Raw genomic sequence first — 125,000 nt, 5'->3', positions numbered from 1 at the left:
ATAAATGGGTAAATAACTGTAAGTAGCTTAACACTGTGAGGTGCTTTGGAGAAAAGTATCAGCGAAACAAAGTAATAAAATGTAAATATTCTACTTCCTTTGCCTGTAGGCAGGGTGTTCCTTGAAGGCCTAATTTTCCATCCATTGTTAACAACCACTTGTCCCAAGCAGGGTTGTGGTGAGCCAGAGCCTTACCAGCTAACACAGGGTGCAGGGGACACACCCAGGATGGGACACCAGTCCATCACAAGGCATCCCAGGCAAGGCTCAAACCCAAGACCTGCCCCCCAGCAGGCACTGGCTGAACCCACCACACCACCGCACAGGCCTTCTTTTGTTGTCTCTAAACAGAGGGCTGATTAGCATTTCCAGACTGTTGAAATTATTTTCCATTTGTCTATGGAACATTTTCCCAGAAAGGCTGTTCAAGTGAGTGTGTGCAAAGTTTAACCTGGCTCTTTCTTTCACTACGTTACTATGAGCTAACAACATAGTCTCCAAAGGCTGTGCATCCGAGTACTGATTCTTGGGTATCAACAATTTTTTCCGAGCTCCTTTTCAGTAATTGCTTTTATGATCAGCATAGCATTGAAACAGCATACAGATAGACGGTACACCAAGAGAAAAGCAAATATGTCCACATACGTAGAACAAGGGCTCTGGGTCAAAAGGTTACAGTTCGGTAGATTGAAATTATTTCTCAGAAGGCTGAAGCTCACCAGTAATTGATTTGCAAATCACAAGGAAATATCCAGCACCCTTTTAGATGGCATTTCTGGAGCCCAATTTGGGAATTAGTTGGGGTAGATCTGGGTTCAGGCCAGAGACCATAATAAGAAAACCGTATAGGGCGTCTCTGAACATTCTTCCAAACAAGAAGTGTTGAATATGACAAAATATTTGAATAAAGATGGGATCTTGTGAAATTTCTCAGTGAGAGACAAAGATCTTAATCTCAGGAGGCATGTAACAGACTCCTCACGCACCCACAGAGACTCTGGTCAAACCTGGAACCAATGAGTTATTATTATTATTATTTTATTTTTTATAGAGCGCTCTTCTCACACAGTGGCACAGAGCGCTTTAACACAGACATAAGGCAAAAAAAACAGATACAAACAAAGAAGACGGTCAACTAATGGCTACCATAATGAAGAACTTATTATAGAGCTATAAGTATGCCTACTGGCCACCGGGGAAAGGAACAAAAACTCTCAACTGAAAGCTGAGGGAGAAAAAACCTCTGGGGGTCCACCCCTCCTGGGCATTCTAGAAAATAACAATTTGTAAGCCAGTGTTTAACAAATAATTCTAATGTTGGTGAATGGCATCTTGGATCCCCGACTCGGCATGGAACATCTCAATCGTCACGGCAGATGGACATTATCCTCTGTCAGCATGGGATTCGTCTGTCACCACTGGCCAGCCTCCTCAGGTCTTATGTAGCAAGGTAGTGCTCAACGAGAAGATAGGACAGAGTTAGTAATTTGTTACTTAAGTAAATTTAAAATGCATTTTTGTAAAAGTTGATAAAATAAATAACCAAGGCAGGTTTTATTACATTACGAGGTGGAATGCCTGAGTGAACATATAAGTCTTAAGTCAGGATTTGAAAATAGAAATAGACGGGGCATTTCTGATAGTAATTGGTAGACTGTTCCACAGTTTAGGTGCTCTATAACTAAAGGCACGACCTCCTACTGAGATCTTATTGATCACAGGTACAGTTATTTGTTTAATCTGTGCAACCCAGTAGTAAAATATTATATTTGGTACCAAAGTCCCACCCTTATCTTTTGGTTAATAAAGTTCAGATAGCCTAATTCTGGGGCTTTTATGGTTCCAGATAAACCTATAGATCAAGGTGTCAAAGTTTTTTAAACATTTGTTTGGCAACTAACAGAATAGGTTTTTGAATAGGTATAACAACCGAGGTAAAACATTCGTTCAGACGTTGCTAATTCTACCAAACATTGAAATGGGTAAAGAAGACCAAAGACACGCTGTTCAGGTTCACCCAAAGTGTGTGAGTGACAGATAGAGAGAGTGTGTGTGTGTTTCACTGATGTATGGATGAGCGACCCATTGTAACTAGTGTATCTAGCAGTGTAAGTCACCACGGTGAATAGGTGTGTGGGCTGATAACACTACATAGAGTTCATTGGAAGTGGCTTTGGAGAAAAGTGTCTGCTAAAAAAATAAATGTAAAGTTCAAGAGATTAGGTCCTCTTTAATCTTCTTTATTCATTTTATCTGAACTTGGACATGCAGAACTCTGCTCCGTGAACTGGGTGGCAAAGGAAAGGCAACTGTACTGTGTGATTTACAGGGTGTGTTCCACCCCTCCAGTTGGGTTAACTGTTAAAATGATCTTCTGAAACAGGGACTGCTTTCACCGAAAGGGCAGTACACCGAGAGGGCTGAAAGTGTGTGATCCATTTACATTTATATCCATTTCTTATTCTGCTTGTCCTCCAGTTAATTTTCTCTGGGTTGCAAGGGAAGGAATGAAGTACCACTTACACGTCCACACACTCTCCAGTGCACCTTTCATTTGTGTTCAACTATGTATCCATCAATACAGGTGGTCCCCGATTTACGATGGGGTTACGTTCCACGAAGCCCATCGTAAGTTGAAAATATCGTAAGTCTAAAATTCAGTTAACACACCTAACCTACCGAATATCATAGAGTAGGATATGTGTGATGGCCATACGGGCTTTCCGCCTTCATGCTGGGCAATTATCTTGAGTTTCTCATTAAGAGTAATTGCCTTCCTCCTCCTCTTCCCACCAGTAGCAGGAGACACAGATGGGTGTTTTCAGGCATTTTGGATGCACAAAACACAACATAGATATGGGGGGTATCTGCATAGCTACTGTGGCAGATGGGAGCTGTGGATCGCTGCTGCTGCCCAGCATCGCGAGAGAGTATCACACCTCGTATCGCTTGCCCGGGAAAAATTCAGAATTCGAAGTATGGTTTCTACTGAATGTCTATCGGCAGTTCACCATCATAAAGTCAAAAATCGTAAGTTGAACCATCGTAATCGAGGAGCATCTGTGCCTACATTCAGCATTGAATTCCTTTATTATGGGTCCTCACTCTGTTCAGACCTCGAATTTTAGTCAGAGGTACATAGCATAAAAATTGTCAGTAAGCATCTGTGATGATTTTTGGAAGTAATATCAGTGTCTACAGCTTCTCATTAATGTGTGTGGAAAATGTACACTGTCCGTGTTGGAGAACCAAAAATTTCTGTTGTGCTGCAGCTATGACGGAAGCACTAGAACGTGCTTTGAGCTACGTGTCACTCAAATATCTACTCTTTTTTATGTGGTCAATGGTAAGTCCAAACGTTCGTGTTGACCTTTGCTCCTTGGCCAGCTGACCCGATTTGCTTTTTTTTTCTTTTTTTTTTTAAATACTCTTGCACTGCTTTCGTCTGCCAGGCGATGATCCAGTTTCCCAGCTGTTTAAAAGTGGCCTCGCCTCTGTAGAAAGCCCAAATATGGATAAAAAGACCTCGGGCTCTTTCAGATAGGCCAGCTGTGCGCTCAGTCTGTGGTAACCCACGGCTCTGAGTCATGACGTTCCCTGAAATAAAACTTTTAGCCCCCTCAGTCTTAACCAGATTGTTTCCATCAAGACAGAGCTGTGTGCACGAGCTCCTTTCTAATGGACCTGGCTGTCGAAATCTGCCCAGTCCTTCGCTGGATTAATGTCAGTAATGACACCAGTAGCGAGCCAGTGTGTGCACCGAAAATCCTAAAAGCAACTCACTCTCACTGAATACTTTTCTTCCGTATAGAAAATTAACTTCAGCACCTGAATAATAAGGAAACCCTTGTACATCGCTTTCATTGATCTGACCAAGGCGTTTGATACCGTCAGCAGAAGTGGGCTTTTCCGGGTTCTCGGTAAAATCAGCTGTCCGCCTAAGCTACTTAAGCTGATTCAATCCTTCCATGCTGATATGCAGGGCACAGTCCGTTTTAATGGATCAACGTCTGACGCTTTTAGCATCAAAAGTGGTGTCAAGCAGGGATGCGTGCTCGCTCCAACTCTTTTTGGGATCTTCTTCGCAGTGCTGCTGAAGCAAGCCTTCGGAAATTCCACAGAGGGGGTCTACCTACATACTCGAAGTGATGGGAACCTGTTTAACCTCGCAAGGCTTAAGGCCCGGTCGAAGGTACGAAAGGTTTTCATCCGTGATATGCTGTTTGCTGATGACGCTGCTCTGGTGTCACACACACAGGAAGAGCTTCAGCGGCAAATGGATTGCTTCTCTCGCACAGTTGAGGCCTTTGGTCTCAAAATAAGCTTGGAGAAAACCAATGTTATGGGACAAAGTACCCCTCAACCTCCATCAATCTCCATCGGCAACTACACTCTTGAGGTCGTTCACGCATTCAATTACCTCGGGTCGACCATCACAGATACCATGTCACTGGAGCCTGAGCTCAATAAAAGAATAGGAAAAGCCGCCATGACTCTGTCCAGTCTCAGCAGGAGAGTGTGGATGAATGGCATGCTCTCCAGGCGTACTAAGATCAAAGTTTACTGCGCTTGCGTTCTTGGAGTTCTGCTCTACGGAAGTGAAACATGGACTTTGTATGCCCACCAGGAGAAAAGATTGAACACATTCCACCTGCGTTGTCTCAGACGCATCCTCCAGATCTCGTGGAAGGACAAAGTTACTAACAGTGACGTCCTTAATCAGGCTGGATTGCCAAGCATGCAGACCATCCTCAGGCAACGCAGGCTACGGTGGCTAGGGCATGTCTGTCGGATGGATGATGGAAGGATCCCGAAAGACATCCTGTATGGGGAACTGGCCTCTGGTGTACGACCAACCGGACGGCCTCATTTGCGCTTCAAGGATGTGTGCAAAAAGGATTCGAGAGAGCTTGACATTAATGTGAACGGCTGGGAGGAGCTGGCAACTGATCGTTGCAGCTGGAGGCGGGAACTTCATCAAGGTCTGGGACGTGGCGAACAAAAGCTGCGACTACAGGCTGAGGAGAGGCGAAGACGCAGGAAGGTCAGGCTTCAAGTGGAACATATGAACAGCACCCAGCACATCTGTTGCAACTGCGGCAAGGATTGTCATTCTCGTTTGGGCCTTCACAGTCATGGCCGGCGATGCAAACCACCGTGAAGTGGACAAAACCAAGGCGCAATTCCATGGTCTTTCTAGACTGATGGATGCCAATGATGAATGATTAGGTGTCATGGATGTGGCAGAGGCTGATGTGATCTTGGCAAAAGAGGGTCTGGATGATGTCTGGGGTGGGGTACTTGGGGTTTCTCCACATGAAATGTACACCCGATCTTTCCTGAGCCAAGTCTGAGGGAGACACCCATGAGCTGCATGGAGATGTCATTTATAGGCAGTGGGTTTCCAGAATCTGCTGGCCCTGCTGTGTGCAGAGGATTGGCACAAAGCCAAGAGCATTACCACATACATCACTTATACAAATACAAGGACCATAACTGACAACAACAGCTAGAAACCTCACAGTGTGTCTAAAACGAGCAAATTGATGATCAGCAAATGATTAGAGCCTCATGAGTTTGCAGGTGTCTTTTTATTGAACTCTATAAACAATATACACAATTGCAGGAACAAATGTCTATATTAAAATGCTTTCATAAGCACATTTCATAAAATTTGCTCAAGAAATGATAAAGTTAAATTTCATCAGTAAGTGCTCTTATCTAGGTGGTATATTACACGATTATACTACATGGTAATTTTAACGTTACATGAAAATACTGCAGAATGTTATCTTGTAATATGCAGCAAAACAATATCTTCTGCATTTTTTATTTGTATTCAACCCAACAGATGGAAAGGGAGCCCACCGAGCTAGCAAACCAACAAACAGAAGGTGTGATCAGACTTCAGCCCTAGTAAACTGCCTATGAGGAGTGTTTGAAATGATGCTGCAATGAATGCAGTGTAACAGGCAGGTAGAAAAGAAAAAAGCACAAGTTGTGAAGCTGCCACGCTTTGCAACGGGCATTATTTTCTGACTGCGCAGGGAGAGGAAGGTAAGAGTGCAGATATCAGTTCCTCTTTGTTCTCCTCCAGTACAAGTAGGAGTGATTTGCAATTTGACACACTCAGGAAATATCGAGTTCCTGTGCACTATTTATAACCTGCACCAGCCGTTGCTGTGCTGCATGTTAATAATAATTCCACAGAAACAGCACCCAAGATCGGTAATAGTTACCATGACACAGCTTTGACTGCCAGAATTAAAAGTCCAGTAATAATGAGGCGTGGCAGTTTTTAATATAAAAAACATGTCTGGGGAGCAAATTTAAAAACAGGCGTAAACATGTCTGCTCATGTGAACATGTGGCTTGGCATTGAACAGTTGTACAGTGTTAAAAGTCAACAGTGCTTCTGTAATGACATATAAGGAACCATAAAAATTCAAACATTGCAATTTCAACCATTTATTTCTATTATGTGCAGTCAGTATTGTTAAATCTTTTTTTATACAATCTATTTACAATCCTAGACTTAACAATTCTTAATTGTTCATTAGCTCCAAATTTTTGGCACACATCTTGCCTTGAGAGGCAGGTTAAAACCAGTTGTAATTGGACTTGTACTGATTTTCCCTACTTAACGCTTAGTTTAGTTTTACTTTAAAGTGTGGAAACCACACAAAGTGTATTTTTTCAGAATATTTGCTGTAGTTATGCAGATAAAATTATTTTCCAAAAGTTCTCAATGTGTCGTTTTCAAGCACTTGGAAAGAGATTTTAATGTTTCAGTACAAATATAGTCCTCTATGATTTAGACTAGACACCCCATGTTAAGGGCACATTTTGATGTCTCGAAATGCTACCATATTTCACAATCACTCATGAAAGGGAGACTAGGAACAGCTGGTAGCATAGCAGTTAGCGCTACTGCCTTTAGACCTAAAGGTCCCAGGTTTGAGCCTCCCCTTGGGCTGCAATACCCTTGAGCAAGGTACTTACCCTAAATTGCTCCAGTAAAATTACCCACCTCTATAAATGGGTAAATAATTGTAACCTTAACACTGTAAGTTGTTTTGGAGAAAAGCATCAACTAGATGAATAAATGTAAATCTGTAATTTTCATATGGACATTATAGAAACTACTTTTCCAGTGAAAGTCACAGTGATCTGAAGGCATTCCCAGGGAATGCCATACGATAAGGCATAGTAAACTACATGGCACCCCATTATGTCACAGAATATAGAGGTTTGCTTGCACAATCACACTCTAAGGGCAGTTTCCCAAGAGGCCTCAACAGTACGCCTTCGGAATGTGGGCAGAAACCAGTGTGCCCAGAGACATCCTTCAAAAACAAGAGAGGAACATGTACACTCTGTGCAGACATAGCTGGGCCTCAATGCAAAATGCAACTCTGACACTGACACACTTTGCCACCCAACTTGTAATATGCATGAATATGGATAATTGAGGTTAAGCTTAAAATGATGCAATATGAGATGTAAACTTCATTATGCAGGAAATCTGAATAGTAATTATGATGCTAAAATCATTAGCCTTACTGGAAAGCCTTGCTTATGGAAATCCGAGATCTATCTATGTAATCTAAGTTAATCAGGAGAATTTAATTTTGACTTTAAGTGTAAAGACATGAGTTTTGATCATGACAGCAGGAACTCATCTAAAAGATGCTCATTACTGTAGAAAGTCCACTTTACAATTCACCAGCTCAGTCGCCTTGAGCAATTTTTCATCCTGTTTGCCTCCCTTAGGACTTCATCAGCTTTACGGAGCCTATCCACAGCCTCAGCCAAGAGCTCCTGTGGTGATACCTCACTTGGTGCACCTCCGTCGACCATGGAGCCAGACAGTGTGTGGAGAAACTTATCTGTGTTCAGCTCCGGGCATGCTGTGCCGCACAGCTCACCAGTGTCATTACTCTGGAACATTGGAGAGAGTTCCTCTACAAGCTTGGTGCAGGACAACAAGTCTCCAACAGATCTGGACTCCCTTTTGAGAGAGGGTAAGAGTGCCAAGAGAGGTGGGGAGGACTGGCTGAGCCAGTGAAGCAGGTCTCCATCCAGTGGGTCATGGAGGGTCTTGTGCTTTTGAGTAACAGTGTTATCAGACCTGTGTTCCAAGCCTAGGGTGTGACTATCCATAAAATCTGCACCGTCTTCACCAATGTCCTCATCCAAGCGAGCTCTGCTGCCACTCAAAGCTATGGTTGAAGCCCTGATGTTATCAGCAGTTTCTGATTCGTCATCAGAGTGTTGGCCACTGTCACTAGACCTCAACTCCTCTTGGTCTATTTGCTCTACAGTGAGATCCAGATGATCCCCCGTATCAAAATTAGACACCACTAACATCAAAGTGTCACTCTTGAGCTTCGGAGAAACTGTGGTATCTTCTTCAGATTTTGGAGTATCTTTATTATCTGACGCAATATGTACTGTTGCAGAAACAGTGTCACTAGAAGGTACCACACCCTTAGATGATTCTGCTGAAACCATCTCACCAGACTGAATCATGATTTCAGTACCTAAGACTGCCTCATCAGCTACATTCGCACACGTAACTTCTGTGGTATGAACAGGGTTGCCGGAATCAGTAACAGTCTTAGCTTCTGTTGCAGTAGTCTCACAAGCAGGCATCGCAACATCATCAAGTGTAGGTATGTTTGTAAGTTTTGAGGAATCGGTTGATCCTGTCGGCAGATCACATATATAACCAGTGATAACTGGGGGTTTCAGAGGCTTCTTCTTTGGAGGAGCAGGTGGACCAGGATTCTTTCTCACGGGTTCTACCAACTGCTCAGGGGTTTTTGACACATGAGAACTTGACTCCAGGACTTCCAGGACGGGTGGTGCTGTTAGCTTTTGTTCCTCCTTATGCTCTGTAACTGTGCTGCTGGGAACTAGCTTTTCTTTTTCAGAAGGAGCAGATTCTTCAAGTACATTAGTTGGTTCCTGTTCTGCGGTCGGCAGAACTAGATGTTCCTGGTCTGACACAGAGGGCTCTAAGGGTGCTGAACTCTCTGAAGCACAACCATCCCCAGTCATGGTTTGCTCAGAAGAGCTGCCTGGAACAGTCTCAGATAACAATCCTTCAACTTTTTCCTCCTCAGTGCCTTCAGCACTTTCCAGAACTTCCTTTTCTAAAGTGGGCTTTATGTGTTTGGAAGGTGGTGTGGGAGGCTGGAGGTCTTTGCTAGATGCTGTTGGAACTACATTCGGAGCTACGTCTTTTTCTTCAGACAATCTCCTTGTTTTTTCAAGTGTTGGGATAATGGAAATAGATTCTTCTGTACTCTCTTGATCATTTCCCATAAGAGGCTCCATGGCTGAAGTAGTAGGCTTGCTGTCTTTTGAAGGAGGCATAGGGGGCTTCAAAACCGTAGTCTCAGAGTTGGGTTCTTGACTGGACTCTTGCTGCTGTTGTTGGGTCTCACTGTCTTTACTTGGTGGCATAGGAGGCTTTACGGCCTCTTTTGGAGCCTCTGCCTCTTCAATAAGTGGATATGTCCCATTAGGTGTACTGTCCACAGTGTCAAGATCCAGTCTTAAAATTCCATCTGATGAAACACTGGCAACCTGAAATAGTTACAGGGGAAGAAACTAATTGTAAATGTGACACCATATACAGTAGAACGTGGGTCATAGTTTTTCTATATTTAAAAAGCAGCCTTTGCAACATACAATAGGAAAGGTTGCAATTGCTGAAAGGAGTTACACAAACCTCCTTCATATGAATCCTGGTAGGTGGTCTTCGACTTCGACTTCCCTTAGGTCTCGTACGTGTGACATGTTCTAATGAACTGCTTTCATCAATTTTTACCTGTTAAGTACAAGACTTCAAAGTCTTAAAAACAAAGGTCTTCAGTAAAATTGCAAACTCATTTCAGAAACAATAAATATTTACTGCTGAAGTTATTTAAAGGGACGCTTAAATATTGTTCTCCATACAACTAATGTCAAACCGTCAAATATGTGTGGGCATGCGTTAAAAGTAAAAAACTGAAATAATACCTCATCAAAAATTTTATTTTTTGCTCTGTTGATGGCATCACTAAGAGCCTTAATCCAAGCATCCTTCTCCTCGGGATTTGGAATCTGAAGTTTTACATCATGGACCTACAACAAATCACAAAAATAGAGTGAGAGCAGTAGGCCCATAACTCACATCTGAGAGTGTTGGCCCATACCCAGGTTCTGAACCTGGTCAACATTTAAAAATATTTAGTGTTCTTAAATGGCTCATAGTCAGTACTGAGTGGGAAGATTCGCTCAAATGTGTTTTTCATCAGAGCACATACAGTGCTTTACGTAAGGGTCAAAGGGACCTGGGCTGAACAGTTTGTGAAATGAATAAAATAATGGAAGACTGAATAAAACAAAATTTGTTATGGTGATGATTGTGCTAATCAACAGATAATACCAATCTGTCCAAATTATTTCCGGGAGAAAACAATTTCCAAAAGTACAAGTAGGCGCTCTGCTCACATCAATGTGTCCAAACTACCCCACTGCAAAGAAATCTCTGAAGGAAACGCTGAAGCCTTCCTCCGCAAACCAATGGATTACAAGTGCAAATAGGAATACTGTGCTTTTGAAGAATTAAAAAGGGTGAAAAGGCTTGTTAAAAACAACCTTAACATCAAGCCCGTGTTTTACATCCACTGCAAGTATGTATAGTGTAGTGGGGCTGTCCCTTTAAGTTGGCATACCTTTCATATGTAATCCCTTTAAATAGTGGAGAGAAACTCCAGTTGGTGGCTCTCAAGTGCAGGTGTTTTCCTACTGATATTGGCATGTCAACGACAACAAGAAGAGTTGGTTGACAGTTGTTGTGTGACGAGCATAAATATATTGTATTGAGTAGAGGGCCTTGTCACGTTTTTTATTACTCAGTTTTGCCATATTTAACCTTTGGTTGGTATTTCAAGTTGAATTTATAGACATTTTTATTTGGTGTGTTGTGGTTGATTTTTAAAGACCTTGAGAACTATAGTTGCATGCAGCAGTATTGAGGTTTGACCTACCAACTCATTTCATTTGTAAATAAATTATACATTTTTTTGTAATGGAACTCTGGTACTTTTATCTAAGATAAATATAAAAGTGGGCAGCACGGTGGACGTGGGTTCAGTCCCCACTCAGTCTGTGTGGAGTTTGCATGTTCTCCCCGTGTCTGCGTGGGTTTCCTCCTGTGCTCTGGTTTTCTCCCACAGTCCAAAGTCATGCTGTTCAAGTTCACCCACAGTGTGTGAGTGACAGTGAGAGTGTGTTCCACTGATGTATGGATGAGTGACCCTTTGTAAGTAGTGTATCTAGCAGTGTAAGTCACCACGGTGAATACGATGTGTGGGCTGATAACACTACATACAGTTCATTGGAAGTTGTTTTGGAGAAAAGCGTCTGCTAAATGTAAAAACTAAGGTGAACACTGCTACATAAGTTTGAGTGCCTTTTGTACTTGAATGATCCAGTATTTGAGCACACATTGTTGTGCTATAGTTTCCTTGAAGTGTGCCTGACATCCTGTCTCTCGCTGGGTTCTGCATGTAGAGCTCAAAAGGAGTCTTTAAAGGACCCTTTATAGTGGTTATCTGATTTACTACATAAACCAGCATGAGACCAGGGTTAAGACCTCTTGAAGTAGTACAACTGTGTGGTTGAGCGATAATCGTAATTGAAATGTGCTCCATGCCAGCATGTGATATCCTCAGTCCTGCTGAGCTACGGTCCTCGAGGACGTTTATTCCCCAGGAATTCGCCAAACAATATAAGGGGAAGTCAGTGTTTTGAGTTTTTCATGGAAAACGAGCAGCTGTCAGTCACTGTGTTCAAAACAATACATATTTTGAGAAAGTTTTGCTGTCATCCGCAAATTTCTATGACCACAGTACAGTGTCGTACTGTTTATGCTAACGTTTTTGGAAAAACTACACAGAGTTTGAAAGCTGACTCAGGTTCATACTGAGAACCCGTGGCTCTCTGCAGAAAAAGCTTCCTCCCATTTCTTACTCTGACATCTGCTCTGGTCTAAAGTGTCAGCTCTTCTCCCCTTTAATATTAATAATAGCTTAATATTAGCTTCTCTCTTATTCCTGCTCCTGACACTGCCCTTAATTTCAGCAAACTTCAGCAGACCATCCTGCTTTCTGCACGCTGTCTAGTAATGGACTGCAGCTAGAACAACCAAATTAGAATGTAAGTTAATGTTTCTTCTTTTTAATTTGGACTTCTGTATCATTCGCATACATGCAATACAAAAGTAAGTGCTCATCCAAAACACTTTCATAGATACAACCTGCAAACACACCATTTGCCACTCCTCAGTGGGACACCTTGTCCGATACATTTGTTCTCAAAACGCATCAAGTTTTCCACAATGACTCTGCACTTGTGCAAGAAAATCCACCCCCTTCTTCCACAGCATAAAATCGAAGGGCTCTGTATTTCCATCTGAATCCTTAGTGAAGGCATGCAGACTGTCTGCAGCGCCATTGCATCATCCCTTCAGTTACACCCGTCACAGCAGAGCTGTATAGTATTTTCCAGTCACCATGTGTGCATGAGCAGCCTCCAATCTGACATGGCCTCTACTTAGGTTTAGCACATCTGAAGGTAAGAATTCTGGCTTGTGGCTGTCTGGCACTGCGAAGAGAATGTAGTAACAACTGATGTTTACATTACGACATGGACAGAGCAGGGTCAAAAAAAGCAGGAGTGAATCACTTTTTCTGATGGAGAAAACAGATGTACCGAGCTCATCACACTGAGGCCGTTGCTGTCTCCTTACCTTGCTTTTGGGGGCTGGAATTAACACGAGTCTGTTCTTCTTCTGGAACGGACCCTTAACTCTACAGCATCTGTCATATTTTTCAAGATCCACTCGTTCGATGCACCTCTCCAAATCCTGCACGAGCACATATGGGAAAAATAACAATCTTTCTATCTATAACGCACTACAGGCACTGTAAATACAGAATTTTGCCTATCAGGGACTTTGGGTTTCCACTGCTTCCCACTAATCACCAGGTTAACCATATTCATCGCTTTGATACAACGTAACATCTGGATTTTTCACGCAGCCATTATTTACGTGTTACGCGTCAGTTTACATTCACCAGCTAATTTTTGCACAGAGACGTCCGGATGTATTATTTGCTTTAATAATATCAATACGTTATTAAAAAGTGAATATTAATACTATTAATGTTAAAGTTCTGGAACACAACAAAAGTCCCAGGGTCCTACTGTTATTATATGCTATGTACCCTGTGGTAAAGTCTCCCATCATGATTTACCTCCTTCTCATAGACGACAATCTCTGTCTTATCCACTAAGATGTAGCGATCCTTGTAGCTTCCCAGGAACTTCCCTGAAGACTTCTTCACCCAGCCAGCCTTTCCAACAAACTTGGACTCGTCAGGCTTGGCAACCTCCCCCTTCACACCCTGCCACGTGCGGGAAGAAAACAGAGGTGGAAAATGTGCTCTCCCTTCAGAACTCCACATCCCAGCCATGAGTAAAAGTGTTGTAAAGTCACAGTACAGAAAAAGTTTCGGGCAGCTCACACCCGGACAGTAAATGTGTATCGGGACAGTGAAATGGCAGAATATCCTCCCTACAGAATGTGTTGCCAACTGTGTTTAACAAGTGGAAGTATTCACTAATGAAGTGAAATATTTCCATATTTCATCTGGAGTATTGCACTCAGTGTTGTGGGAGCATGGACCCAAGCTTCTACAAAGAAATCACTCATGCTTAATTGGCTTCAGCGGCAGTTAATATAGCAACAGACTACTGTACCTGCTATTCAATAGATGTATAATGAATTTGAATAATAAGAGCACAAAGAATAAAACAAGCTGCATGTAAAATACAGATATGAAACTTTTTAACCTTGAAACCTTAACTTCCTACCCCTTAATATTAAATAAAAATGACACTGTTTAGTTATAAAAAAAAAGCTGAGTGATGTACGTATATAGCCAACTAAGTTGGTATCGTTACTACCAAAGTGGGGGACACACCCGATATCTGCAGCTATAATCCAGGAAGGAAACTGCAGTGACTCACAAATATCGACATCATAGCAATTTAATACATACATTTAATTCAATTTATTCATTTAATAGACCAGGATGTCAAGGAGGGTAGGCAACCACTGGTACTTGGACCCACAGGTGCTTATTTTTCTCCCATTTCTACGGGTTTTGAATTTTTTGTTTTCCCCTCCTCACTTGCCAGTTAGCTTCTTATGGGCTGAATAAATGCAAACTGATATGTTTATCTGTCTGTCTTCTTTCACTTATCACTGTACATACTGTTCAGCACCATATGTCACTTTTGCAACAATGGCTTTATAAAATAAACTGAAGTGAAATAGAAAAGGCGGGCACAGTGGTGCAGTGGGTTTGGCCTGTGCCTGCTCTCCAATGGGTCTGGGGTTCAAGTCCTGCTTGGGGTGCCTTGTGATGGACTGGTGTCCTGTCCTGGGTGTGTCCCCTCCCCCTCCAGCCTTATGCCCTGTGTTGCCGGGTTAGGCTCTGGCTCCCTGCGACCCTGCTTGGGACAAGTGGTTTCAGATTGTGTGTGTGTGTGTGTGTGTGTGTGTGTGTGTGTGTGTGTGAGAGAAATGGAAAGGGGGATGTGCTGGTGTGGCAGGTTCAGCCAGTGCCTGTTGTGTGGTGGGTTTGAGCCCTGCTTGGGGTGCCTGGCAACAAACTGGCATCCCACCTGGGGTGTGTCCCCTGTGCTGCTAGGCAAGGCTCTGGCTTGCTGTGACCCCCTTGCTCAGGACAAGTGGTTGGTGACAAGGGACAGTGGGAAGGTTGGATGAAATTGAAAAAGGCAAACTGCACACACTACCCCCCAGGACCTGAACCAGAAGTGAAGAATTCTGAACTGCATGGTTCTGAGAATATACATGGAAAAAATAGGGATCAGTTAGGGATCAATGCCTACATGCTGAAAAATGCCAATTAAGAAGGCAAAACATATGTTCAATTATTTCTTCTGAATGGCAGGAAACTGAAACAAAGATATGTAGGTATACTTATAGCTCTATAAAAGTACTTTATTATGATAGCCATTAGTCGACTGTCTTCTTTGTATCTGTTTTTCTTGCTTTATGCCTGTGTTAAAGCCCTCTGTGTCACTGCGTGAGAAGGGCGCTCTATAAAAATAAAAATAAATAAAATAAAATAAATATGTTTCCAGACCATATAAGTACAGTATGGACAATGACATCACCTCCTCGAGTGAAGATAACCATTTGATTCATTTCACTACTAGGGCGGTCAGGGGGCTTTTGCTCAGTGAGTACACTGTAACTTGTCAGGAAGTTGTGTAGGATGAGACTCTGTTGAAATTCAAGCTGCAGTCATGCTTGGTCCACAAAGCCTCCTGTCCAAAATGTCACACTGAAGTCAGGAAGATCCTGAAAACACACGGTACCTTTAAGAAATCGAGGGAGTCGTGGATGGTATCAGGAGAGCTCGTAGGTGATTATGATGACAAATGAAAAAAATTTGTTGTTCATGTTGTGCTTTGACTCTTGAGGATTTGCACACACACCTTTAAACATTTGGCCTAAGGCCCAGGATCTCTGGACTATAGAAGGAAATTCCACAGGATGGCCTTGGAAGGGTTAGCTGGCTGTTTTTCTACTTTCACTGGGCTTACAGCCTTTACAAGCCTTCGAACTTGTTTGCTTTAGCTAACGATGAAGCGGCAAATAGAGAAGAATAGGAATACACCAGCTCTGTTACTCAACCATGCTGGACAAGGTCTCTTCTTTCTCATGATACCACAACAGGGTGAGTCTGATGAAACAGGAAGATCAGTGACTTGAGTTTGGTTTTCTCACACACAAGGTTAAAAAAAAAGAACACAGGATGTGTAAGCAGAGTATTCTGTTGAAGGACTGCGTTTGGGAAAGCCCAGCTGTGTGCAGCCAGGTATAACATGGAACCATCCGTCCCTGGCTTAGTCTGTCATGCAGATGTAAAGTCAACTCAGCTAAATGGCTCATGAAAAAAAAAGCTGTTTTAATCTGAAGTTCACAGCCACTAAACATGAGAGAAATTAAAATGGCCATGCATGTTAACAAACGTGTACCTATGTCATAACACGGAAGACTGAAAAATGGATGCATACGTTCTCAGAATGAGCGTATAATTGTTTTTCTGTCTCTGAGCATGGAAGCTTGCATTTCAGCTTGAGTCAGTAATAAGCGGAAATTATAGTTAATGTATTCTGAATCTCGTGATCAGCAATCTGAACATATTTTTAATTCACACACGGAAAAAACGATTTCAGTAAAATGCTTGATTCGCAGATTTTATTTATTGCTGTTTCCTTCATACTCTGTCTTGAAAGGCTTACTAGCATACTTTAAATTTATTTGAAACTAAGCAAAAATTAGAGGTGGGGAGACCATAAGAGAGCCATATCTTCACCAACATGTGTTCTGAATCAAGCCCTCTGCTAGGGTGGAGACTACATTTGGAACAAGTCAAGCTCCCCTGAGCTTTGACCCTCACTGCTCTCAGTACAGCTAAGTTGAGATCATCCCGTGAAGCTACTTGCTCATCTCTAACAGCCACCAGACTGAAACCAGGAAAGGAGCAGCCACAGCGAGATCAGTATTTTGAGCAGCAGGGGACAAGGGAGTGCTGAGGCTCAAGAGCTGTTCATGTTTGCCTCCACGTGCTATAACAGACGCCCTAGAGTTCCTACAAGAAGGTGGCAATCTGACATACGCTCCCCTGCACAAGTATAAAGAAAAAGCGTCGCTGCATAAGCCTGCACTTAGGATACACCACAAGTGTGAAAAGCAAAACACCCCTTGTTTATATATGGCAACAACAATCTTGTAAGATCAGTGTAGATTCAAAGTAGTCCTACAGCTGACTCAGTGCTCATAAAACAGGAGGGACAAGATGCATCAAACAAGAACTAGTGCAAGGTTAACTGATGTTAAGGTGAATATCAGGCCTAATGTAAAATACAAAAAAAATGCACAGATATACAGATAATAGAGTTTTGATCCTAACATAGGCTCCGTAGCCAAGCGGTGAATGCCTGCATTTAGCAAAATATCTCAAAGTGAATAAACCCACCCACACTGTACTGCCTACATACAAAACATTTTGTGACCCGTCTAATCGCGGCTGGGCCAAGTCTTACAAACTGCTTCAACTGTTTTTTTTTCCTCCGGATTTCCTTATTAATGTCCAGCACAAAGGCGACAAAGTGATCAAGATGAGAATAATTCTTCTACAGCTGCCGTATACTGAGACCAGCAGCACAGTCTGAAATATGAACAGAACTCACATTAAACTGAACATTCTTGAGTATGTAATGCTCAAAACACACCAGTTGTTTCAAAAATGTTTTTAAAAAAAATTAAAACTTTTTTTTTTAACCTTTTCATGGATGGTTATTTAAAAAACTTCACAAAACAATGAATATAATGAAAGACTTATGATTTTTTTTTTATTTTCAATAAGCTATACTCTACCAGCACCTGATCCAGGACGCAGATGAAGATGAACGACTGACACAGGAGGAGCAAATACCGAGCATCATGTCTCGGGATGCGATCAACACAAATATCGTGTCATTGGTCCATCCTAGTTCCTGATTTTTATTGCTGCAATATTTTGCAAAACCATTTTAGCTGGGTTAATCCTGAATGAGACTCCGGTGTGAAAGCAGATCTTGTCTTTTTTTTGCACAATCTAGACAAGCGGTTATTGAAATTGGTGGGTTGGTTAGAAAACCAAAGTGCTCTTCTAAGGACACACTCCTAAATGAGCACAATACCCCTTGCATGCTGTGGTTTGGAATATAATTTAATTCTCTCATGAATTGTTCTGGGAGACAGCCATGTATAATTAACTTTGTAATCATTTTTCCCACAGTAAATGCAGCCCTACTTTGATTTGATGTGCACCACTGTGGTCCAGGAGGACAGGTGTGCAACAGATCCAGCATCACTGAGAACCAACATCACACATGTATCTCACACCCTTTTTTTAACATGGGGCGCGTCATTGTCATAAACTCAGCCAAAGTTAAATACAATAAAACCAGTGACTGCCTGGTCATTAGTTTGTCTGCTTTTCAGTAAAAAAAAAAAAAAAAAACAGATTTTTTTTTTCTTTTGTTGTTTGAATTGGTTTATTGAAGCAGAATGTCATTTAAAAAAAAACTGTCATCATTTCTCGCAGCAGCAGCATCTTGTGAAGTTGAGCGACACTGAGCAATGAACCCCAACGTCTCTTGTCTTACAGTAAAAAGTACTGGGAACACAGTGTTTTCCCATGGTACTGTCTCAGGGGCAGAGAAAGCGCTTAATCGCGGCACAGAGCGTCCAGAAACGGGCTCTGTCCAGTACGACGACGCACACTTAAAAAAGAAGAAAAAAAAAGAAGAAGAAAAGACTACTTACATCTTCCATCATGATAAGACAGATCCGCTAAGCGAGCAGCAAAGAAAAACGGCCGAGACGGACTTTATCTGGCGCTCTTCAAAAACACTCCTCTTCTTTCCGAGATGCTCTTCTTCTTCCTCACATACTGCATGGCGAAACTATGAGAGAAAAAAAAGCAAAATAAAACGGAACTTCGACTCGAGTCAAGTTCGCCCCTCGCTGCTTCTTCGTTTCTCGCCTTCTTTTTCCTCTTGACTCGGTGCTGCGAAAGAAGTTTAAAGAAAAAAAAAAAAAAAAAGAGTTTGGTTTCCGGCGAGTTCACGGGCGGAGAGCTGCGGCTCGGAAGGAGGGGAGGCTCCGGGCAGGGCGCCTGTCACCCACTGCTACAGACCTGCCATGTTTGCGTCTTTTCGCTTGTGGGCGCCGACAGCAAGGCTACACTTCATGTCGTGCGACGCGTGAAAACTAAGGCCCTTGTCATGAAGAACGCCGGCAGGTTGTTGCCCGTCGCCTCGTGGCGTGCGGTTGGTTGCCGTGCGATCAGTGAAGATGCTCCTGAGAAAACGTAAAGAAAAAACATACACAAAGATATATAAAAAGCGCTTTTCGTAATGGAGTGAAAGTGGGAAGTAAAGGTTTGTGTTTTGTCGGCTGCACAAATGGCGAAGATCGGGGGACAGTCAGAGCGCGGTTAATCATGAAGATACTGGCGCTCGTCACAGTTTCCTTCCTGAGGCTGTAGCCTAGGACAACACGATAAAGCAAAGTTCGCTGAGGCGTTCCTCTTACTTTACTCTTACTTTACTGATACTTAAATGACATCATTTTACTGACACTTTATTCAATATTGAAGCTTTAATGATGTTTCACTAATACTTCACTGTCACTTTTTACTGTCACTTATTTACCTTACGAACACATGACTGAAACTTTACTGATACTAAAGTTTACTGTCTCTTAACCTTTACTAACACATTACTGAAACTTTACTGAAACTTTGCTGGTACTTTACTGTCGCTTTAGCCTTTACTAACACATTACTGAAACTATATTGATACTTTACTGTCCCTTAACCTTTACTAACACATTACAGTACTGAAACTTTACTTATACTTGACTGTCCCTTAACGTTTACTAATACATTACTGAAACTTTGCTGGTACTTTACTGTAACTTTACTGTCACTTAGCCTTTACTAACACATTACTGAAAATATACTGATATTTTACTGTCACTTAAGCTTTTCTAACATTTTACTGAAACTTTGCTGTCACTTTACTGATATTTTACTGTCACATAAGAAAAAAATTCAGCATAAAATATTCTGTAATACTGCCATGAACACACACACACTATCTGAAACTGCTTGTCCCGAGCAGGGTCAAGGCGAACCAGAGCCTAATCTGGCAACACAGGACGCAAGGCAGGAGGGGACACACCCAGTCCATCGCAAGGCATCCCAAGCAGGGCTCAAACCCCAGATCTACCAGAGAGCGGGACCCAGCCAAGCCCGCTTCGCCATCGCACCGTTATAGTCTATTATAGTTATATATTATATATTCTCATAGTTTCTCACAGTTGTGTTCTCTTACTTGCCATGTTATTTCAGTTTTAATATTGGTCAAACAAAATTTCTTAACTTTTTATTAACTTTTTGCAACTCAGAATATGTCTTTCAAAAATTGTCTTGACAGCACAGCTAGGGTTTCCTGATGTGTGTGAGTTATGTTTCATAGCACATATGCTATGTGTCAAAGTATGTACTGAAGAAAAAATAAAGCCAATAATCTGGCTGGTCATCAGATATCGTTTGAGAATGAAGGTACTGCCTTTTCACACCATGTAGCGTTACATGAATGACCTAAAAATCATTAAACACTGATGTGTAGCCCAGTAGTGAGTATGTGCATAATACTTCTGTGGTGATGATGAAGGTTAATAAAGGTCCCAGAAATGGCCCAATATATATATAGCTATTTCAGTTTTATTGCATTGACTCATTGTTCTATTTAAGAACCATCATCAGCACTTGTAGGCAGAGCAACACACAGACCCAGACCAGCCATGAGAAAGTTAGATATGAAGATATTGCTGTTTATGCAAAACTGTATTATCAGTTTTGTTCACATTCCGATAATAACACAACAGAATTCTTATCTTTATTACATTTTAATTGTAGTCTAAAAGATGCTTAGTTTTGATAAGGTAAATGATTAAAAAATTAAATATAATATTCATAGTGTTGTTTTTCTATCATATTTATTACAAAATATTTATATCCAAATTAACTTAGATAAACTGAAATATTTCAAAAGCTAATTGTTTGCAGAAGGTACAGGAATTTGAATTTTCAAAACACATTTTGAAAGTCTTCTTTTGATCCAGAGGAAATATGACATAGCAAATAAATACGTAGTAGACATTAATATGTTTTTGCAGTTATATTTTCCACCGTTACATTCATTTACAAAATCAAAAGCAACACTAGTACAATTCTCCCAAACAGGCAAAACAGCCTAATAAAACATGCATGAATTGCAGAAAGTGAGCAATCTGCCAGAATAAATTAAGAAATATTTTGAAAGCCGCTTTTGTCAGGTTTCTTGGAAATGTCTTTATTTACTGTACCGTTATTGTATGTTTACCAAATATATGTGCTTGCCAAATTAAATTAGATTACCGTAAACTAAAAATAAAATCTGATCTGTTTAAATGATTAAACGGATTTTCAGAAGAAGTTCAATAACTACTTTTTTTGGATGCATAGCATAAGTGCAAAAATGTTGTGAATGATATTAGCTTTTGGCTTGATTGACTGGGAATTCAGCACATATTTATCTAGTCTAAGTATCTCTGGTGCTGAAAAAGATTGACTTTACATTTCAAGAAAAAGTTACAGTTAGGGGACAGTATGTTGACAAATTATGTGCATATTGATGACTTAGTGCGTTCTGCTTGATGTGTTTTGTGTGAATAAAATTATTGATAATGTCAATGTAGATGGATTTATTGATGATGTCCAATGTACAGCCCAGGCAATTTGTAGGTAAAAGTTAAAAATGCATTAAAGTGGGTAATTGAAAACAGCAAATCCATATAGATTGAATTCCCCCTGTTCATTGTGATGCTCCTCCTCTGGTACTTGTCCTGTCTGAATCATTCAAGACACTGTAAAGTGTTTTACTGACACTTTCTGTGCATTTGCAAAGCAAAATGAAAATCAGAGTTTAAAAAAAACTGGAAACAGAGGACATCATGTAGCAGTCTGAAGCAGGGCAGGCTAAAAGCAAGGCTAAAATCTATCAAAACAGAAGCTCTGCATATAATTGTTTTTCAGAAAAAAAGGAAATAAATTTACTGTGACCAACTTTTTGTCCAGGGATCCTATTTAAAGTGTATTGTTTCACATCTTTGGGGTTTGTGTGTTTGAATCCATTCCCTGCAGTATGAATATATTCTGTTCATAAATAGTGATGGCTCTTAATTGGTCTTGAAAAGTGACTGAGTGGATTTGTTCATATCCTGTGAACTGAAAACAGTAGTAAATAACCATCTGAAAACAAAATTGCCAACTTATCTGCATAAGATTTGATGTCTTCAGTCACAATCCAGTAAATGCTTATTTCTTTTGGATGTAAAATTTTACATTATACTGACTTTGTGGGGCTGGATGGCTCTCTCTGTCGGAGCATGATGCCCACAGGCTGTTGCCTGCATGGTGTCTGTCATCGGGGATATGGGGAGCATGTTTTATTGAAATTTACCAGCCTTCCTCATCTTAGTTCAGCAAGACAACATGCAGTTCTGGATGCCAGGCCGACTTCCTGGTTTTGATCAAAACAAAAGCTCACACCCATCACTCGCACCCTAGCCCCTGTACTTCCAGCCCCCGAACAACGACTGTAAAGCCTCATGTACAGGTACCCTTTTGTGCTGTTCCTTGAGCCTGCTTTTCTTTCTAGCCGGGGTAGTTGTATCAAGACAATGTGTTTTGTGGTCACACTGAGAGACTGTTGCACATTTCATTTTTTTTTTTTTGAATAAATCATACGTTATACCAACTGAGGAGGTTATGTATGTAACATCAGAATAAATGTCATTCTTTCCAGTCTGTTTTTCCCTCTGTCATGGATGGTGTCACATGTGTAGGTTCTAATATGAATAGGATTATTATTGCAGCAATACATCATCAGTAGGGTAAAACTAACTTGTCACACCACAGTCTAAACACAGCTTACTATGCAGAGCAGAAACCAAACATCAACACTGTCCTTCTGGAGTCACTGTCCCACAGTGTTGATATTTGGCTTCTGCTTTGCATAGTAAAGCCTTAACCTGCATCTGTGGATACAGTGGCGAATTGTGTTGAGTGACAAAGGGAGTCATACTTTACTTTAAAAATACTTTACCGCAGTATTCTTGAGCCCACGCCATGATATCCATTACAGACGTGTGATGCTTTTTAAGACAGTGATGCCTGAAGGATCGAAGATCACGTGCATTCAGGAGTGGTTTTTGGCCTTGCCCTTTACGCGCCGAGATTTGACCGGATTCCTTGAATTGTTTCCTCATATTGTCCACTGTAGAGGGTTAACTGCCTAAAATCCTACCAGTTTGTCTTTGGAGAATGTTGTTCTCAAAGTGCTGGATTATTCGCTGACATATCTGTTGGTAAATTGGGGAGCCTCGATCCAAGAATGGGCCTTTTTTTGAAGTTCCTTAGATACTGTAACATAACTGCCTCACCTGTTTCACATCACCTTCTTGTTTCAACTTGTCACATCATTATTAATCCTAAACTACCCCTGTCCTACCTGTTTGCATCAATGTCAGAATAAAGTTGTATCTTCAATAAACAATGCAGTTGTTTTGGTAAAACATGAAATACCGTGTCTTCAAACAGTTTTTGTTTGAATACGATTCAAAGTAAATTTAGGAATCAGTTCTTTTTGGTTTTATTAGCATTTTCCATACTGTCCCAGCTTTTTTGGAACTGGGGTTGTATATCAGATTCATCCATCCATCTTCCTCCGCTTTTATCCGGGGCCGGGTCGCAGGGGCAGCAGTCCGAGCAGAGTCCTCCAGACTTCCCTCTCCCCGCACACCTCCTCCAGTTCCTCTGGGGGAACCCCAAGGCATTCCCAGGCCAGCCGGGAGACATAGTCTCTCCAACGTGTCCTGGGTCTGCCCCGAGGCCTCCTCCCAGTGGGACAAGCCCGGAACACCTCCCCAGGGAGGCGTCCAGGAGGCATCTGGAACAGATGCCCGAGCCACCTCAACTGGCTCCTCTCGATGCGGAGGAGCAGCGGCTCTACTCCGAGCTCATCCTGGGTGACTGAGCTCCTCACCCTATCCCTAAGGGTGCGCCCAGCCACTCTGCGGAGGAAACTCATTTCTGCCGCTTGTATCCGCGATCTCATTCTTTCGGTCATGATCCAGAGTTCATGACCATAGGTGAGGGTAGGAACGTAGATCGACCGGTAAATTGAGAGCTTCGCCTTACGACTCAGCTCCCTCTTCACCACAACAGACCGGTACAATGACCGCATTACTGCGGACGCCGCACCGATCCGTCTGTCAACCTGCCGCTCCATTTTTCCCTCACTCGTGAACAAGACCCCGAGATACTTAAACTCCTCCACTTGAGGGAGCAACTCCCCCCTAACCCGGAGGGAGCTCCGACTGAGAACCATGGCCTCGGATTTGGAGGTGCTGATTCTCATCCCCGCCGCTTCGCACTCGGCTGCAAACCTCCCCAGTGCACGCTGCAAGTCTTGACTTGATGAAGCCAACAGGACCACATCGTCCGCAAAAAGCAGAGACGAGATCTCGCGGCCACCAAAACAGACACCCTCCGTTCCCTGACTGCGCCTAGAAATTCTGTCCGTGAACATAATGAACAGAATCGTTGACAAAGGGCAGCCCTGACGGAGTCCAACATGCACCGGGAACAGGTCTGACTTACTGCCAGCAATGCGAACCAAGCTCCTGCTCCGGTCATACAGGGAATGAACCCCGAACCCCATAATCCCGAAGTATCCCCCATAGGATGCCACGAGGGACACGGTCGAATGCCTTCTCCAGGTCCACAAAACACATATGGACTGGTTGGGCAAACTCCCACGAACCCTCCAGCACCCTAGTGAGGGTATAGAGTTGGTCCAGTGTTCCACGGCCAGGGCGAAAACCGCATTGCTCCTCCTGAATCCGAGGTTCGACTATCGGTTGGATTCTCCTCTCCAGTACCCTGGCATAGACTTTCCCAGGGAGGCTAAGGAGTGTGATCCCCCTATAGTTGGAACACAATCTCCAGTCCCCCTTCTTAAAAAGAGGGACCACCACTCCGGTCTGCCAGTCCAGAGGCACCGTCCCCGAACTCCACGCGATGCTGCAGAGGTGTGTCAGCCAAGACAGCCCCACAACATCCAGAGACTTGAGAAACTCGGGGCGGATCTCATCCACCCCCGGAGCCTTGCCACCAAGGAGTTTTTTGACTACCTCAGCAACTTCAGCCAGGGTAATGGACGAGTCCCCCTCCAAGTCTCAGCTTCCTCTACGGAAGGCGTGTCGGAGGGATTGAGGAGATCCTCAAAGTACTCCTTCCACCGCCCGAGGACATCCTCAGCTGAGGTCAGCAGCGCACCACTTCCACTGTAAACAGTGTTCGTGGAACACCGCTTCCCCCCTCTGAGTCGCCGGACGGTTTGCCAGAATCTCTTTGAGGCCGACCGAAAGTCTTCTTCCATGGCCTCACCGAACTCCTCCCAAGCCCGAGTTTTTGCCGCGGCGACTGCCAGAGCCGCGCTCCGTTTGGCCCGTCGGTACCCGTCAGCTGCTTCAGGAGTCCCATGAGCCAGCCAGGCCCGATAGAACTCCTTCTTCAGCTTGACGGCATCCCTTACTTCCGGTGTCCACCACCGTGTTCGGGGATTGCCGCCGCGACAGGCGCCGGAGACCTTATGGCCGCAGCTCCGAACCGCCGCCCCGACAATAGAGGCGCGGAACATAGTCCATTCAGACTCAATGTCCCCCACCTCCCTCGGGACCTGGTTGAAGCTCTGTCGGAGGTGGGAGTTGAAGACCTCTCTGACAGGGGCCTCCGCCAAACGTTCCCAACAGACCCTCACTATGCGTTTGGGCCTGCCAGGTCTGTCCAGCTTTTTCCCCTGCCATCGAATCCAACTCACCACCAGGTGGTGATCAGTTGACAGCTCAGCCCCTCTCTTCACCCGAGTGTCCAAGACATATGGCCGAAGGTCAGAAGAAACGACTACAAAGTCAATCATCGACCTCCGACCTAGGGTGTCCTGGTGCCAAGTGCACTGGTGGACACCCTTATGCATGAACATGGTGTTCGTTATGGATAAACCGCGACTAGCACAAAAATCCAATAACAACTCACTGCTCGGGTTCAGATCAGGGAGGCCGTTCCTCCCAATCACGCCCCTCCAGGTGTCACTGTCGCTGCCCACGTGGGCGTTAAAGTCCCCCAGTAGAACGACAGAGTCCCCAGTGGGAGCGCTTTCCAGCACGCCCTCCAGGGACTCTAAAAAGGCCGGGTACTCTACACTGCCGCTAGGCGCATAAGCACAAACGACAGTGAGAGACCGTTCCCTGACCCGAAGGCGTAGGGAGACGACCCTCTCATTCACCGGGGTAGACTCCAACACATGGCGGCTGAACTGGGGGGCTATTAATAAGCCCACACCAGCCCGCCGCCTCTCACCTTGGGCAACGCCAGAATAGTGGAGAGTCCACCCTCGATCGAGTAGAGTGGTTCCAGAACCCAAGCTGTGAGTGGAAGTGAGCCCGACTATATCTAGACGGTATCTCTCAACTTCCCGCACCAGCTCAGGCTCCTTCCCCGCCAGTGAGGTGACATTCCAAGTCCCAAAAACCAGAGTTGGCGCCCGAGGTTTGGGTCGGCCGGGCACTCGGCCCCGACCACTGCCCAAATCACAATGCACCGGCCCCTTACGGTTTCTCCGGCAGGTGGTGAGCCCACCGAAGAGCGGCTCCACGTCATGGCTTTGGGCTGAGCCCGGCCAGGCCCCGTGGGCATAGACCTGGCCACCAGGCGCTCGCATGCGAGCCCCCCCCCCAGGCCTGGCTCCAGGGTGGGGCCCCGGTGACCCCATACCGGGCGGGGTAAACGAAAGCCTTGATTTTTTCTTCATAAGGGGTTTTTGAACCGCGCTTTGTCTCGTCTGTCATCCAGGACCTGTCTGCCATGGGAGACCTTACCAGGGGCATGTAGCCCCAGACAACATAGCTCCTGGACTCATTCAGGCACTCAAACCCCTCCACCACGGTAAGGTGGCGGTTCACGGAGGGGTGTATATCAGATTCTACATTAAAAATACTGACTGAACAAAGGGGGTCAAGCAGTACAGAACCAGTATTCATAGCACCCTGAAGAACAGAACTCACCCCAGTCTGAGCAAAAGTTACATTTACAATTTTCGATAAATTCTATAAAGCATTTTGCATGATTTTGTCATGATACTCTTCTCTGGTATAGTTTGATGAGAAAATTGTGCATTACAGGCCATTCTCCTTACATCTGAATACTTTTGAATGAATACCCTTATATTTTACTTTCCTGAAGTTGAGTTGAACATACTTTGGGTTCATTCATTAGCTGCAGAGGCTTTCTGCTATGCAGCAGACTTTATGAAATGTATGTAATTCAGTGTCATAAACGAATTAATTCTGCCAGTGTGATGAGGCACAAGTTGAACTTCAGTGAGCCAGTCATATTAAGACTGCAATAAAAGTTTGCAACCATTTAATTTTTCAGCACTTGATAATTTTCTGCTGAACACATTTTAAATGGATTTCTTTTGGTTTTGCCCTCATCAACTTTTCACAAGTGTTCATATTAGTGCATTTAACTTTTATTTAACAGCAGCCTTTAGTTACCACCCAAGAGCACATGATGTACTGTACATGTCAACTTATTTTCAACACAGCTCTGTTACTTAAAACACCACTTCTTACTAAGATTACTATAAAAACTGATGTTTTAGACGCAATCTGGCTGAAAGCGTATATAGAAATAAATAAGCAGAATGCTGTCTTGTAATTAGCCAGTGAGGACAAGTAGGTGGGTAGGTGAGACACATTAAAGTGTGCATTGAGTGTGCGGTGAGTCTCAGTGAGGACTAACATTCACTAACTCAGCTTTTCAGGTTGTGCTGATTCTTACATGTTTGAACTGAACACAAATTTCTACAACCAGGGCTGCTGGACTTCTAAAATGGCATGCTTTAGAAAGGCCACATGCAGGCTCCAGGTTCCACGTGAGTGTTTTTATAACGCCCAGCTTCCTCCAGAGTGCAAGAAGTTCGGCCCAGACCAGGCTATTAGCCTGAAGGGTAATGGTGGAAGTCTTTCTGGGCTGCTGGTGATTTCTTCTGCCACGCTCATTTATTCTGACTACATTTCTATGGAAACCACAAACAAGGATCTCACGCTCAGGTTCTCTAAAAGCCTTTTTTTGTTTACATGCCAGTGCTGATGACCAAGAAATGGGACAATGAAGGCTCTTAGAGAGGAGAGTGTCCCTAACTTCCACACATTTCTGGGAGAGAAACCTGTTTTGCGCTTAGATTCAGCCTTGAAAAACAACCTATACATGTAAACCCATAGGACTAACCTACACAGCTGACTATTTTACGTGTTACCGAGTGATGTTTTATTTCTACACCATGTACAGCAATGTCAAATACTTCCCATCGTATTAGAATTCATGCTGACTGAATGGGGTTCTGTGGGGCCTTCATCACCGAGAACTAATCCTCTAGAAACAGTGTTTTTAATGTATACGCATCAGTGAATAGGTGTTGTTTGTCCAGAGTTGGGCTGTATGAGGTGCATGCAAATTAACGCTAAGCTGGGAAATGCTCTTTTGCTTTTGAAAAGTCTGTTATCAACTTCTGCCCCTGCCACAGTAAGTGCTATGGTGAGGCTAATTCTAGACATAGGGCACATTCAGTAATTGTCATGATCGACAGGGCAAGTGGCCTTTTGTTCTCCTCGCCGCCTCGTTAAATACAATCAAACATCTTTCCATTTTTTCATAAAAAATAACAAAAATACATTGAACATGTAGCTTTATAAGCACAATACCATTCCTGCTCTTTCCACAGGCTTGTAATTTTAATTTTTACATTTTGAACAAAACAATTATCTGTCTAATTAATCATAGTTGATTCCTTGATGAAGGCTGGAAACAAAAGCCTGCATATCCTGCCTATCATAATTACAAGGGCTGGCGACCGCTGATGTAAATAATTCTGAATTCCATTTCTGCATAATTGGAATGGAATATTTAAAGGCCACGTCATTTGAGTTCATTTTTAAAAGTCCATCCTTGCAAGAAATAAAAATTTCACTTTACAGAAAGCATGGAAATATAAATTATCAGAAGCTACTATATTCTGTGTAGCCCTGCCAACATATCCTTAAGAGGCTGGAATGGCTTAAAAAATGTGCAGCCTTCTTGGGCACCACCAAGAGTGCTTCTAGTTTCCAGAGTGGCTACTGAGCCAGGTGGGGAAAGCATAGTAAAAACTACACACCTGATCCTAGATAGACTAAATGTGGGTTACATTACAGGTGCCATATGGACTGCAAAGCAACCTTCATATGGCCAGGTGGCATCTAGAATGTGCCCACAATGGTCCATCCATCCATCCATCCATTTTCTTGGATGCTTAGTCCTTCTAGGGTCACGGTGGCAATAGGGATAGCAGAGAAGCCCAGACGTCGCCGTCCCTCGCAACTTCCTCCAGCTCAACATGGGGAATCCCCAGCCAGTCCCAGGCCAACTGGGAGATATGACCTCTCCAGCGGGTGCTAGGCTGACCTCGGGGTCTTGTACCACTTGGCCGTGCCTGGAATACCTCCAAAGGGAGGCTCCCAGAGGGCATCCTTACCAGATGCCCAAACCACCTCAACTGGCTCCTCTCAATGCGGAGAAGTAGCAGCTGTACTCTGAGTTCCTCCTGGATGACCAAACTCCTCACCCTATCACAGAGAGTGAGTCCCACCACCCTGAGGAGAAAATTCATTTTAGCCGCTTGAATCCGCGATCTTATTCTTTCGGTTATTACCCAGAGTTCATGACCATAGCTGAGGGTAGGGGCGCAGACCGACCGGTAAATAGATAGCTTTGCTTATGGCTCAGCTCCCCCTTCACCACTACAGTCTGGTACAGCAACCACATTACTGCTGCCACTGCTCCCAGTCTGCAGCCGATCTCATGCTCCCTTCTCCCTTCACTCATGAATAAGTCCCCAAGATACCGTACTTAAACTCCTCCACGTCGTCGTAGGGCTTCTCCAAGTCCACAAAACACATGTAGACTGAATTAGCGAACACCCATGCCCCCTCAATTATCTGTAAGACGGTAAAAAGCTGGTTCACTGTTCCACGGCCAGGACGGAATCCACATTGTTCCTCTTCAATCTGAGGTTCAACTATCGCCCGGAGCCTCTTTTCCAGCACCCTGGCATAGACTTTCCCAGGGAGGCTGAGGAGTGTGATACCCCAGGTTGGTGCTACTAGTAATCTGTACTGAGGGGTAAATTAATTTAACCCGTGCAGGCTCACACACGAGGGGCACCTGCAGAAAGCAGGGTCAGAAGATTTCCACAATTTCTCCATTTCTAAGCCCTATGAGACCATACACGCTTCATCTATCGGGCTGAACACCTCGGGGGGTTTTCAAGAAAATTCTTTGACCACTAGATGGCAGCACTATCCTGTTACCATCGTATTACTGTACTGCCCACTGCAGCTTTCAATTAAAGAGGATGCATTTTATTAGTGAAATATTATTAAGTGTCATGGTATTTATGACAAATGGTATATTAGGTTCATGTTTGATACATTTTATAACATCTAGGTTGAAAAGTCACTCTACTTGGCGATATACTCCAAAAACTAAAAACTGTACTCTGCTTGAACCTCTGAGCTTTTTTTTTAGTACTGAAACTGTCATCCAAAACGCTGCCTACGGACAGTAAAATATTTTTTTTTTCCTTGCCAGATTAGACAATTCATATTTACTTTGTTTTTACGAAGAAATATAACATCATGCGCTGTCATTTTTTTAGAAGTAATTTTAAATCTCTAGAAGCAACGCCACAACCCAAACTCCCGCGGGCGCCTTCTTAGGGATCAAAGCGAGTTTCGCGGGCGTCGCGCGTGCCTGGACTGTACCGAGGGGTTGGGGGGGGGAGGGTATCGGGGTCTCGCGGTGTTATATTGGCAGTCTCTTCAATACGCGGCATCCTTCGACCGTGACGCCATTGGCAGGTTCGCTGGCCGCGAGCAGCCGCTGTGGGCAGAGCGAGACTGTGGGTTTCCGTCCGTGGGCTGTGTGGGTATAAAGAAGAACGTTACCACTGCGCTGTACTTTCGGAGCAACTTTTAAATTTGGCTTTAAGTGCACAACTCTCTGCTAGAGAATCAGTGACAGACGTTAAGAAACGGCGCAGATTTAATCATTTACATCTTCGTGTGAATGGAGTACACGGCACGTTTTTTTAACACCGGCGACGTAACACCTTCACCTGCTGTTTTTTTTTAATAGTTAAGCATGTTTCAATAACTCTGACTGCCTGTAGTAATTAGTCGTGTGGCGCGGAGACAACATGCTTTTGCCTGTAATGTTATTTTTTGTAACTTTCACCGTATGCGAGTCGTTCCCATCGCGGGACGTTTACACAAACCACTGGGCTGTGCGCGTGCCGGCGGGACGCAGGGCGGCGGACGAGCTTGCGGCGAAGTATGGCTACAGAAACCTGGGCCAGGTAAGGAACTGGACTCACCGGTTCGAGAACCTGCTCCAAGGCGCTGCACTCAATGGATACTGCGCCTGGGTCCAGCAAGACCGTGGACTCGCTTGGTAAGGGACCTGGGCTGGTTCTGGTTAGTGACTGGGTACAGTTACCCACCTGGTTCTGGTTAGACACAGTGGACTCATTGGATACCGTACACAACCTGGTTTTGGTAAGAGTGGACTCACTGGGTACTTGCCTGGTTCGGGTTGGACAGTGGACTCACTGGGTACAATAACTTGCCTGGTCAGGTTAGACAATGGACTCACTGGTTACATAAACCTGGTTTTGGTAAGAGTGGACTCACTGGGTACAGTAACTTACCTTGTTCCGGTTAGACAGTGAACTCACTGGGTACAGAAACCTACCTGGTTTTGGTAAGACAGTGGACTCACTGGGTACAGTAACTTGCCTGGTCAGGTTAGACAATGGACTCACTGGTTACAGAAACCTGGTTTTGGTAAGAGTGGACTCACTGGGTACAGTAACTTGCCTGGTCAGGTTAGACACAGTGGACTCACTGGTTACATAAACCTGGTTTTGGTAAGAGTGGACTCACTGGGTACAGTAACTTACCTTGTTCCGGTTAGACAGTGAACTCACTGGGTACAGAAACCTACCTGGTTTTGGTAAGACAGTGGACTCACTGGGTACAGTAACTTGCCTGGTCAGGTTAGACAATGGACTCACTGGTTACAGAAACCTGGTTTTGGTAAGAGTGGACTCACTGGGTACAGTAACTTGCCTGGTCAGGTTAGACACAGTGGACTCACTGGATACCGTACTCAACCTGGTTTTGGTAAGAGTGGACTCACTGGTAACTTACCTGGTTCCAGTTAGACAGTGGACTCACTGGGTACAGTAACTTACCTGGTTCTGGTTAGACAATGGACTCACTGGGTACAGTAACTTGCCTGGTTCGGGTTGGACAGTGGACTCACTGGGTACAGTAACTTGCCTGGTCAGGTTAGACAGTGGACTCACTGGGTACAGTAACTTACCTGGTTCTGGTTAGACAATGGACTCACTGGTTACAGAAACCTGGTTTTGGTAAGAGTGGACTCACTGGGTACAGTAACTTACCTTGTTCCGGTTAGACAGTGAACTCACTGGGTACAGAAACCTACCTGGTTTTGGTAAGACAGTGGACTCACTGGGTACAGTAACTTGCCTGGTCAGGTTAGACAATGGACTCACTGGTTACAGAAACCTGGTTTTGGTAAGAGTGGACTCACTGGGTACAGTAACTTGCCTGGTCAGGTTAGACACAGTGGACTCACTGGATACTGTACTCAACCTGGTTTTGGTAAGAGTGGACTCACTGGTAACTTACCTGGTTCCAGTTAGACAGAGTGGACTCACTGGGTACAGTAACTTACCTGGTTCTGGTTAGACAATGGACTCACTGGGTACAGTAACTTGCCTGGTTCGGGTTGGACAGTGAACTTACTGGGTACAGTAACTTACTTGGTTCTGGTTAGACAGTGAACTCACTGGGTACAGAAACCTACCTGGTTTTGGTAAGACAGTGGACTCACTGGGTACAGTAATTTACCTGGTTCAAGTTAGACAATGGACTCACTGGGTACAGTAACCCACCTGGTTCCGGTTAGACAGTGGACTCACTGGCTACAGAAACCTACCTGGGTTTGGTTAGACAGTAGACTCACTGGTTACAGAAACCTGGTTCTGGTAAGACAGTGGACTCACTGGGTGTAGTAACCTGGGTACTGTGTACAGTAACTCCAGACTCGGAGGAAACTGGACTCCTGGCTTCCAGTGCTTTAAAATATATGACTAAGATGAGTATAAAATCACACACCACTGCTATGTTGACAAAGTGTTGGATTACTTTATAAAGTTGGTTTTATTTATAGTTTTTGACAAGATTTAAATCAATTTACGTCTAAATAAGTTTCATAAATGTGGTGTGTACAGTTGGTCAAGTGTAATACTACATTATTAATTTTACCCTCTTCCTCAGAGTGGAATTGTCTGTGTAATGTAACATTTTGAGCAATTTAGTTTTTTCACATCTTAATGTTTTGCCGTTTATGTTTTATTTGCATATCTGTATACGTAAATTAACGGAAAAAATACTGGAATAGTGGAGAAAAATCTAAGAATAAATTCGGAAATTGGAATAATTAAGCAAACTAAAAATTAAACTAGGCAACTGAAAATTAAAAATGTCTAAAATATGCAATATGACATTAGATATAATAGTCAACATATACAGCAAAGTGGTGTATTAATAATTATTGCTGGAATAAAACTTCGTTACAGACCATTAAGAGTGGCATCTTTGGAAAAGACCCCATGAGAATTAAATAGATTTTAAATGCATGATACAGTATATGTTTGCAAGTGTTGTTTTAATTTATCTTTTAATGTTGGACAGTATATTTCAGTTATAACTCAGTACTGAAAATTAAAAGTTATTTATTCTTTAGCACAATGTTTTTAATATATTGCTAAATTGTATTTTTTGTTGACAGTTTTTGCCATGTTTGTTACGTTTGTGGTATGTAACATATGATGCCTTTGTCCATTTTTAATTTCTTTTTAATGTTTTTAAATTTATATGAGTAACGTCAAGAGTAAGTTTAAGGAGTATATTGGGTATTTTCCTATATATCTTTTGAAGGTAAAGTGGAAATTTTAGGAAAATTAAGATATTTCATGAATTAAGCAATATTGGTACCTATCACAATGTCTAATCTATTTTTGTAGTTAGTCAGTTAGAGTACATCCTGTATATTTGAGGTATTTTAATCCATTTTAATAAAAATAAGTTAATAGATTTTTTTCAAAATATATATTGCTCCATATTAAATTTTTGTGCTTACATTTAGCTTTAAATGAGTTTTTAAAGGAAAATCTCAGTTGTTTTGGCTGTGTTCCCTGGTAAACAGTCGTCCTTGTGTTTTGAAGCAGATGTTTTGGTTCTAACCTGGAGTGGAGCTCAGAAGTGACGTAGGCGTTCTGATTTAGATGTGAAAATCTCCCTGAAAGCACTCAGACTGCTGCAAATTATGTTTTTCTGCTAAGTTACTGGAACAAATACATGTTTACTTTTAATCAGAGGGCTATTCTGTGTCAAAACATACAGCAGTCCTGCTGAGGAACAAAAGAAACTGAGGCTTGCTGTCCTGTCAAACTGACCTGCGGCTCTTACCGGGGTACAGCCGTTGAAACTGCTTCTCTGTCACCTTGCCTGTTAAATCCAGCCCTACTGTCTGATGCCCCAGCAGGCGTGGGCAGAGGTGTCCACATGGCCTGGACAGCAGGTTTTCCCACACAAAAAGGGCCCTTCACAATAGAACAAAACAGGTACTCGCCAGGAAAACAGAAGCACCAAGAGGATGCGGCAAAAAAAAAATAAAGGCCAGCATAACCCTGGCCTAACACTCACCACCCCCCCCAAAAAAAATCCCTCTCTTCTCTGACCAGCTGCCTTAACAAGCCCTGCCGGATGAAACTTAAGCTGCTCATCATTAACCTGTTAAGGCTGGGTGGGGAGGTGGGAGCTGTCTGTTAAGGTCCTCTCTGCCGCCTGCCTAGGCAGCACCGCCCACCAACTCAGAGTGTCTCCATGTAGTGGGTTTCAGTCAACCAGGCAGGAAACAGATAGGCATCTTTCTGAGCCACTTCTTAAAGAAAAGCAGAAGCTGCTGAAGCATCACATTGGACTTTTTCCTTTCATGTTATGTTTTAGATCGGAACCTTAGAGGACCATTATCATTTTCATCATAGCAGGGTCGTCAGAAGATCGCCCTTCTCCACAAGGGGTAATCACAGCTTTATCCATATGGACCCAAAGGTGAGAGTCCAGGTGTTGTCCTCTCTCTTACCGTAATACATGGTGTTGCTTAAGAGGAGTTGCTGCAAGTGAAAGGTGGCAGCTGTGAGATCAGCTTGAGGTAATATTACATTCTTAAAAAGAAAACAGATTCTCTTTAAATGCCTCCTTTACTTAAATCCCTACCTTTGTTATTATTTATTTGCTTAGCTGATGCGTTCTTCCAAAACAATCAGCACCCTTACGAATTGATATAGATGGATCTTATTACTGGAACCTGGGAAGGTGAAGTACCTTTCTCAAAGGTACCATAGCAGGGTCCATGCTTAGAGTTACATCAGTAATCATCTGTTTACAAGACCTTAACTACATACTTTTGCAAGCTGCCACCTACTAAGGCAATAGAAATAGTGATGCTTACAGAGTTTATCATTCAAGGCCAGTAAGGCATTGGCAGATAGAACACAGAGCACATAGCTCTGCCTCACAGCTTCTTCCCGGCTGTTGGTTTAGACCTGCGTTTGAATGTGGCTCAGCCTGTGCAGGACTGTATGTTTTCCCGTAGGTGTCCTCTGAGTGCTCTAGTTTCCTCCTGTAGTCCAAAGATGTGTTTCAAGTGAACTGGTGGCTCTAAATTGCCATTACTGTGTGTGTGTGTGTGTGTGTGTGTGTGTGTGTGTGTGTGTGTGCGTGTGTGTTTGTGTGATTGCCCTGCGATGGACTGGTGTCCCATTCTGAGTGTACCCTGTCTCATCCCCTATTTTTCCAGGATGACCAGACCACCACAACCCTGAATTCGATAAGCAGTTATTAATGATGAGTGGATGGATGAATGTATACAAAACTCTGTCAGATTTCATTTTGCCTATTTGATGAAACTCTTACGAAGGGGTATATATGCATGGTTACAGTTTACTGCCTTGAGTACATCAAACTACTACACCTGAATATGTTGCAATGGAACTGTCTACAGGTTGACTGGGTTCAGCAGCAGATGGTTAAGAGACGAGTGAAGAGGACTGCTGGAAGTGACCTTAATGTGCTCACCTTTAATGACCCCAAGTGGCCCAGCATGTGGTACATAGTAAGTCGGGGATTTGCACAGTTTTTAGACAGATGCTATCAGAACCTGCATCCAGTGAGATGTTGAACAGAATTCAGAGCTTCAGTGGGAATATACCAGATGTTTTGTTCATTTACACTGGGGAGGAGTTTGGCAGATACTTTCCAGGGCATCAGAACTGATTTATTACAAAGCAAAGCTAGTATGACAAGGGTTAAAGAATAATGCTTTTGAACAGAAGCTTGCCCAATCCAGTGACAGGAGTGAGTGTGAAATGTTGATCTTGCCGTTCCTCCCTCACTTTCCTTTAGCACTGTGGTGATAAGAGCCTTCGTTGTCGTTCTGAGATGAATATTATGGCAGCCTGGCAGAGGGGCTTCACAGGCAAGAATGTGGTGGTCTCCATCCTGGACGACGGCATTGAGAAGAATCACACTGACCTGGCTCAGAACTATGTGAGAGTGCCGGACTTGTTCTAACACCGTTTGTTGGGTCAGTGGGCCGGTGCAGACTGCCAACCTTTGCTTTGTAAGCAGGTGTTGAATGACACTCAGTTGTCAAAAGTTTATACATTACAGTCAATTGACTAGTTTAAGTTACTGCTTGTAATGCTTCCATTTCAGTTGTGATTTCAGTGTGTTTCTGTAGTGTTCAAACCTGTGACAAAGTCTTTTGCCCCTGTGTTTAGGATCCCCTGGCGAGCTTCGACATCAACGGGAATGACCACGACCCAACTCCACGCTATGACCCCACCAATGAAAACAAGTGGGTACCTGGCTCTTTCTTGGCTCATGGAAACGAAAGTGAATATTAAACTCTAAAGTTAGACATTGCAACATTCTTCTTTAAGTATTATGATTAAAAACTTGGATGGACTGTACGTTTATGGAGCAGCTCTAATAGACACAGCTGGAAATGTGAAAATTACAAACTTAGTCAATTTGACAGACTTGTTTAATCTTTTCAAACTGCTTTTGCATGCAGTACTGTCAGAACTAAAATATTATACTACAGGATTTTGGGTCTTGATTTTGTAGACCTGTATTTTTTAATTTTAGTGTTTTCAATTTACTGGGGGGGGGCGTGGTAGCATGGCGGGTTTTGCTGGTGCCTGCTATGCGGCAGGTCTGGGGCTTGCACCCTGTTTGGGGTGCTTTGCGGTGGAATGGTTTCCGATCCTGGGTGTGTCCCCTCCCCCTTCGGCCTCGTGCCTTGTGTTGCCAGGTTAGACTCCGGCTCGCCATGACCCCGCTTGGCACAAGCAGCTGTTGATGTTGGTTGGTTGGTTTTTTCAATTTGTGCTCTACACCTGTATGGCTGTTAAATATATGTGAATGCAGAGTGGATCCTAGGACACAAGAAGCATGTACAAATCTCCCTCCTTTTGTTCTCCCCTTTCTAGGCATGGAACTCGATGTGCCGGAGAAGTAGCAGCTGTGGGCAATAACTCCCACTGCACAGTTGGCATCGCACACCATGCTCGGATTGGAGGTGGGAACCCTTCCACATGTATGCACAGCACTGACCCTGATGACACTGGGCCAGTGGCTCATCTTTGCCAACTCATCTGATGACTGTGTGCAGGTGTATAGCCAGCTACTCACAGGTCGTCAGTCCATCGCAAGACATGGGAATCTCTGCTGGATAGGGGTGATCCTTGCATGTGTCGCAGACTCGCTGGTTGTTTCACAGCTGTGCTTTTAAAACTGAGAGCCAAAAAGTGTTTTTTTCCTCGATAAAATGTTCTCCAGAGAATGCCATCTGCTATACACTACAGACGACAGACATGTTGTGCTTTAGTTTGACCCAGATGGGGGGGAAATTCTTATGGTGTTTCAAGTCCACCAGCTGAGCCCAACGGAAATTAGAAAAGTTCATATTTATTACTCCCCTCCTTCTGTAACTTGTGTATGTAACTGTATTGTCCTCTCTGGTGCAGCTGTTGGCATAGTGGTTAAAGCTACTGCCTTTGGACTAAAGGGCTGCAGGTTTGAGTCTCACCTCCAGCTGTAGTACCCTTGAGTAAGGTACTTACCCTAAATTACTCCAGGGAAATTAGTCAACTGTATACATGGGTAAATAATTTTAAGCACTTTAACACTGTAAGTCACTTTGGAAAACACACACACACTGTCCGAAACTGCTGGTCCCGAGGCGAACCGGAGCCTAACCTGACAACACAGGGCTGGAGAGGGAGGAAACACACCCAGGACGGGACACCAGTCTGTCAGAAGGCACCCCAAGCAGGGCTTGAACACCAGATCTGCCAGAGAGCAGGACCCAGCCAAGCCAACCACACCACTGCACCCCCATGCTTTGGGAGAAAAAAAAGCTTTGGAAAAAAGCATCAACTAAATTAATAAATGAAAATCTGCACAGTCTTTGAACCAGCTGAGTTCCAAAAGCACACAAGGGTAACCAGTTCAAAACATTGCCAATGTGATATTTTGCTAGTACTGATGTAAAAGTCTCATTCATACAGAAGAAAAGAGTGTTTTGTTGTCAAATGTGGACCCCTTTGTAAGGTTTTACACATACAGTATGTATATGAAGAGCCCACTGGAAAAAAGTGTATTTCACTGAAAACAAACATTGCTATGCGGAGCTCATACCCCAAGCATTTGCTCTGTTGAGTTCAGTTCAGATCAGTTTGTATTTCTGTAGTGTCTAACTAACCGTGTTACTGTTTTTGCAGTAATAGAGTGGCTTGAAAACTTTAGCATAAATAATACTGATATGCACTGAAAAACATGTATGAGGAGAAAGCCAAAAGGCAGTGGAAATGAAGAAGCACAACTCGTATGGCTAGAAAAAACTCTCGGGGTTCAAAGTCTGTGTGCCCCTCCTCTGTATTCTAACATTACACAATTATGGAAAATGTGTTTTGAGAGCGGTTTCTAGAGAGGTCAGGTGATTATTCAGACTTCTGTGTGGTTTGCAATTGAGTCTCGCTGAGCCAGCTAGTTCAGACACACAGGACTCGCACATCTCAGGCTGGTGACGTTCACCTCACGTGTGTGGTGGCATCAGACAAGTTACGTATGGTTAGTACATACAGGCAGCTGGGCAGCCAGCAGCACAGAAGGCAACATCAGTGACTTTGTTTAGAGGATGCTGAAGAAAAATTTGCATTTTATGTCTGACTGAAGGGACAGCCAAAGACCTATAGCATAGTTTAGGGAATATATATCTAAGTGAAGGCTTTACTGGCAGCAGTTGATTTAGTTATTCTGAGACGTACAAAAAAGCATGCATCCTGTGGCTGAACAGTGGAGAACCTGCTAACTTAGCAGGCTGTCCGAATGTAGGCACGCAATGCTATGAAATGGTTAATCTGTAAATTCCTTTATTTTTGCTCAGTGTCTCATCTTTGCCCCAGCTGGCTTGTCTCTTGCATGACTTTTTACATTTGGCAGACGTGTGCCATGATCAAACCCCTGAATTTCTTCAAGGCATGAATCTGACTTGTTAAGCTACAGATTTGCCCTTCTATACACACTCCCCGTTGTTAGCAAAACAAAGTTTGGAAATATTTGCTTGTTTTTGCAATGTTCAGTGCAAGTTGTTATTCTGTCCAGTTACCAGGAACAAACATGGCTTATGAAATCCTTGGCACTGTTTCCGTACTTTTTTGAGTTTACTTGGGACTAGAGGGTTGGGGGAACCGAAAATGCAAAATGTAAAACTTTTCAATTGTTTCGATGCTGCCAATTAGATATAATTGGGAGGCAGGTGAAGATGGAAATTAATGAATCCGATTTCCAAGTGACATCGTCACCCATGCATTGCTGTCACATCTGTGAGCAAGTTTAGTTTTGTCTTTTTTGCCCCACATTACATGATCAGTGCTCGCATGAGCTTCCTTGGCTCTCATACAGCACCTAAGTCATGTAGTAACTTGCTTTCAGGTGAGGCTTGTTAGATTTTTAAAAAGCATCATCGCTGCCTCAAACACATTTTTTCTTCTCATTCCTCTGTGATTGTTGTAGTGTTGAAGCGAACCCATGCGAAACTGCGGCTGTGTACAGTATTGTGGTGTTCCCCCCCTGTGCCGTCAGGAGGTGTCTCAGGGCACAGCTCCGGATGCATGAGCAGAAGAGACGTCAGGTCTCCTTGGTCATAAAAAGCCCAAGAATGTGGAACACCTGCACGTTACACAATATCTCATCAGTTTCCGCTTCAGCACACTCGCAAAATTGTGTGTAACGCAAATTATTTCATGAAATGCAGACAAGTCTCTTGGAGTGAATGATTGTAATTAGGCTGACACAGCCTAATTTTTTTTTTTTTTTTTTTTGCACTGGGGGGTCTGTGTTTGTGGTGTGCCATTTTGCATCCAGCTGCATGGCTGTGAAAGTCTGCGAGATCCTTTCAGCCATTTTTGAGAATCGTGCATGTTTTATAATGAAGCACAGACGACAGCAGCATCTCCCGCGGCCTCTTAATAACCATTAACTCAACCACAAACGTTTCCAGTTTCTAGAATTTTTGAGGACCTCTCAGCTCTCAGCATTCGTTGCAACACAAAAGCCTGTGATTGAAATTACAGTTTGATCACTAGAGGCGAGCACCACTTGTGTCTTTGCTCTCAGGCATTCGAATGCTGGACGGGGACGTCACAGATCTGGTGGAGGCCAAGTCCCTGGGCGTGCGACCAGACTACATCGACATCTACAGCGCCAGCTGGGGGCCAGATGACGACGGGATGACAGTGGATGGACCCGGTCCGCTTGCCAAACAGGCCTTTGAGCTAGCAGTTAAAAAGGTCTGGGTCCTGTTGAAAACCAGTGCCGTTCCGTTACAGTTTGAGTGGATGTTGGTTTTGAGTAGCTCCGCATGTTCATTTTTCATGTTTTTGGGTTTTATTGAAGGCTGAACCTTCTCCTGGAACAGATGTATCCCAAAAAGTGAGAGTTTTGGGGTAGGGAGAGATTGGTAGAGGATCTTGGAGATCTGCTGATGCTGCCTTCATTTTCTTGGCAGGGTCGGAAGGGGAGGGGCTCCATTTTTGTGTGGGCTTCGGGCAATGGGGGAAGACGGGGTGACCACTGCTCCTGTGATGGTTACACCAACAGCATTTATACCATCTCTGTCAGCAGCACCACGGAAAGTGGTACCATGCCCTGGTATTTGGAGGCATGTGCCTCTACCCTGGCCTCTACCTACAGCAGTGGAGAGAGCTACCACAGGAAAATTGTGAGTGCGCACACACACACATACAAACAAGTCAGACCATCAGTATCAACAGAAGCACCTATAATAAGAATGACAGAACAGAGGAGTATAGATGCACTAATTGAAGGTGAAACTTCCTTGTTTGTTCACAATTTGCTCACATACTCAAGTCACATTTCCACACTTGTTTGCTCACTCGCACAGTAACACACACACACACACACACACACACACACACTGTCTGAAGCCGCTTGTCCCAAGCGGGGCCGCAGCGAACCGGAGCCTAACCGGGCAACACAGGGCACAAGGCTAAAAGGGGAGTGGACACATCCTGGACGGGACACCAGTCCGCTGCAAGGCATCCCAAGCACCCAAGCAGGACTCAAGCCCCAGACCCACCACACAGCAGGACCCGGCCAACCCCACTGTGGCACCACACTCCCTGTGCAGTAACAGCATTTCCCTTTTTCACTGTTGCATGTGAACAGCAAGCGGCTCATTTCTGCTTGTGCCGTTTGCTGTCTCTGTGCACCAGTGCATAGTCGTGGTGCAAAGGTGGGTGGTTGGGTGGCTTTCTTGAAAGAGAACAGCATCGTCCCACAAACATTGATTTCTTGGGTTTAGTCAGGTGGGTACATGGATCGTAATCGTTTGATTTCTATTACATAACTAGACTGTCCTGTTCTTGCCAGGTGACCACTGACCTTCGACAACGCTGTACGGAAGGACACACGGGTACCTCAGTCTCTGCCCCCATTGCGGCAGGGGTCATTGCTCTGGCTCTGGAGGCCAAGTGCGTTGCCAAGAATCCATGTCTTATTGTTGTGTTTGTCAAGGTCTTTCAGTCAGTGTCCACTGGATGTTATTTTACTGGACCTCCAACCATTCTCTATTCTTTTCACAAGACAGTGCTGTACAGGACTCTCCCATTGTCACCACTAACTTGTGTTCGTTGTACAGTAACTGCAAATCGGGCTCCGAAAAGCGGTGCCATACAGGATGTGTCACTACTCAAAAGATTGCCAGTCACACCACGTGTATCACAACTGCATTACATAATTACCCACAAAAACACAAGGAAGATTACACACACACACACACACACACACACACACATATACACACACACACACGCACACACAGGTTGGCTAGCTGAAGCCTCTTGTCCCAAGCGTGGTCACGGCAGGCTGGGGCCTAGCCCGGCAACACAGGGTGCAGGGCTGGAGGGGGAGGAGACACACCCAAAACGGGACGCCAGTCCATCAGAGGGAACCCCAAGCCGGACTTGAACCCCAGCCCTGTCATAAGGGCAGGACCCAGCCAAACCTGCTGCACCACTGCACCCCCAGAGGAAAATTATATATTCTTATAAATTATACAATTTTAACCTTATGTGGAGCTAATTATACCTTTTATATGTCATTTTTGAAGCTAATATACTGTAAATATTTTTTACATTGCTTTGGAGAAAAGCACCCCCTCAATACATAAATTTAAATAAAAAGCAGAAAATGGTGGTTTATGAAGAGCTTGTTTTTATATTTCAATATGTAGGGTACTTTTTTTGATAATGAAAGAGAGATAAGTGTCATAGAAAATTTCCTGTGTTATCATGCACATATGTTAAATTCCAAAGGAGTCCCTCTACGTCTAGAAATGATGCTGCAGGTTGCTTTGTATTGCTTCAAAGCTCAGTTGTGACATCACAATATAGAAGCACGAGGGTTATTAACCTGTGATTTGATACGGAAAAATGCAGTTAGTCTTCACATAAAAGGGGGTTGAGTAATCGCTCTTCCAGTCAGTGGTATGAAGTGCTGCTTTCTGTAAATATTTCCACTAGAACAGAAAACCGGGCAGAAATTGCATGTGGTCACTGAACAAGAGGTCAGAATGTTATGCAGGAAAACCCAACTGAAATCCTTTACGAATGAGTACAAATTATTTTCTAGTATATGTTTAGTGATTAAAAAAGATTTATAAAAGTATTTTAATATTTGCAGTTGCTGTTCTTTCAGAGGTAGAAAGGCTTTTACTGGAGAAAGTTTTGGCTAGAAGCTGCACAACTAACAACTCTGATCCGTTATCTGCTTATCCTTTGCAGTCCACTGCTCACCTGGAGAGATGTCCAGCATCTTTTGGTGGCAACCTCACGGCCAGCCCACCTCAAAGCCCACGACTGGAAGACCAATGCTGTTGGACACAAAGGTTGGGGCTAAAGGAGATGTGCAGTCTTTCTGGATTTCCAGAAGTTTACAGTATGTGTTGTTAGGCACAAAGATATGGTAATAAAATTTTCCCTTATGCAGCCTACTTTTCAGTATTGTGCACCTTATTACATTTCATTTGTTTTGTATTGCTATAGGTTTTTTTGCTTAATAGCTGGATGTGTATGACTGAAGAGAAGGTTGTTTCATCAGAGGATTCAAAAGCACCACAGTGAAAAATGCGCAAGGTTGCCTTTGCGATGTTGACAGGAGGTTTCCAATCTTTGTAGTCAGCCATCTGTATGGCTTTGGACTGCTGGACGCAGAGGGCATGGTCCTGGAGGCCCAGACATGGAGAACTGTTCCCCCCCAGCATACCTGCATGGAAGCCTCAGATCGTCAAACCAGGTGAAGGGAGGGCCTTGTGGCAGCTCACTGGCTTGGATTTGATCCCACACTGCCACCACAATTTCTCATACCTTTCCACTTTGACTATTTCTTCCAAAATGAATGTAATTTGTAGGGGGTGCGGTGGCGCAGTGGGTTGGACCACAGTTCTGCTCTCCGGTGGGTCTGGGGTTCGAGTCCCGCTTGGGGTGCCTTGTGACGGACTGGCGTCCCGTCCTGGGTGTGTCCCCTCCCTTTCTGGCCTTACGCCCTGTGTTACCGGGTTGGCTCCGGTTCCCCGCGACCCCGTATGGGACAAGCGGTTCTGAAAATGTCTGTCTGAATGTAATTTTGTTACTTCTCCTTGGTAAACATATCAGCCCTCCAAAATGCCTTGGTCTGAATTACTGCAATCTATGCAATACATGGAAGGACGTGGTGGCGCAGCAGGCTTGGCTGGGTCCTGCTCTCTGGCAAGTCCAGGCTTCGAGTCATGCTTGAGGTGCCTTGCGATGGACTTGTATCCCATCCAGGGCATGTCCCATCCATGGCATGTCCCCTCCCCCTCCAGCCCTGCACCCTGTGCTGCCAGGTTAGGCTTGGCACGACCTCGCTTGGGACAACCGGTTTCAAATAGTGTGTATGTGTGTGTATCCTCAGAAGAGATCACCATGCTAAAACCTGTCTTTCTTCATACATTTGGCTAAAAGTATGCCCTGTCTGGTGATTGGCTGTCTTGTTTTAGTGATTTAACATTACTCCCATGACTTGTGAAAGAACCTAAAATATAGCTGGGATAGTATGCTTAAGCTCTTCAGAAATTAATGGCTGAGATAAGAAATTAATAACTGGCATGAAATTTCACTTAAAGGGTGTGGAGGTCCCGGAAAAGCTTGTTCTGGTCATCCTGAAAGTTACAGCAGCTATCTTTTTATTTATTTGTCACACACACACTTCCTGAAGCCGCTTGTCCCAAGCGGGGTCACGGCGAGCCGGAGCCTAACCCGACAGCACAGGGGACGCACCCAGGATGGGACACCAGTCCATTGAAAGGCACCCCAAACAGGATTCGAACCCCAGACCCGCCAGAGAGCAGGACCTGGCCATAGATTTCACTGTACTGCATCGCAGTTTCTCTGTATGTAGAATCTTGCACAGCAATTGGAATTTGTACGTCTTGGGTTCATTCTAAACAGTTTGAACTGGTGACTGAAACTCTATTCCTGGGCAGCCTGGGAGTGGTGGTAGCACTGGGTAACCTTCTCCATACTGTAGGCCAGCAGGATGAAGCAGCATCTGCAAGGCTTTGTGGAGTGCTTTGTATGCAATAAGAGGCACCAGGGTCATCCTCTGGTTTTCCTAGTGGGATTAACATCTAAATCTAATGCATGACTTTCATTTTCAGTCATCTTAAATTAGCTTTAATGTAGTCCCAAGAGCATAAGCCATAAAAAATCAAGGGAGGTCTACACTATGCATATGTGGGGATCATATCAGACGCCAACGTGTATGTTTTGTACCATAGAATCAATTGTGCTTGACATTATATATTGTCATCCCAGACATACATTAAACTATCTCTTTATAATGGCTTCATGCCCTAGTTTTTCGGGTTGTTTTTTTATAACTACAAGTAACCTCTTGATTGTGAGGATGCTGAAGAAAGCTAACAAAGACTGAGAGTTTAAGGGATGAATCGGACAGTCCCCGGTATAGATTAGGATGCTGTGGAAATTATAGGTGTTTCAATTTCAGTAATTTCATATTTTAATATTGAAATTAATAAACGATAAAATATGTGTTACAAAGAATTTTTTTCATGGCTTTGTCATAGATTATGAAACAAAACTGGTGAATAAATCAAGGGACATCTGTATTACTCTTACTGATTGAGAATTAGTGGTAAAAGTGACTTTGGATTTATGAAGAAACTGAACAAACTTTGGAAATGTTTGGCAGTTTCCCTTGGTAACCAATTAAAATCTGTCATTTATTTGCTGAATTTTCATTTGGAACACTGTATCACCATTTTATAAAGATAATTGGTTTTATTGTGCCAAGTTTTTTGTGCCGAGTTTCTTCTTTAATTCGAATAGAAAGGATCATCTTGCAGATTTTTACAGCTGTTCAATAGAGCAGCACAAGAAAGAACTAAAATTACCATAATGATGATGCCTACAAAACAGAGTTAATTACTTGCTGTGATCCATGTGATAAGTTTGGCACACTAGTGAGCACAGTTGACCTCCTGTGCTGAACACTGATGTTAAATGCATCTGCTTTTTTATAACTGTTTTTCAGTTTGTCTTTGGCCCCTTGCAAACTGCACCTCAGTTTAATAATTTATAGAAACTGCTAACCTCAGAATGGGAGCATCATGTTGAACAAAATGAGGTTATACCTCAATCGAGTGTCATTTTGTACATGTTATAACAGGGAACCCTCAAGTTAGTGTGGATTTAATGATTCCCCTAATTTTCCACTGGAGTCTACAGTCTGAGTGGCCAGAGAAATATCTTAATATTCATTTAATGTCTTACATGTATATATATTAAAGAGAGACTGTATTCTAGAAGGGATTACGTGCTATCCCTCTGTTATCAGACCATAAATATTTGTGAATTACTTAGCTCGTGGAAAAGAGAATGAAAGAAAATTCTGGATGTATTCCAAAGATTTGTTCGAAAATCTGTTTTGCTTTCTGCAGCTGGGTCTTCTCAGGTGTGTGTGAGTGTGTGTGTCTTAAAGAGTAAAAAGGCAGAAAGAAGAAATGAGAGGCTGAGCGGTAGACCCTCTTTACCATAATAATTATTAAGAATTTCAATTCATCAGCATGCCAGGCAGACAGGAGCAGTGCTGCTGGGCAGTGGTCTCCAGGTTGCAGCGTGACGTTCTTCAGCGATTCCCCAGGATGAATGTGCTGTCACAAGCACTGTCACTTGACCGGCTGGTGGCACTGATTGATGCAACAAACAAGAAGACGATCCCCATTCTCTCTTTCCCGCAGGCACATCTGGCCTGACCAGCGGTTGAGTGCCAGCGTTAACACTACAGGGTGCGCGGAGCAGCTAGATCGACAGGTGGCATACCTGGAGCATGTGGTGGTGAGGGTCACCATAGCACACCCACGCAGAGGAGACCTGCAGATCAGCCTGGTGTCACCCTCGGGAACACGTTCACACCTGCTGGCCAAGCGGTGAGTATCCACTTGTTACAATGCCATCAGCTTTATTCCCAGATGGCCTACTTCCAGATATTAGCAACACTTCCCTCACACCACATCATTCAAAACTGGCTCTAGGGTTACACCAGACTGTCCATGAACAGACTGGTATCCAAAGTGTTCATTATAGTTCAAGTGCATTGAAGGCTACACAGCAGCGCTCTCTGTTGGCAGGTTGACTGCACTGTTCAGGCTGTAAAGACTGTGGCATTACCCTTACGGGAGTAAATGCTTGTTTTTCTTAGGTCTTCATGAATTAAACAATAATGGATTTTTTTTCGTTTTGCATTGACAAAATTCTGCTTACTTCATGTAAGTCAAGGGAGATCACTAACACACATCCCATGGAGGCAAATTAAAAAAGATGGATGGTCTCTTATTAATGTGTGTACTTAATGATGCTCAGCAGAGATGAGTGTGCACCTGCTTCCTGGCTTATTGAGATATTCCTCTGGCAGCATTAAATGGGCACATTGCACAGCCTTTATCTTCAAGGCAAACCTCAGTCAGTCCAAGATGAGATTCAACCGACAAAGGCGCTTTGTCACCACAGTAAGTGGCTGCAGGCAACATTTGCCCTGAATTAGTCACAGAGGAGCCATAACCTAGACCTTCGAATCATCTCTTTCACACCAGCTGCCAGCACTTTGACAGGCAGCTGGATTTAGCGTTTCATTTTCTCTGGAACTGATCAACATTCCCATAAAGCAGAGTTTATGTAACTGTACGTACAGGAAATGAGAAGAGTTAACATCCAGCAAGAGCCAGGGAGCCAATCAGATTTTTACATGCACATTGTTTGGGGATGGGGAAAAATCTTTATAGATGTTTTTTTTCAAAAGGCTTAAAGTCCTGTCAGCTTGATGGAAGGCTAGGTATTTATTTTCCGACCAAGAGTGCCAATTGCATGTGGCCAATTAGGAATAACTTTTCTAACAGCTCATTTTCATATCTGAGAAATCTTCAGGTCTGATGTTCTAATGGGTAATTGGAATTCAAAGTGATGCAAAATGATTCCTTAGCAAAAATTAGAAAGCTGTTAGAAGTGCTCTCTGTGAAAAGAGCAGCAGTTCCAGTCTATTTCTCTGTATTTTTACTTTTCTTCATTCATTAGCAGTAACCTGTCCAAAGCAGGAATGCGATGGTCAGGAGCCTATTCCTGAACAGCAGAGAGTGAGGCTGGGTACACCTTGGCAGGCCACCAGTCCATCTCAGGGTGGTCACACATACTTATTTTACATTTACATATTTCGAAGATGCTTTTCTCCAAAGCGACTTCCACTGAACTCTTTGTAGTGTTAGCCCACACACCTTATTCACCAAGGTGACTTACACTGCTAGATACACTACTGTACTTACAATGAGCCACTCATCCGTACATCAGTGGAACACACTCTCTCTCTCTGTCACTCACACACTATGGGTGAACCTGAACAGCATGTCTTTGGACTGTGGGAAGAAACCAGAGGACCCAGAGGAAATCCACACAGACATGGAGAGAACATGCAAACTCCACTCAGACTGAGCAGGGATCAAACCCACATCCTCTCCCACCACACGAGTGCTGTGAAATAGCAGTGCTACTTGCTGTGCCACCCAAGTCACTCCAACTCAAATTAAGGGCAATTTACAGTCACCAGTTCCTCATTAACACATGTCTTTGAACTGAGGGAAGGAACCAGCATTCAGAGGAATACTGGGAGAACATGCAAACCACACAAACATTGGGAGAACATGCAAACTTCACAGAGACTGAGCTGGATTTGAACCCAGGTCTGAACACAAAGCTTTCAGACATCAGTGCTACCTACTGCACTACCATGGCAAACTGTTACCTTTGTTAGAATATATCAAAATAAGTTTGGATGAAGCCTATTTGTTGGCTGTCATCACAAAATACAGATAGATAATCTGGGTTGAAAGGTCACACACAGGTGTTCTGCTGCTTTGCTTATCTGTTGATGCACAGAGGAGAGATGCAGTTCCTCCCCCTCTGGAAAGACCAACATGTATTCTAATTTTTCCCATTTGTATTCCTCCATGTGAATGTCCCCTGCCTGCAGGCAATTCGATAACTCCAAGGAGGGCTTCAGGGACTGGGAATTCATGACTGTTCACTGCTGGGGGGAGAAGGCTAAGGGCTTGTGGACCCTGGAGATAACAGAGTCTCCCTCAAGGCCACGCAGCCCAAAAGGGCCTCGGTAGGAATCCCCTTTCCACCCTAATGGACCGTTTCGAAGTACTGTAAAGAAGCAAACACAGTTGGCCCCCAATTTGCAAACCTTGAAGTAACAGACTTCTCTTTCTTTTCTTTTCTGAAGAAGTGTTGACAGGGAAGAGGGGGCGCGGTGGCGCGGTGGCGCAGTGGGTTGGACCATGGTCCTGCTCTCCGGTGGGTCTGGGGTTCGAGTCCCACTTGGGGTGCCTTGCGACGGACTGGCGTCCCGTCCTGGGTGTGTCCCTCCCTCTCCGGCCTTACGCCCTGTGTTGCCGGGTAGGCTCCGGCTCCCCGTGACCCCGTATGGGACAAGCGGTTCTGAAAATGTGTGTGTGTGTGTGTGTGTGTGTTGACAGGGATAGCAATTCAAACTCTTTGCCAAAACATCAACCGATGCTTTGACAAATAACATTCAAAAATTGTAGGCGCTAACTAAAGGTCTTCAAAAAAGTAGAGACGTTGCAAAAGAAATAAACAGCTGGTAAACAAGCTGTAGATAACTCGTATGCCTAACACATCTACCAGTTTTAAGCTGATCAGTGAAGTACTGCCTCTCCATCATCCTGTACCTCCATGTAATGTCTTTGGCTCTGAGTTCATGCACAGTTGTTGTGTGTGCTTCAAGGTAAATCACATACAACTTGAATTGTTTTTCAGACTTCTTATGCTTTTTTCCTTTTATGCTAATATTGGGTCTAGTGATTTTTGTGTGATATGTGGGCTAAAGAAAGGATCGAGGAGCCACAGGTGAACACCAACATACTGGTCTAACTATGTGCCAGGATTTTTTCTGGGCTTTCCTATTTACACGGTGTTGTACATTGTAAGTACTCCTGCCAAGCACAGAATAAATCCAACGAAACTGTCTGGGTTGTTCACATTTACATTTATTCATTTAATAGATTCTGTTCTCCAAAGTGATGCGCAACTCAGAGTAAGCAGTAGTGCATTTCACCAACAAAGAGCTGCAGATGCAAATGCAAAGTAGTCCAGTGCACTTAGTCCAGTGCCACTGTTTTTGTGAACATGCATTACACCAGTAGCTGCAAACAGAACTGATGATTAAAACTCATCTCTTCTGGGCTCAGTTCTCCACTGATCTAAGTTCATGTAATTTGTAAATGTTCATGTTCTATAATTTTGAAATCATAACTGTTGATCAACAACAGATAAACCTTCATGCAGCTACTCATGTAATGTAACGGAAATGTTTAAAAAAAATTATTAGGAATGTAGGGGGGTACAGTGGCGCAGTGGGTAGAACCAAATCCTGCTTTCCAGTGGGTCTGGGGTTCGAGTCCCGCTTGGGGTGCCTTACGATGGACTGGCGTCCCGTCCTGGGTGTGTCCCCTCCCCCTCCAGCCTTACGCCCTGTGTTGCCGGGTAGGCTCCGGTTCCCCGTGACCCCGTAAGGGACAAGCGGTTCTGAAAATGTGTGTGTGTGTGTGTGTGTGTGTGTGTGTAGGGGGGTACAGTGGCGCAGTGGGTAGAACCAAATCCTGCTTTCCAGTGGGTCTGGGGTTCAAGTCCCGCTTGGGGTGCCTTACGATGGACTGGCGTCCCGTCCTGGGTGTGTCCCCTCCCCCTCCAGCCTTACGCCCTGTGTTGCCGGGTAGGCTCCGGTTCCCCGTGACCCCGTAAGGGACAAGCGGTTCGGAAAATGTGTGTGTGTGTGTGTGTGTGTGTAGGGGGGTACAGTGGCGCAGTGGGTAGAACCAAATCCTGCTTTCCAGTGGGTCTGGGGTTCAAGTCCCGCTTGGGGTGCCTTACGATGGACTGGCGTCCCGTCCTGGGTGTGTCCCCTCCCCCTCCGGCCTTACGCCCTGTGTTGCCGGGTAGGCTCCGGTTCCCCGCGACCCCGTATGGAACAAGCGGTTCGGAAAATGTGTGTGTGTATTAGGAATGTGATTAGGAATTGTTTATATTCTGATAAACTTTTATGCAGCTACTTATGTGATGTACATTGGTTCATATGGTGGAAAGTAACAAGCTAACTGTGCCTTAGAGTCACGCATCTGCATCTAAGTCTCTCTTTCTGCTAATGTAATGCACACATTGTATTTTCTATGAGATGTATGTCGCTTTGTAGAAAAGCGTCTGCTAAATGAATACATGTAATTGTAAATGATGAGCCCCTCGCCTAGTCTGTCACATTTGACTTACAAACTTGAGTAACAAACCAAGCCTCAGTCCCTTTTAAGTTTGTAAGTCAGGGACCTACTGTATATTTTAAATAGATTGCCGTAGCATAACTGCATCTATAAACTAAATAAAATTACACTAAACACATTGAGTCTACTGCTGAGTATTATAATAAAGATCTTATGGAAATGTAATTGTTGCTCAGCTGTCAGGTACTGTGGTCAAAACACCTCATTCCCTTGACCACCTCACCCAGGTAAGCTGAAGGAGTGGACTTTGATCCTATACGGGACCTCAGAGCACCCCTACAACAGCCCTTCCCCCTTGCATCCGAGGGGGCCAGAGTCCCCTAGTTTAGAACAGCAGCTGGAGGAGCCAGAGGAGGACGAATATGATGGTAGGTGGGAGATAACGAAAGAGTGGAGTGCTATAGGATGCTTCTCTGAAGATGAATGCTCACCCCAGTGTGACCTCCCACAGGGCCATGCCACCCAGAGTGTGGGGAGCAGGGCTGTTATGGCCCCTCCGCTGACCACTGCCTCAACTGTATCCACTTCAAATTAGGGAGGCTTCGGACAGGCAGGTAAAGGCGGGACTTGGCTCCCAGTGCACTTCTCTTCAGGGTAAATATGGGGATGCTGACATGGAAAATTATTATTACTGTGTAACATAGAGCATCACTCTTTCAAAAAATGTTTGAATTTTCATGTGTGTAAATGAGTAGACGTATGGTACCAGTCCAAGGGGTGTGGCCTGCTGTTTAAAGCTCCGCCCTCAAGGACACACCTCCTGTCTGTGTGCAGGACATGTGTGAGCCACTGCCCCCTGGGGTACTTTGAGGACAAGGCTGCACAACGCTGCAGGCGCTGCACACCTGGCTGTGAGAGGTGTGTGGGCCGGGCACCGAGTGAGTGTCACGCCTGTCGCAGAGACCTCTATCTCCACGCTGACAACAACACCTGCGTCACCGGCTGTCCTCTGGGCTACTACGCAGACGACGGTTAGTGAGTGCAAGATCAAGTCATGTTCCGAATTCACTAGTGTAACACCTGTCCTCGCATTCGTGCCAATGTGGAATGACGGGAATGCCTGGCAAATTTTCACCTAGATTAGAAACTCTTGATGAGAGAGATGAGCATGTCTAACTGTCTGAAAGCAAACCATACCTCTAATAAATTAAACAGCCTCTCACATAGGCAAAACTGGTCAGCTGTTAACCTGTTTCATTTTTAAATCTGTAGTTGTGTTTGCGTGCTCATCGAGAGCTGGATATATGTTTCAAAAGCTGAGGCCTTGCATGGAGTAGCTGAGTGAGGACAAGCTCAGTTCCCCTGGACCAAAAATTGCTGTAATGAGATTAGTGTTTCTTATATAGTCAAAAAATAGCTGTCCACCTGTGCATTGCTATTAAATGTCAAAATGTAAGAATAATGTAGATAGTTATGCAATTAAGAGTAGCTTGGACCATGGAGAACTAGGTTTGACAGCAGATGTCTGAGTTCTCGCTGCTGTCACACTGCTGTCAGAGGTAATATGCCATCAAAGTACACAGTGAATCCTCCTACTCACTCTCCATGGAGACTGTCATGAAAACTGCAGCTCACCCTGACTGCAGAATGGGCTGTGAAGGGGATGGGGGAGGGGCTGTCTGAGGGAGGAGGGCACTATTAACTTCCTCACCAGTGGCCTAGGTATTTGCTTGATGTTTTGGAGATCTCCAGAGAAGTCCATGGCTTGAGAGAAATGTTTGGTTTATGAAGTGAAACCCCTCACTCTTCTGCTCATCATCCCCCCCCACAGTCCACAGGCAGTGCAAGAAGTGCCATAACAACTGCAGGGCATGTCGCCTCTACCCAGAAAGGTGCACTGACTGCAATGACGGCTACAGGTAACAGGCGACTGTAATTTTCATCTGTGTTCAGGTGATTTTGAAGCTCACTAATGCTTGCCATACAAAGATACAATTTTGTGCAGAGTACAACAAAAACTTCCTTTGACAAATGAGGTCGTTCCTTTTGTGTCATTCTTCCTCCCCCGTTCATTTAACTTGTTTTATATTTGCACCATGATTTTTTTTGTGTGTTTTTTTACACATGCATACAGTCTATCAGGTATAATGTGTGTGCCAAAGTGTGCAAGTGGGATGTTCTTTAACCTGGAAGAGATGGAGTGTGTCCCCTGCCATGAGTCTTGTTCGTCCTGCAATGGTGAGTGTAGCTCCTGTTCCAGAATACACACGAGTGTGTTCTAAATCTCTCATGCTGTCCCATAACCGAGAGGGATTATGTTAATATGTTTTTGTGTTACAGTCTGACATGTAACAAGCCTCATAGTGTGTGAGTGAAGGGAAGGGGCTGTGTTCTGGCTCACTGGCACCTGGTAGGGACCTGATCAGACAGTGGGTGGGGAGCAGAGAACCCGGTGGATTGGAATAGAGTACGTGTTGCTCCTGGTGAGCAGAACAGGAGTTGTGTTGATTCGTTCACTGAGATCAGCGGCTGTGTTTATTGTTGGGTTGGCATTGGCGACCTTCACCTAGAGGCTGGACAGAGGGAGAGAACATATTGATCCTGTTTTTGGTGAAATAGTAGGCGTGCTGACCCAGCGTGTGGAAGTGAGGGGCAGGTTGACCATTGATGGGGTGTGGGAGGGGAGGCACGTTGACACATCATGTGTGTTGCTCCCTCAGGACCAGAAAGAGAGGACTGTCTCCAGTGTGCTGCTAACTTCCTGGAGGAGGAGTGGATGTGCGTGTCGACCTGCAGCCAGGGTTACTACCCAGACCAAACCACAGGCTCGCTGCCAGCAATGTGCCAAAAGTCAGTGTGCTGGTTGCCGGCTCACCTCTGTGATTGTTTGCATTTGTCTGGTGTGATGTCAGTCACACATAGCATGAGGAGGCATGTGAGGACAACCTGATCTGCTCTCAACAGCTCCTTTTTAGGATTAGCAGCCTCAATGAACAGATAAACACCTAGACACATCACCTTTAATTAACTTCACTTTCAGAATGTAGAGAAGCAGGGTGGGAAATAGACACAAACTAACGGTACGACAGCAGACTTTAAAATGTGTAGGAAAACGTGTTCAGCATCACATGCTCTGCTTCTCCCATCTCCGCTGAAACAAATCTCGACAATAACAGCTGATGGACTGTAAGTGCTCTCCACCCAGCTCAAAACTCTCATCCTGTCATCTAAATGACTTTCTAGTCTTCATGATGGGATAGACCACATATTGCTTGTTTTCTGGAGACTAACTGCTTAAATTTGTTGTCAGTCTTGCCTCATATGAGTTGCTGTTCTTTGCTATGGTGTGAATAGTGTTGTGCAAAAATGTGTTGCTATGGCTCACTGTTCCAGTTGTGGGTGGGGCTGTCCTGCTTCTACTCCACAATACATACGGTCACCTCACACGACTCAGGAGTGATGTGGTTGCACACTGCAACAAGATCATACTCTCGTTTTGCGATACAAGTTTGAATTTGAAATGGTGAAGTTGCCTTAAATGTTTTCTTTGTGTTTTCTAGGTGTGAGGAGCAGTGTCTAAATTGTAGTGGCCCTGGGATTACCTGCACCAGGTGCAGAGAAGGGTACAGTCTTGTTGGCGGAGCCTGCATTATCAACAACAGTTGTAACAATGGTAAGATTGGTGTAAGCAGCCTTCCCAGAACGAACTTGATTCTTGCTTTTCCAAGAGAATGCCGGGTAGGAGGGACAGCAGTTGTTGTGAGGATACCGGAGTTTTGTAGGACTTATAGCTGAGCAGTCTAATCACCCTCAGGTTTCTGATGGTGGAGTGAGAAAATAACTGTACAGTTTAGAGGAATTCTCAGTTTTCCATGTTTTACTTCAAAGGAAGTAAAATGCGCTCTCTGGTGGCAGTGCGATGTTGTGGAGCTCCCCACGCTAGAAGCAGAAGTAGGAACGGGAGGGGCTGAATATGGCAAAGGGGGATGGAGAGCTTCTTGTTCTGATTTTTAGCTTATTAATGTTAATGTCACTCTGCTGAAATCTTTCTTTTTCTTTCTTCTCTCCCTCTGCAGCAGATGAGATCTTCTGTGAGATGGTAAAGTCCAACAGGCTATGTGAGAAAAAGCTTTTTCGACAGTTCTGCTGTAAAACGTGCTTCGTCGCAGGCTGAGGATGAAAACCCATCACATGTGAATTTTGTTGCCTGTTGTATATTTTCAGCCTGTGGCTTAATGCTTTAATGTATCGTGCCAATACTCCATGTGTCACGATGTAGTGGAGTATATTCATGGTTGTGTAAGGTGCTGGCACTGTGCCACGTCATAGTTCAAATTTGATAATAAAATATGTATACTGTATAAATTTTATAAATCCCAAATGCATCGTTACTACCTTGGTAATGAAATATGGTAGCTTATGGCATCTAAACTACACGATATTCTCTGTGAACTGTGAAACTTGCAAGGTTAGCATTTTCAGGCTTGTTAAATGAAATACAGGTATCCCTGTTATACGGACCTAATTTTTTCCCTGAAACAGTCTGTATACCAAGAGTCTGTAAACTGGGAGATCCTTTCCCATTATTTTAAATAGGAGAAAAAATTATGCGTTCCTGGACTTTACACATATGCCTAAATATTTCCACAAACACTTAAGAACAATCTCAAGAAATAGCAATCAAAACATTAGGATGATCAAGAACAAAATTGTCTGAACCGCTTGTTCCATACGGGGTTGCGGGGAGCCGGAGCCTAACCCGGCAACACAGGGCGTAAGGCTGGAGGGGGAGGGGACACACCCAGGACGGGACGCCAGTCCATCGCAAGGCACCCCAAGCGGGACTCAAACCCCAAACCCACTGGAGAGCAGGACCTGGTCCAACCCACTGCGCCACCGCGCCCCCCGTAAGAATGAAATTAACAAATAAATTAGGATATTTTGTTTAACTAAACTACTGAACAATAGGTATACATGAATATGTGAAAGACAGATACAATACATTTACATTTATTAATTTAGCAGACACTTTTCTCCCAAGCGATGTACATCTCAGAGAACAATGCAAACAGTGCATTACATCAACAGAAGGAGAGATTTGGATTCAGATATGAATTTTGAGTACAGTCAATTTGTGACATACCACCCTATAACCCAGAATGTATTACACAAGTACCTGCACATGGGCTTTTCCATAATTAAACAAATTGAATTAAAATCATTAAATGGTAACACGTACATGTTTATCGAGCACTTATGAAATTAGGGGAGAAGTGAGTCAGAAAGAGGTGAGTTTTGATACCACTCTTAAATGTAGAGAGGTACATAAACAAAAAATAAAAACAATAAGAGAAAACCATTTCTCAAAACTAATTAAACAACTTGAAAACAGTGCAAAACGAAGAAGTTATACATTGTTGAACAGCCTGCTCCTCATTGGCTCATGACATCTACATCATTGGAGAAAAGTCTGTAATACCAGGAGCAGTCGGTCTGTATACCAAAAATGGATACAACTTTTCCAGGGCCATTAGGCTGGAAGTCTGTAAATCAGGAGTCCGTATACCGGGGTAAACCTGTATCAATTTTCTTAGTAAGGGACCTTTATAAATGGGCTGCAAGAGAAACAAAATTGTTAGAATAGATTTAATTGAATATAAGCTTTGTTAGGTTACATCTGTAATAGCTGAGGAATTTCTAAATTGTTTCAATTATACACACATTTCAAAATGATTTTTAATTATACATTTTTCTTCTGTTAATCACTTCACAGGACTAAACAGAAAACATTCCAAATTTTGGATGATAAATTGGCCAATCACTTGCACTAGGTTTATAAATCCCTGCTGTAGAATTGCTGTCTTAAATATAAAATGAGTCTTGCTTTTGCACATGTCACAATTGTATAAGTTATAGTGCATTGAATCTGCTAATGTGCTTCCTGTCTTGGATACAATGGTTATAAAATCTTTCCATTTCTGACAAATTCTCGATGTGAGTTAATGTCTTATAGATATTTTAAGTAATACTGGAAATAGACTAGAGCATGTCAGTGTAGGTAGTTTTATTTAATTTACATTTCATAAGTCTTCAGTAGTAATTCAAAACCACCAAAGCTCTAGAGCCACATGTATAACTACACTGGTCTTCTATAATCTTTAAACCCCTATCTGTTCTGTGCACTTTTTTCTCTGTGCTTACAATGTCAAAGCAGAGGACCCTGCAGGCATGATGCACATTTTTCACTCTGATAAAAGGATGCCTCTTCGAAGCTTACAGCGAAGCTGCAGAAAATATGTAAGCAGTGGCTGAGGCTGGTTCTGCTCAGATGTTGACCCCCAACTCTGTAATAATAGAAAGATGCGTTCAACATAGCATCCACATTGCTGCAGTGTGTGTGTTTAAAATGTGCCTGTATTCTTATTTTTTAATTAATATACAGTTAAATCATGTTGCAAAGTAATCAAGGAAGCATGATTTAACTGTATATTAATAAAAAAATTAGAATACAGGCACATTTTGAACACACACACTGTCTGAAACCGCTTCTCCCAAGCGGGGTCGCAGTGAACCGGAGCCTAACCCGGCAACACAGGGCGCAAGACTGGAGGGGGAGGGGACACACCCAAGAGGGGATGCCAGTCTGTCACAAGGCACCCCAAGCAGAACTCAAACCCCAGACCTGCCAGAGAGCGAGACCCGGCCAAGCCCACTGCACCACCGCGCTGCCCACATTTTAATCATATGTACAGAATTTTAAAAAATATTTCTTAAAAGTTTGTTACCGTTCTGTATTGGTAAATGTTATTGTACGTTATTGTTATTGTATGTTATTGATTTAGAACTCAGTGTCAACAAAACTGCCTTCCACATAACAGGAAAGCATTGTTACAAAACATCATTATTAAAGCACAGATATATTTGATACCACAATTTTACAAGTTTAAGCTTTTAATTGGTACTCTATAAAAGTGGTGCACATAAAACTGGCCTTAGCCCAAGCAAGAATTTTAGTCATGATGCTGAAAGGTTGAAAACAGCCTGAATTATTTGTGTTATTGTCATTTTAAAAAATCCAGTTGTATAAGGACTTTAAATAGCAATAATAATCTGGTTCTGGCATACAGAATACTGATTTGATGGGTGAGCATATTTAATAATAAAATTAAAACTGAACGTTTCCATATTCAAGTAGGGGATGCAGTGGTGCAGCGGATTTGGCCAAGGCCCACTGTGTGGCAGGCCTGGGGTGTGAGTCCTGCTTGGAGTGCCTTGCAATGACCTGGCGTCCAATCCTGAGTGCGTCCCCTCCCTCTCCAGCCTTTCGCCCTGGTTTGCCGGGTTAGGCTCCGGTTCACTACAACCCCGCTTGGGATAACCGGTTGTAGACATTGCAGACATAGACATATTCAAGTAGTCATATTCACTCTTTGGCTTCTGAACATGTGATGGAAACACACATGCTGTGATGTGGTGTGTGCCTTGCTCTATGATGACCTGTCTGTTGAGCTGTGGGGACACAACTGTAATGGGCAGAGAGGTGACACGCAGGATGGTGGCCCCAAGCACAGGATCTTTATCGTGAGCTGGAGGAATGAGACAGGTATCGTGGTTGGGGACAGGCGAAGGGTCAGACTGATTGGCATACATTGTTCAGAGGTGTGAATTCTAGGATGTGGTCGAGAAGGATAAAGCGATGGGTCGATACTGTGGGACTCTTGGAGCTGGGCAGGGGAACAGGAGCGGAGCGCAAGGACAGGGTTCAGGATACTGATAAGCACAGAGGGGCCAGTTGTCTCAAGTGAGATTCCACAGCTGGGAAGTGGTGGAGTGGTGCTCTTTATAACTGGTTGTTCTGATTATGGCCAGGTACTTCTGACTGAAGTGTGGGCGTGATTGTGAAAGACTGACAGCTGGCGCTGAGGACAGGCAGAGGTGGATCACATCTGGACAACCTCTCCTCTCTGGATGCTGGATGCAAGGGATGGACATTAGCTCTCTTTTACATTAATTCATTTAGCAGATGCTTTTCTCTAAAGTGATGTACATCTCAGAGAAATACAATTTGTGCATTATATTAAGAGAAAGACAAACATAGTTGCAGACGTGTGATTCTTAAGTAAACTTAGTTTGTTTCTTTCCACTTTATGCACCGATGTTCATTGCACGATCCTTTAGAGAAAGCAGAGGGGGAAACCCACTCTTTTAAACAATTACATTTACAGTGCTGCTTGAAAGTATGTGAACCCTATAGGGATAGACATCCTTGTATAAAATATAACTCAAACTTGTAAAATGAATAAATGGTGGTAATTTACACCCCTGATTCTCACTAGCGCAACTTGGGATTCACTTATTTTTACATCTGCATTAATTGTGTGTTTCTACTACACACATGATTTCCTCTAAAGAAACAGAAGGAATCTGTCATTACACACCTAGTGTGTCACATGAAAAACACTGATTCTCATTAAATAACCATTTTGTGATAAAACCAAGGGACACAAGAACTTCACATACACACACACACACACACTTTCAGAACCGCTTGTCCCATACGGGGTCACGGGGAACCGGAGCCTACCCGGCAACACAGGGCGTAAGGCCGGAGGGGGAGGGGACACACCCAGGACGGGACGCCAGTCCGTCGCAAGGTACCCCAAGCGGGACTCGAACCCCAGACCCACCGGACAGCAGGACTGCGGCCCAACCCACTGCGCCACCGCACCCCCTCATCGAACTTCACATACTTTCAATTAATTTAGCAGATGCCTTTCTCCAAAAAAATTTGCAATATAAATGATTGTAAACAAAGCGACTATATTGAGAACCATGTCTGTGATCTGTCTCTATCTGTTGGTGAAATGCGCCTCGGTTTACTCTGATTTGCACGTCGCTTTGGAGGGAAGCGTCCGCCGAATGAATGAATGTAAACGTAAGTGTATTTCACAAAAGACAGGGCTCTAGAGACACCACCATTCACTAACAAGAAGAAAGGAGCCCGTTACTGCGAGCCGCCACTTGGGTTTGTGAAGCTCGTCCGACGCGCAGCGCTAAACAGGCCAAAACTGCTCGGCCACCTTCCATGCCACTCTTGTGGTGCCAGTGACCAAAGTGACACGTCCCCGTGTGAACAGTGCTGAAGGGAAGAATATCCAACGCATAATTTTGTTCCTCATTTTTATGTGTATTTTTAGTCCTCAGTTAAACCGGAGCAGAGGACATGGTGGAAATGAAACAAGTGGTTTGCATTTTAGCTGCCTATGCAAAAAAAAAAAAAAAAAAGATTTAAATGAACAAGAAAAAAATATTTAATTTTTATTTGGGCACAGAAAGGTTTGCTTTTAATTAAAGAAGGAGCAGTGGCACCAGGAGGAGGGGAAGACGACAGGAGAGAATAGGAAAAGGGTGAAATGTGGAACATGGAAAAATTATTTGAACACAAGGTCAGGAAATGAGAAGCTCAGAAGGGAACAGAAAATAAAGCCAAGCAAAAGCCCAAAGTGACGGAATGGTTTTCTCGTCAGGTTAACTGTTTTGTCCCGTTCAGAATGAAGAGAAACAGTCCAGTTTGTTCAAGTGGCTGTTTTTGACAAGCCAGGGTGAAAGTGAATTTTAGTGATAACAGTTCGTCTTTTGTTTAACCTCCACCACAGTGGGTGGCAGTATGTAGCGATCACAGGGACCGGTGAAACCGCCTTTGCTAACGCACGACGAAGACTACATTTTCCCAATGCATGATGGGAGGAACCGAACGCACTTCCGGGCGGTACAACGTGAAGCTGAGCGAGTGAGGTAGCTTTGCGCAGGTGGCTTTCGTGCGTTTTGTGGCACTAAAACCTCTGTAAGATGGTGAAGTTGTCGGCGGAGCTCATTGAGCAGGCGGCCCAGTATACGAACCCGGTTCGGGACAGAGAGCTGGACCTTCGAGGTGAGCCACCTGTCCACAGCGCTATGCTCTTTCAGTTCGGCCCTGTGTGTCTGTCCGCGTTGCCGCTGCGTTGGTTGAGAGCGCTTCCCGCCTCTTAACGCGACACAATGAATGCGCTCTACGTTTCGTCTCTGTCCATGCAGGCTATAAAATCCCCGTCCTGGAGAACCTCGGAGCCACTCTGGACCAGTTTGACACAATCGACTTTTCAGAGAACGAGATCCGCAAGCTGGACGGCTTCCCCTTGCTGAAGAGGCTCAAAACGGTGCTGATGAACAACAACAGGATATGGTGAGCGGGGCTCGTCCGCCACTAAGACTAGTGCCCATGGGCCATGTGGCATGTCCCCTGAAGACGCCCAGAAACGTTACGATGCTCAGTGTAATTTCTGCTTCTCTCATGTTCCCCGCTCTAGTCGGATCGGCGAAGGTCTGGAGCACTGTGTGCCCAACCTGAAGGAACTGGTTCTGACGAACAACAACATCCAGGAACTGGTGGGTCTACACGCGGGCTCTCTGTGACAGTACTTCAGGGACACGTGATGAGACGCTGTATTTGCTGCCTCTTTCCCAACTGAAGCTTCCTGCAAAATAATAATCGTGGATGTTACATATTGAGCACCTGATGTGTAGTGGTTGGAGCTGCAGCCTTTCGACCCAGTGGTTGCAGGTTTGAGTCTCAGCTCCGGCTGTGGTACCCTTGAGCAAGGTACTCACCCTAAATTGCTCCAGTAAAAATGACCCGGTTGTATAAGTGGGTAAGCACTTTACTTTGGAGAAAAGTGTCTGCTTTAAAAAGGCTCTGAAAACTCACCCCTTCCAGACTCACTTTGCCCATGATCTCTTAAGTTCATGTAAGGTGTCAGTGTTCATGCACCATAAGTTATAACTTTATGATCATGCCTAACACAGCCGCTACTCTTATATTGTACATAAATGTTTGTGTATCTCAAAAAAAAAATTGTAGAAAGGTGATCAGGATTTGTCTGTTTTGAGTTTTATGCAGCTACTCATGTGATGAACATTGGTGCATATAGTGGAAAGAGACTAAGAATCGCACATCTGCAACTACGTCTTTCTGCTAATGTAATGCACAAATTGTACTCTGAGATGTACGTCGCTTTGGAGAAAAGCATCTGGTAAATGAATAAATGTCAATGCTGAATGAAGTAAGGGTAGATATTAGTAACGTGGGTCTCCACATGGGGTGTTGCTTAGAGTTGTTGCCTTACAGTCGGAGGTTCCTGGATCAAATCCCACACCTTCTGCTGTGTACTTTAGCAAGGTATTTAACCTCCGCTAAAAGTACCGGTTCTAAATGGATACATCACTGTAAGCATTTTGAAGAAACTGAATGTAGTGGGAGACGAAGGGGTCGGCTAAAAAACAATATTTGTTCCATTTATCCCACTTTGCAGGGAGACTTGGATCCCCTGGCCTCCATAAAAACCTTGACGTTGCTCAGGTATACTTTATTGTAGTTCCCTATTCAATTCAAAATTTTATATAACTTTAAATTTAATCAACTTAATACAAGTACTTTTTAAAAAAAAATAACTGTTGCTCCTTAAATATTTTCTTCCAGCCTTTTAAGAAATCCAGTGACCAACAAAAAGCATTACAGGCTTTATGTGATCAACAAAATTCCTCAGCTGCGAGTGCTTGATTTCCAGAAGGTCAAACTGAAGGTAAACAGTGCAGCACTGCCAAGTGAGCACAGGGGTTTGTTAAACTCATGAACTCCTACAGTAATATTTCACTAGAAAGATTGGTGAGTTGTAATTTTTTTTATAAAAATGCATTAATGTCAAGTTGTGCGACACAGGTAGATTATTTATGGTGAAATAAGTCTGTGTTTGAAATGTGTTTTGTTACTGATACTGGAAACTTGTGGTGCTGAGATGGATGAACTTGATGTGTGTCCTGTCTTTAGAGGGTAATCCTGTAACGGTGTCACGCAAGAATTTGCTGCTACTTGGAAACATCTCTCTGTAACTTTGTGATGTATTACCATAGGAGCGTCAGGAAGCGGAGAAAATGTTCAAAGGCAAACGAGGTGCACAGCTTGCAAAGGATATTGCCAAGCGAAGCAAAACGTAAGATGACAGTACTTGCTTGATACAGACCCTCAGAAACACTGCAATCTGGCCACTGTGGATTGGAGTAACCAAAACATGACAGTGGAGAACCACTGGAGTAAAAACTTTTCACTGACTCTTCCTAATTGGATTTCAGTTGTGAACGCTTAGGGATTGAAAAAAAAAATGTTTGGGGGGATGCTGTCAGTGTTTCTAAGGGGGACTGTGTCAGAGTATTCCCTGCTGTATCAGTATATTGACTTAAGATCAGATACTACACTGATACTTGGATGATGCCTTTGGAAGGCTGGAGAAGTGATACAGTGAAGGGAACAGCCAGTGACCACACCTTGTCTTTCAGGTTTACTCCTGGAGCAACCCTGCAGATGGAAAAGCGGAAGGCTGGACCCTCCCAAGCTGATGTGGAAGCAATTAAGGTACTGGCATTTTATTGCACACAGAGTGTTATGAAAGGTTTTTGAAAACCCTTATCTGAATTTCTGCATGAATGCTCTTAAAATGTGATCTGGTCTTTGTTATTGTTATCAATATGGAACTAATGGTTTATATGGTCTAGATCATTGATAGAAAATATACACAAAGCCTTATATTTAGCTATTAGTGCAGTCTTCTTTATTGGAAGTAACCTCAATGAAATGCTTCCTGTGGTTTGTCAGACCTGTGCAGTTGACTGCTTAAGGTATTTTGGCCTGTTCCTTCAAACATGAACTGAAATGGTTGTGTATATTTTTGGAATGACTGGCTTTGAATGGTCTGCCTTAAATGGCACCACAGCATTTCAATGGGATTGAGGTGATGGCTCTGACTTGCCATTTCTAAAATATGGAATTTCTTTTGTTAGAGGCACTCGCTTGTTGGCATAATCCTGTGTTTTGGAGTTATGTGTTTGTGCAGTGACTCATTATGCATTTTGTGAGTAATGGTTGTAGATGTAAAAGCTTCATCATGTACCATAGAGAAATGTCTCATTTTCATAGCAAACTTTCATTTCTGTGGTGTTTCTTCAGAATGCCATTGCCAGTGCTACATCTCTGGCTGAGGTAGAGCGCCTTAAAGGACTGCTGCAGTCTGGCCAGATCCCTGGAAGAGACATGAGGCAGGGTATGTGGAGGACGGCATGGAACTATCTTAACATCTTGGACCTGCTTTCCGTTCAGTCTGCTGTTGGATGGTGCGAGAGGTGTGACTGCTTGGTGGTTTTGATCCATGTGGTGTCTCTAGGCCATGCAGGTATGGTGGAGGAAGAAGAGGAAGAAAATGAAGATGATATTGCACACGGAGGTGCCATGGTACAGATGGAGGAAGCTGCTGGGGAAGATGATGGTAGAGAGGGGGAAGAGGAAGGAGGTGAGGAAGATGATGGCGAAGAAATGGAGGAAGACACTCCAATGAATGGATCAGCATAACTTGTACAGAAAGCTCTGTGTTGCTTGCTCTCCAGTATCTTATTTGACTTCGTTAAGCTTGAATAAAGCACGTTTTATGTAATATAGCTTAATTCATTAAACTTTTCTATACAAACATTTCATCTTGTTTCCAGTGTGTCTTTTGTGTAAATATATGAGCATGTTCTGACATTTTAAAATAGTACATTTTAAAGAGGTGTGTAGTCTTGCATACTTTCATTGAGTTCATAGGGAGAACATGAATTTCAAGCATCAAAGTAACCCTCAAATATGTCTGCAAAATGTGGAAGTAGCACAAATGAATAAATGTAAATGTGATTCAGTGGGAACCCCAACACATGCATTCATTGCAGTAGAAGGAGTAGAAAGTGAAAACTTGGTTGAAAATTGCAAGGTGAATCGAGACTGATTGATCGCAGTTCGGGATTATTGATATTTTCATTACTGATCTGAGTAAATGTAGTTAATGCAGGTAGCGGTTTATATTTGTCGCACGCGTTTAGGACATCTTCACTGACGTTACACGTCTTTCCCAAAACATCCGCCAGATGGCGCCTCAGATCTTAAATACCGCAACGGCGAATATTTCTGAAACATTTTGCATGTACTTTCAGGGTAAGGCTGTTACTTGCTACACTCGAAAGCGTATTTATGGCAACTTTTTAGAGTTTAAATTGATCCGCGTAACTGGAATAAGAACAGATTTTTCATAGTGGGAAGTTATAAAGGGCAGTTTTATCTAATAAAAACGTAACCGAAACTAAAGCCACAGATTTACATTTACATTTCATTATTTAGCAAGCGGTTCAGAATGTGTGTGTGTCTAGACTAAACTAAAGCGACGTACATCTCAGCAAAAGTACAATATACAAATAAAGTACAGATATCTTCAAAACAAGTACAATATAAAGTACAGATATCTTCAAAACAATTAGTCGTAGTTGAATATAATCGGCCGTAAGTGATACAAACTTATTTTTAAAGTTTCTATTAACTACGCTATCAGACAAAGTTCAACAAGACACGTTTTACTTCTCGAGAAGGGCGCACACGTCAGCTCGTACAACCAATGAGAGCCGTCCTACGGCAACTCGAGGAGGACAAACAGTACCGTTTAAAAGAGTTCGCGTAAAGACGCAGGGCATTTCTACAACGCCTAAGCGGACGGTAGAATGAAGGTGCTTGCGATGAAACCAGCGACCGCGGACTGAGGGCGATCCCGTCCACTGAATGAGCAGGACAGCGCGCTGGATGACCAGCGGGGTTACGTGAAGTGGACCGTTGAGCTCGTGTGTTCGCGCAGATGGCCGCGCGCCAGAGACGGCTGCCGGAGGAGTTCTTCTGACGATGCGCGGCGGCGGCGGCGCGCGGAGCTCTCGAGCGTGAGCGGAGCGGTGCCGAGCGAGCGAAGGCGGCGGCGGCCGGAGAGGGTCCACACAGCAGCTGGCCGGCATGGCGGCGCCCCGAAGCCGCAGGGCATGGCTCAGCGTCCTCCTTGGACTCGTGCTCGGCTTCACGCTCGCGTCCAGACTCATTCTGCCCAGAGCCGAGCTGAGGAATAGCGGCCAGAAGCGCACGTCGTCCGGCCCGGGGGGCTGCGGGCTTCACGCCGGCGGGCTGAGGAGAAAGTCCGGCGGGGGCAGCGGGAGCGCGCAGTCCTGGCAGCAGCGGGAGCGCGGAGTGGCGGCCACCGGGGTGCCGCTGCCCGCCTCCAGAAAGTTCCTCTTTGTGGGAGTCATGACCGCGCAGAAGTATCTGAACAACCGCGCCGTGGCCGCGCACAGGTAATGCCGGGGAGGAACCACCTAGAGACGGAGTGGCGGGACTGTCTTTGTCTTCTTTGTCTTTGTGTGTGTGTGTCTGTGTCTGTCTGTCAGTGACCCTCAGGCCACATCTGGATGGAAGAGGAGAGCATCTGGAAACCCGAACACCACGCTCCTATTCTTTTGTGGTACAAGACAAGTTGTAAGGACATCCCTTCCCCTGGGTGAAGGTTCCTTAACATTGCTGTGTGTGTGTGAGAGAGAGTGAGAGGCGAGAGAAAAAGGGACTGGCAAGTTGTGATGGATCGGCAGCCCCTCCAGGGTCTTCCCTGCCTCATGCACTGTGCTTGGTGGAGAGGCTCCAGACCAGCGTGGATAGCGCTGATCATTGTCTTTCTCTCAGTGCACCTCCTTGGGACAAAAGCCCTTTTGTCTTGTTTCGCTGGAATTGACTACGCTTCTTCACACCTGTGTTTTGTGTGTTCCGCGGTGCTGTGAGCATCGCTCGTTCTCAGCCGTCTGCGGTTCCCTCTTCTGGATGTCACATGCGAACTGGAAGGTCCCATCAACCGCAGGCTGTCCACTTCTTCTTTTTGCCTGCAGATAAGATAAAGGCCTCCACTTCCCGTTTTGTCAGCTCGGGAGGCAGTTGTCGATCTGCACAGGGTTTGCCCTGCTTGATCCGTATCTCGTGTAGGGTGTGTTCAGGTTCTGCGAAGCAGGCGTCCAGGTGGAGTGGATGGAGAAACGGGGGTTCGAGCTCTCTTGTGGAGTTCTCCAGACTGAATGGCAACTTGTACGAGCCACACAGTCATCGTGGTCTTTACTGTAGTCTGGAGCCATCTGTGAAGCACAATTTTACATTTCAGGTTGACGAAGTAATCATACCTTTTCCAGAGTGGGTTAAATCTAGTGAACCCCTGTTTTGCTGTGCCACGAGGGAAACGGTGAGTTTCGCTGCTGTCTCACAGCACCTGGGTGGTGCGAAAGGACATAGGTTTGATCCCCACTCAGTCTGTGTGGAGTTTACGTGTTCTCCCCATGTGTTTGTGGGTTTCCTCCGGGTGCTCTGGTTTCTTCCCACAGTCCAAAAACATGCTGTTCCAGTTCACCCATAGTGTGTGAGTGACAGAGAGAGTGTGTTCCACTGATGTATGGATGAGTGACCCATTGTAAGTAATGTATCTAGCAGTGTAAGTTACCTTGGTGAATAAGGTGTGTGGGCTGATAACACTACATAGACTTCATTGGAAGTCGCTTTGGAGAAAAGCATCTGCTAAGTAAATGCAGAGTAAATAAAATGCATTATTAAAAAAAAACAGGGTAGGAGGAAGTGCTGAGTATTATTGATGTCATAAAGCTGTTTGCTTGATGAGTGACAAACTGGGCTCCCGATGAGAGATTTCAGACAGTATTAAGCTCATATATTTAATCCATATAATAACACATGCATCGTGACCACAGCATGTCTCCTTGACCTGTTTAAATCACTCCTCCCCAATCCTTCTTCATATGTCTCAGAACAGCAGTCTGCTTTGTAAAATGTGAAGTGTGTGTCTGTCTGACTTTAAATGGGGCAAACATTGTGTAGAAAGTGAGTGATGTCAGTGAACATCAGACGGTTAAGAAGTCCCTTTTGCGATGGGCGTCATGTTCCCTGTTTTGCGTTGGCAGGACGTGGGCCCAGACCATCCCAGGCCGAGTCGAGTTCTTCTCCAGCGAGGGTTCCGATCCCTCCGTCCCCATCCCGGTTGTGGCCCTGAAGAACGTGGATGACTCCTACCCGCCGCAGAAAAAGTCCTTCATGATGCTCAAATACATGCACGACCATTACCTAGAGCAGTTTGAGTGGTTCATGCGCGCCGACGATGACGTCTACGTCAAGGGCGACCGGCTGGAGAGCTTCCTGCGCAGCCTCAACAGCAGCGCGCCGCTCTTCCTGGGCCAGACGGGCATGGGCGCCCGTGACGAGCTGGGCAAGCTGGCACTGGAGCCTGGTGAGAACTTCTGCATGGGGGGGCCGGGTGTGATCATGAGCCGCGAGGTGTTGCGCCGGGTGGCACCGCACATCCGCCAGTGTCTGCAGGAGATGTACACGACCCACGAGGACGTGGAGGTGGGCCGCTGCGTGCGCCGCTTCGCTGGGGTCCAGTGCGTCTGGTCTTATGAGGTGAGACTGCTTGGGATCCTCCTGCGGTGGGAGGGGGGCGGGGAATCTCCTCTCACCTTGCTCATCTTTTTCACAAACCAGTGCTTCTTAACAAGTTAAATCTGGTATCTGGTTGATAATTCATGCATCAAAGACACAGCATTGTGTGTTTTTTCTCAGTGGTGGAGGAAGAAGCTGTAACAGCTTTTATGACACATTAATGACAAATTGCTAAACCTTTCAGCTCCTCTCCAAAAACAGGGCCCCGGACCCCCTGGTCCTTCACCCCACTTGTTCTACTGCTCAGCTTATGTGTCTTGGGACATGGAGGACTAAGCCTTCTCCAGCAGGAGCATGAGCCTCTGCCAGCTGTAGGAGCATCTTGCATTCCCCTGGGGCGGCACTGGCTGCTCTTTTGGGGACGTCGCAGACGCTTCTGTTTCCTTGCTGCTTCCTCTGTTGGGACACTGCGCCTCTGCAACTCCATGGTTACCAGTGCAGCCTGGTGTTCTGACCCACAGCGTTCTGCAGCTTGCTCAGATCTTCCGTGGATTGTTGCGTTCATGCCAAAATTCATCAGAATCGGTTTGCGTACGAAGCCAGGCTGGCGCTACAGCAGGAGTGGGTTTGTGCACCGATGTTTGTTGTGCTGTCAGCCGCACAGACACCGTGCACGTGGTGAGCGTCGTCCTACGCCATTCTGCAGGGAGAATGTGGCGTCGCTTCTTTCACGCAGTAAGCATGTGTTCCTGAGCGTGACGTGTGTTTTGTTTGCAAAACCTCGTGGTTTTGGTGTTATCGCTGTTGAGCGACGCTGGTGTCCAAGGAGGTCAGAGCGAGTTTCCTTTTGTCGTCGGTGGCATAAACCTCGTGCCTTTGCTTGAACTACTCTGTTCCGCTGCTAAGTGCCTGCGGAAGAATGGTGGACTGTTGAACCCTTCTCCACCATCCCTCGTTTAGCCATGTTGGTGTCGTAGATCGAGTTCTCGTCCACTGCGGAACCAGTGGTTTAGTCATGTGACCACACCCAGCTGGCCACATCTATGAAACCTAGCGAGGCCGAATCACTTTGGAAGCAGGGTGGAATCGCTCCTTCTTTGGGGCTCTCATTCGTTGATTTGTGTCTCGACCCACGCTCCCGTGGTTTTTCCTCGCGCGGGTTGTTTGCTCTCCAGGTGGACACCGGGTGCTGCCCTTGCGTGGGCTGGCCTACTTCCTGTTCTGCACCTTCCACATCCATGGGCAGTGTTGTGGAGCTGATTTATGGTTTTGTCTGCTCCATGAGGTCTTGAGGTCATCCAGTTGACAGGCTCTGCAAGTGTGTGTGTGTGTGTGTGTGTGTGTGTGTGTGTGTGTGTGTGTATCCCTGCCTTTTTTTTTTCTTTTTTTTTTTTTTTGGCTTTGTCTTGCACAGAAGTACAAGTGGCTGCCCAGATTTATTTTGAGATTTCCTGTGGCCATGGGAATACTGTATGTGTTTGTGTATTTCCTTTCAGCATGTGATTGCAGGATGATAAAATTATACCCAAAAACCCATTTTACTACATTTATATATAACACATAGATATAAACAAACTGACTCTTCCCCTTAGTTTAAGTCTAGCATCTGGCAGGTCCAACTTGGGAGGCAAATGGTTGAGAATTTGATGCCTTCTCTCTTGAGGACTCAGTGTCTGGGATTTATCATCTGTCCCTCTGCTCACCAGACTACCAGCTTGTGAAGCGCGGTGTAGCTGAAGGTGCCAGTGTGCGTGCGTGCGTGCGTGAAACTGGTCTCTGAAGTTGTCCTCCATGGCATCACAAATCATACCCCTGTGGTTACAATGATGTGTGGATTTTACTCAGAGTTCCTTACTTCTCAGAGATTTCGATATCATGTATTGCAAGATCCACATTACTTTAAATCAAATGTAGTAACTAGGAAATAACCATATTGAATGGCGAAAGTATGAATCTGCTAAGATTTGGTCCCTAAAATGAATTAGAATTAAGTAATTTATTATCTGTAATCACTTGCCTAGTTCAGGGTTGCGGTGCTCTGGAGCCCATCCTGGAAGCATAGGGCCTGAAGCAGAGTGTACTCAAGTCAGGATATGAGGCCATTTCAGGGCAGTCACACACTTGCTCATACATACACACTATGTGCGATTTTGAGTCTCCAATTCACAATTTTAGACTTTGGGGGGGGTGCCCCATGCAGTCTCTACACAGACTGAACCAGATTTGAACCCGCAGCCCAGGATTTGAATATCAGACACTGAAACAATCATGACTCTTTACTAACAAAACAATTGCAAAATTATTATTTCAGTTTCATAGATAAAAGGAGCATTTTATATTTATATTACACGTTTATGGTGCCATAAGTCACTTCTGGGCTTGTTTCTTCCCTGTTCTATTAAGTGCATGATAAATGTGTAAATGTTTAATTTTATTAAAAATTGTTGAACAATGGGTAAACCTTTACACAGCCACTCGTGATGTATACTGGTTCATCTGGCGGAATGTGATAAATTAGAATCATGCACCTGCATCTAAGTCTCTGTTGATGTAATGCACTCTTTCTGTGAGGTATATGTGGCTTTAGAGGAAAACATCTGCTAAATGAAAATATGTGTAAATGTCATCCCTGCCACCCCTTTTTTGAACAACTTGTCAGTAGAGTGCTTTCAAGGAAAAGTGTGTTTTTTTTTTTTTTTTTTGAATCATGCAGTTCATTCAGTCGAAAGCCAACAGAAGGCTGAGCGATGAAGAGCTCTACTGGAAAGAAGATCCAACATACCCTCTTGTCTGGGTGGGATTTGGCTGGTCTCCATCTCCAAAACTCAGGGTGTGTGTGCTTCTCTAAGCTTCTGCAGATGTTTTGCATACTGAATTGATAATCTGCATTTTTTTTTTTTTTTTTTTTTTTTTTTTTTTTTATATAAAACTTTCAGGATGCTTTCAGGTTTTGACTGGGGGTGGAGTTAAATTATTCAATGCAATGATGAGTAAGTGTGAAGGAGTGTTAGTCATAAGGCGCCGTGTGTGTGGTTGTTCTGTGAGATGTACGTCACTATGGAGAAAAGCGTTTGCTAAATGAATAAACGTAAGTGTCTGAATCTTAGATGAAGGCGTTCCCTCACCACCCTGAAGAAGGTTGTGTTTGTCATTAACATATTGAATGCTGCACATTGTCAAGTAATTCCAGGGGCCATCTAAGGTCCTGCTGCTGTAAGAATTCATATCTACCCCAGTTCTCATTTACATCAATGTGTTTGATTTGAGAGGCACGGTGGTACAGTGAATAGTGCTGTCTTGCAACGCTTGGGTGGTGCGAGAGGATGTGGGTTCGATCCCTGCTCAGTCTCTGTGGAGTTTGCATGTTTTCCGCCTGTCTGGTCTCTTCCCACAGTCCAAAGATATGCGGTTTGGGTGGATTGGTGACTAAAAATCAGCTGTGTGTGCGTGTGTGAGTGTGAGAGAGGGAGTGACAGGGAGAATGTGTTTTATTTGTCTATGATTGAGTGATTGATTGTAAGTAGTGTATCTAGCAGTGTAAGTTACCTTGGTAAACAAGGTTTGTGGGCTGATAACACTACATAGAGTTCATTGGAAGTTGTTTTGGAGAAAAGCATTTGCTAAGTAAATAAATGTAAATGTACAGAAACATCTTTATGCAAGCCTTACTTGGAAACCGCTACAGAGTTTGTCAGTGTCAAATCAAGTTGCCTGTGTTAGTACATCCAGAGCTATCTGGGGAGGGGGAAAAAAAAAAAAAAAAGTTTTGTGGTTGTTCGTACTTCCTGCTGGTAGAAAAAGTATGATGTTGTAGCTGCTAGTTTTGTGTTCGTATCATTCAAGGCTCATTTTGTGTCCTTCCTACACTCCCTGCATCATCTCAACAGCAGTCTCATTCCCCATGAAGCCTGATAATTTAATTTCTTCAGTTGGTTTTCTATGGGACGGCACAGGTGCGGGTGCATGTGTGTGTACACGACTCTGCGTTCCAGTTGGTGAGCGCCCGTCCTACATGGACACCGTTGTGCTGACCGATGGCCTGTCGTTTAGTTCTGAGGGCAAAGAGTGCTCACCGCGCTGTTTGCAACCCTCACTTCCTCCCGTTCACGCAGCAAGTGGGTCTGATGCGTCTCGACAAGTTGTCGAGGGACGTCCTTTTCCTGTTCTGGGTGACGCGATTCTTATCTGCTTCAGCCACCCAGCCCCCACACCCCACCCCTCATAATGATGCTGTCAGACTGTGACTCACACACTGACTAAGAGCCAAGGCTGCTTCTGGAGGGAGCTGCTCAGAGCTTTTAATGAACAGTGGTCTAATTTCAAATTAGCTCCTGCTGTTGACAGTTTTTTCCTCTCCCCCCCCAGCAGTAGTAGTTTCTGTTTGTGCCAGATTGTTAATAATGTAATTTCACACAGGGGGAGCAAGGAGATAAGAGGTAGGAGGCACACACAGAAACTAGAAGGGTGAAAAGTTGACCTCTATAGACAGGTCAGAAAGGGTTACTGAGCCTGGGCTATGCAGGCATGGAAAAGACTGGATGGTTGAGATTGTACATGAGGCTGACCCAGCTGGGACCCCTGCCTCTTCCCACCAGAGAGGCAGAGGCCAACTAGTCATTTAGCAGGCACTTTTCTCTAAAGCGTCTTCCAGTGAACTCTATGTAGAATTATCAGCCCACACACCTTATTCACCAAGGTGACTTACGCTGCTAGATACACTACTTGCAATGGGTCACTCATACATACATCAGTAGAACACACTCTCTCTGTTACTCACACATTGTGGGTGAACCTCAGAGCACTGGATCCATCCTCTGGTCCCATATATAGCTACTATGCTCTCCTGTCTCAGTAAAAATGTGTGCTTTCACCACCTTTTATTACTGTCCTTCAGGATGGTTTTTTGCCGTTTGTGATTCATCATTGAGTGGTACCTTTCACTTCGTACTTTGCCCACATTTTTATTAACGTCTGTGATTTTGCAAGCGACTCTCTCAAAAGACGATTTTCTTCTGCTTTAGACTGCCGAGCTAAGGGCACACCCTTAATTTTGGCAATACGGCTGCAGGTGGAGTGATTGTTTCCGAGCATGAGGTAAAGTCTCTCGGCGCCCGGAGATGGTCCGATGGAAAATTACATCTTCACCAGAGAGCGATGAGCAGACCATAATTCGGCAGTGCTCGGAAGGACTTCTTACGCATTTAAACTTAGCCAGAGTTTGTTTGTCTCTCTGGGATAATGTATAAAATCTCTCCCAGTCAGGTGTTCCTCTGTTGTGGCTTAATGGTGCCACGCAAACCCCAGCTTGCAGAGGGGGCCACTGTAGCCTGTGGCAGGAAGGGGGTCCTCAAAGCGGCTTGCAAGTTGCCTTTCATGCCTCCAGCAGCAGGCAAAGTGATCGGAGGATGTATGAGCCGTGGATGAGCGGCTGCACCGGTTTCTCACAATGAATGTTTTTGGAGATGACCTGACCAGTGGATTGCGGTCACCAAGAGTAGCTTCGATTTACTGAAAGTCTGTCTTCAGGCCAGTTGTGCGAAGAGCTTTCGCTCATTCAATTCAAGCAGCCATATGGCTCTGCTGATGCTCCGCTCCAGTCTTATTTCCAGTATTTAATCTGGCATGTTATTAAGCCCACATCTGGCCAAATCTCAAAATTAATAGTGAGAAAGGACCTGAGAAAGAGTTGCAAGAGGGGGCCCGAGAGTGGAGATGGAGTGTTCTAGCAAGGGTGACCACAGCAGGGCTACTCTTTCTTTCTGCGTGCGTGCACACACGCTGTTTGAAACCGCTCGTCCCAAGCAGGGTCGCGGTGATCTGGAGCCTAACTCAGCCCACACGGGGCGCAAGACTGAAGGGGGAGGGGACACACCCAGGACGGGATGCCAGTTTGCCGCAAGGCACCCCCAGCAGGACTCGAACCCCAAACCTGCTAGAGAGCAGGCACAGGCCAATCCCACCACACCACCGTGCCCCCCTTTACTTTTGCAGTGTCATTAAAATTAATGAATTACACTTTGACTGCATACTTTTCTTGTCATGCAGAAGTGTCGTATTTCAGTAATGGAAAGTAAACCATGATTGTACACAGAAATTCAGCAGTACATTAAAGGCCAGTGCTTTGTGGTGTGTGTTTTTTTTTTTTTTTTTTTTTTTTTTTCCTTCTTTCCCCCCCCCCCACCCTCAAGTCCAGCTAGTAAGTGGCAAAGCTCTACCTACCCATCTTACTGCCCCAGTTGCTGCCACCCCACCTTTTTGATCCTAGCTTTCACTCCCTCCTGTCTGTCTCTGGCCATTAGGCACTCCTGCTTCTCCTGTCCCAGTGTCCACTCCCGCTGTCTCTCGGTAGTCACACCCATTTTCTGTCTCTGAGGACACTCCAATTGTTTGCGTTCCATAGTTCATCCTTTCCTACACATCAAAGCTGCGGTGTTTCTCTGCCTTGGTACTTGGGATGAGTCAAGTCCTTTTAGGACCGCTCACGGTACCCAGTGAGCTGTTTCCCATTTGCGTCCATCCTTTTATAAATCTCTTTGATGTGCTGTGTTATGGTGCCGCGCTTCCTTTTTCTTCATCATTACATCAGCTCAAATTGGTTATGTTCCCCACCCATAAAACATTTCTCCTCTTCGGACCACTTTCCCCACCTCGGCACTAAAGCATGATCAGTCTGAGAGGCTTACGAGCTGTGAGTTTGCCCCACTGCTGCACAACTGTGTGTGTGTCGGCCGGCCAGCTGGCCTACCAAACCGCCTTCGACTTTTCCCTTCTTTCTGTCTCTCTTCTCTCCCTCCCTCACTTTTCCCTGTAATTCCCTCTGCTGAACCCAAATCAGGCTTGCCAGGAAGCATTTAGCAGTCAGCGGAGGTCTGCAGTCTTGCGTCCTGTTGCAGCTTGGCCACAGCCAGCCTGAGCATGGCCTCGCTTCCATGTCCTGGAGCTTCCACACGACCCATACGGACAGCGCTGAACCCCTGGCATCTGCGCTCCTCGTCTTGCAGCATCTGGTGACCCAGTTGTAGGTAACACAGGCCAGCTGGGACCTGGGCCTGTGGTCTGCCCTCAGTAGACCTACTGGTCATCAACGTGCTGCCACCTTGAGCCGAGGAGCTGTCTTCATTTGCACAACGTGAAGGAGAGAAGTTCTGCTCTTTGTTCTTCTGTCTCGATCCTACAGGGGTATCTGCTACTGTATCTGTAATGTAAGTTTTGTAGATTTTTTTTTTTTTTTTTTTTTTTTTTTTTTCCTCCTCCCTTTAAACCTCTATTAATTGGGGGAATTTCTAAAAATTAAATAAGTGGTTTCATATGCTTATGCTTGTTCTGGCAGCTTCTGCTAGCCACGCTTCCAGAGGCAATAATTTGTCTTTTCGCTAACCTAACACCATTAGGATATCCTGGCTCTTTTTGGAGGATGTGGAGCCAGTTTGAAACACAGAATATATCACACCCTGGGATCTAGCCACACCGCTGTGGTCTCTCCAATCCTGTTGACCTATCAGCCATCTAGCATGTCTCTCCACACCCCAGTGCACCCCTCTCCGTGACTCAGTATATGAAGTAAAATCCTACCTTATTTAATTATTCTTAGTAACTGAGGAGCTACTGAAACGTCCAGTAAGGCTTTTGTTTAAAGGAAGTGCCTAGTATGAATCCGGAGTTGTCATCTTGCCGCTTTGACCAAGACTTCAGTGTCATTTGGAAATAATTGGGGATCTCTGCTGGTCTCCTGCAGACCTGTCTGCTCCGTTTTCCAGTTCTGCTCCTCCAATTGGCACCAGCTCCCCATCCTGCTGCAGAGTGACCCACAGTGTGTAAAAAATAGCAGGGACTGTACCTAACAAGGTTTGCCGTCAAGGAATTGGGATGGGGGGGAAAAATATATAGTTGGAATTTCGAGTAATAGCCGTCCGTCCATCCATTATCAGTAACCATTTGTCCTGTGCAGGGTCGCAGTGGGCTGGAGCCTATCATGGAAGCAGAAGGCAGGGTACACCGGAGACTGGGTGCCAGTCCCTTGCAAGGCAGTTGTACGCAGTCACTCACTTATACACACATTTCAGGCAATTTAGAGTTCCGCGTTCACCTGAAATGCACATTTTTGCACTGTGGGAGGAAACCAGAACACCTGGAAGAAACCACGCAAACATGGGGAGAACATGCGAACTCCCCCCAAGCTGAGCCGGGTTCAAAGCCAGGTCTGAGCTGTGAGAGATCGGCGCTACCTACTGCAACGCTCCGCAAAGACAGAAGTAGCCTTTCGTCCCACTTCAGTGGGATTTGTGGTTTTTTTGTACGGATAAGAAAATTGGCTAAGCAAAGTGCTACAGCTAATAATAAGGGTCAGTTACTCACTCTAAATAGTCCTTCCGTTTCCTCCTTGCTAACGTCGCGCTTGCTGTTTCCCTACATGTGCTGCCAAGCGCTTCGCTAAACCCTTCGATCCAATTAGGCGAGATTACACACTAAGAGACTTTTCCTAACACTGGCTTTGCTGTACAAACTGCCTCTGGAGTTCAATCCCTGTGTTGACAGAGGGACTCGGTTCACTGGGGCACAAGCCCCCCCACCCGCTTGCGCGCGAAGTACAGAAATATACCATGCTTGCATTTCTGGGAACCTCTACAACTCACCCTTGAGGGTTTAATCTCTCACATCTGGCCTCATTTATGTCTTAACTGCAGCTGCTAATTGATGGGGTCTGCAGCGGGGGGGGGAATTTGCATTGATGACAAATACATGAGGTCCTTATCCTCTCTTGGGCTTTGAACGTAGTGGAGCATGTCCCCTGAATCATGTTATTGTAGCAGTGCTATGGAGATGGCAGGATACACTAGTACCCCACAGCAGACTGATGCACAGTGATGTGCTCTAGGGAGCCTGAGCTCAGAGCTGCGACAGTCTGACAGGAACCCTGAAGTCAAGTCCCAGAAAAGGGTTCTAATTTTTGTAAGAAGAGATGGGAATTTGGACACCTGAACTCATTTAATTTCTGTGTCTTGTAATGCCTGTTACCTCACTGTGTAACCCTAAGAGAAGCATAATCCGGCGGTAGAGATGAATGGGCCAATTCCTCTACTCTGAGAGAAGACCTGGATCGTGCTCTGTCTGGCTTTGATGGGACACGTGTCTAACTTCATCTTTCGTTATGGACGGTTAAAGTTGGACCTGATCATCAGACGACCGCAGTGCAAGCACGTCAACTCAAGGAGTCACCGTCGTCATATTTGGCTGCGTGTCCTGAGATGGATGAGTTCGTTGATTTGGAAAACCTCAAGGACACCTAGGCAATTTACAGACCTCCCATCTTGAGCTGTGTTTCCGACAGGAATAATCCCATCGGGTCTCACATAACCCTGGCTCCAATCCACGCTCCCATTCTTTGGTGGAGGGCCTTAGGAACAGGGATCTATTGCAGCAGGTAGGACGTGTATTCATAAAGTAGGTTTTTTCCTAATGGTAGGTGGAGCTCTGAACAAATACTTGCTGATACCATCTCAGGATGACCTGCTCCACTAAATATATGAAGCCCTATGAATGGGAACGATTGTAATCTCAGCGTTCCTGTGTGTGCCTTATTGTATCTGGCCTTCCTTGCCTGCTCCGTGTGACTCATTCTGCACTTTCCATCTTCTTGTTGGTGGAAAAGTGCTGTCTCACCAAATCTCAGCATATTAGAGTGCCCTGCGAGACATTTGAAACGGTCTAAGAATGCGTGGCATCCCAGAATCCCCCTCCTTTTTCACTGCATCACTTTGCTGGCTTAGCCCAAAAAAGGAGAGAATTTTCCTGCGGTAAATTACAGCTCTGCTGCGGAGGAACGTTTTAGTAACAGCCTGACGTGAAGCCGGATCAGTAGTAGCCTTTCAATGGCCACAGTTCATATATAATATAAACCAGCTGCACAGTAGTTGAGTGAAACTGTGTGCCACGGTTTGATCAGCGGGCTGACGTGACGCCCTGACCCTCGATGGCGTCTCTCATTGACGCACCGCAACTGCAGTGGTTGACAGAGAGCCACTTGGAACATCAAAACGATAACGTGGGCTGCGCGACGGGGCGGGCCGTGCGTTTTAGGTTGCGCCGCACGTTTCGCCGGTGTGTTTACGTGGCAGGCGAAGCTCTATTTTGATCCTTAATGTGCATTCATCTGCTCCACATCAAACGTGTGCGGCGCTTTTTCCTGCAGTTAATGCGACGCCCTGCTGGTATGCGTTTACTGTGCAGTGCCGAATTTGACAGGCGTTTTAGCGAACTGGGCTTGGACCTTTTATGGCTGCAGAGCTTTTGATGCTGACATGCATTGCGGTTTGTCTTTTTTGTAGTTTGTGTGCACAGTTTGCAGTTTCAATTCAGATTATAGTGGCAATCTGGAGCTCCCTGGCCTGAAGTGATCAGTGTATGGATGTCAGGTGGAAATGGGTGGTGGACTGCGTAGTTCTGCTGGAGACAAAGCACACTGATCCAGCTTCTGTGATGTAAAGATGATGCAGATGAGAATCTTTTCTTCACCGGTGTGCTCCAGCTCCTGTTTTCAGGCATGGTACCACATGGTGAGGGGGTCTCTCTGACCTCACTAAGGCCTTCTTGATTCATTCTATTATCTTCTTAGGGGAAAATATATTGCGCCTCTTTCCAAATGCCTCACTCTAGAGTGTTTAAACATGAGTCGTGCAATCTCCCTTCCACTAGTTTGCAGCTTGTGGAACAGAATGACCTGCATACGGAGGTGTGTGTTTTTTTTTTTTTTTTTCTTCCCCTCTAAATGTAAATAAACTGTCTGGTTCTTGATAGGAAGATGAATGCACAAATGTTCATGAGGGTTGAAGGAAATTGTCCTGGGTCACAGCGTGAAAGTGGAAATGGTCTTTAAGTGTCAACTTGATGAAGGCTTCATTGGCACAACATGAGTTTTCACGATCAGCCATTATCCCACTCAGATGGCGGAATGTTTACAGTTTGTGTCCTTGAGGTTTACATGATGCTCGCTGCACTGTTCCTTATCCTTGTACCACCTAAAACTCTGTGTTTTTATTGTTTTTACCTTTTATTCATTTAGCAGACACTTTTCTCCAAAGTGACATACATCTCATAGAAAGTACAGTGTGTTCATTACATTGTCAGAAGGAGACACTTGGATGCAGACGTGTGATTCTAAAGTACAGTTACTCTCCACCATATGAACCAATGTGATGTTACATTTACATTTATTTTTTAGCAGATGCTTTTCTCCAAAGTGACTTCCAATGAACTCTATGTAGTGTTATCAGCCCACACACCTTATTCACCGAGGTGACTTGCACTGCTAGATACACTACTTGCAATGGGTCACTCATCCCCACATCATTGGAACACACTCTCTCTCTCTCTCTCTCTCTCTCTCTCTCTCACTCACTCTCACTGTCTGTCACTCTCACACTATGGTTGAACCTGAACAGCATGTCATTGGACTTCTATGCAGCATAAGCATTTATGCAGCTACTCATGTGATACGGGGTGTATCACATGAGTAGCTGCATGAAGATTTATCCATTATAATCACAAAGTTCTTGAGCATAAACATTCATACCTGTATATTAACATGCACTAAAGAGATCATGGGAAAAGTGAGTCTGGAAGAGGTGATTGTTAAGATCCAGAGAGAGAGATTCAGCAGTTCTGAGTGAGAGGGGAAGGTTATTCCACCACATTGGTGCCAGAACCAAAAACATTTTGTCCTTTTGTGTGTGGGACCACCAAGTGGTTAGAGATGGAGGAGCCTAGCAGTCTGGTTGGAGTGTAGCAGGTAATCAGGTCTTGTAGATTTCGGGGAGCAGTTCCATTGATGCTTTCTGCCATAAGCACTGAATTTTATCATGTAAATTCCATAACCAGAGAATCTTGATCTGGGCAGCTATAGGAAACTGATGCAGAGAGAAGATGAGGGTAGATGCAAGGGAACGCTTTGGCAAATCAAACGCAGCTCGGGCAGCAACGTTCTGTATCAGCTGTACAGTTTGATGGAAGTAGCAGGAAGGCCAGACAGGAGAGAGTTACAGTGACCCAGATGGGATGTCACCATGGCCTGGATAAGTACTTAGGCAGAGTCAATTGTGAGGTAAGGATGTATCCTGCAGATGTTGGAATGTATCTGTAGGTCCGGGTTGTGACTCCGATGTGCTGAGAGAACGATAGACTCAAGTCTCATCACTCCCAGACACTTAGCCGAGGAGTGAATTGTCCAGTTTGATAGTGTTCACGACAGCGAGACAGGCCAGCTGGGAGGTAAAGGATCTCTGTTTTGGAGCGGTTCAGTTCAGGTGGTGATTAGACATCCAGGCAGCGATGCTCGTGGAAATGTCTGATGCTACAGGTGGAAAAGAGAGGAAGAGCTGGGTAATGTTTTACACATTTTGCATTATACTTTGACCTTTTTGTTTACTGGTTTTAATAACGTGACACCACTTCATTGTCTGAAGGTTGTTTCAGGAGATGGAATTGTAACATGAAGGCTGATGATTCAAGTAAATGGAATACCCCTGCTGTATCACCCTTGAGCAAGGTACTTTCTTTAGCAGAACGTCCAGCTGCACAAAGGATGTATTTTGAGTGTAACACTGTCAGCCATGACATGACAATGTCTCCACACCACCTTCCTTCAAGTGCTAATGGACTCATTTTTGCTTTCCTTCTTTGCTTCTTTGGCATGCTGAGCTTTTGAGCAAAGGAAATGATCTCTGTCGTCTAGAGATGACTTCAGTGCCCATTTTGTGGTTACGTTGGCATTAGGCGATACAAATAGTCCCTGGCCCTTTTCCCTGGCAGTCGGACACGGTAGAGGGGTGGGTCGCACACGTCCACCCTTGGCAAGCAGCATTGCGTTAACGGAATGAGCGCTGTTTTGGATTCGGCTCACCATCACCGCCCTGTCCAGCTGCCTAAGCCCTGCTGACTGGTATAGCCCTGAAAGGTGGATTTGAACTTGGCAGCATCTTTCTGGAAGGCAGAAAATGGTCCTTTTGAAGAGTTTTTGTCACTGCAGAAACACTGAGCAGAGCTGCTCTCCCTAAGAGCAGTGATTTAAATGAATAATATTGCAAGGACCAATGGCTGTGGTGAAGAATGATGGCGCGGTCTCCATCATGGCCTTATCTTCTTTACGGACTTTTATTCCTGCGGAGAAATTCGGAGATTGTCACAATGGACTGTATTGGCAGTCAACAGTCCTCCAACCTTTGGTCTCTGTTATTATTGCTTTTATTATTGTTGTTTATACTGGGGACTGTGGTTGAGGAGCCCATAACTTTACCTGCAAAAAATGAAGAATTTATTCAGGTTGCCAGCCATTGATGACATGGTTACCTCAATGACGACCTGTCTGAGCTGCTCTGGTCCCTTCCAGCATGCACCATGTCATATACCAAGTAGGCCTTACACAGTCGGTTGATTCAAGATCCTTGTTAGGGTGTTTCCAACATTCTTAAAATAAGCAGTGCTGAGAACCATCCTAAATAGGCAGAATGGGAAATGGACAGAATTAGAAACTTTTCTAAATGGGCCACATCAGAAACAGGTGTTGGAAAATTTTGAACTTTTGACAGATTGCAACTCCAGCAACAACTCTGTCTACCCAGTCTGAACAAATATGATTATAATCCTTTAGATGTGAGAACTTTTCAACCACTTCAGCTCATTTAGAATGATGCTTTTCTCCAAAGCCACTTAAAATGTTAGGTTTGTATAAGTAGGTAAGTTATTTACCCTTTTATACTGCAGGAGCAAATATAGGATAAGTACCTCGCTCAGGAATACTGCAGCACGAGGTGGGATTTGAACCCGAGTCTTTCATGGCAACTAATCATTATGCTTCCTGCTGCCCCTTTACCTCAGTTAATGTGGTCTCTCTATATCACAGTGCTGTACTGCACTCGAGTCCCATCAGAATTGTGTTGCATTGTGGGAGAATTCTTCCTCTGACCTAGCACTTGACACTGGGACACTCAAACTGCCCTCAGTGGGGAAAAAATGTCAACCTGGACCATGTGCTACACTTACATGGACCAAGAGGGGCAGCTAGCCTTATATTCCCCTGGAGGGGCAAAGGCAGGTGCTCGCCGGGGTGTGATGTGGAGCCGTACAAAGGAAACGCGTGTCTCACAATACCACCGAGTTCCTGCCACGGTCCGCCACCTTTCATCTGTAGGTATTCTTCCTTTGGGGGTGTGAATTTTCTCTGTGGTTGCTGGGGTGGTCTCCTTGCACAGGAAGGCCTCCACTGTAACCACAGCCTTCCTGCACAAAGGTGCGAGACTGAAACAGCTGGAGGTTCTCCCAGAAGGCCGCTGCTGCCCATAGCTGCAATTAGGCTCTGCGCATAGCCGAACGGTGTGCAGGCTGTTGACGCACTGTGGGGAACAGAGTGTTCAAGACTCCTCTGTTAACTATTCCCACTTCTCAGAAATCTGCTGTAGCCTTGACACTGAAGACGAGGCCCCTTTCTCGTGAGTTTTACCCTCCGGTCACCTCCATCAATCCGAGCTGCAGCGGTGTGCTGCGAGTCTGGCCCTGCCCACTGCACCTTAATTACTACCGGCGATGATAAAAGAAACAATATCGGCATGTGTGCTTTTGTTCTTTGTATCCCTTTAATTTTGGCTTTTGCTGAGCGTTTATTTGCTGGTCACTCGCTTTCATAAACACCAAAATAATAATTGACTCTTCAATTTCTACCTTGTACTCGGTGCAGTAATCTCACTCTGGAATAATGGAAATAAGTATATATTATGGGACAAGGAGCTGTTTTTGATCTCGTCTGTACACACACAGCTCCTGTATGGGTATGAGTGGGTGTGTGTGGATCCTGGAGAAGATGCCTGTCTTGAGGTGTTTTTAATCAGGTGACTGTAGGCTGGAGGACTGTGTGTCTGGTGCTCCACCGTTCTTCTCTGAGGTGGAGGGAGCCACTTTCCCGAGTGTTGTCTGGTGTGTCAATCACTGCCCTTCGCTGTGCAGCCCCGGCACACTTTCACGCTTCCTTCAAGGACAGACTGTTGCTGTTTTGTGTGGCTTGTACACACAACCTGGTTTCAGCACACTGAATACTGTTCCAATGCTGACGTGACTCTAACCAACTGGACACTACTCTTTAACTGCGTCTTTTGGTCTGGCGCAGTAGCGCAGCAGTCAGTGCTGGTGTCTCACTGCTCCCACGGCTCTGATGAGGATGTTGCGGTCTTGCTGCCATACACCACCTGTAGCACCACGCTGCAGCTCTGCCCACCCAGACTTTGCCCCAGCTGCTGTGTGCAAGTGTTTGGTGGTCCTTCTCTATGGTGTCTCCAGCTTCACACAGGCGATCGCCTGCTGTCTCCTAAAGAAAGTGTGGTTGCTATAGCAACGAGCTGCCAGACTGCTGACAGCTGCCGCCGTAACGTGAGCGCACGGAAAGTTTCTACCGTGGAGGATTTTTGTCAGCCGGTGTTAGTCATTAGGGCAAAACTAGTAGCAGACCACACGGTGCGCGAGCTCCTGTCCTGCAAGGGAGTGTACGGCCCATCCGAGCCCCTGGCCCACAGACCCTGAGGAGACTCAGAACCGTTGTTGTGCTCCACAGGCTACTAGACATAAGATCTCCAAGTGTCCTCTCGCTTTTTCTGCGGTGTTGCTTTTCGGACTTACTAGACGTTCTTCCTTTGGCAGCTGGTCAAGGCTGGAAAGACAGAACCCAGCTGTGTGACGACAGCTGTCAGCGCTGTAATAGCACCACCGATCTTGAGGTTATTAACAAATAAATGATCATTCTGAGGAAATTTGGCAGAACAAAGGCCCTTTTACTTCAGAGGTAATTTTCAAGTGGGGGGTGGATGCTGTCACTCTGCAGGGCTGCCGTCCGCTTTTCCCTCAAATGAAAGAGCTTGACCTAAAAGGATTAGAATGTCCACCCTGTAATAACTGTATATCTAAATTATATTTGGCTGCATAATTATAACCAGTCAGCTTTTATATAATGTTTCAAGCTTTACTTTCATGGAGTAGAGATGAATTTGTTCTGCCTTTCTGATCTAGTGTGTGGAACAACTCAGCAGTGTCACATATCTTTTCCGTGTGTGTGTGCGTACATATGATATAAAGCAGGTTTGCGGGGCAACATGGTGGCACAGCAAGTAGCGCTGCTGTCTCACAGTACCTGGGTGGTGCGAGAAGATGTGGGTTCAGTCCCCACTCAGTCTGCCTGGAGTTTGCATGTCTCCCCCGGTGTCTGCTTGAGTTTTCTCTAGGTGCTCTCGTTTCCTCCCACACTCCAAAGACATCCTGTTCAGGTTTCACCATAGTGTGTGAGTGAGTGTGTGTCACTGATGTATGGATGAGTGACCCATTGTAAGCAGTGTATCTAGCAGTGTAAGTCACTGTGGTGAATAAGATGTGTGGGCTCATAACGCATCTGCTAAATAAATAAATGTAATGTAAGGTGTCTTTGTCTGCTCTGATTTCAAGCTCATGTGATGGGGGTTTTCTGTCCACTGAGGCACAGTGACGTTGTACTCGTGCCATGAATGAACATGCAGTGCAGTGTTTCCTGTTAGGCTGTTTTGCTCCTGATTTCAGAATTTGCTGAGAATAAAATTGCTTTGGTGGCCTGATGGAAAACGCACTGCCCTCCTAAACTTGGGATTTGTCTGAAGTGACAAGTCTGCAGGAAACATTGACTGATGACAAACCATAGAACTTCTTCCTTTGATTCCAGAGTTAGGATGGTGGTTAGAGGCATCTCCTTGCACCTGAAGGAGCCAAGTTCAAATGCCTGATCCTCTTATAGTACCCAGATCAAAGTACTTGCTGGAAATTGCTCCAGCAAAATCTACACAGCTCTACGGGGCAGCAGGTAGCACTTGGAATCCTACCTTCTGTAGTACCCTTGAGTAAGGTACCTGCCTTAAATTGCCCCACGTAAAAGTCACCCACCCACAGTCACTTGCTTTGGAGAAAAGGATCAATAAAGTAATAACTAATGCATTCATTCGTGACTGACTTTGCAGTGTTTGTTCACTGTTTCGGTGCAGGATTTATTGCTGTTTTCAGAAGTTCAGGTTTTCCAACAGAACTTAAACCTTTGCCACTTGTGCCACGATCTGTTCAATCCCATTAGAACAAACTTCATGCCCCCAGGGGACCCTGTGGATCCAGTGTATGATATTCTCAGTATGTGATCACATATGTGACATGTGGGTCCTTTTCTCCACTCGTGTCCCATCTCTGTGTCCCCAAATGATCTTGGACGGGGGTGGAATATCCCTGGCAAAGCACTTAGAGGCCCAAGTAGCGAGCAGGGTATTTCAGTAGCAAGAAACCACTGGGAGATTTGAGTCAGAGATGGTGGTAGGACAGGAATACGAAAGAGTCCACTTTTCTTCCCGAAACGTTGAACAGACCCAAGGCCTACTGTTTGCCAAATGTACTTGGCAAAGACGTTGGATTGGGCATCGCCAAAATGGGGTCCGGCAGCGCCAAAGCAGTGTCCTCGATTGCCTTCGGGCAGAAAGCATCGGGCCAGGTCACATGGGTGTGGTCAGAGAAGAGTTTGTCCTAGGTTTTAGAGTTGCACGTCCAGCTGGCTCTTTTGCACGTCTGCCGCCGGTTTCAGTCCATTGAGTGGTAATGTTCAGTAGCTCTATTGCCAGCCCTCTTCTACAGCTGTGCACCCTGAAGGCTGTAATCTCTCTCTCGGTGGGTGTAAGTGAGAGTGCATTGCCCCCCCCCCCCCGGCAGGTGTGTGGAAATGTAAAAAATGTGAAGACGCAGCATTTTGTCAGGCAAGCGCTAAAGGCAAGCATCAAGATTCGTGACTCAAATCCACAGTTGGGATGTTTGGCTCTCCAGATGCTCAGAATAACATTGAGGACTCTCAGACTTATATTTGCAAAACAAATGATTTTGTTGTTCGTAATGATGTGCATATCCTTACTTTCCACGTAGAAGTTTTACTAATTTTCCTGTAACTGTCTGCATCAACTGCCCCCCCCCAATCTCAGACCTCATTTATAAAATTCCCTAGAATTAAGCAAAGCCTTCTGGCCCTGAAAACAGAAATGTATTTCTGGAGTCATTTATCATCGGGCACCATCTTCTCACAGTGAAAGAGCTTTGTTCCACAGCAAGGCTGTTGTCATGGTCTGGTAAATGGAACGTCAAGTGGGAGGCGCTGACCGATGGGATCACTCCTTCGGTCATCCCCTCGTCGCTGTCAGACAGCACCGGGGTTTCAGCCCTGCTGTCAGCCTTGTCTTTGACTGTGGACCCGGATCCATGTGTCTGTGCTGCGTTGATGACCTCTGATCCCTCTCAGCTCCACCCCCACGGTGTCTTCATTGTAGGCTCCAGGTATGCCTACCCTACAGCCCTGCCTGGTGCTCAGTGCACCTGGTCTACATTCCACAGACTTGCCTACTTGCATCCAACGCCAGCTGCTGTCAGAGTACGTAACCACAGGGGACCTGCCCGACTGGCACTGAACATCTGCTTCTGTAGGCTTGTACCTGTGCCTTTTCTCCCACTGCACTGAAATCTTCCCAAGGTTCTCCTTCATTGGTGTACAGCAGGTGTGCTGGAGAGAAAAGCTACAGGGATAAACGTCTGCTAGAGCAGTCGTTACCACTTTGAGTAAACGGGGCACCAGGTAGCATAGTGGTTAGAACTCCCACCTTCCACTTAAAGGACCAAGGCTTGACTGTCACCTCCTGCTGTAGTTCCGTGAGTGAAGTACTTGCCCTAAAACTGTTTGTGAAAGAATGATCTAGCTGTGTAAATAGGTAAAACACTAAGTGCTTTCGGAGATAAGTGTCAGCTGAGTAAATACAAGTGAGCAAAGTAAACTGGTTGGGTTGCACCTCACAGTGAGACATTGACACTGTGGTTACTGTCTTCTCATGTTCTTGCTCTAGGTTACAGGTTGTCCTTGTGTGAATCTGGTGTGAAGGTGAAGAGGACTTTGCTTTAGGCAGTTATGGGTGGTACTGTACACATGGGCAGGGCAGGGAGATTGATCGTAATTAAATGAAGAATAGTTGTCAGTCTCTTCTCTCTTCTCACATCAATGCAACCACAAAATAGGAGGAGGTTTTTTTTCCCCACTTGAACTCTGAGTTCAGATCTTGGTGGAACCTACTAGTTTCTCACTTGACTCATTGTGTTCCAAGTGAAACCCTTCTTCATTTGAGTCAGTAGTGGTTAGTGCTGAAAGGACTTGGGTTCATAACTCCAATCCTGCTTTTTGCCACTGGAAAACGTGTTATCTCACAATATACTGTATGAACTACCCAGCTGTATAAATGGGTAAGTTATTGTAAGTAGCTTAGTCTACAACCCAAACATAACTCACCTTGGAGGGTAGTATCAGTTAAATAATGGTCAGTAATAATACTAAAGGCCCCTGTCACTGAAAGGCTCTGTTAAAATAGTCCACTGGCACTAAGTATTTTAAAAACAGGGTAACTCAGGAGAGGGTGGTGATTCATTTTATGTCACTTTCTGGAATAATTTTTGATAAAGCTGGTATGTGGTGCTTGGAAAAGCTGATAAATTTTTAACAAACTTAAAATTTGTTTGTCGCAGTCCAGGAATGTTTTAAGTTTCCTGGCTAGAACTGAAGTGTGTGTGTGTGTGTGTGTGTGTGTGTGTGTGTGTGTGTGTTTTCTCACTAAGTGGTATCAGTACTGTTTTTCTAGTCATTATGAGACTTTGAGTGTGCATGACCAGAATGATTCTGGGTTTTTGCTGTCCGCATCTCACAACCTTGTAGTTTGCAAGTACCTGTTGACTTGGTATAACTGCGAGGAGGAGAAACCTCCAAACCACGAGTGTTGGAACGTGAGGAAATGCTTACCATGTTTCCATGTTGCTTCCAGCTGCCCAGCTCCTTTTGCATCTCGGGAGCCTCAGACAGGAAACCATTTGGCCTTAATCTGACATGTTGACTGAGACAAGCCTCTTGTGATGTCAGGGTTGGCTTTCACACCGAACTCTGCTTCTTCCTGCTTGTTTCTTGTGTGGTATTTCGGGGATATTCAAGCTTTGATCTCCACAGGTGATGCCCCATGAGTGCGGCATGTTGTTTTACATTAACTGGGAACTTGAGGGATATTCTTTCAGATGTAGATCACCACAGTAAAGTGATACAGTGGAGGAACAACATGGACTTCTCAGAAACACCCACTCGAGGGCTTATCGCTCCAGATGGATTCCAGGTCCAAGAGTTTCTGTTACCAGCACTGACTCTTGAAGTTCCTAAGGAGAAGTTCCTCTGTCTACACTGCTCTGCACATTTGGGTTTATCCCGAGGAAGCAATCACTCAGCAGATCTCGGGTTGCAATTCAGCATCCTCCCACAGGCTGGGAGACAGAACCGAGCCCCAAAGTCAAACTTCCACAGCTGGTACGAGAAACCCCCAAGGGACGGTCCCAAAAAAGTGAAAACTATTTAAACAACTGTAATGGCATCATTAATTGGGATTATTCATGTGTATGTGGATGTGTGTGTTCCAGTGGGTGTGTGCACCTTTTCCAAACGACACCTGAAAGTGTTATGGAGGGTGTTTGATGTACTGGGTTCGCATGTACACATAGATGCAGGAGTGACATGTAGACCTACAGAATAAGTGAAGATGCACACTAGTGCCTCGACTTCAGAAGGTCCACTGTTATGAGTCACGGCAATCAGCGCTGCATTTGGTTGGCCTGGAGGTGTGTGCTCATTAGGGCGAGGTGTCCCGGCAGTGCCGCTTGACCGCAAAATGCCAGTAAAGCAACACGTGGCCTTTTTGTGCATTGAAACAGACCGCTGGAATCCTGCACTTTGCCCTAGGCGGTGATTTCTCCCCACCCACGTTGATTTACCGCATAGTGTTCTTTTTAAATATTATTAATGTTGTACAATGGTTATTTATGCCTGTCTATCAAGAGTGAAACTTAGTATAGTACTATGGTAAAGACTCAGATCATTTGTAGGAATCTAGTTTCAGTGGCATATGGGGCAGTAAAGTGGTTAGAGCTGCTGCCTTTGAACCCAAAGGTTGTAGGTTCATATCTCCCCTCCAGCTGTAGTACCCTTGAGAGAGGTACTTGCCCTAAAGTGCTTGAGTAAAAATTACCCAGCTGTGTAAATTAACACTGTAAGTTGCTTTGGAGAAAAGCATCAGATGACTGTAAATGCAGTTTATTTTTCATGAGACATTTAGTTAACTGGTTTCCCAGCTTGTGTACAGCAGGTCCCAGGATGCAGGACACTGTTTGTCCGCTTCACCCCATACAGGAATTGCCTAGTGTGCTCAGACTTTCGACTTGTTCTGTACCTCTCAGTAACAATGACATGCAATGTGTGTTTTCACCTTTTCAGAGACCATAACTCTTTGTTTGCTCAAAGTCCATTGAGTTGTATAGCTGATAGTTTCCATTGTGAGCAATAAAAATGAAGTCCGTGTCATATTTATTCCTTTTTTTACGTTTGTTCCAAAAAAAAAAAATTAAAAAAAAGACTCAAAGGGACACCCTCCAACCCTCTTGGGGGCTGAGGTGAAGCAGACCTGCGTGTTCGGAGACAAAGCGCACTTCTCCGTATCTTTTTACACAGAATCCGTTGTTGGCCTGTTGTGTATTTGTTCGGTCCACGGTGCTCCAGGGGACAGCTTTATCTCGTTTCACGGAACGCTCCTCTGCATGTTTATCTCTCCCACGTTTGGCCGCGAGCCCACGTCTCCTTCGTTGCGCAGTGGCCCTGGCACTTGGCATCAGGTCAAGGAGATGTTTTATTAAACGTCAAGGATGCTCAGTAATTCGGTCTTCATAAACTTTAGCCCCGTTGAACTAAACACAGTGTGATGAATGTTAATAATCTGAAGTGTGCCCATTTGGGGGGGGGTTTGGCAGCACGAGGATTATGTTCACCAGGCTGCTCTTTTCTCTGCACCCTCTTTTGTATTTCTCCTCTTCACAGAGTATCAGTCCAACAAGAAAAAGATCTAGTCATGTTTTGTCCCAGCTGTGGGTGTTTTACAGGAGGTATGTGTGTGTATATGTCTGCTAATGCATGCTGGGCTCTTCTTTTTAGACTGCTGTGTCACTGGGGTCCCGCGTTTTACTTTTTCCATCCCGTGGTTAGTGATTGGCGTACTTTTTAATGGTCGGTAAACTGCCTTAAGTGCAGTCAGTACTTAATTCTCATCATTGGTGATGGAGCTTTATCTTAAGGCGCACCTAGTGTGTTGAAATATGTATAAAATTGTGCAATCATACAATCACTTGTTTGGTTCAGTGGTTGAATAGTTTTTAAATATTTTATAATATCTGGAATTTTGCTGAAACAATGGTTCAATCAGCAAGCGTGTTTACATTATTTTACTTTGATACGTACAGCATCCATTTCAAGGGTACAATAGTGGGGCCTCTTCACAAATATCAAAGACTCTATTTAATAGCCCTCCCCATCACTCCATTATTAATTACTGCTTGTCCTAATGCAGAGTCGCTGTGGTCCAGAACCTATCCCAGAAACATAGGGTGTGAAGCAGGGTACACCCTGAATGGGATGCCAGGCCATCAAGCTCTCAGGACCATGGAGCACCGTCCCAACTGGCTAGCTGTTCTCCACTGGTGCTGCCTTAAATGACAAGAGACAGACCAGGGCAGTGAAGTTTGGTCACTGCCGCTGCGGTTCGAGCCTCTCACACACAGCCTCGCTTTCATTTCGGTGACTGATATGCAGCTGAACTCCAGAGCTGCCCTCTAGCACTGGCCACTTTTAATCAAACCATCTTACGCAAACAGACCCCTAGCTTGCTAATGAGATGTTCATTAGAATCAACAACATCCCTCCTTATTGGCCGGGGCTGAGCAGCTGCCAGCCGGTTCCAAAACAGTTGTGCCACTGTTCTAATGGATCTTCCATGACCCGCAGAGCTCTGCGATTCTCAAGCCTCAGTGGGATTGGATGAAATGCACCCCCCACCTCCATACCCAAGACATGTCTGTCCACCACAACCCTTTAATTTTCTCCGTGGCACAGAACTTGTTCATTTCAGCTTGTGACTGGCCCAGCTGACTAGTCATGTGTTGCTTTATTATTACTGAAGTCTCATGATAATAAAAAATAGACCATGTTATAAATCACTTGGGTCATTTATGTTGGAGAATTTGCAAGAACCTAGTTCTTAGTTTTTTCAAGGTTTCATCTTTAGAACAGATGAGAGTCTGGTATTCTGAGAAAGTTTTAAAAAATGTATTAATTATCATCGGTGAGCGGTTGTAAAGTCATTTTTCGAGTTCCTGATGGCATTTTTCATTCTAGGCGGGCTTCACCTCTGGTCATTTGAGTGTTTGGGCCAAGTTTTTAGTTATTTTTAATGTTCCTCCTCTCTTTCAGATGCAGCAGCTGTTTTATGAGAATTATGAGCCCAACAAGAAAGGCTACCTCCGCGACCTACATAACAGCAAGATCCACCATGCCATCACACTGCACCCTAACAAGAGCCCACCACACCAGTACCGGCTGCATAGCTACCTGCTGAGCCGGAAGATTGCTGAGCTGCGCCACCGCACAGTGCGGCTGCATCGTGAAATTGTACAGACCAGCCGGTACATGGGCAGCAGCAGTGAGCTACACAAGGAGGACCTGCAGCTGGGCGCAGCTCCATCCTTCATGCGCTTCCAGCCACATCGGAGACAGGATGTGCTGGAGTGGGACTTCCTCACAGGGAAGTACATCTACTCCCCGGCTGAAGGGCAGCCCCCACGCAGGGGCATGGATGCTGCGCAGAAGGCAGCCCTTGAAGACATTGTAATGCAAGTGATGGAGATGATCAATGCAAACGCCAAGACCCGTGGCCGTGTCATAGACTTCAAGGAGGTCCAGTACGGCTACCGCCGGGTGAACCCTTTGTACGGGGCAGAGTATGTGCTGGACCTGTTGCTGTTGTACAAGAAGCACAAGGGAAAGACCATGACAGTTCCTGTGAGGAGACATGCCTACCTGCAGCAAACCTTCAGCAGAATCCAGTTTCGGGAGGATGAAGAGATCAATGCCCAGGACCTTGCCAGCAGGATCAACCAGGACTCTGGGTCCCTCACTTTCCTCTCAAATTCCCTGAAGATGCTGGTGCCCTTCAAGCTCAGGGGGACTGGCTCTGACCACAGGGAGCCTAAGGAGAAGCGGATCAACGTACTCGTACCGCTGGCTGGACGCTATGAAATCTTTGTCCGATTCATGGCAAACTTTGAGAAGGTCTGCCTGGTTCCCAGTCAGAACGTCAAGCTACTGGTCTTGCTGTTCAGCACAGATAACGACATGGAAAGGGTAAAGCAGATAGAGCTTATGAGGGAGTACCATATTCGATACCCTAAGGCTGAGCTGGAGATCCAGTCTGTGTCGGGTACATTCTCCCGAGCCCTGGCTCTGGAAATAGGATCTTCCCATTTCTCCAATGACTCCCTACTTTTCTACTGCGACGTGGACTTGCTGTTTACAACCGATTTCTTGAACAGGTGTAGAGCAAACACAATACTTGGAGAACAGACGTACTTTCCTATCATCTTCAGTCAGTATGATCCCAAGGTTGTCTATGCTGGAAAAGTCCCTAGCGACAACCACTATGTATTCACTTCCAAGACAGGTCTGTGGAGACAGTATGGGTTTGGCATTGTCTGCATATACAAAGCAGACCTGGTCCGAGCAGGGGGCTTTGACCTCTCTATTCAGGGCTGGGGTCTGGAGGATGTGGACCTCTTCAATAAATTTGTCCAATCAGGGATCAGACTGTTCAGGAGCACAGACACGGGCATAGTGCACGTCCATCACCCTGTGATGTGTGACCCCAACCTTGACTCCAAGCAGTACAAGATGTGCCTTGGATCCAAAGCATCATCGTATGGCTCAACGCACCAGCTGGCTGAGCTGTGGCTGGAGAAGAATGACCCTGTACTGGGGAGAACTACGAGCAACTCCAACAGATCTAGGACAACATGAACCCTGCATCATGGGGATGTGCCTTCGCTGGTCATCTTAACTATCTAATTTATTTTATAAACTCAAATAGACCATGTTGATAAATTTTGAATTTTTTTAAACCCAAACATTCATATTGGGGTACATTGAAAAGTAAGGCTGAGCCTAAGAGCAGGGATAAATTTTATCACATTCAGTAACTTTTTTTTTTTTTTTTTTTTTTTTTTTTTAAAAAAGACCTGGGATGTATAATGTAATTTCACATGTCACAAATGCAGCAGCGTTTGTATTTGAAGTATTTTGACAATTGTGGAAGTGCAGTGTAATTGACTTTTAAATAGGTACAGATTGTTAAGATTGATCTATCAACTGTGAAACAAAATGTTGTTTAGACAAGTTTTCACAGACTGGTCTGGTCTGGTTTTGATCAGTTTGAATGAGTACATGGAGTAGAAGGAATCATTGTGAAAGTTTTATTAAAAAAAAAAAAAACTTAAATGTCTTTGATCTTCAGTGGTTTTAGTTTTGAAAGGCTACAGAGATATTGGTACAGTATGAGACTGCCCGAGGATATCAATCGGTTCTTGTGCGACATCTCCCAGGAGCAACTGTTTTTGTGCGATTTTTGCAGTTTTGCATTTCTAGCTGTGGTGTTGGGGTTATTTTGCGTGTTTTATTCTGTAGTTTTTACAAGTCTTTGTATGTAGTTTCATCAAAGGAGGGATTAACTCAGAATGACCATCTTAATTTTCATCAAGCAACATAGAATTTTGTGTTTGGTTACATTATTGGGCACTTTTTCAAAAGAATTCCTACTTCACTGATCAAAAATGCTGGACTTATTTACAAATATGTCTAATTTATTGAATATTCTTGAATATTTTGTGTTTCCTTATTGTGTGTTAGAATGGACGTAGCCATGTTTCTGTTTTTGTTGGTTTATTTTGTTCTTTTAAGGTTTTTTCTTTTTTTTTTTTTTTTTTGTAAGCAAATGATTCGTATTACCAAAGGTTCTTACACGGTCTTTCGAGGTAATTTGTGTGTGTGTGTGTGTGTGTGTGTGTGTGTGTGTGTGTGTGTGTGTGTGTGTGTGTGTGTGTGTGTGTGTGTGTGTCTGCGTGCGCGTGCACGCTTGTGTGTCCTTCCTGGGTTGACTTGCCCACACAGGGCCGCCTGCAGAGCACGATGGCCAGAAGTGGCGCTCGGACGTGGAGCTGGGCCTCCTCGCAGCGCTGCGCTAAGACGTTTCCCAGCTGGAAGCCATGTGACATGCCCCGTCCCTCACACTCCATCTCCAGCCCAACATTCCATTGGGGTCCCCCTTGTTAGTGGACCCCTGTCTCTCACGTTTCCATGCTGTCTTGTTGCATTTGAAGAAATAAAACCATGTTTTTATTCCACACTTTGCGTACCTTTTTTTTTTTATAGTAGTCAGGAACTGAGTCAGGTCTTATTATTTTTGGTAACTTTAATTGTTAACATGATTAATTCTCTGTTTATCCTCTCAGCTCCTTATAACACACATGTACACTGCCTCCTGACCTGTGGAATGGAAGTGTGTTCCTAAATCAGTTTTTTTTTTTTTTTTTTTTTATATATCCAAGTCACAATCAATAAAAGCTAAATAATAAACTGATTTATTTATGGGTTTGATTCTGCAGAAGTCTGATACAGCATATCCTTTATGTCTTGTTCCTGTGAACTGTTCAATCCCTTAGGATGACCAGTTAATCTCATAAATGTTTAACATTTGTCATCTTGTCTTTGATCACCAGCACTCATGAGCACCAGACACAAGCTATAAACACTGTGGACTTGTGCTGAATTAAGTCAGTCTCACACTTCTAAGAGTGTTTAACCAACAGCTGTTGGCTGGGTGAGGAAATACGGGTTGCGTTTACTCTTTGAAAGCTGAAATCTTGGGGAAATTGGCAAGAAGAGGAAATGTAATTAAAAATAAACTGGAAAGTGTTGGGGGGGGTGCACAGTGGGTTGGACCAGGTCCTGCTCTCCAGTAGGTCTGGGGTTCAAGTCCCGCTTGGGGTGGCTTGCGGCGGACTGGTATCCCGTCCTGGGTGTGTCCCTTCCCCCTCTAGCCTCACACCCTGTGTTGTTGGGTTAGGCTCCGGCTCCCCGCGACTCTGTAGGACAGGTGGTTTCAGATGGTGTGTGTGGAAAGTGTTGGTATCTGAAAATTCGTATTCTGACCATTCATAACTTGAAGAGCAGACATACTGGAAGACTCAAAATGTGAATTCTTAAGCATCTGTGCAGCCACTGTAGGGAAGGCTGATAATGTAAATGAGGTCCTAAGGGTCATTTGTGCAAACTGGGAGGCAGTGTGGGTATTGCCTTTCCTGTGGGACTGTCTGCCTCTCCAAGCCTGGGGTCGACTTGTTTTGCTAGCTGCACACTGTTTAGATTGGACAAAACCCACCAAAGCTCTAGAGGGGAACTGGAAGTGATTTATCCGCCTTCCTGCTGTTACCTGGCTATGCCTTTTTCCTCGGTTTTGGAAAGAGGGGCGCCTTTATTTTCACACAATCTGTACAGATCTTGTGGGGGTGCAGCGGGTTTGACCAGGTCCTGTTCTCTGGTGGGTTTGCGATTCGAGTCCTGCTTGGGGTGTCTTGCAACAGACTGGTATCCCATCCTGAGTGTGCCCCCTCCCGCCTTGTGCCCTGTGTTGCTAGGTTAGGCTCCGCTTCACCGCAACCCCGCTTGGGACAAAGTGTGTGTACAGATGTTGTTTTTCATGATGTTGTTTTGGTTATATTAAATTACAGACACCTATGACACTTGTATATTACCATTAGCTCACAGGTTTGACTTACATTTATTCATTTAGCTGACACTTTTCTCCAAAGCAACTTACAATTATCTACCCATTTATACAGCTGAGTAATGTTACAGGAGCAGTTTTTTAGGATAAGTACCTTGCTCAAGGCTACTACAGCTGGGAGTAGGGATTGAACCTGCAACTGGGGGGGTCTAAAGGTAGTGCCTCCAACCACTACACCACTAGCTATCCCCTGTTCAACCTTGCTTGATTCCAACTGCTACTGTAAACATAACTAATTTGTCCATAATTCCATAGGTATGCAACTTCACAAATTCTGGAAAGTGCAGGAGTTACAAATAATATCTCTTTCCATAGTATCTGTTTTCTTCTAGAAAATGCACATTGACCCATTACTCTTTATTGTAGGAGAAAAATAAAGACTTTTACAGAGTATTGTGCAGAACTAAAATGCCCAGGGACATGTGAGTGAAAAGCTGCACTCTTTTGTACTGAATAGTTTCTTAGTGGGAGTCTTCGCTGAACATTTTCAGATGTACCAAATTAACCTTCTAAGATGTTGTTTGAGATGATTACCAATTTGCATGAAACGGCTTACATCAGTTGTGAACCGCATCAGTTCACCCCTTCCTACTGTCTCAGAAACGGCATCTTAGAGAGCCATTTCTGGCATCATCCAGGTAGAATGGGTACAACAAGTCTTGTGAGAAGTGGGAAGCATACACTTCCAAGAGCCCTGGGCATGTGTTCTGCACACTCCCTGACTGTGGTGATCAGTGCCAGAGATCGGTCCAAGCATTGTTGCGGCTGGGGGAGTCGTTTCATTGGAACGACTTATTAATTTTGCAGTTTCTTTCCTCCAAAGGGACACGGAAGAATGCAAAAGTGTATTCCACAACTGACAAAGAGCTTGAGATATAGACACAAAATTGGTGCAGTATAGTTCTTCTGACCACTGTTTCTCATGGCGCTCATTACATGAGCAGCTGCCTACAGAACTGAGTCATGGAGAAAATACAATAAAAAAAGGATCCTGCCAGATGGTATGATGCAAGTTTATGTACAGTGCTGCTTCAAAGTATGTGAACCCATTGTGCAATTATAGATTCCTGTAGTTTTACCACAAAATGGTTATTTAATGAGAATCAGTCTTTCTCATCTGAAATAATAGGTGTGTAATGATCAAGTCCTTATGTTTCTTTAGAGGAAATTCTGTGTGTTGTGGAAATAGTGTTGTACTTAAGACTCACACGTCTGCAACTATGTTTCTTTCTCCTGATGTAATGCACACATTGTATTTTCTATGAGATGTACGTTGCTTTGGAGAAAAGCGTCTGCTGAATGAATAAATGTAAATACTGAAGTAGTGCAGGTGCAAAAATAAGTGAACCCCAAGTTGCATTGGTTAAACCAAGTAAGTAAGTAGAATCAGGTGTGTAAATTTTATGTATATAGGGATGGGATATTGGTGCATGTAGGTGATATGTACCACCTAGGGATGGCTAGGATAGTGTACAAGAACAACTGTGCAGAATACGAACTGGGAGTCTTCAAGTCCAAATGGGAGACACCACAAAAGGCTGTTGAAAACAGTAGAGCTAAGGTCCTGTGTGACTTCAAGTTCCAGACTGACAAGTAATTGCTGCCCAACCAACCAGACATAGTGGTGGTCGACAAGGAGGAGAAGAGAACAGTTCTGATAGATGTGGCAATCCCAGGTGACAGCAATATCAGAAAGAAGAAGCACGAGAAGACTGAGAAGTACCAAGGGCCGGAGGAAGAATTCGAACAGATGTGGAAGGTGAAGTCCACAGCGGTCCCAGTAGTAATAGGGGCACTCGGGACTGTGACCCCCAAACTGGGAAAGTGGCTCCAGCAGATTCCAGGAACAACATCTGAAGTCTCTCTCCAGAATAGTGCAGTCCAAGGAACAGCTAAGATTCTGCGTAGACCCCTCAAACTCCAAGGTCTCTGGTAAAGGACCTGAGCTTGAGACATACACACCACCCTATGTGGGGGTGAGAAGGAGATTTATACCGTATATATTTACAAATAATATCAGTTATTTATTTCATAAGTGGGGGGTGTGGTGGTGCAGCAGGCTTGGACGGGCCCTGCTATCTGGCAGGTCTGGGGTTTGGGTCCTGCTTGGGGTGCCTTGCGATGGACTGGTGTCCTGTCCTGGGTGTGTCCCCTCCCCCTCCAGCCTTACACCCTGTGTTGCTGAGTTAGGCTCCGGCTTGCCGCGACCCTGCTTGGGACAAGTGGCTTCAGCCAATGTGTGTGTGTTTCATAAGTTTATTTTATATTTTATACAGAGGTAATGACTATCCCTACCGCATTCAGACACTTTCAAGCAGCTGTGTAGCTGCAGGAAAATCATGAGGGAACTGGATCGGAAAGAGATGTGTTTTGACACCCTTCTTGAATGTTGAAAGGGTTTTAGCAGTTCTGTCGAAAAGAGGAAGCTCATTCTTCCACACTGGAGCCAAATCAAGATCCTGAAGAGATTCAATTTTGGACCCCCCTGTGAGTGTGATCACCAAGTGGCCAGAGAGCAGTGGTCTGCGATGCCAAAACGTGTGATTTGTGGCAGCATCACTTTCAATCCAAGCTTAAATCAGCTTCAGAGTTAAATATTTGCTTTTGGAGTTTAAGATAAACCTTTTACGGTCATTTTTTCAAGGGTGGAAATCAGCACTGACAGGTTCCTCTAAGTAAGACAATTAATCACATAAAAGTGTTAAAAAGAACAGCTGATTTCCATATACGTCATTACAATTTTAAGCGAAGGACCTCAAAGAAAACCTTGACAAACTTGCTTCTGCTGTTTTCACATCCTGATTATTTTGGCTGCTGACAGCATGACAGAGTCTGCGACAGACAGTCAACATCGATAAAGCACAATGGCAAGCTATGGAGATCCAGCTCTCCGCTTGTTCTCGAAATACAGGCAGATAAACAAACATAAAGACGTCTTTGACTTGTCATCTCCAGCACATCTGAAAACCGTTTCTCTGGAAGGTTTGCCATCGTTTTAAGTTGAACGTGACATCACATAAAAGTGTTTTCATAGTGTCTGAAAGTGAGGCGATAAGCTTCACGAGGAAAAAAATCCAAATATGTGTTGAATGCAGAGCAGCGCTGGGATAGATAACAGGAGATAAAGACCCAGAGCTGAAGAAAAGGGCCTTGACTCTCAGTGCGGCGGTCAGACAAGGACTGAGGGTTGAAGCAGGCCGACAAGAAAAGGACCCTTTCTTGCAACCACGAATCCTGCAAGCGCCTTGAACAGAACCAGTAAATCAAAGGGCCTTGAGCTGGAGGCATGCCAGCCAGAAATAAACACCCCAATGCCCACTCACCAGAGATGGCAAGGAAGAGTGGAGAGATGTGGGAAGCATCACAGGATCTGTTGGGTTCTTCAGTCCCAGAAACCCTCGGAGTCAAATACACTCACTGTGTTGGAGAGTGAGGGAAGGTCAGAACGAGTGGAAGGTGGGTGGGCCAGTAAATGAAACACCATGGTGATGGGCTGTGGGACCATCTTACCACAGAGTGGACATCCACATAAGGACAGGAAGCCACTGTGATTGGCTCCAACGCTTTTCTGTGCAAAGTACCAGATGCATGCGCTAGACGCTGTAAACGTAATAAAAGAAATATTCAGAAGACAATAAACCTCAAACAAAGGAACTGAGACCAGTACAAAAGATGTCTTTCCGTCCCTCTGCAATTGTGCGCTTGAACCTTCTCCAAATCTAACTGTTGCACCCAGGTACTCTTTGACTGCCTTCAGCTTCCCGGGTTCCATCCCTCAAAGCTGGCTGCTTCCCAGAGGCTATTAACAGCTCCCACTCTGCCTTCAAACAGACTTCTTTCCAAGTTCTTGAGAAAAGCATGACCACCACCCCTTCCCTTAGCTGTCAGACTGCCCATAATTCAGTTATACAAGAGAATAAACAATAAACAGACTGAAGAGCAGGACGGACAACGGGATCCAGTGCAGATGTGACTTTTTATTGCTGAACCCAAATCCTTGAAACAGCAGATTTTGGAAATGTTGAGTGTTTGGTTTCATTACACTGATGTTAACAGCACGTTGTGTGTGTGTGTGTGTGTGTGTGTGTGTGTGTGTGTGTGTGTGTGTGTGTGTGTGTGTGTGTGTGTGTGTGTGTTACGAGCTGAACACATCTCTGTAATTAACCTCAGCTGGTTGCGTTGATGCCATTCTGAGTTGCTCAGCTGCTGGTCGAGTTGACTTTCTGCCTTTCTGGTCCTTTCTTGGGTGGCATGGTAGCACAGAAAGTAGTGCTGGTGTCTTACAGTGCCTGGGTGGTGTAAGAGCATGGGGGTTCAATCCCCACTTAGTCTGTGTGGAGTTTGTGTGTTGTCCATGTGTCTGTGTGGCTTTGCTCTAGTTTCCTCCCAAAGACATACCATTCAGGTTCACCCATAGTGTGTAAGTGACAGAGAGAGAGAGAGTGTGTGTGTGTTTCATTGATGTGTGGATGGGTGGCCTATTGTAAGTAGTGTATCTAGCAGTGTAAGTCACCTTGGTGAATAAGGTGTGTGGGCTGGTAACACTACATAGTATCCATTCTAAGTTGCTTTGGAGAAAAGCATCTGCTAAGTGAATAAATTTTGACAAGGCAACTGAATAACAGCTCCTATGTGATGTGTTTGTCTTTAAACAGACAATGGTGCCCCAGTTTTCCTCCTGTGGTGTGTGCAAGCAGCTGCGGTTAAGTGGCCATTTCTGGCAGCAACAAGCATTTGAATTTTTGTTTTACTTCATTTATTTCTTTCGTGATGGTGGTACTTTTCATAAGTTTACATTTGATTTTCCAATGAGGGGCCTGAGTGCATCGAATGCTGAGGGTTCCGCACTAACTGGATTTGATGCACTCCCTTTTGCCCTTTTATCAAGCGTCTGATTCTACCTTGGCTTGCCTCATTAAAACTCTCTCCACTGTAAGAGGATATGTAGGATGTAGGAAAAATGTAATGAAATCACAGGGTGAAACTGGTTTGCCAGCAATGCCACGTCTTTCTGGTATCAGTCCCAGCAAACTAGGTTGGCACTGGGTTTTTCTGGAAAGTGAGCTGGAACTACGATGAATGAGGAGAAGCCACAAGTGGCGATCAAGTTTAATCAGATCTCAGAAGAGACAATGGGCATTCAACTTGTATTTGGACACATGTAAATTAGAAGGATTTGGGTCATTTACAGGATTGGCCCATATCTGGGGCAGAACCATAACTGAGCAGGACTCCTTCATAATGAATACCTGGCAAAGTCAGCAACGTGGCATAATAAGCTCTTCTTACTCCAAGTGCCTCGAAGGTCTCCAGAGCACTCATAAATACTGACTAACAGTATTTTTCTCTCTAGATGTCTGACTTTCAGAAGCTGGAGCCACGTATTAAGATGTACAATGTGTATAACTCAGATTTAGGCGTGAACAGATTGTGTTCTGGACCTACAATAAATGCACAAGACTGAAGAGACCTGTATATGCTTAAGCAGGTCGAACAAAAGATTAAAGAATAATCTATTAGTTCAATCCTCAGCAGACACGTTTTGCCAAACAAGATGCTTATTGAACACATTCATATACTTCCCAACATTGGCTATTGCATGTCATTTTCCACCATCAAGGGTAAGGTTTGTCAGACCAACAGATGAGGTTCTCTCCCTTCTTACCTTTCAGCAGTAAAGATCACCGCTGGTAATGGCTGCTTGGAGGGGTTTTGTAGCTTCCACTTGCTAATGCAGTTTCCGGTAGAAGGCAAATGTTCCGTGACCAGTAGGGAGCGCGATGGTGACCTTGCTTCCATGTGGAGGTGACAAGTCTGGATATTGCCCTAACTTGTGGATGCAGTTTCATCTACTGATGTTTGCTTGCTGTCCTCCTTCGCTCATTTTATTATTTGTTTGGCTGTCATACACATCTGAAGAAACTGGGTTTTCACTGTCATAGTTTTGTCACATTCTGCACATAGGCCCATGTAAAACTTTCTTTCGAGTGCCAATGGCTCCTTTTTAACCATCAGGTCTTGCTACCATGTGGGCACAGATCGACTTATTTAGCAGTTATCTGTCGTCTTTCTTCTATCTGCGGTCCTGTGGCAGGTATTTTGATGTGTTGGAAGGTAGTGATGTCTTTAGATCAAACACTGTTGCTGGTGTCCTTCCCCAGACCTTTTAGATATGGACAAAGTTTTCCCTTTCCATTAAAACAATTTCAGAAATCTCTAAGTTAACTTGAGTGCTGCAGCTGATATAGCTGGGCCACCCCAGTAAACCTTTTTATCATCTGAAAAATGAGTCTGTCATGGTCGCGTCTGAGGGAAGCGGCGGACCCAAGTGCAGAGCGGTAATCGTGGTGTCTTCGGGGAAATCCAAGAGAGGAGGTCAGAGGACGGGCAAAGGGTCTTCGAGGTGCGAACGTCGTAACAGGGAGGATCCAAAAGGCGAGGTCAGTGTACAGGCAAGAGGTCGAATATCCGAAGGAGGCAGTAGATCGGGGGAACAAGGGACGGGTTCGGGGAAGGCGTTCGGGAACAGGAAATGGCTGGAGAAGGTCGCTAACGAGGAGGCAGATCAAGGTTCCGCATCAGCTGGTTGTCTGACGCAGCCTTTTATGCTGCAGTCTGCGTTGCGTCCCAGGTGTTCCGTGTTGGCCCGAAGGTGTGGGCGTGGCAGAGTCCAGAATTTTCATCCTCACTTTGTGTTCTGGGATTGTAAAGTATGGCTGTTTGTTCTTGCAATTTGTTCGATGCTGGCCTCTGCTGGCTCCTCATTTCCGCTGAGGTCCCCCCTCAGCGTTGAGTAACAGATGGTTCCCGTTGGAGCAGAAACCACCAGCCAACCAGTGATAGAGGAGGAACACAAGCACCATTAACACAGAGGTGTGCGTTAAGCTACGGGAAAGAAACACGATCTCGGGAGAGACCACCCCCACCCTTGCCAGTCAGTACTCTCACGTGTATCATGCCAGAAGTACTTGTGACAGAGCTGATCTTGATGAACCAGCACTTCTCCACATGTCTAAGGACCAAGGTGACATCTTCCCAGAGACATCTTTTGCATGCAGCCCCACCACCACCAAGCTACCAAACATGGCTTGGCTGTGCTGACCACACAAAAGAAAGTGGAGGCCCTTCCTCGCAAACATGCATCACATTTGAGTCTCATCTCCCACAGGAAAAGAGCATGAGGATGAGCTCTTTGATCCAATATATAACCACAGGCACCAAGGGAAGGTTGTGTCACCTTGCGCACAGAACATGTAGGTGGTAGAACCTGAAACAGCAGGCTAGCTTTTCATTGCACACATGAGAACATCCACCCATCCATTGCTAACATCTGCTTGTTCCAAGCAGGGTCGCGGCAACCCAAAGCCATAGCTGGCAACACAAGGCGCAAGACCGAAGAGAAAGGGGACACACCCAGGACAGGATGCCAGTCCGTTGCAAGGCACCTCAAGCAGGCCTCGAACCCCAAACCCGACATGAGAACATCTACATCTTAAAGTAGGTCCTCAGACATAAGTCTTGACCAACAGTTTTTAGCTAATAGCACACACTTTAGCTAACAGCCAGTTCAGCATAAACACATCCACGCCAAACATATGTGGTAGTGAAGATCACAAAATTTTTACGCAAGAGTTGCTGCAGTAAAATGGGTTCTGTGCAGAAGGGGCTTTTATTTTTGACATGCCTGTAACCTGAAAGACCTCCAGCATGACTGGACTCAGACAATAGCGATGAGAAGAAGAGCAGGCCAGCCTGGCTATGACGAGCGAGTTTGAGTGCCGTGTTGCCGCTTTGACGCACACCCCGAACAACGGCCCTTTCTAAAGGGGAACAGCTGGTGGAACTTTTATAGAAATAATTACAGAGCCAAGCAGACTATTAAGCATGCGATGAATGATCTCTGTGTGCTTTATTGAAGCTGAATCGGCAAATTAGCATCTACTATTTTGTCACGGGGTCCAAGAGCTTAACGCTGAATAAAGATGTTTAACAGATCTGGGATATTAAATAGTGGTTAAGACTGTTTCTCCCTCAGTACATGGCTTTGCTCAATCCAAACGTTTACAGGAGAATATTTAGGGCAAAACCACAGAGCTTTCAGCTTCGATAACTATTATACCCAGCAATTTCCCCAGAATTTAGCGGACTTAAGTCCCTGAAAGTGAGGAGCCATTTTAACAGGTCTTGACTTCTCCGAGTGAGCTATAGCCAGCTTGGTCATCCACTTTGATGGCCACATTCTCCCTGACAGCTGCTGCCAGTGGTGTCCTTATTTGTGGGTAATGGCCATAAGTATATGAAACTCGCCTGGAAAGTAGTGGGCAGCCCTTGAAGAAAAGCATTTGGAGACCTGGACCTACACCAGAAGTTTAAATTAATCCTGGAACCACTCAAAGCAGATCATGCCACTCAATACGACCATGATGTCAATTCACATACAGGCTCAGATAATGGTAAATCAGTGCCAGATGATTATCTTCGATGTATGAAAGCACAGTTTGGTTGTCTACTACTTATAACAGAAGATTATTTAAACTGTCTTCAGAGATTGCTGAGAACTACAGTAAGAACGACTGAGAATGGTCTCTTCCCAGCTTTGATAGCTGTTCTTGCTTTTGAGGTCCCTGAGTTGTTATGGGGGGTGCGGTGGTGCGGTGGGCTTGGCAGGGATCCAAGCTCTGGCGAGTCTGAGGTTTGAGTCCTGCTTAGGGTGCCTTGTGGCAGACTGGCATCCTGTCTTTGGTGTGGCCCCTCCCCCTCCAGCCTTGCACCCTGTGTTTCCAGGTTAGGCTCTGGGTCACCGCAACCCCTCTTGGGACAAGCAGTTTCAGACAGTGTATGTGTGAGCTGCTATAGGAGGGCTTGATGTTATCACATTACCTATCAACAATCATTTCATGTAATCATCAATAATATATGCAATAATTAATCAATGATATATATACTGTATATAGTAATCAAAAAGAAAAAGAGAGGAAGTGGTAGTTTAAATGACAAACTGACATTTTGGGATCCCTGCCCTGTCAAAGTGGAACTGACTGATGTCACAGTCCAGAAATAATTTCTATTGTCTAAAAACAAAAACAGCAAAAATCCTATTTTCACAGCATAAAATAGCACTAAAGTGACATAACGGATTTTTGGTTTGTGCTATTTATGTGTGACAGCTTCATAGACCTGGGTCGATGGACATTCCAAATGGCATTTTTAAATACCTTTTCAGTATAGATTTAACAGCACTTTGCTGGAAATGAAAGAACGTCTGTGGTCATTCTATGAGACCATTTAACTCCATTCATATTTCTGTTGGGAAAAATTCAAGCTATGCAAGTCTTATTGGGATAAGGAGGTCAGCAAACGTAAATAATGTGGTTTTGAGGTTCCCCTTCTGTATATTATGTACAAACTTCTCTGTTGTCTAAGCATTCAGAGAAGACAGCGATATGACGGAGACAATCCATGTGGAGGACTTTCCCAGATTCTTAGAAGCGCTTTTTACTCCAGGGGAAATGCATTCTCAGCCTAGGAGCTCTTCCATAAGCCCTGGACTCTGGATGAGATTCCTCACAGTGCGGATGGGTTAGATCACAAGTGACACATGGCGGTGGAAAGAACACGGGCCACGCCACTGCAGCGTGAGCAGACACATGTTACAATATACCGTTAATGCACTCTTCCATTCATAAAGAAATTTTCGGGGTAAATTTCTCTTTTGCTGTCGGCCGCCAGGACACTGTCCAGGCTGGTAGGCACCTTCGTTGGGACAGTACCTGGGATTCGCGGTTAATCTGAAGCCCAAGTTTCTACACTAGGAAGGCGCTTAGCAAGGCAGGCATGCATGTGGGGATCAAAACCAAATTTTGCAGCACAGCCATTGCAGCTGCCTCATCTGGGACTGCATGGCCACGAAGGGTCATTGCAAAGCCCTAAGTGCTCCACCACCAGAGGATAGTCTCACAGGAGGCACTGCACTCCCAGAGCACTTTGAAGGGCTTTTCTGGTGCACTCCAGTTTGTGGGTTCAGCTCCAGCCCTCCTCATTTAAATAAGTTCACTTACCCTGGCAGATGTTCAAACCCACCAGGAGGAACATGCAACCAAAACAATTCAAAATTTAGTGGTGAAGAAAAGATACGTTAAATTGATGTAATCCATGTAGCTTTGCGCAAGGAGATGAGTGTGTGCCGAGCCACCCAGGTCACTCTCTTTCACCGGCTCAGATGCACAGCTGCTGGAGCGTTTGATTGCATATCTGCTCCGTCTGTCAGCCACCTTCCACGCTCTGCTGAACGGGATCCGGACAGTTCTACGTTCTGGCAGAGCTGTGGTTCGCAGGAATGACACTTTCTACAAAACAGCAGTTATTTTCCACCTAATGTGTGACGCATCGCTTCATTAAGGCACTGCGAACAAGGAGCATTGTAACCTTTATTATTTGCTCCATTAACGAGGAAAGCGTACGATCAGCGGCCCCAGAAACACATCCCAACAGAAGCAGCTCCAGTCTGAGAATCTATCGCTGCTTCCTGAGAGTTTCAAAGGCAGGAGAGTCGACAGAGGCATCTCGGCTTTTTGAACCGGCGGAGGGAGAAAGGGGGTATGGGGAGCATTGATGCGACAGTTTTATTAGATCTACAGTTCTTACGTACTATTACTGCAGAGGCAGGAATGCACAGCATTTAAAACCCTGTAAACTCACACTCTTCATGCCTCTCTGTTGGATGCCTCAACTGGGTTTTGGGTCCTGAGATACACTGACGCCAGCGGGAGAGAGCTCAGTTTTAGCTGCTTTTGTCAGAGCGATACAGCGAAACCCAGTGAAAGACACCTGGAGGTCCAGCTGTGCAGCTGGCAACATTTCAGCATCGCTGATCTTAAAGGCCCGGGTTCGGGGGGCCGTGGGGGACATTTTCTCACAGGCCGGCCAGCCTTCACATTACTAAATTAGTCAGCAGGGTTTAAAACCCCAAGAGCTGTGCAATCAGATGCACTGGTATGTTCCTCCATTCCTATCATTTCCCGCATGGTGGATCACATCCTGTGATTAGGTTCCTGAAGGTGGTACAGCGAGTAGCACTGCTGTCTCACAGCGCCCTGGGTGGTGCGCGAGGATGTGGGTTTGATCCCTGCTCAGTCTGTGTGAAGTTTGCATGTTTTCCCTGAGTCTGTGTGAGTTTCCCCTGGGTGCTCTGGTTTCCTCCCACAGTCCAAAGACATCCTGTTTGGGTTCCCCCATAGTGTGTGAGTGATAGAGAGAGTGTGTTCCACTGATGAGTGTAAGTAGTGTATCTAGCAGCGTAAGTCACCTTGGTGAATATGGTGTAGATTGATAACACCTCATAGTGTTCATTGAAAGATGTTTTGGAGAAAAGTGTTTCCTAGCTGAAGTAACCTAACATACAGACTGATACACTGGATTGAAATGATGGGTTCAGTGAGCAGGAGGCATACCTTCTCCTTCAGTGTGAGTGACCCAAAGAGGATGGTGCATGCTGGGAGAATATCTCCTGAAGGGATCCACCGTGGAGCAGGGAGACGAGGGCAGCAGAGGTCCTCACTAGTCTGGGCAGCGGCACAGCTCCACAATTATGTGTGATTGGCTGAGACTGAACTTTACTGTCACCCTGGACCAAGACCCAAAATGTCCTGACAAGGGGTTGGTCTGTGTCTGTCTAACCCATCTGCTGGGCAATTCAGGGCTAAATCACTGGACCTAGCCCTGTTGTGCCCCCCTTCCCCTCCTCCATCTTCCCGTATTGAACACAAGCTGGAGGTTAGAAGATAGATGATCTGTCTACTGTCAAATTTGCCCTAATGTTAGGAAGCCATACTTGCAGCTGGCAGGCCAGTGGTGACAAGTGATGCGTGGCACATGGCGCCGGCTGTGAAGGCTTTTTTCTCGGAGAGGGGACAAGCTGTGACCTGCCCCTTGCTGCCTTCTCGCTCTGCTCTCTTTAGTGGCTCTAGATTACAGACTCGGAGAGGAGCTTCAGACACAAGGTCTTTTATCAGACACCTTTGAAACGCTACCCAGCCTGTGGGGTTGGCCCGAAATGCTCTTCTGAGGGCCTCTGTCATTAGCATGTTTACTTTATCAGAGTATGAGCCGGTGTACATCACAGTGCTTCCACTGAGGGCTACCATCGCCCCTCTCCGGGAAAGGCCGACTAACAGCATTACCATAGCTATCCTACATTTACCTCGTGGTGAAAATCCATGGATGACTTTGTTCTTATCTTCCTTTGACCTTTCTTTGGGGGCCCTAGGCGGGTGTACTGAAGACCGCTCCTCATAAAAAATCAACGTCTGTGCCATTGTTAAGTTCCTTTTTTAACTACAGGAAGAACTGGCCAAGCTTATAGTGGAGCTGATTCACTCTGTAAGAAGTAAAAGAGCTTGATTAGCGAGGACTCAACATTGTTTAAGGTCTACATCTCGATGTGTTTTCCTCCAAGGAAACCGTTGAAACCTTGAAACCGTTCTTATGGTTTACTTATGGATATAAATTGCACAATTATAGTGATCATGAATAAAATCAAAGCATTCTGGGGATACCCAAAGATCACAAATAGTGTGTATTATTAAAACGTGTAAAGCCTGCATAGATCCATCAGGACTTTTTGGATGCCAGCAACTGATCTGGAAGGGACTGACTAGATGAGAGGGGAGGTGGTGAACAAACAGCACCATATGACAGCTTTCAGTGAACTTATTAACTGGAAAGGACTTCTCTTCTCCAGCACATACTACTGCTGTTCAGTTTTATTTCACTTTTTTCAAGGAGAACCAGTGCTTTCGGTGTTTTATTTCGAGGTGCCTCAGCATCTGGAGATGTGGTTGGAGCAGAGAGCAGGGATTTTATGATTGAATGCCCTTCCTGACATCTACCTTTACCATTTCACCTGGGCTTGGGACTGGCAATGACTAACCAGTGACTGTGGTTAGGAGCTTCACTAATTCACCTGGACTAGGGACAGCTGGTAGCGTAGTAGTTAATGCTACTGCCTTTGGATCCAAAGGTCACAGGTTTGTTTCCCAGCTGTAGCACCCTTGAGCAAGGTACTTACTTACCCTGAATTGCTCCAGTAAATTTACCCAGCTGTATAAATGGGTAAATAATTGTAACCTTAACACTGTAAATCACTTTGGAGAAAAAGGTCAGATAAATGTCAGCTATATGTCTTTGGACAGTGGGGGGAACAGTCACAAACCCAAGAACATAAAAGCTCCACACAGACTGAGTGGGGATTGAACCCATGGTTTATTCACTCTGCCACATTTTCACTCTCTCCAGCACATATACACACAGAGTCTGAAACCGCTCATCCCAAGCGGGGTCGTGGAAAACCAGAGCCTAACCCGGCAACACAGAGTGCAAGAATGGAGGAGGTGGGGACACACCCAGGACGGGACACCAGTCTGTCGCAAGGCACCCCAAGTGGGACTCGAGCCCCAGACCTACCGGGCAGCAGGCCCCGTCCAAACCCGCTTCGCCAGCACCTACAATAACATTAATATTTAGAGCTGTGGTCAGGTCTCCACAACCCCTGTCATTAAATTAATGCTACTGTCTCCTAAGTCTGCCCTGACTTGAACAATAAGAGCTCCTCTCCAATAAAATGAGTCCCCCAGCAGTCAGCTGCTCTGTAGTCCATCCATCAAGAGCGGCAGGGCCTCCTGTACACCTTTGCTCCATCAGGACTGACCAGGGCAGTAAAACCGTCACCCTGTGGTGCTTATGAACCACTAAGATCCCTCACTTGCACACATATATGCTCACGGTGAAATTTACTGCAGGGGAAATTAGGCGCTCCACAAAAAGTGCCATGCTATTCATTAAAATCGTTTGCAATTCCCCTGATGAGTCAGCGGCGTGCAAAGGTCAGGTCCATTTCCCATGCCATCTCTCTTTCGAGGCCTTCGTGTGCACTGTTTAAAAGTAATGACTCTTACTTCATTAGAGCAGTGCTTTGGCAGAAGACAATATATTAAAACTACTGACTGCAGCTGATGAGGAATGTGAATTTATTTATGCTCATTAATATGGCTTTAATGTGCCATTCAATAGCAGGGAACGGGGCTCTCTGTTGCTCAGTGACTTACAGATTAATTAAACACATGACCTCAGCACCTTTCTCCTCTCTTAGAGCCTTCAGGCAAGACCTGATACTCACAGCTCCAAATGAACATCACATGCAAGCAAATCGCTGGCAGACCACGGTTTCACCATGCACTTCTGTATGTGCTGCATAGTGAGCAGAGTAACACATTAATTTACAAGCACGACTCTGGATATTCAAATAATTTTCTCTTTAGTCGACACTGTGCCTACAATGATTAACCTATTTATACCGCTGGGTGGGTACTTTTTACTGGAGCAGTTTCAAGGTGAATACTTTGCTCAAGGGTAGTACAGCAGGTGGGATTCAAACCTGTGAACTACTGCACTGCTAGCTGTCACTAACTCATTGACATATGGAACAAAATGAGAAGTTAGATGTGATTTTGTATCATTGAACATACCTGCTGATCTTCAAGCCTTGGAGGAAGGCATGTGGCAATTAGCTTCTACTCATTCTACTCTAGCACCATTGATCAAGGTACACATCATCTGAAACCACCTGTCCAATACGGGGTTGCAGGGAGCCAGAGCCTAACCTGGCAACACAGGACGTAGGGCTGGAGGGGGAGGAGACACACCCAGGACAGGACGCCAGTCCATCGCAAGACACCCCAAGCAGGACTCGAACCCCAGACACCAGAGAGCAGGACCCGGTCCAACCCACTGCACCCCCCTTGATCAAGGTACTTATTCAGAATTTCTTCAGAAAAACAGCTGACCAGTAATCATGTCCTAGAGCAGTGTCCTCCACTGACCATCCTGTAGTACCTCTTTAGGGGGTAAAGGTAGTTTCCTGTTGTGTTACCAGCTGGATACAACTGCATCAAACCAGCTACTGGGTTTAGGGGTATAAAACCTTGTGGCCACCAGAGCTACTGATGGATTGACAGAGGAGAAGATCGCAGTGCCAAACCCAACTCCCAACATGCAAGAACAGCACTCATGGTTGTGGTGCACACATCTAAGGGACCTTGCCGGACTTTTCCAGACAGTATTATTACTTTCTTATCCATAACCCATCACTCAGCTGTCTCGGTTGCTGTGTATAATCCATTTTCACATGTATTTTTAAACAGATGAAAATTGAACAGCAGACAACCTTCACCCCTGGAGAAGTGATGAATCCAAAATAAGGGCACCATCTGCTCCCATTACCTGCCTAGCAGACCTTGGCAGAGAGAGCACTGCGCCACTGCCCTCCGCTTGGCTGGCGAAGCACACAGCAGCAAGCCAGAGGGGCTGCAATGACCCCTGCTGTGTCCTTCCTCACCCCACGCAGATGATTGGTATATCTCAGCCCTCAGTCATCATGGTCGATGCTCAGAAGGGGTCTTTGGGAAAACAGAACGATCGGGGCAGCAGGCTGCAGTTAAGAGTACTGGCTACAATCCCTTGACTGCTGTAGTGCCCTGGACCACAGTACGTACCATGAATTTCTACTGGAAAAGTGTCCTGCTCTTTAAAGGGGTAAAGAATTCCAAGTACGGTAGGGTCCTGATGATCTGGCCACAAGGATTTTGTGTCTTTTTTTATGCTGGACATTTTGTTATTTCTGGTTTCCAGTTTAGAAACACATGAAACATCAAGCAGTGATGCTCATGTCTCTCAAAACATCTTATTCCACACATAAAGCTGTTTCTGGGCTTTTGCTGAATTGTGACAATTGAATGTCTCTGGTTTCATTTAACACAATCTCCGGTCCCCCTTCTTAAAAAGAGGGACCACCACCCCGGTCTGCCAGTCCAGAGGCACCGTTCCCGAACTCCACGCGATGCTGCAGAGGCGTGTCAGCCAAGACAGCCCCACAACATCCAGAGACTTGAGAAACTCGGGGCGGATCTCATCCACCCCCGGAGCCTTGCCACCGAGGAGTTTTTGACTACCTCAGCAACTTCAGCCAGGGTAATGGACGAGTCCCCCTCCAAGTTCCCAGCCTCAGCTTCCTCTACGGAAGGCGTGTCGGAGGGATTGAGGAGATCCTCAAAGTACTCCTTCCACCGCCCGAGAACATCCTCAGCTGAGGTCAGCAGCGCACCACTTCCACTGTAAACAGTGTTCGTGGAACACCGCTTCCCCCCTCTGAGTCGCTGGACGGTTTGCCAGAATCTCTTTGAGGCCGACCGAAAGTCTTCTTCCATGGCCTCACCGAACTCCTCCCAAGCCCGAGTTTTTGCCGCGGCGACTACCAGAGCCGCGCTCCGTTTGGCCCGTCGGTACCTGTCAGCTGCTTCAGGAGTCCCATGAGCCAGCCAGGCCCGATAGAACTCCTTCTTCAGCTTGACGGCATCCCTTACTTCCGGTGTCCACCACCGTGTTCGGGGATTGCCGCCGCGACAGGCGCCGGAGACCTTATGGCCGCAGCTCCGAACCGCCGCCCCGACAATGGAGGCGCGGAACATAGTCCATTCAGACTCAATGTCCCCCACCTCCCTCGGGACCTGGTTGAAGCTCTGTCGGAGGTGGGAGTTGAAGACCTCTCTGACAGGGGCCTCCACCAAACGTTCCCAACAGACCCTCACTATGCGTTTGGGCCTGCCAGGTCTGTCCAGCTTTTTCCCCCGTCATCGAATCCAACTCACCACCAGGTGGTGATCAGTTGACAGCTCAGCCCCTCTCTTCACCTGAGTGTCCAAGACATATGGCCGAAGGTCAGAAGAAACGACTACAAAGTCGATCATCGACCTCCGACCTAGGGTGTCCTGGTGCCAAGTGCACTGATGGACACCCTTATGCATGAACATGGTGTTTGTTATGGATAAACCGTGACTAGCACAAAAATCCAATAACAACTCACTGCTCGGGTTCAGATCAGGGAGGCCGTTCCTCCCAATCACGCCCCTCCAGGTGTCACTGTCGCTGCCCACGTGGGCGTTAAAGTCCCCCAGTAGAACGACAGAGTCCCCAGTGGGAGCGCTTTCCAGCACGTCCCCCAGGGACTCTAAAAAGTCCGGGTACTCTACACTGCCGCTAGGCGCATAAGCACAAACGACAGTGAGAGACCGTTCCCTGACCCGAAGGCATAGGGAGACGACCCTCTCATTCACCGGGGTAGACTCCAACACATGGCGGCTGAACTGGGGGGCTATTAATAAGCCCACACCCGCTCGCCGCCTCTCACCTTGGGCAACGCCAGAATAGTGGAGAGTCCACCCTTGATTGAGAAGAGTGGTTCCAGAACCCAAGCTGTGAGTGGAAGTGAGCCCGACTATATCTAGACGGTATCTCTCAACTTCCCGCACCAGCTCAGGCTCCTTCCCCTCCAGTGAGGTGACATTCCAAGTCCCAAAAACCAGAGTTGGCGCCCGAGGTTTGGGTCGGCCGGGCACTCGGCCCCGACCACTGCCCAAATCACAATGCACCGGCCCCTTACGGTTTCTCCGGCAGGTGGTGAGCCCACCGAAGAGCGGCTCCACGTCATGGCTTCGGGCTGAGCCCGGCCAGGCCCCGTGGGCATAGACCTGGCCACCAGGCGCTCGCATGCGAGCCCCCCCCCCAGGCCTGGCTCCAGGGTGGGGCCCCGGTGACCCCATACCGGGCGGGGTAAACGAAAGCCTTGATTTTTTCTTCATAAGGGGTTTTTGAACCGCGCTTTGTCTCGTCTGTCATCCAGGACCTGTCTGCCATGGGAGACCCTACCAGGGGCATATAGCCCCAGACAACATAGCTCCTGGACTCATTCAGGCACTCAAACCCCTCCACCACGGTAAGGTGGCTCCAGGGGATCACACTCCTTAGCCTCCCTGGGAAAGTCTATGCCAGGGTACTGGAAAGGAGAATCCGACCGATAGTCGAACCTCGGATTCAGGAGGAGCAATGCGGTTTTCGCCCTGGCCGTGGAACACTGGATCAGCTCTATACCCTCACTAGGGTGCTGGAGGGTTCGTGGGAGTTTGCCCAACCAGTCCATATGTGTTTTGTGGACCTGGAGAAGGCATTCGACCGTGTCCCTCGTGGCATCCTGTGGGGGGTACTTCGGAATTATGGGGTTCGGGGCTCGTTGCTACGGGCTGTTCGTTCCCTGTATGACCGGAGCAGGAGCTTGGTTCGCATTGCCGGCAGTAAGTCAGACCTGTTCCCGGTGCATGTTGGACTCCACCAGGGCTGCCCTTTGTCACCGATTCTGTTCATTATCTTCATGGACAGAATTTCTAGGCGCAGTCAGGGAACGGAGGGTGTCTGTTTTGGTGGCCGCGAGATCTCGTCTCTGCTTTTTGCGGACGATGTGGTCCTGTTGGCTTCATCAAGTCAAGACTTGCAGCGTGCACTGGGGGGGTTTGCAGCCGAGTGCGAAGCGGCGGGGATGAGAATCAGCACCTCCAAATCCGAGGCCATGGTTCTCAGTCGGAAAAAGGTGGATTGCCCCCTCCGGGTTAGGGGGGAGTTGCTCCCTCAAGTGGAGGAGTTTAAGTATCTCGGGGTCTTGTTCACGAGTGAGGGAAAAATGGAGCGGCAGGTTGACAGACGGATCGGTGCGGCGTCCGCAGTAATGCGGTCATTGTACTGGTCTGTTGTGGTGAAGAGGGAGCTGAGTCGTAAGGCGAAGCTCTCAATTTACCGGTCGATCTACGTTCCTACCCTCACCTATGGTCATGAACTCTGGATCATGACCGAAAGAATGAGATCGCGGATACAAGCGGCAGAAATGAGTTTCCTCTGCAGAGTGGCTGGGTGCACCCTTAGGGATAGGGTGAGGAGCTCAGTCACCCGGGATGAGCTCGGAGTAGAGCCGCTGCTCCTCCGCATCGAGAGGAGCCAGTTGAGGTGGCTCGGGCATCTGTTCCGGATGCCTCCTGGACGCCTCCCTGGGGAGGTGTTCCGGGCTTGTCCCACTGGGAGGAGGCCTCGGGGCAGACCCAGGACACGTTGGAGAGACTATGTCTCCCGGCTGGCCTGGGAACGCCTTGGGGTTCCCCCAGAGGAACTGGAGGAGGTGTGCAGGGAGAGGGAAGTCTGGAGGACTCTGCTCGGACTGCTGCCCCCGCGACCCGGCCCCGGATAGCGGAAGAAGATGGATGGAAGATGGATGGTTTCATTTAGTTCATTCACTTTAGGTTTTATGAATGAAACTTTATTGATTATAATTATGATTATTGTTTTAAAAACACCACAGTAGGGATTACTCCCTAGGGCTGCAAATGATTAAAGGTTTTTATTTCATTACAAAGCCTATCTAACAATCAATTTCCAAATACAGTTATCCAACCCACTGCCATTCCCGTTGAGGCCAGATCGTCGAGACTCTGCGGCAGCTTGTTGTACCCAAACGCATTGCGCAGGTAAAGGTGCAGCTAAACGATAGTGAACAGTAACTTCTCCATTTTTATTGCTCACAATGCAAAATATCAGCTCTACAACTCAACGGACTTTGAGCAAACCAAGAGTCATGGTCTCTGAAAAGGTGAAAACACATAAATTGTATGTCATTGTTATTGAGAGAGGGGGCGCGGTGGCGCAGTGGGTTGGACCAGGTCCTGCTCTTCTGTAGGTCTGCGGTTTGAGTCCCGCTTGGGGTGCCTTGCGACGGACTGGCGTCCCGTCCTAGGTGTGTCCCCTCCCCTTCCGGCCTTACGCCCTGTGTTGCCGGGTAGGCTCCGGTTCCCCGTGTCCCCGTATGGGACAAGCGGTTCTGAAAATGTGTGTGTGTGTGTGTGTGTTATTGAGAGGTACAGAACAAGTCAAAAGTCTGAGCACACCTAGGCAATTCCTGTATGGGGTGAAGTGGACAAACAGTGTCCTACATCCTGGGACCTGCTGTACACAAGCTGGGAAAACATGATCAAACCAGTTAACTAAATGTCTCATGAAAAATAAGCTGCATTTATATTTATCTGACACTTTTCTCCAAAGCAACTTACAGTGTTAATCTACTCACAATTATTTACCCACTTACACAGGTGGATAACTTTTTTACGAGAGCACTTTAGGGTTTTGCTCAAGGGCACTACAGCCAGAAATGGGAATCAAACCCACCTTTTGGTCTCAAGGCAGCAGCTCACACTACTACGCTACCAGCTGTCCTGATACAGCAGTGCTCCTCAAACACTATGGTGATCATTTACACAGGGCTTTACACTGAGCCATCAGTGGATCTTGCATGATGATTCTTATAGGGTTCCAGTCCAGAAAGCTCAGACGCATCACAATTCCAGGGATTTAATACATTGCTATACAGGCTGGTCACTTTGTACATCATGAAAGTGTCACCATCTTGTGGTAAATGAATGCACCTACATGTAAGTAAGAATCTGCCTGCAGTTTTGACCTCTCTGAGTTGCAGCCAGGTGAAGCTGCGATGGCTTTGTGCCAGAAAATTTGAAAGCCCAGCAGCAGCAGAACAATTGGAATGTAATGCCCCCCATCCCTCGTTCAGGCTCCAGGGGTGGGCGTAAGAGGTAAAGGAGACAGGGCCGACGAGAGGGAGAATGTAGTGATGTATAGGGCTATTCCAGACCGCTCCGTGGCCGAAGACACACCTCATTAGTCATCCATATTCAACATGAAGCAACTCATTACTCAGAAAGTCTATAGATTTTTTCACGAATTTACCCTTCTGTTATTGCATTTTTTTGCTGTGCAAATTAAATGATCAGCTACAATGTTATAAATTGCAGTAAATTGACTTAAAAATCGTTTTTTATTCTAGAAAGTCCAGGAGGGATGGGTAGCCACTGGCGCTTTCTTCCTTTGCCTTTCAGTTGGGAGTGTTTTTTGTTTTCCTTTCCTCCATCACCAATCGGCTTACTTACAGCTTTAATAATGGCACAGTATTGGAGAAATTTAATGCATAGCCAACTATCTATTTATTTTATGCATTTGTTCAGCACTCTGTGTCACTGTGTGAGAAGGGCGCTCTACAAAAATAAATTAAATGGAACTGAAGTCTTAACAGGGTACAACAGTAAGTAACAAACTCAACAAAAAAACCCTTTTCTTAATGCAGTGGTAATAGACACATGAAAAATTTCAGACTTCTAGGAGGTTTAAAAAAAAGAAAAGAAAAGTTTTGAGCAGAATATCTGTACAAAGAGCTTTAATGGGGAAGTTATAGCCATTTATATCAAAGTGTCAGACTCTTTAGAAATAGAACACAAAACAAAATGATATGAGCTCCTTGAAGCATCTTGCAATGTGCATGACACACTAAGATCTACGTGTCATTAGCTGTCATGAGGGCTCCAAGTGTCATTTATTAATATAACATTAGCTGTCAATTATTCCGACAGGATCTTTTGTTTCATATTTCTTTGTATCTTTCTTCAGAGGGTCACAGTATTCGCTCAGATATGTGCCTTTACAAAATGCACAAATTAAAAATTAACTTAAAGACTAATTTTACAGGTAGGAAAGATATATTTCAAATATTTTATAGAATTTCATAAAGTATTTTAACACGAGTCCCTTCTAATTTCATAACTGAATATGACCTCCCCCTCTTCTGGTGGGAACAAGCTGCTCCAGTGTTTTGCCCCATGGAGAAGTCCCAGAAGGACACACACACACACAGTGTAGGATGCTTTTAGCCAGATGCCTGCTGACCTTGTACTGGGGGTCCCCATACATCAGTATAAGAAACATGTGGAGCTGTTCCTTAAACACAGTGTGTATGAGTTGATGGGAAACACAGGAAGAGAGGAATTGACTAATGCCTTATATGACAGTAACAGAAGTACATGATAAAATCCCTCATGGGTGTCCAGTCAATGTTCTCCCTGACTGCAGATAACCTGCCCCCGTGGTCACATGACACAAGGGATAGAAAAGTCCAACAGATGGACATAGGTTGAAGCTAAAAGAAAAGAAACAAAACCGCTTGGCTCTGAGAAGCCACACCCTGAAAAGCAGAGCAGAAGCTGAAACAGGTCCTTCAGTAAGACCTGCTGCGCAGGTGAGAGTTGTTGCCATGGGAACATCTGTGGCCATTCCCCTCAGGGGCTGCTACTTCTACTCGGGTGCTCTCTTTCCACTCTCCCCCAGGTCCTCTGTGAGTTTGATGGTCACTGCCTTTATCTCGGTGTATTCCGACAGCGCATATTCACTCCTGCAAGAGACAAAAGACCTTTTAGAGTCTGCACGAGCATGGTAAGTTACCCCGTTTCATGCTGGAACACAGGTACACGGTTACTATTGACTTGAGTAGGATTCTTTTAAGTCGTCAGTCACATGCCACATGAGGTACTTTAACCAGCAATTACACTGTGATTATCACTTGTACCTCCAGGACAGGCTGCTTTTGTCACAATTGTCTCATCTCTACACAGTATAACACTGCTACACAACACAGCACATCGTCTGAACCACTTGTCCCATTCGGGGTCGCAGGGAGCCGGAGCCTAACCCGGCAACACAGGGCGTAAGGCGGGAGGGGACACACCCAGGACGGGAGGCCAGTCTGTCGCAAGGCACTCCAAGCAGGACTTGAACCCCAGACCCACCGGAGAGCAGGAGCCGGTCCAACCCAATGCGCCACCGCGCCCCCCTTACCCAACACAGCAGTAAGAGCAATATGTGCTTTCAGTGTAAATACTCTGAAGGTTTCAAATGTTGGTTTACACGTTAAATAGAGGCCGTTTGAAAACATTTGCACAGCATATTATGTCAACAGACATAATAAACAATAAATGCATAAGCATTTGTTGAGATGATGGGTTCTGGGCTGCGGGGAGAAAGAGCAGGGCAGTCTTACAGCTCTCTTCCAAAACCCGACATCTTAAAGCCGCCAAAGGGAGTCTGGGCATGGAGTGCGTTGTAGCAGTTCACCCTGCAGAACAGGAAAAGGGCACATCACCTACACTGTGCTATGTCAGACCTCAAAAAAATTTTTGGGTGAGACCTCCCAGTGATCTCTGTGTACATGTGAGTGCTGCCATACCAAACAGTCCCAGACTGCAGCGCGTTGCTCAGCCTCAGGGCCCGGTCCATGTTCTTAGTGAACACGGCCGCTGCTAGGCCGTACTCTGTGTCGTTTGCTCTCTGGATCACTTCTTCCAAGGTCTTAAACTTGAGTATGCACTGTACGGGCCCAAAGATCTGCGCAGGGGAGCATCACACAACAATTACAGTTGACCCTTGAACAATGCGGGGGTTAGGGGCGCCGACCCCTTGCGCATAACTTTTGACTCCCCAAAAACTTAACAACTAATAGCTTAATGTTGTTTCTTGAAAGTCTTACCGATAACATAAAAAGTTGATTGACACATATTTTGTATGTTATATGTATTATTTACTGTATTCTTACACTAAAGTAAGCTTAGAGCTTGATCAGGAAGAGAAGATACATTTACTGTACTGTATTTATCGATACCGTAAAGTTTACGTCGTCTGTTTACAAGATGAATCTTCTGTCTGTCTGTCAGAACCTACATCAATATTGTCTCGTATGATACAAAATACTGTAGTTGTTATACATATTACGTGTATATTATATGGTAGTAAATGATAAAATAGACTAGTATCTACATATAGTTTATTCATTCATGACACACACAACTTTTTCCTAATTTTTTCGATATTTCTAGGCTACGCGGTTCATCCGCGTGTTTTTTCCAAAATGGTTGCAAATCTCCAAAAAAATTTCCAATGTGTTTATTGAAAAAAAATCCGCGTATAAGTGGACTGGCGCAGTTCAAAACCGTGTTGTTCAAGGGTCAACTGTAGTTTGCGATCGAGACGCAGTTCCTCGGAGCCACCAGTAGGAAGCGATGTCGTGCATAAAAACAGACATGCAGGACATCGCAGAGCACAAGGAAATTTGAGCAAATTCTTTGCATTTTACAAGCATCATTCAGCAGCAGTACCTCCTCCTTAGCAATGCGCATGTGATCCTGGACTCCTGAAAATACTGCGGGCTGGATGAAAAGGCCTTTGTCCTGCAGAGCGAAGCCCCCACACTCCAGCTTGGCCCCCTCGCGCTTGCCGCTCTCGATCAGTCTCATGATCTTGTCGAAGTGCTGCTGGTCAATCTGGGGGGGACACGACACCGCCGTCAGAAAACAGCGGCCGAGCGGGGAAGAGAACGGCAGCTGACACGTGCTCGAAAAGAGAGGACAACCTGAGGGCCGTGCGACGTCCGAGGGTCCATGGGGTCCCCGGCCACCAGCTTCTTGGCGTTTTCCACGCTGCGGCGCACAAACTCCTCGTACACGGCCTCGTCCACAAAGACACGTGAGGCTGCGGTACAGGCCTGGCCCTGGTTGAAGAACGCCCCCTGCTGGACCTCTTCCACAGCCTTCCTCACTGTAGACAAGAAGACGGAGCTATGAAACACAAAAACAAAGGCAACGGTGCTGCGAAGAGGCGAGGGGAGGCGAGGAGAGGCTCCACTGCTTACAGTCGGCATCAGCGAAAACAATGCAAGGGTTTTTGCCGCCAAGTTCCAGGGTCACCCGCTTCAGATTGCTCCTCCCGGCAGCTTCCTGGATTAGCTTTCCAACCTGTTGAATAGTGAGGGGAGACCAAACCCACGGAGCTCAGCTCATCTGAGTTCAGGACCAGCTTCCGAATAAGCACTGTAATCTCTGTAGTTCGACTGACATGCGATACAGAACCACACTTCCAATGTGGGTTTGGACATTAAATACAGAGGGTGTTTAAAAACACACACACAGAGCGGTACTATGCTCACAGATACAGTAAATAAATGTGTAAGTCTTCGCTGAGCTTATGTGTTCTGGGGTGCAGGGGCAGTCGTACAGCTCTCTTCCAAAAGTGAACATCTTAAATGCTCATGATAAACCTTATGATGAAAGTTACAGGCCAAATTCTCAACAGAGGAACACCGTTGCAGGGGAAGCACTGACCTCTGTGGACCCGGTGAAGGCCACCTTGTTAACGCCCATGTGGCTGGCGATGGCTGCTCCTGCTGTGTGTCCAAACCCCGGCAGGATGTTGACCACTCCGGGAGGGAAGCCAGCCTTCCAGACAAACACAAAAATCGCAGCAATAAATGAAACCTCACGTCACAAGGCGAAGTTTTCGCAGCCATGGCCAGCCGATGGGCTCCACATTTACACTTCCATTTATTTATTTATTTAGCAGATGCTTTTGTCCAAAGCCACTTCCAATGAACTCCATGTAGTGTTATCAGTCCACACACCTTATTCACCGCGGTGACTTGCACTGCTAGTTACACTACTTACAGGCTCTAAACATGGTAAAGACTTCCAGACCTGTCAGAAGAGGATCGAGATGGTGCAAGACACGTCGGTGGACAGACCGGGCGGTACAGTGCACTTCCCCTTTGGAGAACGACTCACCTCCTTGATGAGCGCCCCCATGTGGAGCGCCGTCAGCGGCGTCTGCTCAGCCGGCTTGACGAGCACCGTGTTTCCGCAGCACAGCGCCGGGGCGATCTTCCATACGAACATGAGCAGGGGGAAGTTCCACTGCAACAAACATTATTCTTGTTTATGTTCGTTCATCTATTCCGTTTCACACGTGTCCGATGCACCGACGTCTCAGCGGCCAGGAATTATGCGCAGTGCAGACCGGACTCGTACCTTTGGGCAGATCTAGCTGAAGTGGGGTGAACGGCAGTAGGACTGCAGGCCTTTCATCCCCAGCATGCTGGAATGAGCCCTGTCCCCCTCAATGAGTTACCCAGCCCGGCGTGTCAGGGATCCTGCCAGCTATGACACCCGGCTCTGCTCAGTAGCTACTCCACTATCATCCCGTAATGCTCCATGTGTGTCGTTTTGCAGCAGAGGGAACCAAGCACAGCTACGGCCGTTTTGACGGCCATCCTGCCGACGCAAAGCCAACGGTTCCCACTATTTGTGGCATATAACATCCTCAACACCTCCCCTCCGCAAAGAATACGTTGACTAAAACGTAAACTTTTGTCCGCTTTTATCTCCTGACAAAAACAAAGATTAGATCATGCTCCAGGTATTCTGCTCGTAAAACTATCCTCTACAAAACTCCCTGCCTCTGATCCTTGTCGTCTTATCCTTTTACACCTATTACAATCGCGAGCTATGATTAGGGAGGGTTGAGATTAGGATTACATTTCCAGCAATGCGCTGCGTTCCACTGCGACGTGCTGTGCGGTAGCTCACGCCCGTATCTATGACCTACCGCTGTCTTGGGCCCCTCTGGTTTGTACCCCTCCGGCCCAAGCCACACCCTGTGCTTTCCCACAACCCCACCCCATTTCCTTGTGATATAGTGAGAAGTGAGAGAAGCAGTCATCATGTAAATGTTACATATCATGTAAGCGTCATGTAACGTAATGTTTATTTGTATCTCAGTGTGTATCTCATGTATATGCATGTACGTATATGTATCTCAAAAATATATATATATATATTACTAGGAAGGGGATCGGGAATCGTCGATATTCGGATAAAGTTTTATGCAGCAACTCGTGTGATGAACATTGGGTCATATGGTGGAAAGAAACTAACTGTACTTAAGAATCACGCATGTGCATCTAAGTCTTTCTGCTAATACAATGGACACATTGTATTTTGTATGATAAGTACGTCGCTTTGGAGAAAAGCGTGTGCTCAATAAATACATGTAAATGTAAAGAACAAAATCCCACCGGAGGCGGAGGGAACAACGCCTTTTTCTCTGCTTACAGGAATGATTGCGCCGCACACGCCGATAGGTTCATGCTTGGTGAAACACACAAAGTTGTCATCTGGAAAACATCAGAACACAGAACAAAATGAACCACTGCTCGGCATCGCTGTGGCAACGATACACTAGTTTATGATCAGGGCATCAAAACCAAAAGCAAAAAGCAGGACACGTACAGTAAACGATACTTGGAGGTTGAGTGCGTACAGCCCACAACAGACGGAAAATGCGAGGAGACTAAAGGGTAAAGGCATGGTAAATAGGGTGGCTGATATTACAAGGTGGCAGTGTAATAGTGAAACTTGTTGCACTTTAAATCTGTGACTTCCTCCCTGCCTACAGGTCCACCGTCGCCCCATTAAGAAGCCTTCCTGTAACTGGTTAACAGCAGTGCCGTGTTTCAGGTGGGCTGTGATCTGACCTATCATGGGTACGTTGTTTCTGCCTGGAGCACAGACCAAGGTAGCCAATGAGGCTGCTGTGTGAAATCATCACGAACACTAAATGCGTGATGCACCTGCCTTTGCCAGTGTAAAACAGTGTCCTGTAGCCATGACAACGGGTCAAATTAACAGTATCAAGAATGAGAGGGACCGGCACAAGAATGTGTTAAACGCAGATCTTCGACGCCCCATCAGCCGTTATGCACTCTTTCTACGCTGACCTTCTCATGTTCCCTACGCGACTTTCTGGCTGCGAGTTCAGACTTCAAGGCTCCCTCCCACAATGCTGATCTCTGCCTCCCACTGTCTCCTGCCTTCACCAGGTGATTACAGACTCGACACATTTTTAAACAGTGCACAAGACAGACCGCAACCCGCTTACGACCGGAAAGATTTGCAAAGCGCAGAACACGTGACCAAACTAATCGGTTATCGTACGTCCAGTTTGCATAGCAGAGAGCGTGTTCCTCTAAGAAGGCATTTTTAATTAGGGAAGCGAATGATCAGGATGTGGTCGACTGTGGTCGCGGATAAGCTTATCTGGGTACGGGATCAGTCGGTCGGGCAGCTAGCGCACAGCTGGAGCTTGCCCTGAGGGATGCTGCGACACGAGCGGAAACGGTGCTCCGTTTCCATTGTGCACCTGGGGTGTTCATCTGACAGCAGCGCATTTGAATGTAATCAGGAGGAAAGTATGAGTCCTGCTTTGTTAGCTCAGTCTCAGAGGAGGGGAGTGCTGAGCAGGTCGGGGGCGGGGGCGAGTGGGCTCGGCGATAGCCTCCTCTGACCTTCCAGTCTGAGTCAGACCTCGGCTGGCTGGAAGGTTCGGTCATAGTGTGAGTGAACACACATCCCGCTGACTTTGAGCAACGCAGAACGCCCAAGCGTTCATTGAATGAGAAACTTCATGACGAGGAATTACAGTTAATGACATATGAGCAGAACGAAGCCCACTCACCGACGGGCATCGTCTTTCCCTGGATCTTGTCAGCCCAGCCAGCAAAGTATCGGAGGGTTTTAATGCTGCCTTCCAGATCGATGAAGAAGGAGTGCAAGAAAGGTTTCCCTGTGTCCACTGATTCCATGGTCTGAGGGACAAAACACAGACTCTTAGATAAAGACAATACCGTTCTGAATTGTCATTTTGGCATCTAGCTGTGACCAATACGAACAAAAGGTGATCACGGTATCAAACAGCAAGGTCTGCATTGCTGGA

At 45.4% G+C, this 125,000-nt stretch overlaps 5 protein-coding genes across 9 annotated transcripts in view; 3 read left to right on the top strand and 2 right to left on the bottom strand.

The window, feature by feature from the left end:
* Positions 1-7,059: 7,059 nt before the first annotated feature.
* On the bottom strand, positions 7,060-18,962 carry LOC108941980 (pleckstrin homology domain-containing family O member 2-like). Of its 2 annotated transcripts, XM_018764964.2 has the most exons (7): positions 18,843-18,962; positions 18,470-18,713; positions 13,314-13,463; positions 12,806-12,922; positions 10,030-10,134; positions 9,740-9,838; positions 7,060-9,594 (listed from the first exon to the last, which is right to left on the bottom strand). In XM_018764964.2, the coding sequence occupies exons 2-7, from the start codon at positions 18,479-18,481 to the stop codon at positions 7,723-7,725; spliced, it is 2,355 nt and encodes a 784-aa protein (XP_018620480.2). In that variant the 5' UTR covers positions 18,482-18,713; positions 18,843-18,962; the 3' UTR covers positions 7,060-7,722. The 2 variants fall into 2 exon arrangements, with proteins under 2 accessions (XP_018620480.2, XP_029109655.1); XM_029253822.1 differs by having other exon boundaries at positions 18,470-18,962.
* An 11,770-nt stretch (positions 18,963-30,732) lies between these two features.
* LOC108942043 (proprotein convertase subtilisin/kexin type 6-like) lies at positions 30,733-56,253 on the top strand. Of its 3 annotated transcripts, XM_029253509.1 has the most exons (21): positions 30,733-31,272; positions 35,018-35,122; positions 36,075-36,185; positions 36,476-36,619; positions 36,853-36,929; positions 37,567-37,655; positions 40,757-40,929; positions 41,148-41,360; positions 42,032-42,132; positions 43,444-43,547; positions 43,837-43,954; positions 46,941-47,129; positions 49,220-49,349; positions 51,766-51,913; positions 51,997-52,099; positions 52,320-52,516; positions 53,317-53,404; positions 53,620-53,723; positions 54,206-54,335; positions 55,046-55,158; positions 55,562-56,253. In XM_029253509.1, the coding sequence occupies exons 1-21, from the start codon at positions 31,114-31,116 to the stop codon at positions 55,657-55,659; spliced, it is 2,694 nt and encodes an 897-aa protein (XP_029109342.1). In that variant the 5' UTR covers positions 30,733-31,113; the 3' UTR covers positions 55,660-56,253. The 3 variants fall into 3 exon arrangements, 2 of the variants coding, with proteins under 2 accessions (XP_029109342.1, XP_029109341.1); XR_003797816.1 differs by lacking the exons at positions 51,766-51,913; positions 53,317-53,404; positions 53,620-53,723; ... (1 more) ...; positions 55,046-55,158; positions 55,562-56,253 and having other exon boundaries at positions 49,220-49,357; positions 52,320-52,399; XM_029253508.1 differs by lacking the exons at positions 51,997-52,099; positions 52,320-52,516; positions 53,317-53,404; ... (2 more) ...; positions 55,046-55,158; positions 55,562-56,253 and having other exon boundaries at positions 49,220-49,357; positions 51,773-51,850.
* Positions 56,254-61,233: 4,980 nt separating this feature from the next.
* Positions 61,234-65,042, top strand: snrpa1 (small nuclear ribonucleoprotein polypeptide A'). The gene is made up of 9 exons (XM_018765014.1): positions 61,234-61,416; positions 61,560-61,707; positions 61,832-61,910; positions 62,834-62,880; positions 63,001-63,103; positions 63,432-63,511; positions 63,855-63,930; positions 64,522-64,615; positions 64,736-65,042. The coding sequence occupies exons 1-9, from the start codon at positions 61,335-61,337 to the stop codon at positions 64,918-64,920; spliced, it is 894 nt and encodes a 297-aa protein (XP_018620530.1). The 5' UTR covers positions 61,234-61,334; the 3' UTR covers positions 64,921-65,042.
* An 838-nt stretch (positions 65,043-65,880) lies between these two features.
* Positions 65,881-94,023, top strand: LOC108941998 (chondroitin sulfate synthase 1-like). The gene is made up of 3 exons (XM_018765001.2): positions 65,881-66,704; positions 68,358-68,853; positions 92,222-94,023. The coding sequence occupies exons 1-3, from the start codon at positions 66,373-66,375 to the stop codon at positions 93,818-93,820; spliced, it is 2,427 nt and encodes an 808-aa protein (XP_018620517.2). The 5' UTR covers positions 65,881-66,372; the 3' UTR covers positions 93,821-94,023.
* A 23,752-nt stretch (positions 94,024-117,775) lies between these two features.
* Positions 117,776-125,000, bottom strand: part of LOC108942070 (aldehyde dehydrogenase family 1 member A3-like) — an 11,068-nt gene continuing 3,843 nt past the window's right edge. For both annotated transcript variants that reach the window (XM_018765131.2, XM_018765132.2), the window contains exons 4-13: positions 124,743-124,872; positions 123,341-123,402; positions 122,015-122,143; positions 121,559-121,672; positions 121,090-121,192; positions 120,811-120,995; positions 120,557-120,721; positions 119,632-119,789; positions 119,446-119,520; positions 117,776-118,800 (exon numbers count right to left, since the gene is read on the bottom strand). In XM_018765131.2, coding sequence (XP_018620647.1) covers positions 118,704-118,800; positions 119,446-119,520; positions 119,632-119,789; positions 120,557-120,721; positions 120,811-120,995; positions 121,090-121,192; positions 121,559-121,672; positions 122,015-122,143; positions 123,341-123,402; positions 124,743-124,872 — 1,218 coding nt within the window. In that variant the 3' untranslated portion in view covers positions 117,776-118,703. The remainder of the gene's footprint in view (positions 118,801-119,445; positions 119,521-119,631; positions 119,790-120,556; positions 120,722-120,810; positions 120,996-121,089; positions 121,193-121,558; positions 121,673-122,014; positions 122,144-123,340; positions 123,403-124,742; positions 124,873-125,000) is intronic.

Source organism: Scleropages formosus, chromosome 7, assembly GCF_900964775.1.
Source record: "Scleropages formosus chromosome 7, fSclFor1.1, whole genome shotgun sequence".
NCBI classification, from domain to species: Eukaryota; Metazoa; Chordata; class Actinopteri; order Osteoglossiformes; family Osteoglossidae; genus Scleropages; species Scleropages formosus.
Note: the sequence above shows the minus strand (reverse complement) of the source record. Positions and strands in the feature narration are given on the sequence as shown.

What these genes read in the sequence shown, in the direction of transcription:
- LOC108941980 (XM_029253822.1), bottom strand. An exon ending in TTCCAGCCCCCAAAAGCAAG is followed by an intron (nt 10,135 to 12,805) that starts GTAAGGAGACAG and finishes GATTTGTTGTAG; the next exon opens with GTCCATGATGTAAAACTTCA. An exon ending in AAAATAAAATTTTTGATGAG is followed by an intron (nt 9,839 to 10,029) that starts GTATTATTTCAG and finishes TGTACTTAACAG; the next exon opens with GTAAAAATTGATGAAAGCAG.
- LOC108942043 (XM_029253509.1), top strand. Translation starts at nt 31,114, where the DNA reads ATGCTTTTGCCTGTAATGTTATTTTTTGTAACTTTCACCGTATGCGAG. An exon ending in TTGAGCTAGCAGTTAAAAAG is followed by an intron (nt 40,930 to 41,147) that starts GTCTGGGTCCTG and finishes TTTTCTTGGCAG; the next exon opens with GGTCGGAAGGGGAGGGGCTC. An exon ending in CAAGGCCACGCAGCCCAAAA is followed by an intron (nt 49,350 to 51,765) that starts GGGCCTCGGTAG and finishes CCTTGACCACCT; the next exon opens with CACCCAGGTAAGCTGAAGGA.
- snrpa1 (XM_018765014.1), top strand. Translation starts at nt 61,335, where the DNA reads ATGGTGAAGTTGTCGGCGGAGCTCATTGAGCAGGCGGCCCAGTATACG. An exon ending in CAGAGAGCTGGACCTTCGAG is followed by an intron (nt 61,417 to 61,559) that starts GTGAGCCACCTG and finishes CTGTCCATGCAG; the next exon opens with GCTATAAAATCCCCGTCCTG. An exon ending in CTGATGTGGAAGCAATTAAG is followed by an intron (nt 63,931 to 64,521) that starts GTACTGGCATTT and finishes GTGTTTCTTCAG; the next exon opens with AATGCCATTGCCAGTGCTAC.
- LOC108941998 (XM_018765001.2), top strand. Translation starts at nt 66,373, where the DNA reads ATGGCGGCGCCCCGAAGCCGCAGGGCATGGCTCAGCGTCCTCCTTGGA. An exon ending in CGCGCCGTGGCCGCGCACAG is followed by an intron (nt 66,705 to 68,357) that starts GTAATGCCGGGG and finishes TTGCGTTGGCAG; the next exon opens with GACGTGGGCCCAGACCATCC. An exon ending in AGTGCGTCTGGTCTTATGAG is followed by an intron (nt 68,854 to 92,221) that starts GTGAGACTGCTT and finishes CCTCTCTTTCAG; the next exon opens with ATGCAGCAGCTGTTTTATGA.